Source organism: Puccinia triticina, chromosome 1A, assembly GCF_026914185.1.
Source record: "Puccinia triticina chromosome 1A, complete sequence".
NCBI lineage: Eukaryota > Fungi > Basidiomycota > Pucciniomycetes > Pucciniales > Pucciniaceae > Puccinia > Puccinia triticina.
This window is the reverse complement of record NC_070558.1, coordinates 5,551,973-5,693,281: the sequence shown is the minus strand read 5'-3', so window position 1 is coordinate 5,693,281 and position 141,309 is coordinate 5,551,973. Positions and strand designations below refer to the sequence as shown.

The following is a 141,309-nucleotide window of genomic DNA, read 5'->3' as shown; positions in this document are numbered from 1 at the left end:
AGATGGAGGCATGTGGCCGACTCCCGGGCGACCCCGGGGCCATAATCACCCCAAGGCGCCCCCCGTCCTGCCGGCGGCCAGCCTTGGCAACGCCATGATGAACCCCAAGGGTCTCTTCAAGGTGTTTCTGGGGGTTGTTGAATGCGCTGCCCGCATCCCACACCCCTCGGGGCTGCCCTCATGGCTCGCCCGACCCAGCTCGAAGGCTCCGATGGGGCCTCTCTGGGCCTACGCCTCAACAGGCCGGCGGTACGGCCGTGGAGGCATGTGGCTGACTCTCGGGCGACCCCGGGGCCATACTCACCCCAAGGCGCCCCCCGTCCTACTCACACCTGATATGTTTGGGTCAACTCAGGCAAGTGAATTTCAGCAACTTGTGCGGGTTTGAACGAGCACCGCTAAAAAGTTTCCTTCTCATAACATCATGGCTTAAACGTGTTGGCTGGTGTTGTAAACAGTTTCTTGAGCAAGTACGAGTCAGTAGTACTCACATGTTGTGATTAAAGCGCCACGACAAACCTGACAGATGAATTTAACCTCCAACTTGAAAAATGTTTTCAATCAGCATCTCAACTGGATACGCTCTAAGGTCACACCTGGGGTGTTTGACACCAAAATTTTGTGGGGTAGAATAACAACTGAATTCTGGATACGCTCTAAGGTCACGCCTGGGGTGTTTGACACCAAAATTTTGTGGGGTAGAATAACAACTGAATTTGATCTAACTCATCCATTCATGTTGAGTGATGTTGAAACCTGCATGATTCCACAATTGAGCAGATGACACCTAAATGGCATCTTTGTTGCACAGGTACCCAAACCTTTTTTCCTGATTTAAGACCTAAGCTCCATAGGTTTTTGGCCCAAAGTCTTGAAGTGAGATCATGTGGTTACAAGCATGACTCTTGCAAACACATGATGATCTTTTAAGTTCCTAAAAACTAACAGTTGATCTATTTCCACTTGATGGATTTTTGTGTGCTTGTTATAAATCTTTGGACTCCCAATTTTCAGTATGGTTCAGTTGTGCATGTGTTTGCTTGAAAATTTTCAAAGATGTCAGAAAAAAACTAAGGCTGCAAAATATCTGCTGTGAATGTAGCAGCCAAAAACCTACTTATTCATTTTATGATCTCAGCACCTGAAGCTCTTTTGCTCACCAAGCTAATTTGGCTGGGAAATCAATGAATTTCCAAAACCAACAGACAGCACTCCAGTACATACAAAAACCAGCAGCAGTTGCCATTACTAGATTTTAACTGTCCTAATAAAACCAAGATTGGGCCAGCTACACCAATGATATTAATAGTGTGTCCTAAAGTAGCAAAATTCTGATCTGACTTTGTAGTGTAGCAAATTTTTGCTTGATGTGTGCTAGCGCTACATGCACAGGCCACAAAATAGCAATAGCTCCCACTAAGCTGCGCTGTAGAGTTATTCAGTGGTTTTTCATCACTAAAGGTGCTTTAGCCACAAAGCAGCTTAGAAGCTCCAAAACTACAGACTCACATGGGGCTTTGCTATCACTACATGCCCCTGTAGCATATGTAGTGTAGTGTAGTGTAGAAGCCCAGTAGTGATACAATAAAATATTCCACATATTTTTGTGTTGGACTAGGAAATGAAATCCAGGGATATTGTCTTTTTTATTGGATAAAATACACCCATGTCAAGCTCTTGTGTATTGGCAAATCAATACAATACCAATAATTGGTCCAATATTTTGTTGTGTTGTGTTAGTTTTACAATTGAGTGTTGCAATTGAGCCTAGGATTTGCAGCAGCAAAGCCGCCTTGGCCTCTAGTTTTCTTCTAATCATTGATTACGAAACAGATTTTCAGTTATCTCTAATTACAGATAACTGAAAATCTGTTGCGTAATCAATGATTAGAAGAAAATTACTCAAGAAACATGGGATTTTTTTTGTGGAGATTCAAGATAATAGTGTTAAAAAGCCCTGATCTTTAAATCATGCTGATAACTTGAACCTTTGTGTGCAAAATTCAAATTTACAAACCAAAAATGCGGAATTTTGGATAACGTATCTGCCCACCACTGACAGGACCCTTGTGGAAACGTTGATGGACCCGGCCACTCCCCTCTGACAGCTGCGACTTGTTCATTTCAACCAAGCAACAGTCGCCAGAAAACCAAACAACCCCACTGACTGACCAAGTACAAGTTTGTAGATTCATATGTCTAGATTGGGCCCGGCTTCCCCCCAAAGTGTCCTTGCACCCGCGGATTTGGTGACCTATGTACCACATTACCCAATGCAAAATTCTTCGAACCCTCACTCATTGACGCCTCCGCCACTGCCTCTTTCCCCTCAAACCAGCTTGAAAAGATCAAGACCCTCAACGTCTCAACTGCTGCTCAGTTGAGTGTTCTTCCAACTGCACGTTGTATGACTCCATTTGTATGCAGGTTTGGAATTGGTTGATCCCAAGCGTATCACCATTTGGGGGTGGAGTTGTAAGTGACTTGGGGTTGTTGATCTGTTTTCGTTTGTGTGGAGAGCTGACCAAGGTTGTGGGTTTCCCTCAAAAGATGGTGGTTATTTGATGTGCAAGGTAAGCCCTGACTGTCTAAACACCAACTAGAGGGTGTAAGCACTCGCTGAAAAAGTCGGGACCTAGCTGACTTGAGTGATTGATCGCCCTACAGACCGTTGAATTGCACTCCAAAGATTTCTCCATGGCCTTGGCCGTTGGGTTGAGGTGGATGAATTGCATCAGAAATAGCATGAGATGAGTATGAAACATTGTAAATGGCCATAAATACATATGTACATATGTGTGTGAAGTCACAAAACAGTCCATGGTCTTCTTGTGCTTTTATATGTTCAAGGGTTGGTTTGGTACGGTTTGAAGAATACATGGATCCTTTGGACCTCTTAATTGGACCAAAAAATATAACAACCATGTTAGGGGGTTGACCGCTTTGGCCAAAGCCACAATTAGATGAGGCAGGACCAAGATTACTGGTAGGAGTAATATTTAGCAGTAGCAGAACAGTCGGTAGAGGTGGACGTCAGGCTTGATGGTGCCAATCAGGTGATCAGTCACTCTACCCAATGTCCAGGCAGCGGTATCCTTGAAATCAATCGACGGATCCTGTGTGTTTTCAATCAGGGTCGGTGACAGCTTTGTTTATGAAGCTTAGGGCAAAAACCCGTCAAAATTAAGGGTTTTGAGCCCTAGCACTATAACTGTGCTGATGTAAACACTAGTAATGTAAATTACTAAGCTTGTTTCGTGGTAATTATGCCACTACAAGGGTTTTTTGAACACTCTTTTAAAAAGAGGAAGATTTATTATGTAATTAATAATATATAATTATTAATTACAGTGAATAAATTTGGCGTAAAAAGTAGGTGGTAAGCGCTTAAGCTGATTGGCTGCTTGTCAGAGGCGGGGGTCTTACGGCAACTACTTTTAAGGATAAAGCTTGTAAATATGCTAATAAGGGAGTTTTGATATTTAAAGGTTTAATCCAGTGGATTTTACGTGCTAGGGATGGTTTAAAGGGAAAAGGGGCTACAATAGTAGCAGAGGAGAATATTCACAGTAACTTACAGTTTGTAGGCGGTGAATGGTCTGGGGGATCTTTTCCTGAGGGCCAAATAGGCCTCTATTTATAGAGGGGACTTCAGTGGGCGTAAACACTGAGTCCTTTTCTCCCTATGGGAGTATCCAGGGGTGTAGCCGTGAAAAGGGCTTGGCTGTGGGTAATTTAATTGTATTGTAATAGACTAATTTCCCTGACTCTGTCACATGACATGTTTATAACCAATTGTCATGTGAAAGAGCTTCAGTAGAAGTCTACATAATACTTTCACGGGGTATTTTTACCCGAGTAATATTACTCATTAATGTACAACAGTTTAATTTTATGTACACTGTTTGTTTTACTAAATTTATGTATGTAATACTATTTTTGGGCGCTTTCTGGGGCCAATTCTTATTTATACAATTAGTACATGAAGGAGTAGGAATAAGGGGGTACTTTAAGTGGGTGACCCCCCTTAATTTATGATGAGGAATCTGATTCTGCAATAATAATTTAATAATTATTATTATTTACTAAGTTATTGCAGTCTTTTGGATACTTGTTGTATCTCTAAGGCTGACAGTCGGTAGGGCCTGTGAGACGAGTGGGTGCAACATTTTAGGATCTGGCCCGTCGAGGATTGAGCCGAAGGCTATTATGCAGGCTTCATCTCGTCTGCCAGTAAGCAGATTTGATGTTGCTTTCCACAAACAGGATCACCGGCGTCAGTACTAATGCATCAGCAACAGTTTGGGCGAGTGGGGCAAGCGACATTCACCACGGACGTTTGCTCAGCACCTGTTTACGAGTGCCTTTGCACAATCAATGCCGAGGTTTGGTCCGAACCTTCTAAGATACAGGTTCAAAATTGGTTTGAACTTGGTCTGATCTTGGTTCAAAGACCACAGTGATGTGAGTGCAATATAACCTGATCCTAACTGGAATTATATGAGATGTATTGTGCAAGGTAAATGTAGAACGTACACCATGCCTATGCTGAAACTAAGCCCAACTATGATTGGGAGGACTTGATCCACAATTTTGACCAAATATATGAATTTTTTGACCATCATGTGTTTTTACGTCTGTGTATATCCATACCCTGTAGATTGCTCTGATGCATATTTTTGTATTTTTTAAGAGCACACAGAAGTCAAAATAAAGTATGTGGGGTGAAAAAGTAATTACCAATGCTAATTGCACACTTGATCCCCTTGGTTAAAGATATTGTATGAGGAGGTTATCTTAACCTTGTTCTATCAACTATGTATGAACATATCCTCAAGGAAAAAATAAAGGCCATGATAAATGCACACCAAAAAACACCTATGTGCATGTATAAATGGTGGGAACACCAATAGCTGTTGGTGTTTGCAGGGAAAGCCAAGAAATTTTTGCGTCTGGGGCTGCACACCAATATTCATGAAAATCTACCACTTGTGCACCATGCAGAGTCCATGGAAGCCGCACAAGTGGCATGTTCAGACTCCACCTGCCAGCAAATTTGGTGTGTGCAATCAGCTCACGCTAATGGCTTAGTTTTCCACAAAAGATGGGGGGTGGGGTTGTGCACACCAATGTTGGCTTTGGCGCGCACAACCCAGGCATGCCATTACTTGGAGGGAAGTCCTTCCAGTCAAAAGTGGACTGGAGAGAAAAATCTCCAGTCAACAAGGGATGTATGCATGTCCCTTGGACGGCTGGGAAAAACCTCTGGTTGAAGAGGCATGCACATCTATTCAACCGGAATGAAACACCTCCATTCAAAGGGGTATTTATACCCCGTCGACTGGAGGGCAAACCCTTGAATTGAAGAGGTATACTACCTTTTCTAATGGAGGAAAACACTTCCAGTCCACAGGGTATTTATACCTTGTTGATTTGAGAGAAATCCCTCTGATTGAAGAGGTATGTCTACCTCTTCAACTAGAAGGATCACCTCTGTTTACCGGTTGACCATCAACGGGGTATGTGTATGTCCTTGTTGACTGGAGGGAAAATCCACCGGTTGAAGAGGTACATTAACATCTTGAACCGGAGGAAAACACCTCCAGTTGACGGGAAGTATATACCTCGTTGACTGAAAGGAAAACCCCCTGGTCAAAGAGGTATGTACGCCTCTTTGATCGGGGGGAAAAATGTCCAGTCGACGGGCTATGTATACCTCGTCGACTGGAGGGAAACACCCCCCAATCGAACAGGTATTAAAGACCTCCGGTCAAGGGTATGTAACTTGTTGACTGAAGGGAAACAACTCCAGTCGACAAGGTGTATACCCTGTCAACCAGAGGTGTTTCTGTCCGGTCAATGGGGTATATTGTATCCTCTTTGAGCAGAGGGTTTTCCCTCCAGTCAACGGGGTATACCTACCCTGTCGACCAGAGGTGTTTCCTTCTGGAATCTGGTTGAAGAGGTATGTATGCCTCTTCAACCAGAGGGTCTTCCTTCTGGTTGAACGGGGTATGTATATGTCGTCGACTATAAGGAAAACCCTCCAGCCAAAGAGGTATACATACCGCTTCAACCGGAGGGAAACACCCTGTTGAGCTAGTCAATGTTGTCTACATTTCCTTCTCTTTTTCTGCTTCATACATGTTGTCTCCATGTCACTCACATTTCACACATTGTAGTTAGTCTACCTGATGCAGCGGGCGTGGAAGGACTTCTCCCTCATCCTTTCACACTCATCGTCACTCACCATCGCCTCGTGCCCGCTTCCATCAGGTAGAGTCCTTTCTTTGTTTCTTTCTTTTCTTTTCTTTTGTCCTTTTTCTTCTTCTCTTCATGTGCTCAATGATTATCATCCTTTCACACTCATCGTCACTCACCATCGCCTCGTGCCCACTTCCATCAGTCTGAGTTTAGCTCATCACACCCCCAGTCGACGGGGTATGTATACCTCGTTGGCTGAAGGGAAACCCTCCGGTCAAAGAGGTATGTATGCCTCTTTGACCGGTAGGTTTAATGCCTTCCTAGCGTGAAGGCCAGTGGCTCCAATCTTGCCCACTGGTCAATTGACCTGCTCATCCATGTTGTCACACAAAGGTACGGGCGTACGTTTGTGTGACTGCATCAATTCGAGTCAGAAAGCTTCAAGACTAAAAGAAGCCAAAAATTTAATTCAAAAAGGAATTAATTCATTCTATTTTTAAAATAGAAAGGAGTCCAAAGAGGAAAGAAATAGTAACACAACTTGGGAAGACAGCAATTCCCAAACTCCAGACCAATCAACAGGATGTTAGAATCAAATATTTGGATCAATGTTGATTGTGAGTCAGAAATGTTATTTTTTTTTATTTACAGAGCTTTCTTGAATCCAGGAGACTAAAATGGTGCATTAAACCATAAAAAATGTGAAGAAACATATGATCCTCTTGGAAAGACAGTTTTCTGTAAACTTTGCATCTAATTTGCTACACAACAACTTAAGGATTCAGAATTTACGCCTCAAGTATCTTGGAAATCGTGAATCCTCATTTCTGAATTTAATCAATCCACTTTTTGTTTCTGAAAGATCCATGTGCAGTGGAAGTTAGAATTCAGGGTGATTGAACATGCCTCAATTCACTTGTACATGACTTGCCCTTAGATTCCCACCAAAAAAAAAGAAAATTTGAAATATTTGCTTCAGGGAGCCATTTACGGTAATACGGCACACAAAAATAATTTGCAACTAGATTCCAAGGTGGCTACGCCGCACACTTCCAAAGTTTCAAATTTTATACGTTGCCATGTCAAGAATCAACCAGCCAATGGTAGAGCCACTCCTCCGCCTCATATCCAAGGCCTATTTCTGCCAATAAATTAGAAGAGAAATCTCACATCCCTGATAATTTTAAATGGGCTGAATTAGGGCTTGGCAATACATGCATTTACAAATTCTACATCATTCTCAAAGAACCACTCCTCCTAGCTTAATTATGAAATTTTCAAATGATCTACTTCAATTTGAACACAGGCTCAGTCACTACCAGCCAGAAAAAAAAATTAAACTCTCTTTGAAAATCATCACCATTCAAAGAAAACATTCCGCCAGACACACTTAATTAGTAAAGCACAAGGAAAATTTGAAATCACATTGCATGTCAACTCTCTTCTGAATCTAATCAACATATAAATCAATCACAACTGGATTTTTGAGTCTTGGACTAATTCTTTCCTTAAACCCAAGTGAGCATGATGACTTGAGGCTTAAATATGGTTCTTCTTCTTATAGTTTTCCGGAGGCACATCATGCTTTATGTTGATTCCATCCTTGAAATTCTGAAAATGGTGAACTTGATCACTTCTGGCAGGTTGTTTTTTGACAATTAATCACAGCTTGTTTTTTTCATGGATTTTGTGCCAATTTCTCAGTCACCTTATTTTCATCCTTGATAAGTTTTGCCTAATGGGAACTAAGCCTTGTTACTTTTATGCTGTAATCTGTTCATGTAACAGCTAACCTTGAAGAATCAGAGATCCACCTTGCAACCAAAAAATATCATGGGGATACCCTGTCAACCAAGGTGATATTTAATTCTTCTTGAATTCCCTTGGGTAATAAAGCATGTCTGCTAGTTGCAACCTGATGGTAAGCTTTCCGCTTTCTTCTTTTTCATTTGTTCTTGCTACCAAGCTTCTGAGAAAACTTTTAATCTTTGCTCTTGTTTTGGGTAGGCTCCTTCACATAATAAATTTCTCCAGGTTTCAATTTTGGCCAAAGAAAACTCCAGAGGATCTTGGAATTCTTGCAGAGCTGATTGCTTGCAGTCCATTTACTCAACATGTCCAGCGGACCCAGTCTAGCAGGTGGGACAACTGACATGGAAAATGATACACATGCAATTAATGGCAAATATTTTGAAAACTACTTAACATGAAACAATCAAAGGTAACAAATCTGGAATATGATGATTTGATAGAAAATAAGCCCATAGAGAAATAGAAATTTAAGTAAGAATCACCTTGGGGATTGAAATTGATACCCAAGATTATCCACTCATCATATCAAGCAGACCCAAATTGGGAATTGCATACCGGAAAACTGGCATGAAGATTAATGAAAACTTGATCTAAAAGAACTGTTAGAGTGGAATTTCATTTTTGAGAAAAAACACCAAAACTCCACTGTTAATTATTTAAATTTTATTACATCCGAGTGTTTCAAATTTAATACCAAATCTTTGTGTTCAGAATAAAATGCATTTTAGACAGCAGATCCATTGGAAATTGTGCAGAAGAGTTTTTTATCAGAATCCTCTTTTCCAGGCTGATATATCAAGTTGATCTACATGCTCCGTTTATTTCTTATGAAATGAATCTCTGTAAGCTCCAAGGTTTTACCTTGGGCGTTTTTTCAACCTCAGAAGGGTGAATCTCAATCTTTCCCAAGAAGTTGAGGGATTTTCATTGAACATTTGGGCATTCAATTTGACAAGATCTTCTCATGGAAAAGCTTCTTCTGTCCTCAGGTGAGCCTTGGCATTCAATCTCAAGCTGGCTTGAACCCATTTCAAACTTTCCTTCAGCTAAATTCAGCATTGATTCAACATTCATTCAGCATGAATTGATAACAAGTTAGTTGAGTGGGAATTGAGTGTAACTTGTTGATGGGTTTCTGGCAGAAAGTTAAGGTTAAAAAAAGTATTGAATGACGTGAATTGAATGCAAGTCTTCAGCTGAGAAATCTCCCCTGGTATAAAACCATGATCCATGAGAACGGCGCCTAGCTGTACATTCTTCGGAGTGACAAGTCGTGGGGGGTTCCCTACGCTTGTCCTCCTAGGGCGACCCGAGCGTCACATTGCCGTGTGTAGCTCCAGGTCGCCCAATGTGTGGGTCGACTGCGTGAGGCGGCCCCTCGAGGCTGGGCAAAAGCGTGGGGTTCCCATAGCTTTCTGCCCAGCGCGTCTGCGCGCACATTGCGCGTCAGGCGGCGAGTGGCCAGTCCTCCGCGAGACAGCTTTGAGCGCTTAGCCGGAGGCTTCTTTGAGGAGGGCCTAATGTAAGCCCCACCGGCCCTCCTAAGATGGAGGCCCCCTTCTTCTTTAAGGACAAAGGGGGCCTAGTCCCCTTCCCCTCTTACTTGAAGGGAGGGTGGGAGGTCGAAAGAAAGGGGAACGGCGATGAGCGATACGCGCTCTGAGACGGGAACGAAGGACTGGGGGAGACTGGTGGGTCGGAAGCCGCTGGTCGTACCAGTGGCTTAAGTACTCACTCGTCTGCCCTGGAGCGCCCTTGGGCGTCTCTGCGGTCGGTCCTCTAGTCCGCATGTGGGTTCGTCTGCGGTCCTCGGTCCCGGGCCATATCGCGTAACTCCGCCTCGTCGTACGTGCGCGTATCGTGGTTTGTAGTTCGGCTAGGTGTCCGGTCTCAGGGTTCGTATGAGAGTCCACCTAGCTGTTGAGTGGAGGGGGGCGCCTAGCATGGACCTTAGCCCCTTCTGCTGCGCGCCAGTAACTCCCAATTAATCACAACATATTGTGAAGGAAGAAACTGTTGTTTCTGCCAAGAAATTGATGTTTCTTTGCAGTGTGGTTGTACATGTGTTTTGCAAGAGTTACAGTAATTTATACAGTCAAGTTGATGTTGGTATCAATATGATATCAAACCCTTTCCAAAATGACTTCAGAAACATTCAGCATAACTTCAGAAAAAATTCACCACAAAATTACATGTCACTTGGGGTCAATTCCTGCAAGAGATCTTAGAGGGTTCCTAAAGAGAGGGGTGAAGGCACTTGCACGCAAGTGCTGAGCAAACATTCATGGTGATTCCGGTCGCCATGCTAACGTTCCATTTGTCATCGTCTGCATCGTCATTCTGTCGGGTAAGGAGGGTGAGCAAGATTGGAAGAATTTCCGGAAGAGCAACCTTGGCAAAGTGCTGGCACTCTCTTTCCGTCGGCTCTGAGTATTCAAGACCTTCTTCAGCTTTGATTTAAAGTTTGATTTCTTCATCACACACAGTGGACCAGAATTCAACCGCCTGAAGCACTACCCGGTCATTGTTATGCTTGAGACTTGCCGTATTGAGGAAATGAGCTGACCAAGGAAAAATAAAGTAAGAAAACAAAACAGGAATAGAAATAGATCTAGCGGCAACAGACCATTATCCCCAGCAGAAAGATGGTCCAGAGAGAAGCTCAAGCTCCCGAACCCTTTGACCCAACTGACAGCCAAGTTCTGATAGCCGAGCGGATTCAACGCGAGCGTAGACATGTACTGTTTGGTGTAGATGCTGTTGTAGAACCACCAGTCAATCACTGGGGTAAAAAAGACTTGGTGATTCTATTTTTTAATACAGCCTACCTAAAACCAAGATTTTAAAACCTGGTGATCTTCCCCAGCCCTGTTGACAGATTACATTCTTCTCAAACTTCATTTTATGATGTATCTTGCCATGTTTTGAGCTGAAATAAACTGTGCACAATATAAGATGTGAAGAAAATCTGCAAAAATGGTTGACATTTAAAGGAATTCTCAACTGTGTGATTTCAACACCTGAACTTCAGATGGTATGTCTCCTGTCACTTACCCTTTTATCCTGTGTCTAAGAGTCAAATATTGATTACCAAGTTTGGAGTCCATATTTGAATGCCTGGTTGGTCTAACAAGATATTTCTTAAGGTCAGAGTGGTTTTTGATTGAAAGTAGGTCAAAGAAAAAATTCTGACTGAATAGATTTTCAAGTTTTATGTCATTGTTTCTTTTCCTTGTCTTATATAATTTGTGCACATCAATAGCTAGCACATAGCCATAACCAAAATAAGAAATAGAAATGAATAAAAACCAACAGCTTGTCAATCATAAAAATATCAGCTTTGTTGGTGGTTGAATAACTATGTGTTTTGTTTAATTTAACACAAATTACTCATGATAATGGCACTTGGGATCAAGCATGAATTTCATGCAAAACCAGCCAAACTGTATGTGAAGTAGCAATAGACAAATTTCAGCACCTCAGGGAAACTAAGCTAGCAACACATAATTTGGTACTCATAAGCCCTTATATGATGCATGGAATTGTCACAAGTACTCCTAGATCAGAGAGTTCATGATAGTAGGAAGTTGACAGAGACTTACCTGAAAATATTAAAAGACATGCAGAGGCCAACAAAGTAAATCTCAACTTTTATCGGACTTGATGGTGGTGGATGGATGCAGGGGTGGTCTTCCTGTGAGAAGGAAACCCAGAGGAGTTGTCTCAAGGGAGAATGGGAAGTCAGTTTGGGAGAATTGAGGGATGGATGGGCCAGGCTCACAGTGTGAGCTGTGAAGTCTGGCTAGACGGGGTGTTAAACATATTAATGTAAAAATAAGATTTGCAGCGGCGAAGCCGCATTGGCCTCTAGTATATCAAGAGGTCATGATTTCAGAGCACTTCATCGTTGCCTTGGCCAAGGATGGCTTGGCCAGAAAGCCACAAGCGTGAAGGTTGCCAGGCGATGGCTGCATAGTTACATACAGCAATTCCTTGTTTGTATGTACGCCACTCACCCCTGAAGCCGCCGATCCACGTCGACAAGCTCTGAACCTCGTCCAAGGGTGAAATTGCTGCGCTTCAAAAAGCGCAGCGCAGCGTGAAGCGCAGCGGCTTTGGTGGCCGCTGCGCTGCGCTGAAAGTAGCGGCCCTGCCCGCTGCGCTACCGCTTTTTGGGTCTGGAAAGAAGCGGAGACCCGCTACTTTCAGCGGTAGCGCAGCGGAACCATCGCTGCGCTACCGCTTTTTGAGCTGGCCGCGTAGCGCTCCCCCGCTGCCAGCCAAAAAAGCGCAGCGCAGCGCAAAGCGCAGCTTTTTTGGTGGCCGCTGCGCAGCGCTGAAAGGAGCGGCCCCGCCCGCTGCGCTACCGCTTTTTGGGTCGGGGAAAAAGCGGGGCCCCGCTATTTGCAGCGGTAGCGCAGCGGGGCTGGCGCTGCGCTACCGCTTTTTGGGCTGACCGCGCAGCGGTTCCCCGCTGCGCTGCGCTAAAAGACCGCTTTTTTGTAGCGCAGCGCAGCGTTTCAGCCTTGCAGGCTCGTCGACGATCAGACAGCCTTGGAAATACATCTACCTGCGGAATCTCATGACCCCCACAAAGCCGTGGTTGGACTCGCCAAGCCAAGCAGCCGGCCATCGCCTGACCCAGACACCCCGTCTCAATGAAAAAGGGAGCTCAAGAGACGATAGGTCAGAGTATTGGGCGGAGCTCTCATTGCGCTCAGACAAGTCCTCATCGACCTCCAAACGGGATGGACGGCCCACCTCCAACTTATTATTTCCCTCCGCTGCCGCGACCTCCCCGGTTTTTCCTTCCTCTTTGTCCAGCAGGGACATGAACGCGCTCCCGACAGCCACGCCGAGCACAATGTCCAGACTAACCAAAGCTTTACGCATGCTCCCTTTCAAGAAAAAAAAACATCTTATCACACATTTGTCCCTCATCTTGACATTTCTTGTTCCATCTCCATCTGAAAGAATCTTCAGAAAGGCAAGCACACCACAAATCCTCATCCTGCACCACAAAACAGACAAGGCAAAGAGGCACAAGTCTCTGCTGGGCTAATTAGGTGCTTAAGCATGAGCCCCAGATGGAGATCAAGCAAACCCAAAACCATAGCATTCACAAGAGTTGTTTGAACAATGTTTTTCCCTCATATGGAACATCCACAAGGATCATTTGTATTATCCTGCCACCAATAATCCAATTAGCTAAGGGCATGGTATTGATTGATAGCACAGAAATTGTGAATTTCATGGTCCACTTGTTAATTGAGATGATGGGCAGTTAAGCAGAAGCTGAGAACAACTAAATTTTATGCTTCAGTCTGAGTGTCAATTATGATTGGGGACAGTTTGAAGTGGAGATCTACAAAATAATGCAACTCCAAGATGTGGAGATCGTATCTTTGGGGTTGTGATTTGTACTCCTAAAAGAGTCAGGGGGACCTGTAAAGGTTGGACCCCTGAAAGTGTGGCGGCGTAGCCGCCTTGAATTCTAGTAATTAATTAAATAACAGTTGTTTTTTCTTCAATTCTGAATGGATGATAATTATTTTCATGATTTTTGATATCATCTATGTCACATAGAAATGAGTCAAGAAAAGGGGGTATGAATGCGGAAAAGGGGGTCCACAAAAACCGGGTATGAACGCGGAAATGCCTGGGTACGTTTAGTAACCCCCTTATTTTTTTCATGTTGACTTCCATTTTCTATGGGCAAAATTATAAATGTTTCTACTGTCATGGCTAATACACAGGATCATTAGGGGGTATCAAATATGAAAAATCCACAATTATAAACCAGTCAATTAGCCAAAAATTAAATTTCTCACCAGTGGTTCCCAATATGGAGTGGAAGGAGGACCAGCATGTTTTAAAAATGGCAGGTTTTTTCAAACCCTTCAATTACATAATGGTGGATTTTGTCATATTTGATACCCCCTATTGAGTGGTGAATTGCTCCACTTGATGGCCATCTAAACCAGTAGTAATATGGAGGGCTTCTTCAATTGATGGCTATTAAGCCCAGTAAACAAGTCAAGGGTGTCTCAAATTTATGGCTGGTACACACAGGTCAGTGGAGAATCCGTGTGTGTACTTGCCATTGAGTAAAAAAAGCCATTATTCCAGTTTAAATCACCAAATCCAACAAGATTTGATACAGATAAGATTGGTATGAGTTGAGTATGAACACACAGCCAATCCACAATTCAATGAGGTACAGTTAGGGATGATAATTGGGCGGGCTTGGGCCTCCCATGGGCCGGCCCGGCTCAGCCCAGGAAGTTAGTGGATGGGTCGGGCCGGGCCAGTTCCTCTCAAATGCCAGCCCAACCCAAACCCGTACATGACTCAGGCCGCCGTCGGGCCCCAGCAAAAAAAGAAAATAGTTTTTTTTTTAACATTAGTTTTGCCTTTTACTATGTTATAATGTGTTCCTAGGGAGGGGCAACCTGTCTGTTTGCACGCAAACAGACAGGACAGAGGTGTTGGGGCTGTCCTGCCTGTTTGCGTGCAAATGGAAAGCACGGAGCCGATGTTTTGTGTTTTTTCCTGTCCGTTTGTGTGCAAAAGGACAGGACAGGCGCCACCCCTAGGGTCTATGTGAGCCTCAGCTGCACAACTCCGAACCCGCTTTCTGAGCGGATAGCGCGGATATCTGCTCACACAAGGAAGCATCCGCCAGCGGATGTGGATTCCAGGAATTGGGGAATCAACCATCTCTTATATAGGCAATGCAATAACAATAGAAAAATAGATAAATAATCAAAAAGGAGGGAAAAAAACCAAATTTCCCTACATGGCCACCCGCTTGGCCGCCTTAATCCAGTCTTGAGTGCATATCAGGGGATATCAATATCTTTGGTTTTTTGGCTCGCAAATTTTGTCCGGCTGTCACCCGTATGTTGATTTCCTTGCTGGTAGACTCTGTCATTTCGTTGAGAGTTGAGGGTGGCCGCCAAAAAGGTTGATGTCGGTGGTTGTACAGGTCAAACACCTTGGCAACTCGCCAACTCCTGATCACATATCTTCTCTGGAGTTCCCCTGGGTGATACAGGGGCGGCCCGACGGGCGCCCGGTGGGCTACCCGCCCCGGCCCGACTAATGGCGCGGGTCTGTTGGGCAGGGCCAACTTTGGAAAAATCCCCAAAATGCCAGCCCAAGCCGGGGCCCAACCCGGCCGGGTTTGGGGGGCTCATTGGCGGAGCAGCCCGATTATCATCCCTAGGTACAGTTCATATCTGGCAGACTTCTAGAGAGAAATTATGGTTCATTCCTCCCTGGTGTATCCTATTATACTTTAATCTGTTCCATGATGGCAGATAAGGAGCCAGCTGCCGCCTTCCTTCCAGTCAAATAAGTTATCTAAACTCAGCAAAAATTCAGCAGCTGGAAGGTTTTTTTCTGGTTGCCAAAGCTATGCAACCCCCTTGACCGGCAGGGGTCCTTCCTAGTCAAAGAGGCCAGGCTCAACCACTGTGGCCAGACTTTGGCAACCAGAATGTTGCCCAGGTGAGCTTTAACAGGCAAGTATGTACCCGCTAATACCCACCTGGGTACCGCTGATACCTGCTCCACTGGTGTGGGCGCCGGCGTGGGTGTCTCAATTGGGGCAAAAAAGGTTGCAAGTACCCAGGTGCAAATGAGCCATCTCTAATTATGGTGCAAAAAACAGGGCTTAAGTAAACAATATAACAGAGAAAAATCTGAACAGCTGTCTGTGATCTGTGGCTTATGTCAGAGTTTGCCTCATTGCGGTGAGACCCTGGTAACCACTTGTAAGTAACTGAACCTTTGCTATACCTGAATCAGCCTTCTGGTTGACAGAAGATGGCAAGGAATCAAAACTAACCCAGTTCGTTACCGTGTCCTCTAGACAACAATGCTTGAACAGGTGATTGTAACCATCCTAGGCAGGACCAGGATGTTGACATGGATTCTGCGGACCCATTTGTGGCGTAGGAAGCTTTGACCAGACCAGTCAAATTCTTACCATAAGATTTTCCTCTACAAGACACTCATCAAAGAATATAAAAGCAGCTCTGCGTTCCGCTCCAGTGAAATGATAGTTGCGCCTCTTCTCATATACTTTCTTGTCTTCAGATCATTGCACTCTTGACTCATTCACCTTAGCCTTGCCCAGTACAGACAAGCCAATAGCTCCTGCGGTTTCCTTGCTCCCACTTGGGCAAACGCTTCCCTCACATTTTCTTTGTTATCATCAAATTGTTTCATCTTTTCTCATCAGCATAAGCATGGCGACCGCGTACCGTGCCCTGCCATTCTCGGATACTTTCCATTTTCTTTTTCTTTACCATCAAACATCTCGCGTGTTCTTGTTTCATTTCTCGCAGAGAGTTCCTGCTCCCCACAGCGCCATCACTCCTGCTCTCAGGTAAGAGCCAAGCAACATCTGTTCCTGATTTAATCAATTTGTATAAACATTGTTCTAGTTAAGAAATCAAACTCTCAGTTGTTCAATTCTTACAAATTTACAGTCTCAACATAGCTCAAACGGATCAACCTCTTACCATCAACTGACAGAGCAGGAATGAATAAATGGTGTCTACCAGCACCAAGGACGAGCTTCACAAACTTCCAATACTCCTTGGAACCAGCAACTACCCCCTTTGGATCAAACAGAAGGAAGGCTACCTTGCACACAAGAAACTTGATACTGTCTTGGCAAACAATCCCGGTCCTGACCCCACGGTCCGCATCAGAGAACAGCTCCGCAAATTGGCCTACATAATTGGAAAAAAGCTGTGCGACAGAATCTACAATGTAATCATCAGAGGCACTGCCAACACTAACGGCTATGAGCTCTGGACCAAAATCAAGCGAATGTTTGGACAAGGAACTACTCACAACAACCAGCGAGCAATAGCCAGATGGAATTATCTTTGCTACGAAGGGGACCTGACCATCTTCATGTAGCAGGTTGAATCTTGTCTAGCCCAATTTGATGTGATCACCTTTGATCTCCTGGAAAAAACCATATGTGGAACCATCATAGCTAAAATCACGGAACAAAGGAAGGGAATCACTGATCCGCTCATCTCAAACGTTGAATTGATGGAGGCCTATACAAAAACTCAAAGCTACCGCAAACAACACAACACCCGCTCAGCCCTCCACCTCAACTTATGAAAGGTGAGCCTTTGCCAACTGCACCACTTTCAGTCTAGCAACAAACGCGCAGAAGCTTTTTCCCGTACTTGACTCTGGTGCATCACACCACATGTTCAACAACCTCGACTTTCTCTCCGACGTCAAAACGTGTCAAATTCCCATCAGTACCGGCAAAGGAACCGCTGAGTTGATCACAGTCAGACAAGGAACGGCCACCATTTATCAAGCAACTGGAAAAACTCTTTTGCTACCTGATTTGCTCATTGTTCCAGGACTGTCAAGAAACCTCATCTCCATGGTGAAGCTCATAAAGGACACTGCATCAATCAAGCAAATAGGATCCGCTCACGAAGTCACTATTAATGGTTTGATACTGTTCATGTGCAGACGCGTCAACAATGTGCTTGAGTTCACACATCCCATTGGTCCTGTCTCAACCCTTGTCACGACCTTGGCTACTTGCTCCCATTCTGGAAAGACAACTCCTTTTGAAATGTGGCACAATCGCCTCAGTCACGCAAGTATTGCTCGTATCAAAAATGTGCTTCCTGGTGTCAAGCTAGAAAGCACAGTAACTTGCAACACCTGCATGAAAGGAAAGATCTCCAAACTTCCCTTCAAGAGCCACTTTGACAAGACCAACAACCCACTTGAAGTTTTTCACACCGACCTGGTTGGACCAATCACCCCCTCGAAAAATGCGGGAGCCAAGTATTTTCTCACTTTGGCCAAACAACACACGGGCTTCATCAGTGTAACTCTTCTCAAAGAGAAATGACAAGCTGCTGAGGCAATCATTGACTTTCAGGTTTTCTTTGAAAAACAAACCGGCCACCCCCTCAAGAAGTTGATCACTGACGGTGGTGGGGAATTCTGTAACAGAAAGCTCTCCACATACCTCAAAGAATGTGGCTCCACCCTACACTCCTCAGCACAACAGAGTTGCAGAAAGGGCGAATTGTACAATCATCAATATGACCGGATGCGCAATGGTTCAATCCAACCTGGCAAAGGAATGGTGGGGGGGAGGCTGTCAAGACCACAATGTTGAAAACCAACGCCTTGCTTCCCTCAGTAAAACCAAGATCTCACCAGTTGAGTAGATGTTCAAGAAAATACCAAACTTCTCCTTCTTCAGGCCCTTTGGATGCAAAGCTTGGATGGTCAAGCCAAAGAATCTCCGGGGTGGCAAGTTCAATCCAATTGCGTGGGAGGGAATACTAGTCGGATACTCCAATGACTACTCCTCTTACAGACTCATTTGACTTGACGACAAGAAAATCATTGAGACACGTCATGCGCTCTTTGATGAATCCGTTTTTCCTTCACTCACGGCGCTAAATCCTAGCTATGACTCTTTTTTGAACTCACCTTTTCCAACCATCCTGGATGATGAAATCCTTCCGTGCGCTGACAACGGCGCAGATTTGGTAACTCATGAACATGCAGCCCAACCTCAGGAGCAGCAGCCAATGGACCTAGATGAAGAGGAAAAAGAAGACTCACAAAATCCCGGCCCTGCTGACCCGCAAGACGTGCCTTCTCTTAGAAGGATCAAAGTGTTGAAACTCGATGTCAAATCCCTGACACTTACATGTAACACTCCGTGAAATCTCAAGCTGTGTACTGCCCAAACGCAAATTATCATCAACTCAAACCTAGATGATTCAAATCAAAAAGCTCAACCGGTAGTCACTTCATCTGGCGGACTCAGTCAGCCTTTCTCTCTCAACCCGTCAACAAAACTCACTTTCCCCTTTCCGTTCCCCTTCCTAAAAAACATCCTTGACTCTCTCTCAGCAATACTCATTGCCTTAAGACTCCTGTCTTCTTTGACATTGTCGACTCTCTCATTGGTAACTCAAAACCAATCTTTCTTCTCTTGGACGTCTTGTCCTAGCTCCAACTTGGTGAGAAGAAAACATTGACTGGATTTTTGTGAGCCTGTGCCTCTTATGTGACAGCAGGACACAAGAAAAGAGGGGGGAAATAGTTTGGATTTCTTGGGATAAAGAAATACAAACTGAGAGAGAGGAAGAGAAAGAGAGAGAAAAGAGAAAATCAGGCCTAGACTTTAAGTCTTTATAATTTGATCTGGGCTATTCTCAACCTGGAAAAGTTGGATGCCAGCTGTGCCAGGCCAAAAAGAGTGCAACAGCCTCCACTCACAACAAGGAAACGTTGGTGGGATTCAGAAGTAGGGTTACTACTCTGCTCTGGTTTTATAGGTCTTAACCAGAGATAACCTTTTGATCTTTTAAGATTGAAAGAGTTGGAGAAAAGAAGAAAAAGTCAAGAGCAACAGAGTTTCACTCTGGATAAGCAAGGTTCAGTGGAAGAGTTTACTTACTGTCAATATCCTGGGCGCCTGTGACGGTAGGTATACTGGGAGCGTGGTGTTCTCTTTGGTGGTGATCCTGGGTTATCTGGGGTGTGGTTCTGGTGTGCTGAAGTCTGTGGATCCTCCAGCTGCATGGGGGATCCTGACTTCGAAAATTTTCAAAGTTCGATGACATAATCACACATGTACATGTGGTTTGGAGCGCTCAGGCACGACTACAAGGCGCTGCTGCGCATGCATGTCACAAACCACAAACTCTATGAAGGAGTAGAGATATTGGAAAGTGATCAGTGAACACTAGGGTCAAAATTGCATGAGAAATCAGAATCTGAAGTCAAAACAACCTTATGTCTTAAGGATAAAAAGATATAAACACATTTAGGTATAAAATGGAGATAAAAGGCAGACTTTAGGCCAGCTGCGCTGGCTCTAAGGCTGACAATTTTGGTGATCTCCTTTTCCTTCCTTTTCATATCAATCACTTGCTAACCCGTGTTCCTGTTTATTATCAGTCCACTCCTACTTCCGTGTCCTGTCCTTTGTCTCTATTGTCTAGCTGTCTGCTGCATCTTAATCCTCATCATTGGGTACAATCTCTCTTCTACATCCTACTTGTTGTCACTCTTCTCTTCATCTATTCTAAACTCTTGTTGTCATTAGATCTGGCTTTTGTTTCTTATCAATAAAAATATTAGGGTTCTTTACAAAGTCATAGGACCCAGACATCCAACCCTAATTGACAGCGACATCAATGCAGCCAACATTTGAAACTTCCCTCAACAAATCCTGTCTGCCTTTAACACGGAAGAAGTTGAACCTTTAAATCACCATCAAGCCATCAACAGCACTGATAGTGCTTCTTGGAGAGCCGCGGAAGCAAAAGAGGTTGAGAACATGAAATCTCATAATGTCTTGATTGAGAGGGCAAGGCAGCCTGCTATGCATGCAATTCCATCGACATGGGCTTACCAAAAGAAGCTTGGAGCAGACAATCAAGTCATCGAGTACAAGGCTTGAATCTGCGCTCAGAGTTTTTGGCAGACATACGGACTCAACTTTGATCTCAAATATGCGCCAACCGGCAAGCCCTTGTCCCTTCAAATGCTCCTCTCCTTTGCAGTAGTCAACAATCTCCTTATTCATCAGTTAGACGTTAAATTCGTCTTTTTAACGTGTGATCTCAAAGAACAAGTCTCCATGTTACCACCTCCTGCATACAAACCCAATCAAAACATCATACTCGAACTACGGAAAGCCATTTACGGCCTCAAACAGGCCTCCCTTTCCTGGTACAACAGACTCAGCGCTTTCCTCGTTTGCATCGGCTTTTTGATCTCCGTCGCCGACCCCTGTGTCTTCTGGAAATTGACTGAACCTCCAACATGGATTTTTGCGCATGTTGAAAATCTCGTCATCGTCAGCAAAAACCCAGAAGTCTTCTGAAAGCAGATGGCCAACAAGTTCCAAATCAAGTATCTAGGAGACGCCACCTTTCTCCTTGGTATGAAGCTTGACCGAGTTCCCAACGGCATCGTCCTCAATCAATCTCAATATGTTGAATGTGTTGGAATCCTAGTCCCTCTCTTAAGAGGAGTACCATTGGTGAGTAGTACTTGAGTACACTCACTAGAAAGCGCACATTGAATATTCATATTCATTGTGTTGAAACTGTGACAGGTAAACTGCACAAACCAGATCACAAGAAGCCTTGCGCTGTTGTGCAACGCAATGACGTAGAACACGTCATCAACTCAAACCATAGTGATTCGCGATCACTAAGCTCAAAGTCAGTTGCAAACTCAGATCAAACACTTCAGACTGATTGAAAAAGGCTAACGCTTTTTTCATCTTTCTTAAAAAACGGATCTTACGACTTCAATCAAGAACCGAGCAATCAAAAAGAAAACAAAGACTTATTGATCTCATCGTAAGTACTTTTTATTCGATTGTTCTTAAGATAAGCAAGAAACTAAATCATTTCTTGACTTAGCAGTTCAACTCTTATCAATCAAATAAGCCTACCAAGTTCCGGTATTGTTCCATCGAACAAAAGATAAAAAACCTTTTCTGATTATAGCACGTTAAGCTATCTATTGTAAAGTAAAGTTCTTTCTTTATATACAAGATCGATCTAAAAAAAAAAGAAAAAGACCGTTGACTATCAATGCTGATACTCTTAACTGTTTTTACTACAGATTATTAATCTAGTTCTCATACTAGATATTATTGTCTTAGTCACTACTCATTCCGGTCTTAGCAAGATTATCGACAAGCAGATTTTGTCTGCCTTCAGGTATAAATTATTTTCATCATAATTTATACATTGTATTTTTTATTATTGTTACAATTTACTTATGAAAATAAATACTTCAGTTTTCATAATTCTCTCAGAATGGAAACTAATTGAGTTTGACGCATCCGCATTGCCTCCATCTTTGTGCCCCCTTGATACAAAAACTCATCTTGGAAAGGCCAGTCAAACTGACATTGAAAAACTCAAAACACTTGGTGTCAACTACAGAGCAATCATAGGATCACTCAACTACCTCAGCATTCTAATGCGACCTGACATTTCCTACGCTGTCAGCAAACTTTCCCAGTACCTTGAGTCACCCGGCTTGTCCCATTACAAATCCGCCATGCAGGTCTTTCGTTATCTTTCAGGCACCCGGCACATTGGACTCTCATTCCTCAAGAATCAACCTTCAGCTTTACACCAGGAAAAAACAATGATCACTTGTCTGCAGGTGACACAGCAAAGTACAAAGGGGCCTTTTTAATATTTCATGTCACTTGTAGGCAATTGATCATTGTTTTTTCCTGGTGTTACTCGTATCCATTGATGCAGACTGGGCCAATTTTCCAGACACTCGACGGTTGCACACTGGCTACATGGTCACTTGAAATCAACACTTGATCTCATGAAAGTTGTGCAAACAACCCACAGTCTCCCTCTCATCAACTGAAGCCAAGTATAAATCTCTGTCTGACGCGTGCAAGGAAATCACCTGGTTCAGAAACCTTGTCAATGAGGTTCTTCCCTCTCAAGCCAAAGAAGCAACCCTATCCTGGTCAACAAAAGAGGAGCAATTGATCTTGCTCTCAGTCAAACCAGTCAGAATGGTTTCTGCACGAAGCATATGGATCTTTGTCTTCATTTTGTCCGAGAAATGATCATGACAAACGTCATTCGCCTCAAGTAAGTTGCTTCACAAGAAAACATTGCAGACTTCCTTACAAAGCCGGTCGATTGCAGCAAGATCCTTCGCGCCCTCTCAAACTTCACCAGAAACGTCTCACTCTCTCCTGCTTCCAGCATCGCTGCTGAAAGCAAGGCAGCCTGTCAGAGTTCGCCTCATTGCGGTGAGACCCTGGTAACCACTTGTGAGTAACTGAACCCTTGCTATACCTGAATCATCCTTCTGGTTGACAGAAGATGGCAAGGAATCAAAACTAACCCAGCTCGTTACCGTGTCCTCTAGACAACAATGCTTGAACAGGTGATTGTAACCATCCTAGGCAGGACCAGGATGTTGACATGGATTCCGTGGACCCATTTGTGGCGTAGGAAGCTTTGACCAGACCAGTCAAATTCTTACCATATGATTTTCCTCTACAAGACACTCATCAAAGAGTATAAAAGCAGCTCTGCGTTCCGCTCCAGTGAAAAGATAGTTGCGCCTCTTCTCATATAATTTCTTGTCTTCAGATCATTGCACTCTTGACTCATTCACCTTAGCCTTGCCCAGTACTGACAAGCCAATAGCTCCTGCGGTTTCCTTGCTCCCACTTGGGCAAACGCTTCCCTCACATTTTCTTTGTTATCATCAAATTGTTTCATCTTTTCTCATCAGCAATATAAGCATGGCGACCGCGTACCGTGCCCTGCCATTCTTGGATACTCTCCATTTTCTTTTTCTTTACCATCAAACATCTCGTGTATTCTTGTTTCATTTCTTGCAGAGAGTTCCTGCTCCCCATAGCGCCATCACTCCTGCTCTCAGGTAAGAGCCAAGCAACATCTGTTCCTGATTTAATCAATTTGTATAAACATTGTTCGAGTTAAGAAATCAAACTCTCAGTTGTTCAATTCTTACAGCTTATGAGGTTCCCAAGGCAGGACCCCAAATCTTGATATGCAGCATTACAGTTGTGGGGTATGTACAACCTGGGGGCGAGCTACATATATACTGTTAGACATATTGTGCTCATACAAGGGTATGATGGTTTTGCAATGATATCATGAGTGTTGCATGGTGTCCAGTTCAGATGAAGTCCGGGCCCCCTTGGGGACGCCTTGGGTGCTTTGGTGGGCCGAAGTGTGGGCACCCTTGGGCCGGCTGCATTTGGCCGAGGAGCCGCTCTCGCGGGGGCGCTTGGATGCCGTGTTGCTTGCGGGTACAGTCTGGCCTGTGGTGGGCGCACTCAGGCCCGTGGACCCGGCTGCAGTGCGGATGATCGCAGGGTGTAGCCGACGCCACTCGTACCTAGGCTACATGAGCCCTGACGCCACCTCCTGAACCAGTTGGCCCAGGCTGCGGCGCCAGGGTGCGCCAGGTCTCATAGCCCTGGTTTCAGCCACCCGTAGTTTCTGCCCAGACCAGTTGGTCTAGTTGTACGCGCCTCATGCGCTGATGTTGTTCTTGGTTTTTGTAGTCAAAGACTCGGGTATATAAACCCTCATCTTTTCACTCTTTGTCTCTTTTCCTCAGTCATCCAGTTTCCTTCCATTGTTTTGCTTCTAGCAGCGTTTTAGCTTTTCATTTGCATTGCATTCTCCGTTCTCAAGCGCTCCGCAGCCGTAGCCCTTAGTCTTATCCCCGAGTCCTGTAGCCTTCTGGCTTCAAGGGCGGGTCTTGCGATGGAGACTGGACAGGACGGTGGGGTTCTCGAATGGCCCTTGGATGTGCTCCTTGTGGCGGTGGATGCAGTCTTCGACCTTGCTTGTGGCGTTGCCGCGCGAGTATTGCCCGCACTCGGGCCTTTTGCACTTGTAGAAGTTCTTGCGTCGCTCCACTTGACACGTCCCGCCCCCGGGCAAAGGCTTCCCACACGCGTCCCGGATTGTCGATGGTAAGTTCGGGATTAGCATGGCGGTCTCGTGCTTGCAGGCGGCGCACGGCACGGGTGATTGGGTGGCGAACGAGGCCGAAAGGACCAGTGTCAGCACGAGCATGTATGCGAAGGTGCAGAGTTTCATCCTCCGGTGGGCTGTTTCAGCCGACGAATCGCCGGGCCAAGGATTTGAACTGATGAGACTCGAGCAGAGCAGTCGCACAGCAGAGCGTTGTTCTTAACGGTTGTCCTATTTCAGGAGACCCAGTCGACTTGTCCTCGTCGCCCACCTCACACAGCGAGGACGGGTTGGAATGGGTGCGGATAAACATGGCTTATCACAATCCTCTCGTTTCAGAGGCCGGGTGACCCGGCGCGCCGAAGGGCCCTCCGAAGCGAGGGACTTGTGTAAGTCAGGGATAAAGACCTTTATACCCTTCAAGGCTCCCTCCGGCGCTAACTTATCTAAGTACCGGAGGCGCCTCAACCATAATTCCCCCCAGGAGAGGCATTCGGCCTCAGGTGGGAGAGACTTTTAGCGAACTTAACTAAGTCCCTCCTGGGCGCAAAGCGCCCGCCTCCGAAGGAGGAGGCGGTCGCTTCAGGACCCTGGAAACCCCCTTTAGATGAGGGTTGTGAATTCTTGGCCAAAAACCCAAAATGGTAGGCATCAAAAGTGGTATGAATGGCCTTTTTGGCTGCAAGCATACTAATCTCAGATGTATGGAAATTTTACTGTGGAACGGGGGTTAGTGACTAGATATGTCTGAAAGTCTTGAGGATACCAACACAGATATTTTTGTACCCCCCCCCCCACTCCTCAACACTTGGCCCCTGTTCATCTTGCAAGAACTCACCAGGGGTCTGGGGGTTTATTTTTTGTTTCAGAAAATGTGCATTGGAAAAATTCTGGTGATTGATGGGCAAGTCTCAGGAAAACATTGCTGGCTTGTGTTGAGATTTCACCCGGAGAAAGAGATGCGGCGGAGAGGGCGAGCAATCACAGAGGGGCTTGGATTGGACCAAGGAGCAGAAGATGTGGTTCAAGGGATAAAAAGCTCTGACTTGATGGTGTATTTCAAATCAGACAAGCAGGAACATGTAGCTACAATAGAGAGCCCCCTTGCAATATCCAAAAGGGAGCTTATGAGACAATTAAAACAAACAAAACATCTCACAAGAGATGGAAGAACAAAATACACATATGCTAACTATAAGCTCAACACATGAAAAGGGGCATTGCCACTTGACAATGGAAAAGAGAAGACATTACAACTAGTAATGGAAAAGCATCAAAACTTATTGATGGATAAATCACACAAATGTGATGGAAAATGATGAGTTAAAACAGGGTTTTGAGCATCACTTACGGCGATGGAAAAGAGATAGAGCATGTGAGCGGAGAAGATGGGCCAGAGTTCTGTCAGCTTGCTAGTGCCACTAGTTGGGATAAACTTTCCTATGTATTGGTCCAGATATTCTTATACATACATATCAACCTCATATGCCCATTGCTTCTGGATTCTTCACATCAACTGCTACTTCTGGATTTTGGCACACCTCAAAACAGTGCATCTTCACCACTTATTTCCACTCAGTGAAGGGCTCAATATTAATGACTTTGGGGGAAATTGTGTATTAATCCCCCAAAAATTGCAGCCCCTCCTCATTGCAATAGGGGGGTTCACGGTTGAAATTTACAAAACTTTAGGACAAATTTTAACATAACTCTGTTCATAAGGGCCTTGAATTTAACTCAAAAGTTTTGTAAAATTCAATTGTGAACCCCCCTAATTATGGTATTCAAAATTGCATATGCCACTGTTTACATCTCCAAAAGAGATTTGCCACTTTCTGGCATTTTTTTTGCAGCATTTCCCTCTTCCCAGGTACCAATGTGAGCCTGAAGCTCTGGAGCTGGGTGGGGGCGCAAGTTCGCAAGATGAGACAACAGCCCCGCTATTTATACCTGTTTGTTGAGCACTGATATGTTCTCGCATCCGCTACCACATCTTTTTCTTCCATTTTGAGTCCACTCTACCATTCAAAAGCACCAAATGGGGAACATGCCAATTCCGTCGCTGGCTTTTGTCAATTCTTCATCGCAACCCGGTCCTCAAAGATGCACTGGACATTTCCATTTCATTTTTACCTAAACCTGGTCCCTCCCCCCTATATGCGGATATTAACGTGCCTAATTCCGTTGCTGGATTAGGTGAATCAATCTTCACCAAAAATAGACAACTCAATTTGGCACATGCACAGCCTCTGTTGTCTGACCATCTCAGTACCAAAAAACAATTGCTTATTGAATTTCTTTGTTAGCCAATTCCGGGTCTGTAGATCAGGGAACATTCTTTTCTCCGGTTTAGCTTAACGGCCATCACTTGCGAGTGTTTTTTCTTTCCAATAGCCCGGATAAGATGTTTCTCATGTGAAGCTCCCCGGTTTCACCTGAGGAAATTAACCTTGGAAGGTAATGATTTTGGCCACCCTTTCCCTTATGACCGCTCTCGGTCCTTATTCTCCACCTCACACACCGCTCTCGGCATCTTAGATTTTTATTGATGTTCTTGCATATCCGTCCAATGTATGCCGCTAGCGGCCAGATTGTAGATCCGTCATTCTATTTCTGCTTATCTTTAGTGCTGGCGTATGACGAAAGCGTCAAAGCATTAAGTCATTGACTGGGCGGAGAGCTAGGCGTCCACTACAAACCTGAAACGGCGGCCGGCCGCACTCGACCTTTGTTGCAGTGCTCTTGAGCCTCAGAATTGGGACTATGTACAAACCTGAAACGGCCGCACTCGACTTTTTTTGCAGTGCTGTCGAGCCTCAGAATTGGGCCTTGGTACAGATAGTAGGCTCGGTGGCTAGCAATCAAGTGCAGAACCTCAACCACAGGCTTGCTGCTCTAAAATTCCGGTTGCCCTTTTGGACTCTCTCTTTTATTGAAATATTTGTATGGGTCTCATTAGTTACATAACTGCCATTCCCATTAGACCTTTCAGCTGCTACGACTTACATCTTGGCAGCCCGTTTCTTCCACATGAACTGATCCTCCATGCCCCCAAGCTTTCAGATTTCCAGAAGCGTCTAGCCCCATATCAAATTGTGCTTCAATTTGCAAAGCCGTGCAGCTTTGATCTCCAATGTTGACATTTATTGACTGAGCCTTCAGTTCACCACCTACGCACATGGACCTTAAATGGTCATAAGACAAGCAGTGAAATTGCGCCCCAACGGAGGGTCCCCAATCATCTTTTGGCTTGAATTTGACTGAGTAAGGCAGCATACAAAAGTGATAATCTCCCCCAAGAATCCAAGACCAACATCAATCTTGGAAACAAACCATTAATAAGAAAGATCAATCCTAATTATGTTGAAGAAGAGCTATGCATTTTTCAATCCCAATTATCTTCATTCTTATACTGCTTGGTTGAATTCATATATGAGTAGAGGACCAACAATGAGGATTGGTTTGCTCAAAATAGTGAGTAGTTCCTATAATTTAATAGCTTTTTGCATGAATTTCCTCGACTAAACAGCCTCTGAGTCATCAAACATCACCTTTGGAACATCTAAATTGAATCTGCTGTGTTTCTCTTCAATTCCTCAACTATCCCTGCATTTTGAGCAAGTGAATTGCCTACCTGGTGCTATCTCCACAGTATTCCCTGTCCACTGAAGACAGAGACACAATTTTAAAAGCTTCAGGGTGTCTCTCTCTAAGCTTGATTCTAATATAGCAATGTCATTGTTACAACATTCAAAAGATGTATGCCAAGGACAAATGCTATGGTACAGGGACCCCATTCAATTGACTCAACTTTGATGGTCCCATAGATAGATACTATCTAATAATATGGCCACCTCCTGCCTTATGACAAGTTTCATAAGTTTAAGCCATGACTATTGGTAAAAATCAACCCTTGAACTGTCTAATTTATTTCTTTGCTTTTCCTCAATATCATGCTTATTTAAATCTCCTCCAACTTTGTTTTGTGTGCTTCACTTGGCTCAAACTTTGCCCTGCGTAATGTCCTGGATAATGGTTGAGGGGACTGAAAGTTTGATCAGTTCATCAAATAAATATTGAATTCTGCATTGTTCTGCTTATCAAGGTACCATCTCAATCTTGACTCATACAAACAAAAAATAGACAAATCTGATGATGAAAATTTGCCCAGGACTTGCGGCTCCAAACCAGAAAAATCATACTGAATAATACATGCCTTGGAATTTCAAAGACAGGATACCGCACTACTTCAGGTCATCCCTCCAACTCCTGTTTGAGCTGTGATGATCTGCACTGGTTCTGTGAACAAACTGGATGTTAAAATGGCACTGATTGTGTGTCCTGATCCATGTGTGGAAGATGATACTGTCAATGAATAAGTCTTTGTTAGTAGGATATTATAAGGGCCTTCAATAAGTTTATCTCAGGTTGTACAAGTGCAACATTAATTGAAGCCTTAACTGAGCACGCTCAGCACCAACCAAAAAATTGCCAGACTGAATACAGATCCATTTTGCTCATTTTGTGATTTTTTTGCTGAACATGCTGATCAGTATAGCTGAGGCCCCGTTTGGCTGCCGCGTTATACGTCATAAATGGTCGAATTTATGACGCGCGACCCCCGGGGGTTTCAACGTTTTGGTGGCAACGGGGGGCGAACTTTGGGTTGCGGCGTCATAAATTCAACCATTTATGATGTATGACGCGGCAGTCAAACGGGGCCTGAATTTTAACTTCTGGCATATTTTTGCAAAATTGGTTACCAATCTTCCCCACCCAATGGTCACTTTTCCTCAGGAGATAATTGCAAATGACTGAAGTTTAGTTTAGTTTTAGCTTTTTTATGCTACACCACGGTGGTGCTCTTGTTAGCTGCTGGAATTGCCTGCTAACCCTACTCAAAAAGAAAAAGAAAAGTGCAAACAAAGTGCTAGCGTAGCATGAGTGGTTGTTTTTAACAGCCGTTGACACTGAAGCTTTTCATGGGTAGTGTTAGCGTTGAATAAAGCTATGCTTCTGTTAGCATAGCTTTGTCTACACTAAGGCCTCCTGAGCACTAAGCTGGGCAGAAAAAGTCCACTTTTGTCCCCGCGCGACTACAGGGATAAAAGTGGGCAGAAATAACAGGCCAGTTTGTTTCTGTAGTCACAAAATACAGGGGAAAAAATGGCCTGTTGTTTCTGCCTGGTTTCTTGCGCCCTAGCCTAGCGGTGAATTTATTCCGCTACACTACTGGAGGAGGGGGAAATCTGTTAGCCGCCAATCCACTGCACTAGCCATTAGTGTAGCAAATTTCTTTTCTGCCCTAACACTAAAAAAGTGAGTGTCAGTGCAGAAACAAAAAGCAACACTACTTTTTTAGTCTAGCAGCATAAAATCCTGCTAATATTGTGAATTCCTGCCCAAAAAAAATTGCCGCTATGCTAACACTTAGCGCTCACATAGTGTAATGGCCTACTGGTGATTCCACTATGTGAGTTAATTGTTTTGTTCATCTTTTTGATGGAACTTTTTTAGGACTTGAGCCCTGATTCAAAGCTTCTGTAAATGTATTCTGATGGCTGGAACTTAACCAATGGTGCATTTTACATTTTTTGTTCCGCGGCGCAGCCGCAATTTCCCTAGTAAAATCATAAAGCCCATTTTGGCTGGGAGATGTCAGCGTGCATAAAACTTAAAGTGACATCTCCCAGCCAAAATTGCAGCTTATGATTTTATGTAAAAAAATCTTATGCAATTTTGAATACCATAAATTATGGTATTCAAAATTGCATATGCCACTGTTTACATAAAATCATAAAGCCCATTTTGGCTGGGAGATGTCAGCGTGCATAAAACTTAAAGTGACATCTCCCAGCCAAAATTGCAGTTTATGATTTTATGTAAAAAAATCTTATGCAATTTTGAATACCATTAATGTCTCAAGCACCATTCTTACATCAGTGGGAAGAGGGATTCTTGTGTATCAAATCTCTGTCAATGGAGGACTTCCCTTCGATTTACACGGCCGTGTAAAGTCAGATTTGGCACTTGTAAAGCCAGATTTTTACACCCTGGTTTTACACGCGCTTTTCAGCGGCTAGATCAAACCAGAACATCCCCGATGGCCGGTACAGACCGGTACACAACCCTCCCGATAGCTGGTCTGTACCGGCCATCCAGAGTACACAACCCTCTCGATGCCCGGTACAGACCGATCGTCGAGGGGACTCAACCCTCTCGATGCCCGGTACAGACCGGCCATCGAGAGTACGCAACCTTGATGCCCGGTCTGTACCGGTCATCGAGAGGATTCAACCCTCTCGATACCCGGTCTATACCGGCCATCGAGAGGATTCAACCCTCTCGATGCCCGGTATAGACCGGCCATCGAGAGTACGCAACCCCCTAGATGCCCGGTCGAGACCGGCCATCGAGAGTACACAACCCTCTCGATCGCCGGTATAGACCGGTCATCGCGAGGACATAGCCCACTCGATGACCGGCCTGTACCTCGAGAGGACACAATCCTCTCGATGGCCGGTACAGACCGGCCATCGAGAGAGAGGGCACCACCCTCTGGCAGATCTGTGCCGGTCATCGAGAGGACACAACCCTCTCGATGGCCGGTACAGACCGGTCATCGAGGGGGTACATCTGTACCGGCCATCGAGAGGCTTGAGTCCTCTCGATGACCGGCGTTGTGTCCTCTTGATGTCCTACCCACCGGTCATCGAGAGGCATGTGTCCTCTCGATGACTGGTAGAGGGGACACATCTGTACCGGGCATCGAGAGGACACTGTACCCTCTCAATGACCGGTCCGTACCGGGCATCGAGAGGGGTCTGTACTCGAGATGACCGGTCTGTACCGGCCATTGAGAGGGATGTGTCCTCTCGAGGGACAGGCCGGTCATCGAGTGATCGATGACCGTTCTATACCGGCCATCGAGAGGGTTGTGTACTCTCGATGGCCGGTCTCGACCGGGCATCTAGAGGGTTGCGTACTCTCAATGGCCGGTCTATACCGGGCATCTAGAGGGTTGAATCCTCTTGATGGCCGGTCTATACCGGGTATCTAGAGGGTTGTAAATCTGGCAGGTATTCTGGCATCTCAATCCTGCGGAAAAGCTTCTAAAGCTAAAAGTTACAAGGTGAGTCAGATCTGGCTTTACAAGTGCCAGATCTGACTTTACACGGCCGTGTAAATCGAAGGGAAGTCCTCCAATAAAGCAATACTTAAGTCTATCACACAACAGTTTCATAGTTCTTCATTTTTTTGGGTTTTCTTTTTCTTTTGGGTGTGCTCCAGTGCTGCTGAATCCATCAAAAGTGGGTACCTTCACAAAAAATTAGGCTTTCTGCCTTGCAAGGGAAAAAATGTTAGGCATAAAAAATGTATGAAAAATTGGGGAATTCTCTGAGCCTAGGCATGAAACATGTCACATATGAATGGACTTCAAAAATGCATGAATTTAGCCAAAATTCTGGATTTTACATTACCCACATTTATACATAGGGGGTTTCCAGGGTCCTGGGGCTTCGCGCCCAGGAGGGACTTAAGTTAAGCGCGGGCTCTTCCTATGCTTCGGGGAGGGTTTGTGGGAATGGTTACCCGGTTTACCCGAGCCACCACCCGAACTCCTACCTCCTGCATGGGGAGGACTTTGAAAAGTTTTGCATAACAACTCAAACCAGACAGACTCAGACTCAGACTCAGTCGACTCAAAATGGGCATGGGGCCATCCCCCGTCGCGGGCTCGGACGGCGCCTCCAAGGACTCTTCAAACACTAGAGCCTCTGCTCCCAAAGGCGGTCCGAAACAACCGTTGTCGATCGAAACACTGCTTGCTCAACAAAAGGCTGAAAAGGAGGCGGCCAGTAAGGTCAGTTATTTCCTCATCAAAGATGTATACTCTTCTCCAAGAAATATGCACCCGGGCGGGCTGATGACTCTGGCCCTCGTTTTTTGATACATACGTAGCCGAAATTTTTGTCGAAAGAGCAAAGAGCGGCGCTGGCGATCGCCAAACGAGAACAGGAGGTTGCAGCAGAAAAGGCGCGACTAGCCGAAGCAGCTGCCAAGCGAGAAGAGCTGGAACGGAGTGCACGGGAGGCGAAGTACGGATCGCACTCATCACGCAGCGGCGGCCGGAATGGATCGTCTGACCACTCGTATGGCTATAACGACCGGAGAGGATCGAGTTCATCACGAGTCGCCATGGAGGGTGTGCCCACTGCTCCGAAGGCACTCCGCGGAAAAACCTCGGTCGGTGGTGGCTCCTCTGGCCCTGGCCCTTCGTCTCTCCGCAATTCCTACAAGCCAGACTCCACGACGAATGGCTCCTCATCATCTACTACCGAAAACGCATCCTCATCCATGCTACCTCCCACACACCCCGCATCATCAGTCACTCCCGACCAGAATGGAAACAGCCAACTTCCAAGTACCGAGCCCATGCTCGGCACCGCCCCTCCCCCGGTGCTCAACCAAAAGCTTCTCATGGCCCGCTACTTAGGTCAGCCTGATAACAAGAAACGGAGGATCAGGAAGATGTCGGACAAGAAATTCGTGTTCGATTGGGCGAAGGATGAAGACACCGCATTGGAGGAAGTCGATCCGTTGTATGCGGTCACCGTCCCCTCTGCCCCGCCACCTCTATCAGGCCATTCGTCTAGCCACCACGGTAGCAGCCATAGCCGCGGCAGTGTGCCACCCCCAACGACGACAGCCGTCCAGCTGGTTGGAAGATTTGGCCTCTATGGGAATGGGAAGCTCGCAGGAATCGATCCTGCGGCTCAGACCACCAAGTCCTCAGCACGGGAGCTCGCCCAGAGACGACTGGACCCAGAGGACGAAGTACTCACATCGACACCGTGCGAGGCCGGCTCCAAACGCAGCTCGGCGGTTGTCAATGAGCTCCATTGGAGCCAGAAACCTCTCAATGCCATGCGCGATCGAGACTGGCGGATCTTCAGGGAAGACTTCTCGATTGCGGCCCGAGGAGGAAACATCCCGAACCCGATGCGCTCCTGGGAAGAGTCCAAACTGCCGCTCCAGATCTTGGAGATTATCGACGAAGTAGGCTATAAGGAGCCCTCGCCGATCCAACGACAAGCAATCCCGTTGGGCTTGAACAATCGCGATTTGATCGGGATCGCTGAGACCGGTTCGGGTAAAACAGCCTCCTTCGTGATCCCGATGTTGACGTACATCGGCAAACTCCCGCCGTTAACCGACGAAAACCGGCATCTTGGACCGTATGCACTGATCCTAGCCCCCACGCGAGAATTGGCGCAACAAATCGAAGTGGAAACCAACAAGTTTGCGCTCCGTTTAGGGTACCGATGTGTGTCGATAGTGGGAGGGAAGGCGATGGAAGAGCAAGCGTTGAACATGCGAGATGGGGCGGAGATCATCATTGCGACGCCGGGTCGACTGAAGGATTGTATCGAGCGACACGTCTTGGTCTTGGGCCAATGCACGTACGTCGTCATGGATGAGGCCGATCGGATGATCAACCTCGGCTTCGAAGAGGTCGTCAACTTCATCCTTGACCAGCTGCCCTTGAGCAACCTCAAGCCGGATACAGAGGAGGCTGAGGATTCGAGTAAGATGACCAGCTTTGTGGGCGGGGTTGAAGGCTTTGATCTGACGGGTGCCAAGGGACTGTACCGCCAAACGGTACGCGGTTTCTGTACATGAATATCCGATGCTTCTCAACTAATGCTCTGTGTTACATGCATCATGGAATTACCAGGTGATGTTCTCAGCAACAATGCCCCCAGCGGTGGAAAGACTAGCGAAGAAATATCTACGAAGACCTGCGGTAGTGACGATCGGAGTAGCAGGGCAAGCGGTAGACACGGTAGACCAACAAGTGGAGTTCCTACCGACGGAGGACAAGAAGCGGGGCCGGTTGTTGGAGGTGTTGAACCAGGGCCACACGCCGCCGATCATCGTGTTTGTGAACCAGAAGAAGACCGCCGACCAGCTCGCCAAAGACATCAGTCGCGCAGGCTGGTCCACGACCACCCTGCATTCGGGCAAGAACCAGGAACAAAGAGAGGCCGCACTGGCCTCGCTTCGTGCTGGCGAATCCGACATCCTTGTTGCTACGGATCTGGCGGGGCGTGGTATCGACGTGCCGGATGTCGGCTTGGTCGTCAACTTCCAAATGGCAGGCACGATCGAAGCATATGTCCACCGAATAGGCAAGTCCCCCCTCTCCTCGCTATGCACGCGTGTCCCGCTGACCAATGCTGGCGGACACAGGTCGGACTGGACGGGCGGGGAAAGTGGGCACAGCGATCACCTTCCTGACCAACGACGATGCGGATGTGATGTACGATCTCAAGCAAGAGATCATGAAGAGTCCGGTCTCGAAGTGTCCGCCCGAGCTGGCCAAGCACGAGGCCGCCCAATCCAAGGTCACTTCCCCTCCTCCCCCATACATGCAAACATCTTCTGACGCTGTCTCTTTACTTACGCGCGGTGTGCTAGATGTCTGCGGCTATGAAACGGCGCGCCGCCGACCTCGACGACGGCTGATCTCTCGTCATCCGCCGTTCTTGTCATCTCCCCACTGTTTCTTGTACTGCGCTTGTTATGTCCGCTTCCTTACGCAATCCACCAAGAGGCTTTCGCCTCCAGACCCCTCTTGTTTATCTTGTTTATAGGGCCGCATATATACACAGACGGGCCGGGGTTTTTCCCTTGTGTTTCCGAAGGCCATAGATGCCTCGCACATACTCGATCGGCACAATCTTGCGGCATTCTTGGTGTTGTACATATTTCTACCCGGATCTGTCCACAGAAAGTCTCTTGCAGACTGTGGTGTTTTGCTCTACAGGGCTCATGAAGACCTACTGTGATACACCAAGAATGCCGCTGCGGGCCAAGTAGGAGACCAGGCCCCAGAATCAGGCGAGCCCCACGTCACTTCCACGACCGCTCCTACCACGGTAGCAGCAGACGTGCCTGAACTGAAGCCGGACATGCCCCTTGCCCAAGTGAAAGTGTGGCATTTTAAGTGTCAGTTCTCGTTCGACCCCTAACTAATTTGTAAAAGTAACACTATTATGCTGTTTCATGCTGATTTAACTATGTTGACAAATTAAACTCGGCTAGAAGGCAAATGTGGAAGTGACCATCAATGCGCCGCACAATGTCGCAGCAGCTGCGTTCAAGGAGTTTGTTGTCATGTTCGTCAAACAGCTCGACAAACTCTGGGCCGACTGCGAGGAGCGCATCAAATTGTCGGAGGAGGAAGGACGTACGCAGGTCGCTTTTTTCGATCTCACTATCAACAAAGACGACATTGAGGTGATACTCCCCGATCGCGGATGAACTGACCGAGCCAGGAGAATGATCAAGAGATCTTGTGGTGAGTTTTTTATTGTTTCATCCAAATCAATCTCCTATTCTCAATTGGTTGCACACGAAGAGTGCTCCCTGATCAAGCTCGGCGAGTGATTGCCTGGCAAGCAGCCACTCGAGCCCGGCGAGTGATTGGATAGATAAATTAGCAACCTGAAACATAACACAGGGGTTGTAGTGGTACAACATTGTAAAGAAATGTAGGTTGATGATTTTAGATCTTGGAGGATGAGTGGTACTGGTGGCCTGGTTGGGGGCATCATTTGATGTAGCTGGATGTCAATGAATAGTGAGGAAGCACAAGCAGCTATGGGGGGGGGGGGGGGGGGCTTCCTATGCTTGCAGCAACAAAGTGCCCTTCTGGGGGTGGAGGAATTGGAGGGTATTCTTGAGGATTATTGGGTTTAACTTCAACCTTGTCTGCCGCGGATGTTTCCATGTTTCCATATTGTATTGTGTCGCTGAGGTGCAGAGTTTGCTTTGCTGAGATTTGCTGAGATCCGGCATATTCCTAGCGTTAAGAGCATCTCCAGCAGTCCGGGGGTGGATAGTGCTGACTTAAACAGGCTGTGGCTTGGGTTGCACCAATTTTTGCTTACTCAAGCTGGTCCATGTGCTTTTGAAGGTCCAGCCAACCTCATCCTTCACAATACAACCAGCATTCCCTGTTGGGTGGCCTTTGTGCCAGAAGGTACTTTTTTGATGGAAGCATAAAAATGTATCATTTTTGCCTCCGGCCTGCTACCTTCCCATGTCTATAGCAGCCTGTGGAAGCCAGCGGCAGGTGAGAGACTTGGAACTCTCTGAGAGATTTGAAAAAAGTGAATCTCTGCCTGCCAAAAGCAGCGTGACCCACCCCCGGACTGCTGGAGATGCTCTAAGTGTCCTCTTGGCAAACTATTTGTGCGGCTTGCTGGTGCTTCCTGTCTCCCGGGGACTAACCGTTGAGCAGGGGATCACACCACTTGAGTCCCCGACGGGGTTTCATCCACCTTTGTCTGGAATTAGTGTTTGAGATTTTTTGGCATCATAAGGGTGGCTCTAAAATTTTTAAAACTTCTTGGGGGAGGCAAGAAAAACTCCCTCTCATTTTTGGTAAAGAAATTGATTCAAAAATCCCTATATTTTTTTTCTGCGCGCAAAATATTTTTTGGCTTGCGCGCACAGCGGGTTTGACGTCTGGGGACGGTTGATTCTGACTTATCACAAGTCCCTTGCTTCAGAGGGCCCTGGTACAGCCTGGGCTGGCGCAAAGCGCCCTCGCGTTTCGCGCGACCTCCGAAGGAGGGACTTGCAGGTAAAGCCAAGAATTTGTCTTGAGAGCTTTCAGTGTTTTGGTGGGAGTTTTTTCCCGATCCCCTATCAGGGGTCTTCTCCTTGTGTATTCCTATTGCCTGTGGTCCCAGATCAAAGGCCTGATTTTTCTCTTTCTTTTGGTGTCAATCACCACTTTTTCCCCCTTCACAAACTCCTTCCATCCCCCTTTGAAGTTTGTGATTTTTTTGTGTTTGGCCAGAAGTGTGTATGCAAATTCTGAGAAGATCCATTTGGACTCAATTTAAATACAGAACTCCATCATCCATCCAGCTTGACTGCTGAGCAAGGGCAACACTCTCCTTCAAGTGTAGATATCACAAAAGTGACACTACATTGAAGCTGAGATGCTCAGCTATCCCCTGAACTTCAGCTCGCTGACCCACAATGAGTGCGCGCTGTGTAATGTAAATTTGATTCAAAAAGTTGGCCAAAAGCCACAAATTTCCTGAAGCTCTCACGCGGAAAAAAGCCGATAACTCATAAGCCTCCCATTGGGAATGGGAGATGCTTTGCATCCACCCCCAGTCCCGGGAGGCTTAGTTAAGTCAGGGTTGATTCTGCGCCCGAAGAGTTTTATTCTGCTGCGCGAAGTAGGACCGTAAATGGTATTGAGAAAAAAACAGTTTTCTCATTCATTCACAAGTCATACAATCCTTATATATAACACAATAACAATCTTTCTTTCTGCCATGACAAAATGAGAAAAACACAATTTGATGGATGATGGAAAGAAGAGGAAGTGCAATATAAAGAAAACAGAATTTGAGGAAAATCACCAGAAACCTGTGGAAAACACTATAACATACATACGTAAATAGATCACAAAAATAAGAAAACATTGTCTTTCAAATCAGAGGCTAGATTTTTTTGCAGTTGTTTTCTGGTTTTTATGTTAGGGAGAGAAAAATATAAACAATTGTGATCAGATTGTTCGTATTGAAAGTGGTAGGTGAAGGTAAAAAAAGAGCATATAGAGAAGACGAGCTGAGGAAAGGCAGGAGGGGATCGGAAAAGATCAGAGTTATACAAACCAAAACAGTTGTCCTTCCGGAAAGATAAGATGTTTTTTGATCGACTAATAATAATTCGATAAAAGGGAAGAAATGGAAAATTGAGAAAGAATGAGCTCATAACGAGGGTTTCATCTCAAGAAGCAAACAAGAGAGGGCGAGGAATCAAGTTCTTTACGCTTCGACTTGTCAGTTGGTGGCAGCGGGGAAGGCGGCCTCCTGGATCATCAAGGAGAGTTTAGGCTGTGGGGAGCCAGCGATAGAGGCAGGCTCAGGGCTTTTGGCGGCCGACTTGAGGGGCTTCTCTTGAACGGGGGACGGGGTAGAGGGCTTGACGAGGGCGAGAGTTCTGGGGCCAGCGGCGACGCGAAGACGTTCAAGGGCGAGGTCGACGCTGGAGAAGTCTTCGGCCCGACGAGCATCATCAGGGGCATAGAGCTGAGTGGAGATGTAGGTGGATTCGCCAGAGACCTCGAGGCTCTCCTCGCCCGCCTCGCTGCACTCTTCCTCGAGCGCACGCATCCTCAACGGCGTGCCTACTTGCTCCCCATGCGAGACCACGCGGCGCGAAGGCGTAGTACGCTCGGCAAACGTCACCCGTTTGGGATGTCCTGCACGCTCGGAGCCCTGACGTGGCTGCTGCGGGCTGTTGGGGTTCCTGTTATGCTGTAGATGGCCTAATGCAGATGCCTTCTTGCCTCCAGGAGCACCCACCGCGGCAGGGTCAGAAACTGATCGGCGTCCAGGGATTTGATACACGGGGCTCTCGGCCTTCCTCCCGCCCTCATGAGTTTTGCCGTCCCCGAAGACGACATGAGGTGAGTTGGAAACGCCAGGGGTAAAGGAGAGCGCATTTGCCCTCAAGCTTCCAGAAGAGTCTCGCTTCATACCATCCATATCAGACACTCTCCATGATGCTGGTCCACCGTTCTGGAGGAGTTCGCTGGCCTTGTAGCCGTCCTTGCTGTTAGGAAGAGTAATCGGTGGGAGCAATCCAGAGTACTGCAGCTTGGAATCAACTGTCCCGGCTTGGCTGTCGTAGTAGGACTGAACATCGCCGGTCTTACCGAGAACAGACTTGCCCCCTAAGGGGTTCATGAAGCTGAGCTGCTGAAAGGCCTGGATGGCAGAGGCGGGGATAGGCTGGTTGGCGTTCTGGTACATGCCCATCAAGAGCGCTTGCTGTTGGAGGAGCACCTGTCTCTCGGCCAGGAAGCTTTGGAAGTCCGGCTGACTCATCCCGCGTTGAGAAGACGGCAATCCGTGATTGGCAAGGTACGAATTGTCGCCTGGGGTGGCGAGAGTCACTCCGGGCGAGCGCGCCGAGGAAGTAAGGTGGGTGGAGAAGCCACTCGGAAAGAGTGGGTTGTAAGAGTCACCCGAGTGAGGGGTCATTCCAGAGTGCGAAAGTGCAGGGAGCGGTGTCTGTGCACCGGCGAAGTCGGAGACCAAGGAGTTAGCGCTTTGGAGATAGTTTAAGGGCGAGCGTAGGGTGCTCCATCCAGGTGTGTTGAACTGCGCGGTGGAACCAAGCCCAGTCGAGAGCTGAGCCTGGGTATTGTTGAACTGATGGTGCTCCTGGTTGCGGTTCTGGCCTTGGTGCTTGTCTGATCCTCGTGGCTCAGTGATCGAGCCCTTGAGTTGTTCGGCGGAAAATTTCCGGCCAGCTTTGCCATTTTGGCTCGGGTAGCGCATGCCGGGTAAGACTGGGGCACTGGCTGGGGCGTTCTTCAGATCATTCGTTGGAACGGTCCGCGGAGTGATAGCCGAGCGAGCAGGGTTGGAGGCTTGATTGGCTGGTTGACTGGGCGAGGTTTCACCTTCGACGGGGGCTAAAGAAAAACAATCGGATCAGAAATAGCTTTTCAGAACGTAAACATAGAAGCACCAACTTACGGATCACGCTTTCCCATTTAGATCGGTAGGTCTTGACGGGTAAAGCACCTGCCTTGAAAAGCTTATAGCTCGTTTGTCGACTGGACGGAATCAGGAAGTCAGTTTCAGCTCAAACGTCTATCCAGCCCAGGGACATGTGTGCTCACCTAGCTTGAACAATGGCCTGCTCCGCGCCCATTACCGGGCGCCCTCCGGGACCGGTCACGTACGAGGCAGAATAACCATTGGCGGTGATGTTGAGAGTGTATTCGACAATTTCTCCCTGGGAAAAATAAACATTAAGTCAGCACGAAGCCCGAGAAAAACCAAGGGTAGAAGGGACTAAATACCTTGGCGAGCGACTTGAATTCCTGGTCCGAAAAGATGTCAGTCCAGTGGATCTTGACTGTAGAAGAAGAGGGGATCAGTACGTGTGGGCAGAAGCGGATACTTTGGAACTGATGCCTACCATCTTGGGGGACTTGGTCGAGGCGGTCATCAATCAAGAAGCCGACCCCCTTGTCACAGTTGTACATCTTGCAGCGGCCGATACGTCTCTCGCCTTCCTTGGCGGAGTTCTTCGCGGTAAGGTTGACGGCTCGAATGGAGGGTGGTTTACGCTGATGATGGCCGGGAAAAGCCTTGTGAATATCCTGAGAGGCTGGAAGATGGTTACCCTTGAAGAGCTCATTACGGTGGGGATCTTCGCTCCAAACGTCGTGGGACATGAACGGGGTCTCTGGCATTGGCCAAGATTCCTCCTCCTCGCTGCTACCGTCGCCAGAGTGGCCGTCATGCAGCTTAAGATTCGGCGCCGGGCGGTTGGCCGCGACGTTGTTTCCGTGATGGATCGGGGCACCCCCGCCACGCTTGTTCAAATAGGTGGGCTGGTCGAAGGGGGATCCCTTGGGCTTGGTTCCAACGAAGGCCGCATCGAGCGTCGCGTTGGTCACCCGCTGCGTCTTCCCGGTGAAGGCTGATTGGCGGACCTGCGGTGAGGTGAGACTGGGGGCAAGAATTCGGTGGCCGAGGGAGAGAGATGCCAATTTGACGTCTGATACAAAACAATCAACCGCGCAAAATGCCAAAACGTAAGGTGCATACCCTCAGAATATACAGAGCAGAGTACGGCTTACGATTGGCAAAGTTAATGGGTTGGTGTTGTTCTGCATGCCTGCGTGCATTTTCAACCCATCTCCCGGCCCGATCAGCTGAGTGATTGGCCACCAAACTCGGAGAGCCAGTGACGCCATGTAACCAGGGTGGGTTGAGGGCGTTGCGGAGTTCGGCAAGGCCTTCGCCAGGCGGGCCGAAGAAGCACCGGGGGGAATGGGAGACAGAGAACTCTCCACTGGCATCACTGCTGAGCTGGATAGAGTTCAGGCGGTTGTGGCTGTTGTCGACCGGCAAGTAGGGACGAGGCGAGCCCGGGGTAGGCGTCAACATCTGGTCCTCGGCCACCAACGATTCAAGTGCTAGAGACATTTCTTGAGCGTATCACAACGGCGCTAGTGTAATAATTCAATTCCGATAACAGCCACAGAGTGAAAAGTTGAAGATAGATTGTGAGAGGGTGATGGATCAACCAGGGGAGGTAGCTGAGCTTGATAGACTGGATTTAATTCCTTTGATGATGTTGATGAGAAAAAATCTTCAAGGAAGACTACTACAGAGTGCAACAGAATAGCAAACGCGTGTGCGATCAGAAAGCAGATCGAGTGATGAGGGGTGCAACGCAAAATATATATGGTGACGAGACGTGGGGGAGGGGGGAGGAAGAAGAGACGATGATGGATCCAATCATACTTGTCAATCTGCTGGCGGAGAAGCCCGCTTGCCTGTTCCTTCCTCTCGAACCTCTTACTGTATCAATCCCGACAATTGCTAGCTCCTGCTGGTACGGCGACGGTACCTCTCCTCCCCATCAGTCATGCGTCCAGGTCAAAATTGCATGACGACATCCAATGTTGGACCTACTTTGCCCGCCTTTTTTTTCTGGGTAAGGAGAGTGGCGATGGCTGCACATATGAAAGTGTCCGATTAAACAAGAAAGCAAAAAACAAGGAATTTTATGTTTATAGAGCAGGGAAAAAATAGGGAGCAAAGTCTAATGCTTGTTGATGTGCTGAAGCCAGCTTTTGGGGGTGCCGATTCTGCTTGGATGAGTGTGGAAAGACATCACCACCATCGTCCATCAGCTGAGGCTTTAGGGAGACAAAGAACCCGAGGAGAGGAGGCCGGACGGACGGCGCCCCTAATGGAGTGCGCCGGCCCACTAGTAGTGATCTGGTGTACTCTCGCTACGGGCGAAAATCAGGGCGGCGATTTTCGAACAAGCAGCTTGAAAGAAGACGGGGAATTATCCGGTGAGGTTAGGCCGTTGGCTATCGAAATTACTCACAAGGGAGAGGGCTGCCACCTTCAGCCTCCGTCTTTAGCGCTCGGGATGAGATCAACCAGGGCTCAGCCTTGTCTGACCGGAGCTCAACGATCTGTCACAAAGAGACCCGTCGTGTGGAAATGGGCTTGAGGGACGGCTAGTCTGTTTGGCAAGCAGCATTCACCCAGGTAGCTCGCTAGCCTTTAGTGCCGAAGGGATTGTCCCGATAGTTTTCGGAGCTAGAACACTCGAACATTGGATGCACACAACAAGCTTCACTTGAATCCTCGAGAAGAATTTTGGAAGAGACAAGAGGCGGGTGCTCTCTCTCTTTCTTGCTCATGAACGTGACCCTCAGCGGATTGTTTTTAAGCTTGATTTATCCACTGGCCTAATCTTTATTTTGTTTCTTGTGCTAACAACGAGTCTGCTTCTGGACTACAAAACACTCCTACTGCGGATATTTATGGAACTTTAGAAAAGAAAAAAAAGCCCTACTTTCACAAGTATACCCCACCTTTGGATCCGAAGCAAAATTCAAGGCTTTGCCTCCTTGAGGGGTGAACCAATCTATGAGACGGAAATATACTGACGATCTGTAAGACGGAGGGAATTCAAGGACGGAAAAAAACAGCCGATTGGGGGAATCTGAGGCCCCTTCATGCTTCACTCCAAACGTCCTACCGACTCCCTTGATAACAGAAAACAGGGGTTGCTGTGGATTTTCAACCGGCTTGATCCTCCACAAATAGTGAACACGCCGCCTTGATCATCACACAGGCGCGCCTCATAAATGCACAAAGCGAGGCTAGGGAAGGTCCAGAGTGTGTGTTTACGACGGTATAGCTTTAGAATATTGGACGCCATGTCGCCGTGCGTCTCCCTTGCGGAGGATTTATTCTCCTGGCTATGACCCCAGGCAATGAACTCTTATCACGCTGAGTTTTTCTTCAGGCTGAAGTGGCACCTACGTACACAAACAGGCTGACTGAAATAGCACATACAAACACATACAACACTTTCTAGTTCTATGGGAAGAGGGGCTCACCAAATTGCAAAGGCTGACACCTGGCATCTCCTGATGGGAAAAAGAATGAAATAATCAAAATGACTAATCGGGAAACACACGGATGAAATGGTTTTAAGCGATAGTATCACGGGGCTTTGGCGATTTGGAGTTTGTGGACGTCTTTCTCTAGGGTAGTCAAGATAGAGTCCCAGGAGGCAAAGATCTCCGAGAGCGCGTTGACCTATGGTCGTCAGCACGAGGTCAGAATGTCTCAGAGTCTACATGCCGGACCAACGGCACCTCCAACTAGATAATTCTGTCTGTTTGTTGTTTGCAGAAAAGAATGATGCCGATAAGGGGGCTGTACAATCAACTCACATCAGAATCGTAACTTGACAAGAGCGTTGTGGCTGTCTGTTTGATGTCGTCGATTTTCGCGCTGGATTCCTGGAGAGGGCCAGCGACAGTTGTAGCGAGCTCTTCCTTGGACCAATCACCATCTGACAGAGGAAGGGGCGATCATTCAAGTTCAACAACTCTGGGTGGAAAAGAGCCGGGAAATAACGAGAGAGAAAGTTCACCAGCAAGCTTCCCGACGCCTACGAAGCCCCGAGTGTCGAGCAGCTCGATCTCCCGCAGGTCCCGTTCCAGCTGGACAATCCCGGGCTCCGAAGACCAGGCTGGCCTTACGCTGATCTAGAGTGCCGCGGCATCTTTGTTGGCTGAGAGGGGATTGGGAAGGTGCAAGCGCGGCTCATCAAGGTCATCTGTTGCGTGGGAAGAAAGAAGAATCAGTTCCTTTGTACCTTTTGATTTAGGATATTTTCGGTCGAAAAAGAGTGTGTGTGGATACTGACAGCTTTGGACGAATCGACGGATGGCTTCGTTAGGCTTGGAGTCGAGGATGGTAGACAGTGAGCTCAGGAGACGTTCAAGACGGATGGCCATGGACTTCTTGCTTGCAGCCTTGCTCGACAGGCGGTTCGCGAATGACTCCGAGCCCGGTAGGGCCCCGGCGAAGACACACTCGAGCAGTCCGATGCGCCGGTCGAGTGCCGGTGCCGGTTCGTCGTCCGGCTGCTCGGCCTCGGCAGGATATGGTTGGTCGGTGGCCATCTGCGGTGGTTTGTCGTGGTTCGTGGTGAGTTCTGCGTGGGCCGGGCTGCGATGCCGAGCAGGACGAGATGAGATACCGGCGCATCCCACCACTGCAGCGGCTCGGCAGACAGCCCTCCGGCACCAGCACGCCGGCCAGCTCGGCCGGCCTCCGCTTTGCGCCCTCGCCAATCCAAGCTAGCCGGTCTCAACTCACACGTTTTGCCCCCTAGGATCGGCTTCATGTCTTCACCGACATCAAGTACCTTGCCAAGCACTTCTTTACACTTCCTGATCTGAGCTCGTCGGAAGCCTGCGAAATGAGAAAAAATGTCCCAGATGTACTCTACCGTCAGTGTTTTCCCTCCGTTGCTCCCGAAACTCAACTCGCCGGCTCTTTTTGACACTTCAAGGCCGGGGGGGGTCCCCTTCGTTTTTGGTGGATGGTTGATTAGACAAGATCTTGGAAAGTTCCAGGCAAATGCTCAGTCAGTTGCCCGGATGGATACACGCGCGAAAAAGTTGCTGGAGGCTTGAAGCAGGTGCAAGAGCTCGATCCGGGAACGAGCAGCAAACGCATCATGCCATCACGGGCCGCAAAGATCTGCCCGCTCCCCCAATTACCACTCTTTCTTCACCATTCACTCACCCTCCCTACATCCTCATTCTCTTGCATAGATTGGACCCGGCATAGCCAAGACGATAGCCGTCTTGGGGAAGAAAAGAACGCTCGAAAGGATCGAGGCTGCTCTCCGATAACCTTGCAAGCTTCCAGGTTCTGATCATCATTGCCTTCTCTAAAAGATTCCACTATACTAAGAGGTTTTATTTCTGCATTAGGACTTTGGTCTATCTGACAATCTCAGAGACTTAGAAAGAAAGAAAACAAATAATGTACCTAAGAGCGGAACTATTGCCGGCTCTGGTATGAGAATGAAGTAAGATTGGAAGGGACTGCTTGAGCAGCTTGAGCCACGTGATCGTGGTGATGGAGCTTCTGCCTGTGTACAGCAGTTATGCTCGAGTCAGTGCCTGAATTCCGGGAGGAATCTGGGAGATATGAGTTATCTCTTACTTATGCTCGATCAGGCTTGATGCTTTAGCGTCCGCCAATACGAGTGCGAAGCGAGCTGGAACTGCTGTAGTCTATAACACATGCAGTTCTCTCAGTCAGTGACTGGCAATGCTTTATGAGGCTCTGCATCGATGGACTTACCACTCGTTGAGCTGGAGATCCTATCGATGAGGCTGGAACCGTTGCGGTCTGAGTCGGCTTCGGGCGTAAGCTTGCTGCAATAAGATTACAGCTGATGTACAAAAGGTTGCGGAATTTCGAGTTTTTATTTTTTTTTTGCGCCCCCAAATTTTTTTTTCCCCCCCCGAAAATTTTTTCTACCCGACCCCGAATCCTAGGGTATGTGGCCTATTGACTCAATGGCCAGAGCATCATTGCAACAATCACACCTCAAGATGCCAAACAATTTCGAAGACAATTGTTGTAAGTAATTTTGTTTCATTTACTCTCCTCTCAACATGGTGCATTTTATGTTGACATCCAACCTCTCCAGACGACATGTTGCAGGATCATGACGATTTCATGCTTCCATCTTTATCTCAAATCGATCAATGGCTGGCGGACGATATTCAACAAGGCGGGTCGCCTATTTCAATTATTCAGACATCGGAACAGTCCAATCTGCCTCCTTCAGCTACTAAAGATCAGCAACTCGGCAAGGAAGATACTGATTTGGCTCGAGATGGGAAACACGGCCAGCAAGTTGATGACGAGAAGATCAAGATCAATGTCGAATACAAATTTTTCTTCATCATCCCTGAAGATAAACCAACTAACCCTCGTCAGAAAAAACGAAAGGCTAGCAATAACGAGGAAAAGTGCAAACCTCTCCCCTCCACTCCAGGTCTAGTCCACTTCGATTGGGATGCCGATGTGAAGAATCTTGGTGCCTTCAAGAAGGCCGCTATCAAAGCCATTGGGCTTCTCGATGATGAAGAGGTGGCGGCTGACGTCATGGAACATGCAACCGAGCAAGAAGATGATGGCGAGATCATTTGGTCAGCTACTATTCCTCATGGTGGTCGTTTTGCAAATAAAAACAAGGCTACTTTGACAGACAACGATGATCTGTCCGACTTCCTGGACGAATGTAAAGGGCCTCGCGAAGGAAGGCGCTTCACCATCACAATGATTCAAAAGGATCCAAAAATTTCGGCTCAGGTGAGCAAGGAAAACCTTTGGTTTGATGCTCATTTGGGTTAGACTGACATCGTTCTTGTTTTTGTTAACGATAGAAACAGAAAATTGTGAAATCTTTCAAGAAAAAGCATCGGCCTCAGCCTGAAGAAGAAGACGAAGAACCGGAGCCCTCTGGAGGAGCAGTATCGTCGGCGACTATCATGAAGAATATACGAGAGCTACGTGCAGCTCACGAGCCCTGCGAGGAATTATCCGGTTCAGCTGAGGTGCCAGTGTTTATCAACCCAAGCAACCCCAAAGAGTACATCAAGCTCACAACGGATCGATTGTTTTTATGGGCACGAGCGATGGTGAGCCCTTTTATTTTGGGGATTTTCGGAATTGATTGTGGTTTACGGTACTGAATCCAAATCCAATTTCTTAGGCTGATAACCCAGAGGTCACCGTTACGAAGCCTCCTCCGTCGGACTCGTTTGCGTTTACGACCAAAGAAAAGCGCCTCAAAATAGCAAAGAGTCAAAACTCTGATGATGGTCCGATTACACCTTGATCGACATTGAAGCAATCCACTTCGTCGGTTTCTACAGCTGCAAACCCATCACCTACGGCAACCATCTCCCCAATGGCTTGTGGGTGGAGTCCGCAGGCGGCAGCTATGATGGGATGGACAACCGGTCCTTGGGCTTGGCAGGGTGGACCTCAACCAAACGTTGCTAGTCTAATGAATCTCGCTGAGCTTGGCACTCCACCGAATGTGGTCCGTTCGCCAAATGTTGCACAACTGGCGGCAAGTACTCAAGAGCAACAGACGGTGCCGTCGTCTCCGGTACCTTCCGATGATAATCTCGAACTCAATGATTTCTTTTGATTTGCACACGTGGAACCCAACCAGAAACTCTTGGATGGTCTAGAAGAGCTTGGCATAGCACACTACTCACATTTTCACAGCTTTTCGGCTAAAGACCTCGAAGACGCAGGCGTCAAGATGGGCCATGCCAGAATCCTCATGGATAACTTGAAGAAATACGAGCGATACATCAAGTCACGCCGCAATAGTAACCGTGCCTAATAATTTTGATTCCGCTTTTCTTTTTCCTGGTTATTTTCCCTCTCCACTCCCAAGTTGTCCTTCTTCTTTTTTTCCTGGTTGTTCTAACTCTCTCCTCCGAGTTGTACTTGCTCTCCACTCCTCCTGGTTGATATCGTTCTCCACTCCCGAGTCTCCTCCTGGTTGTTATCAGTCTCCTCTTGGCAATGGTTGTTATCGTTCTCCACTCCGGAGTACCCGAGTGCTTGCATTCATGCAATAAATAATCTAGTTATCGTCACAAGTTGAATGTGTCCAAACTTCCTTTTTTTCCATGGTTGAACTCGCGCAACTGCAAGATAACTGTTGTGTTATCCTGCTTTGTCCTCAAGATGTACAGATCTCAACCAAACTCCAAAAAAAAAAATGTTCGAATACAATTTTGATTACTCGACTGGATAGCCAGCCCCTCGAAAGAGCTTCCTGGTCAAATCAGCTGTAAAAACAAGACTTATGAATCCCTCAATGACATCGTAGTCTTCATCGCCTCCCGTTAACAAATCTTCGTATCGGCGCAATGTTGACTTGTAGACAGAGAATCCCTTTTCGATTGGGTTAAAATCAGGTGAATAAGGTGGCAGATATTGCAAAAGGCAACCTCGTGATTCGACAATTGGAGCCACCCGACCGTGGTGGTGAATTTGAGCGTTATCGAGCACTAGAACGCTTCGGGGAGCAGGAAATGGATTCATTGATGGAACCTAAAGCAATAGATGCCAATGTCAGAGAAACTACGATTGAAAAAAGATGGAATGGAAACTTCACTGACCAAAATATGTTCCAAGAAATATTCAAAGCTCAATCGGTCGACAGACTCCTCCTGAACCATATGCGCCACTAAACCGGTCGAAGAGATAGCCGGAATGATGTTGTATTGATGTCTGCTTCGCTCACGCGGAACCCGTTTTGTTCGTTCACCGATTACAGCCCAGCCTTTTTTTCTTGATACAACTTCAAGGCAAACACCTGACTCATCTGATGCGCAGAATCAGCAGTGGAGTCAAATCAGATCCAGGATACAGATAGTGAAAAACCTACCCGTGAATACCAGACATGAAACAGGCACCGAAGCAATGAGCGAGGTGAATTCAGCCCGCTGATCTGGATCTTGCTTAGGATTGACTACTCGGACACATTTCTTCGACATCTTCAATCGATTGCGCAAAGTTTTTGAGATGGTTGAGCTACTGACATTGACATTGTGGTCGTTGCTCAGTGATTGTTGAATCTCGTCAATGTATATCGTCGGTTTATCTTTGATCAGTTCCTTGATGAACTGAAGGTCATCATCGCTTAAATCAAATGGTCGGCCTCTTGCTTGGTACAACTGAGGATCACAAACCACCGCACGTGTGTCACGGTACAACTTTGCCCATCGGGTAATCGAATCCGCACTGATCGAAGCTCCCAAAGAGTCGTTGATTTCGGTTAGTGACTTTCCGTCATTCCATGCGAGGACCGCTGAGTATTTTAGACCGGCCGAGTACTTCCGGAAGCCCATTGGAGGTATGCTGAATTATGTGAAGGAAACCTGTTAGTGCTTGCATGAACAAATTGTAGAAGAGAAAACTTTAAGGACTTACCTTTTGGTGATCAACGATATAGGCAATTAATTTGGATGAATATGTAACGAGGATGACATTGGGATCCTTTGCTAGGATTCGGGGTCGGGTAGAAAAAATTTTCGGGGGGGGGAAAAAAAAATTTGGGGGCGCAAAAAATAAAATAAAAACTCGAAATTCCGCAACCTTTTGTACATCAGCTGTATTAATCTTTTGATCAGCTGCTCGCTCCTCAGCTTGTGACGAATCCAAGGAGCACTACTTACCTTTTCGGTGGTGCGCTTCTCTTGGATCGCTTAGGCTCTTCGTCGTGTGGAGACGTGGCTAGAAGGAAAGGAACAAAGATTCAGCTTCTCGCCTACTCCTATTGTCTGAGAGTCACATGCATATGCATGGACCTATGGGTCGCGCGGACTCACCATTCCCCCTTGCGGGGTTAGGGTTTCGCTCCTTGCGCTTCCTTTGCTCTGGGGCGAGCCCTGAGTCTTGACATTCTCTGGTCTCCCCCTCCAATTCTGCCTTAATTTCGCCCACCTGTTTTTCAATGAAAATCGGTCAAGAATCACAGGCTAGCCCATGGTTGGGAACCTCTCTTGCGCGTTTGCCATCGTAGTATCTTTGCCAATCTCCCCCGTTTGCTGATTGTTCGAGCAGATGCTTATTAACGCTATAACGTTTGTAACAAGTATGAGGGTGTTCGTGTGGCGCGTGTCGTTAATGCTTTTGTGGCCAAATCACAATGCAAGTGCGCAGCATCAAAAACTCAGACTGCCATCCTGTCCATCTGGCTCAATTTACTGGAGCCGATTGCCGTCGTGACGTTCGCAATACAGCACATACATACTCTCTTGGTCATTGAGTACACTCTGTGTTCTCTTGATGACAAGCCTGACCGGGTTTTCAAGAGAATACACTCTCGATGTTCGGCTTGGCCGGGTCATCGAGAGAATGCACTCTCGATGATCTCCGGGTCGTCGACAGTGTATTTCCTCTCAATGACCGGTCTAACCGAGTCATCGAGAGTGCATTCCCTCGATGATTCCGTCAGACTGGTTATTGCGAGGTGTTGTATTCTCTTGCTGACCTGGTCTGTCCGGGTCATCAAGAGTGAAGATTGTGTTTCGTCTCGATAACCCGATCTGTCCGCATCACAAGAGTGATTTTTCCTCTGATGGCCCGGTCAGACTGGCTCATCAAGAGTGTATGTATGACTGGTGTTTTATCGTGTTGGACGTTGGAGCTTGTGTAGTGGAACAGTGGCAGATCTGGAGCCCTCCCCGACTTCACTATGCAAGTATTTACTAGCGCCCGATTCAAAAGGATATCCTCTCCCAATCACTTCTCCCCTCACAATTGTACCTCTTCACATTTGCTCCATATTACCATATCCTTCTGAACAGTACGCCAACTTTGTATTCAGTGTTCTTATAAGCCGCTGGTCCATATTACACCAGCCTTGCTGCTACTCTTCTCTAGCCACCCGTCCCAACTACCGGTGTCGACGTCAGTGCCAGCCCACTTTTCCTAGCTGTTCTATTCTCAATATCCCAGAGGTGCTTTTGCCGTGTTTTTAGGTGTTTGTTCTTATTACACAAGCTTTGCCACGGTTGATCATTTGTTAACTGCTTTATTTTAATATTACACTCATTCTCACTGTTCTATTACTTGCTTGCTTCAACTTTCATTTCAAATCAACATACCCTCCCCCCCCCAAAAAAAAAACATCCAAGCAGGATGTTTCTCCACTTTGGTAAATTGATCATATGTAGCTCACTTTTGGTACTCCTCACAGAAAGGATGAACCAATGTTTGGCCATGAGATTGTCCAAAAGAGCTGAAATTGCTGTCACTCATACCCAGGGTGGGGCCAGGTGAGTCTTCAACTGATCCAAAGGAAATCAATCTTCAATAGTTACACTAAATTTTATTTCATTTTCCTGAAAACCAACAATCAACCAGAATGGAAAAGTAAGTCAAACCACTGAAACGTTCTATGAGAAACAGGTGACCATAATCTGAACTTACCCTGTGAATTTTTACTCCTCCATGTGCAAAGGGGATTACATGACCAAGAAATTGGATTGAATATGTAAGCAGCACATGTTTGATGTTTTTTGCCACATTCACCAAGGATTTAACTCATTAAATATACATACACAAATATTTGGCTATTTTATACAACAGGGAGGCAGCCAGAACAAATATGAATGGAAAAGAGGAGAACAATCTTGTCTCAAATGGTTCATTCAGGTCTCCAAGTGGTGAAAAAAAGCAATCAAAGGATGATCTGTAAGTTGAATGGTATGTAGTAAAACATCTCAAGGGGTTTTTCATTGATGGAAGGAATGTGATGGCAGATCTTTGGTGGAGTTTCTCAATCTTGGAGAGGAAGAGTTGGAGATTGAAGCTAAAAACATGGATGATTTCTGGAGTCACTCTGTGTAAGTTTTGTTTCAATTTTGAAAATGAAATCAATAACAAATCCCAACTCACATTGGTCTTAATCTTTCCTGTGCAATAGGAAAAAATCTTGGAATGAGGAATTTGAGGGTCAAAAGTTTAAGCTTTCAAAACTAGTTGATGAGCATAGGAAGTGGATGGAGACCAATAATAAGTTGTATGTTCTTCAATCTTTCCTATTCCAATCAATTTCAATTCTGTCCAACATCATTTTCTTGATTTTTAGTGCAAATAATCCTGGATTGGAAGATAAATTTTGATCATGGAATCAAAAAATTGAAACAGATGGCACAGGGTAAGTAAATATCTATTCTTGGTGTGAAAAATCTGAATGAATGGACTACTAAAGTGTTTAATCCTGGGGGGGTAAAAGTGATGAATTGATGTGAGTTGCACAACAAAAGAGTTTCCTTCAAAAAGAGATAGTTGAGCTGATTTTAAATTGAATTTATTCTAGATCACAGAAGGATTATGTTAATCATGAATTTTGGAGTGATTACAAGAAGGGAAATCATGCGAAAGACCTGGAAGATTTCACTGATTGGAAAAGGTTTGCTCATTTTGAAATTTTCCCAATAATTGTAAATCAAATTTTACAGATCTGCTGGAATCTTAATTTAAATTTTTATCTTGAATTTTAAAATCTCCAGATTGGAATCATGGAGAGAGGAATATGAAGATAGCATTGAGATGGATTTCTCACATGTTGTAAATATGTACATGAATTGGGCCCTGAGTAAGGGTAACAAGTGGGTTTTTAATTTCACATATTTGTACAAAAGAAGTTTCTTGATATTTTTGGTCTGTTTTCCTTGTTTGATGTTTTCAAGCTCAAACAAATATGTCAAGCTATGGCAAAGTGGTTCACACCAGGAGGTTGTGAACACATTGAAGGAAAAGTTAAAGAACCTGTATGTAAAATTTCTCACAAATGCTGGTAGCGAACCCCCTGGAATGCCTTTTGACCAATTCTATTATACACAAAAAATAGTAAACTGGATGATTACATTAAAGTATTGGATCCAGAAATTGATGCAGGTAGAACAAATGATTTTAAGAATTTCTTAAAGAATGTAGGTGGAGATGATACAAAGGATTGTGATGGGGTTCCCTGGCACCTTGGAAGTCTCAGAGATCACATGAAGAATTTCAAGATGATAAATAGTGAAAAAAAATGTGAGTGAAATAAATTGAGGGGTAACTCAAGTTCAAAAAATTTAACTATCATAATAATCACTAAAATTGCCTCCCCCTGTCACAGATGAACTCAAACCCAGGTCAAGGATTCAAATTTGGTGGGAAAAGTTTACTAATGGAGTGAAAAATCTTTGGAAAAAAATCAAGGAATTATTTGCAGCAAAACACAATTAGCAATCCCCTTAATTGATTCAAGATGATTGTGTTTCTCCTTGATAAAAGAACTACAATTTTTTGGTGGGATTTTTCATAATTTTACCATATTTTCCAACACATATTGCTTGATTAATTTTCTCCAATGGGGCTAAATTGATTGGATTCAATCCATCATGTTCTTATACCTTTGAGCAGATTTTTACAGTTTCTTATTTTTTTTCTCTCACCTCAAGTTTATGTAACTTTCCCTTTTAATTTCTTTTTTTTGGGGTTTTGTTTTTTGGATACAACCCTTTACTAGGACCTTAATTGGGAAGCAAGATAGACAGATATCAAATTACTTCTAAATCCTAAAAGATTTTAAACAACCAAGACAGTCCCTTGCTCATCTAGCATACTAGAGATTGAGATAAAGAGAAAAAACAATGTACCTAAAATCAGATTTTGGTACTTCTCTACATAAGATGAGAGAGAAAAAGAAATAACAATATACTAGAGGCCAAGGCGGCTTCGCCGCTGCAGGGGGAAATTATTCTTTTGTCATCCCCCTCTCTCTCTCAGCTCAAATTCAATCAAGATGCAATGGCCAGCTCCCCCTCCCCCCTGTTCATCAACAACAAAGTGTGTGTGTGGGGGTGACAGGGTGCAGGGTGGGAAAATATAAGAGTCTGACAAGACTCTTCACTGATGAAACCCTTTGAAAATTTGGACTCCAGGTAAGACATTGGAAAGACTGATTCTTGGAGAGAAGATTTCTCAAAAGAATAGCGGGTTTTGTGATACAGTGACCCCGCCATGTAAGCATACACGTTGTAAGCATAATTTGCTGTAAGCATAGGATTTCCATCCACCATTTTTGGTTACCGCAAATTTGATGCTTTTTATGCATAATGCATAATGCATAAAAAATTGGGGGGAGAAAACAAAAAAATGCTTATATAGGACTGGGAAAAGAGGCCAAGGGGCCATAGATACTGCTGTTCTCCTAACTTAGCTAATTCCCTCCTTGGGGGAGCAAAGCGACCTCCAAAGGAGGGACTTACGCCCTATGTGGACCCTGCGGCCTGAGAGAATTATGACTTTTGGTGGGGACTTTTTTGGAATCACTCTCCCTCATGAGCCTCTGCACCATTTTTGAAATTGTTTACATTTCTGGGATGGCCCAAGCTGTCCCTATCTTTCTACTATTTTTTCCCATCCTCAACACCTCTTGTTGAGCTGTAATCAGAGTTGTAACATCATGGATTCCAGATTCTGTACAGTGCAACATGTGTGATACGGGATGTAGCCAACTAGATGAAGTTGCAAAAAAAGACATTTGAATGTCATTACATATCCCTAAAGATAGGACAATAGGTGGAAAGATTCTACTTGATGTTCTGCATCTTTTGTTCCCCTACAACTCAATCACATAATGTGATGTGATGAAGCTACACAGGATTGAAAAAGGCCAAGTTCCTGATTCTCTCAGGCTGCGGGGTCCACTTAGTGTATAAGTCCCTCCTTTGGAGGGTCCCTGCGGGACGGCGTCCCCCCTCCACAAAGAGAGGGACTTAGTTAAGTTAGGCTGTTCTCCATCTCTGAAACCATGAGAATCTCCAAAATACAGCTCTTCAACCTCAAAAATGTTCTTTCTTGGAATGTCTGTGTGCAAGATAGTAATGGGAATACATACATATAAATATAAGCATACATGCGCGAATTGGCTATGGCAACCCACTCCTGGTGGTTGCCAATGTAAGCATAAACTGCCCTGGAAATTCACAATGCTTATATAGGCCAGTCCTATATAAGCATACATTGATTTATGCTTACTTCGCTAAGAAGCACACCTCTATGTAAGCATAGGATTTGTGTCCACCATCCTTATGCTTACATGGCGGGGTCACTGTAAGCATTTTTGCTTCCCACGGCACTAAATTTCTTTACTTGCAGGTGACATACTCGCTTAAAAATTTGGCGTGAAGTCCCGCAAGAAATTGCCCCGAGCATCCTCATAACAATACTCGCAAGCGCTTGACCACCTTCCCGGGTTTCTTTATTGTGAAACCCCCTAATAAAATCATTGCTGGTTTTTAGTAGACACCAAAAATGATTTTATTCCTAGCTCAGTAGAAGAATCTGTTTTACTTTATTGTGATGATTTTGTATGCATGTGTGACTTTGTGGTCCATTGTTTCAAATGTGGGGATGTTTTGGGTGTTGATAAATGCACACCCTTGCACGCCCTTTGGGTCCCACGCCTTGGGCTAAAATAGGGTGTGGGGGCGGATGTGCGGGCCCACACGCCCTTTTTGAAGAGTGTGGGCGTGGGCGTGCCCCCCGGAGGGTGGTGTGCATTTATCAAAACCCAAACCTTTAGGGTGGCAATCTACTCGGTGGTTGGCCATCAAGTGGGATGTTTCCTCCGCTTGATTGCCGGTCATTGAGGGGAGTTTCTACTCCACTCAATGGTCGGCCACCAGGTGGGGTGTGTACCTGGCTTGATGGTTGGTCATCAAGTGGAGTAAAAACCCCACTCAATGGCCGGGGTGTGTTACCCCCCACAATGACGGCGCAGATCAGTCATGAAGAGGAGATGTTTTTCCCCTCAATGACCAGCAACAACCGGTCATCAAGGGTGTATGTGTCAGACTTAGAGATACATTAAGTATCCAAAAGACTGCAATAACTTAGTAAATAATAATAATTATTAAATTATTATTGCAGAATCAGATTCCTCATCATAAATTAAGGGGGGTCACCCACTCAAAGTACCCCCTTATTCCTATTCCTTCATGGACTAATTGTATAAATAAGAATTGGCCCCAGAAAGCGCCCAAAAATAGTATTACATACATAAATTTAGTAAAACAAACAATGTAAATAAAATTAAACTGTTGTAAATTAATGAGTAATATTACTCGTGTAAAAATACCCCGTGAAAGTATTATTTAGACTTCTACTGAAGCTCTTTTACATGACAATTGGTTATAAACATGTCATGTGACAGAGTCAGGGAAATTAGTCTATTACAATACAATTAAATTACCCACAGCCAAGCCCTTTTCACGGCTACACCCCTAGATACTCCCATAGGGAGAAAAGGACTCAGTGTTTACGCCCACTGAAGTCCCCTCTATAAATAGAGGCCTATTTGGCCCTCAGGAAAAGATCCCCCAGACCATTCACCGCCCATAAACTGTAAGTTTGCCGTGAATATTCTCCTCAGCTACTATTGTAGCCCCTTTTTCCTTTAAACCATCCCCAGCATGTAAAATCCACTGGATTAAACCTTTAAAATATCAAAAATCCCTTATTAGCATATTTACAAGCTTTATCCTTAAAAGTAGTTGCCGTAAGACCTCCGCCTCTGACAAGCAGCCAATCAGCTTAAGCGCTTACCACCTACCTTTTACGCCAAATTTATTCCCTGTAATTAATAATTATATATTATTAATTACATAATAAATCCTTCTCTTTTTAAAAAGAGTGTTCAAAACCCTTGTAGTGGCTAAATTACCACGTAACAAGTTTAGTAATTTACATTACTAGTGTTTACATCAGCACAGTTATAGTGCTAGGGCCCAAAAACCCTTAATTTTGATGGGTTTTTGCCCTAAGCTTCATAAACAGAGCTGTCAGTATGCCACTCAATGGCTGGTTGGTAATTGAGTGGGGTGTGTACTCCACTCAATGGCCAGTCATCAAGCTTGGGTTGTGCCCTGCTTGATGGCTATGTGCTGTGGGCACTCCAAAAAAAAGGAGACTTGGAGTGCACCCCAATGCACTCCATTTGGTATTTGGCAGCTGGAGTGCAAAGCCAAAATCCTTCACTAAAAAGGTGGAGTGCTTGGGCTTGCACTCCATTTTTTTTGGGGTGCATCTAGCTGCACTTCCCTATTTTGGTCAATTTTGGAGTACCCGGTTGTTCACTCCAACAAAAATGGAGTTTCCATCTGGGGACTCCATGTTTTGGGAGTACAAAATCAAGGCACTCCAACTTTTTTGGAGTGCTGGCCCCCCAAAGCCAAAATTTTGGAGTGCAAAAAGTTAAACTTTGGAGTGCATTTAGGCTGATCCAAAAATCAATTTTCAATTGATTAACTAGGCCCTGTTTGGAGCCAATATAATTGCACAATATAATCTGGAATTTGGTGTCATCTGATAAAGTTTTGGAGGACCTGATCAGATGTCACATAGGATGTCAGGCAAAAAAACTCATATATCACCCAGATTATATTGGCTCCAAACAGGGCCTTAATGTACCCTTTTTTTTGTGTACCTGCTCTTCTGGGGTGCATACTAATGGAATAAACTTTTTGTTACATTTCCCAGACGCAAAAAAATTTCAGGGCACTTATAATTGTGATTATTCCGCATTGCCTGAAGTTTTTAGGATTTTCAGGGAGTGTGCAGCGGGCTTAGTAGGAAAATTCTTGCTAGCTGAATAACTTTTTTGTTGCATTTGAAAACAGTCTAAAATTTCAGGGATCTTTAAATTCTGTATTTCCTCTGTGTCCTGAAATGTTGAGCAATGGGGTGGCATAAAAATATGAGATATAAGGGGTGTGCGGCAGTCTTAATAGGAAAAATCTGTCTAATTGGATAGTTTCTTTTACATGTCACAGCAGTCTGAAAAATTAAGTGAACTTTCACATAGGCATGTTCTACGTGCCCTGAAATTTTTAGTAATTTTCTGGCTTCAGAACCTGAGATTCAAGGGATGTGCAGTAGTCATAATACCTACTCGTGCACACCCGGTTCTGATGCCAAAAGAATCCTAAAATTTTAAGGGCACAGAGAATATGCATATTTGAAAGTTCCCTGAAGTTTTCATACTGCTGTGAAATGTAACAAAAAAACTATCCAATTAGACAAATTATCCAAGTTTATTAAAGACAGAGAAACACAGAAACAAAGATCAAGGGTTCCCCCTGAAAATTAACCAAATTTAAAAAAAAATGCAAGGGTTCCCCCTTTCAAAAAAACAAATCACAAAAACAAAATCCAAACACCACAAACTGGACCCACTATCCATCCCTGTCTAGCAGGGTTTAAAATAGTGGGTGGATGACCCCCAGCGCGCGCAGTAAAGGCATTATGCAAAGGGGGGCCACCGAGTAGAGCCCCTCAAACTGTGCAAGTGCAACAGCTGAGGGGGTTGAGGACAAACCGCACGCTGGAATTACAGCGGCAGAGGATGCCTGGGGCAAACAATACTACTCATCAGGCTTGATTAAATAGCCATTCAGACACAACAAACCTGCCCGACTTCTCCCCTCCAGCTCAACATCTCAACCCTGGTACCCAGTTTCAACCATTAGGCCGTCGCCAAGCTCCCTACACACAACAATGTTGCGCCACAATGGCCATTGCAGGCAAAAGCACTCAATACATATTGTGTTTTGAAAAAAGCTTGGACACTTTTCCAAAATCAGTTCTGCACCGGAAAGTCCAAAAGCTACACTTATGGGGTCTGGGAGGTACTGGTAGCTGGATATGAGTAGAATCTGTGAGTGAACCCCATTTTTGGCGTACATCAAGTGAAGTTGGTGTTTTTGTGATGGAGGGGGGGATTACCCAAATGTCCAAGAATTATTCAAAACACAATATGCAAGCATGAGCACAACGATGAACTCCTCCCAACTGTTGCATAACCTGACCAGACTATACTATTCTCCGACCACCACTAGGCGGTGCCCTCGCCATTGGATGATCTCCCTGGGCGCTTTTGTTGCTCTCGCCAGGCTGGGGTGGTCAATCAACAAGTACTAACTCGGCGCCGAGGTAGCTTCAGTGGCTTGTTTGTTGTCTGGTCCCTCAATCTTCCACAATTGCTATGTGTATCATGGCTGACTTGATTTCTCTCATCCAACAGCTGTCTCGGCGACACAATGGTGGCGACCTCGATAGCAGGAGAAGCCCTGGCCAAATGTGCTGTGTCTGCGACTCTCAACCACGATATCGGGCTGCTGACGGAGCGGAGCAGGTGCTGCACAAGAACAATGCAATGGTCAAGCAGCTCCTGCTCTGTCTTGAGTGCAAGGACTACCACCAGGTCGACATCTTCATTGCCTGGAATTTCTCCGTGCTCCCTAAGCAGTTCCCCAAGCCCCTCCATTGCCAAAGCTACTTCACCCCCTGCTGCCAGTGGTCGAGTGGGTGGTTTCTCCTCCTTGATCTTTTATTTTGGTAGTACAGTAGTATATGCTCATATTTTTGACGGGGGACAGAGCGATAGGCAGAGAGCCCCGCCGGACAGCCTCCTTCAAATCCAATCTTTTCCTCAAGTCCTTGAAGGAACACACCACCACATTTGAGTTTTGATCCTGGCTCATGGCCAGCTTCTTCGCCTCTACCTTCTACACGCCTTCCTGAGCTCCCTCAACTTCTCCGCCTGGGTCCACCGCCAGCTTCTCCTCAGTAAACGCGCCGTCCGCAACCACTTCCTCTCTACCCACTCATCTGCCGCCGCCTCCTGCCCCCCATTGTTCTCTAACCCCTCATGTCTTTCCTCCTCCTCCCAACAACACCAACAGCATGATATCAATTTGCCAGCGGCGGCGACTGCTGGCCCCCTTTCCCATACCTTTGTGCCCCACAACCCGCTTGACCAGGTTATCAAGAAACTCCACTCCTGGGTCCGTCCTCCTCCTCCCTCCTCCCCTCACCATGCACCCTCATACCCCTCTATCTGACCTCTGTGCGTTCTTAGCTCTTCAAGAACTCCTCCCCCTCTGCTGCAATGTTTATCATGGGCGCCCCCAGCCTCCGGAGCAAGAACAATAACTCAGATGAGGGCAGTGGCGGTGGGCAATGGCAGCGGCCGGGCCAAGAAGCCGGTCCCAAGCTCCCTCACCGCCAGCCATGTCTTCTGCCCCATCGGCGCTGTCTTTACCTCCCCCTCATAAACCACTTCTGCTGTCGAGGATCGAGAGCAGGACGAAGAAGATGAGCATGGGAAGGGGCTTGATGCCTGGCCTTGGGTTTGACGAGGTCAGGAAAAGCCGCACAATCATCAGCGCACCTTGCATCCGGCGCACAGTGCCAACCATGCTCCAGGAGCAGCACCATCAACAGTCCCCAGCTCTTCCACCTCCAATTCTGACTCCACATTGCTGATGCTACTTATACAACTACTGACAGGTACAGCTGTTGCAGACAGTCACAGCTGTGTGAGGACGGCTTATTTTCAAGGAAGCTTTGACTGTTTGCAGTTTTTCTTTACTAATCTACTTCCCTCCCTACTTCAACTTGCCAGAAATTTTCTAGATTGAGAATTCCCTTTTGGTTTTAAAGTTCCAACTCAAGTTGTGACAGATCCTCATGACCAGAACTTGAGAGGATGCTGACATCATCAAAAAGTGTATTGACACCCCTGTTCTCTTTTCAAGTCTTTTCTGATCTTCCAACTCCCCAGTATGATTTTTCATTTGTATTTTTTAGTCTTACATCTATGCTTTTAGTCATCCATGCTTTCATTCTCCTGTACCAGTATTTTTATTGTCAAATTAAATATTTTGTTGCATGAACATGTTTTTCCTACAATGATGAGCTGAAATAATGGCAAAATTCAAGCATCTGAATAAATCAAATTTACTGAAACAAACAAAGTTATACAGTTGCAAGTCTGTCTACTTATTGACAGAAAAATCTTGATGACCTGGAAAATTGTCAGAAACAATGGTGTTTTGCTACTTTACTCTAAAAAATCCAGGGCTGTAGAGTAAATTAGTGCCCTGCGCTTATCATTTTTGCAGTTATTGTTAATGCTAGCGTGCGGATAGCTGCATCACATTTATTGTAGACTGGCCACTTTTGTATGGCTGTTAGCCTGTTACTAATAAATCAATGTGTTGTTGAGCAAAGTAAAACTTTATCAAGTAAAGTAGTGCATTATTGAGCAAAAAAGTTTAGCATAGAGGGGCCAAAAATTGCTACAATACCACTACATTAACAAGAACTGTAAAGTAGCAACCCACTGTGGTCAGAAAGACACTTGAAAATTCTCTCAATTGGTGAAACTGGTGTCAGGATTGGCTGGGGAAGGGACTGCACTGAACCCCCTCAAGGTACATCATCAAGCAAATGTGATGTGCTCCACATTGCCACCAATTAGTATCAAAAATCAAAGACTACAAAAAGACCTTTCAGTAAAAAAACTTAGTGATTTGATTCTCATCCAAGTGTTAAATTTAATTGTATCCAAAAGCCTCCCATAGTGTTTTTGATCAAGCATGGAAAACTACTACTGCAGTTCTTCTTGACCAGCCCTGTTTGACTATCATTTATTTTAACTTTGTTTCCTCCTTCCTCCTCTCACTTTTATGGAATCTGCACTCCAATAATGATATCTCACACTTGTTTGAAGCACCCCCGAATAAAACTTCTTTAATTGCTAAAAAAAGGGCCTGAGAACCCACACATGCTGATCTTGCAAAGATTGTCCCGCCCAGCCCCTTCCCGGTGCAAGAATGCCTCCTCGGCCTTCAGTTACCCCTCCCAATGGCATAGGTCATCAAAGGGAGAAGACAGTGGCCATCAAGAGGACTCTTCTCCTCTAGATTTGCAGTCGGACCGGCCATCAAAGGGAGTGTTTACTCCATTCAATGGCCAGTCTCATTGTCAAGCATTTACAAGTGCCAAGGATTCTGCCCAGTGGGAATGAATCATTCTTGGCAAGCATATGTGCAGGTGATTTCCGGGGAGCAACCTCGGCAAGGATGTAGACTAGCTGGTGCATTGTAAGGAGCAATATTCCCTCCGGGGCCCGGCGAGCGAAGACACCTTCCGCCGTCCGGCCAGCCAATACACATAGCTGCTGTCTGCCTAGAGCAGCCTTCCTTGGCTAGCAGGTACGGACTGCTCCATGGTGGAATCCTTCCCGATGTGCAGGTGCTCACCAAAGAAGTTACCTTTTTTTACGCGGTTGTTGTTCTGGTGGAGACTGTTGCTGATTTGTCCTCGCAACTGGCTCTCTTTTCGGAAATAGAGAAGTTTTATTCAATTCCTCTTGTTTGAAGTGTGTTCCTCATTGTGGTGATGAATTCAAACCTCTAGGATGAGCTCTGGCTGCCTTCCTTTTCAATGAAATGCAGTCACAGGCGTCATATTCCTCACTTCTTGGGATAGCCTATATACTGCAGGAATTTCATTATGCTTTTCAATATAACAAATAGTTGATCTCTGCTGATCAGCATATACACAATGTCTTTATCATAAGCTAACATCTTGCTCTAGCTGAGGAAGAATGGGGGGTAGGGGGGTGAGGGGAAAACCTTTGGTTTGCAGCAGGGTAGCCGCCTTGGCCTCTAGTTCCTATTAAGACTGCTGCACACCCCTTATATCTCATCTTTTGATGCCACCCCATTTCTTAGAATTTCAGGGAACAGAGAAAATAAAGAGTTTGAAGATACCTGAAGTTTTTGGACTGTTTTGAAATGTAACAAAAAAATTATTCAGCTTGCAAGAATTTTCCTACTTGCATGCACTTAAAAAAAAGTATATGTTAAAGAGGCACAAAAAATAAGTATCCAAGTTTATTAAAGACACAGTTTTTCCAAAATTACAAAAAAAAAAATCAAGGGTTCCCCCTAAAATAGACAAAATTCACCAAAAAATGACATAGTTTGCCTCATAAAACACCAAAGTACAAAAAAATTGAAAGGGTTTCCCCACTACACAGATACAAAAAAAATAGTGTGACCTCTATTAAAGTACATTGAAATTCTCAACCAGCAACCTAGCCCCCTAACACCAGCATAGCTGCTGCACCCAGGCTCACACTCCAGCCCATCTCAATTGGATGGGTCAAAAAGTATGGGGTTGAAGGCCCCCAGCAAAGCCAATGGCAATCTGCACAATGGGGGGCCCACTCTTTAGCCCCCCAGACTGCGCAAGTGCGACAGCGAGGGGGCGTGAGGACACGCCGCCAGCTGGAAGTACAGCAAAAACGGACATGCCTGCGGGATAAACGAAGCGGCCAGAGCTCCTGTTTAAATACCTACGAATCGCCAGTCCGCCACCCCTGTTCACACTTCAGCCTGAATTCTCCATTGGATGACAACTTATCACCCGCCATGCCACCGTAATACTGCCAACGGTCACCTCTCAACCAATTGGAACTACTTTTATCCTGATTGTTCCTATCGCTACCAACCAGCCCCAGCCAATCTCCACCTCAACAACTAAACCCTGTGCACGATATATTTTTTCTGCAGCAAGGAAGCCAAACAGACCGACTCCTGCGAGTGTGTTACGATCAGCTCGCCCACCCTCGAAGATCTGCCTGGTTTCCTTGGCAAGCAAGCCCGAAGGGGTGCTGGTCAAACTTTTCTCTTGCACCGAGTTCTGCGCTGCCGTTGTGAGGAGGGCCAGGCGCTCGACTTCGATACCGCCAATGCATCCGACAACTCGAACTGAATGATGAGCAGGACTCCCACCTCAAGATCAACAAAAACGGGCTCGGAGGCCATGGCCGAGCCCTTGGCCAGTTATCAGATCCCCACGTATATTCACTAGCCGTTTCTCTCGGCCAACGCTGTCGCGGATGGGGACCACAAGGACCTGTCCTGTCGGAGGGATCCCTCGCGGTTGGGGCCACGACGCGTGGGCTGGGGGAGGTGGTGGAGCGGGTGGGGCTCCTGGACATAACCGGCGCTGTTGTTGGTGCATTGAGTGAGCCGGAAAAGTGAAGGCACTCCAAGAAGCCCAGATCCAGACCGTGCACAAAAACGTCATATCAATGAGGCCTTCTATCCGACTCCGCACGAGACAACAGCTAATATTGTTTCTGAAAATTCTTGTACGTGACATTTCGCGGTGGACGTGCTTGCGCCAATGACTCTCAGTCCACTGCCCTTGCTTCTTTCAATACCTCCTGCACCGTCAGCACCAGCGAATCAACGGAGCCTGAGTCACAGCTGTCGCCGAGCTTCGCCTGCTTCTCCTAGCCAACACGTAGCAGCCCCACCAGCAAGAAATCACTCCCACAGGAGGACCACGTTGGCCCCGCTCCCCAGGGCGGGGGCAGGAATAAAGAGCAAGTCAACGCTGTTGGCCAATGTGCCTATCATTGTGCTTGTTGAAAATCTGTTTATCTTCCTGATCAGTTTTTTTCAGCTAGCTGCTAAAGTTGAGGTGGATGAAACCACTATCGCTTCAGATGAACATGCAATGAAACATGAATATCGAGCTCAGGGATAACTGCCCCAGCCAGGTACGGCTTCCTTTACACTACTTGATCAGTACTATGTAGTAGAAGGATACCATGAAGGTCAAAAATCATTTCTCCGGTTATTATTTTTTCTATTCTCTCAATTAATTCTTTAAAAAGCCTGCATATCTGTTGTGGATTTTTGGTTGAACTTTTCACATATCAATCCCAGGTTGCTGCTTTGCTTATGACACTAATTGCTTACATCTTCTATAATTTGTTTGTACTCCCAGTCTAGAGCTTCATTGGTGGTTGTGGAACAAGGCATGATTTCCATTTGACTTAAGTCAGTGCTTTTGAGTTATCAGAATTTTCCAATTTAATAGCTTTAAAGATATCACTTTAATTCAAAAAGTTGGTTGCTTTTGACCAACTTTTTGAATTAAAGTGATATTACACAACACATACTGATTGTGAGAAAGCAACCTTAGATGAAGGGTATTGAGGATCTCAGCTTCAATGTACTCCAGAAATGGTAAGGGGAAGTCTTTCCCTCACCCATATGTCAAGGTGGAGGCAGAATGTGATTCTGTATTTCAATTAACTCTTCAGGCAATGGGAATTTACGGACACACTTCTGGCCAAACACTCAAAAATGAGAAACTTGGGAGAGGAAAGGGATGAGATTGTGAGGAGAGAAAAGATTTGATTGACACCAAAAGAAAGAGAAAATTCAGGCATTTAAACTGGCACCACAGGTGTGATTATTTGTAGGGAGAATACACCATAAGGGGGGGGGGGGGGGGGGGGGGGTTCCAAAACTACCACAAAAAGGGAAGCTCTCACACCAAGCTCTTGCAATTACCAGTCCATCCTTCATGGGTTGCACTTTCTGCAAGGGAGCATGGTGGCAACCCAGGCTTTACCAGGGCATTCCAAAGCAAGGGACTTTTGATGATTCATTTTGCAACCATGTTTCAGGTTGAAAAGAGTACTGGTGGCTACTTCTTCCAAATCTGACAAAGCTTTGAAATATTTGGTGCCTGTGCCATGAATGAACAGGTCACAGGCCTTCAGCACATTACTGAGTCTGTAACATGATATAAATTAACTTATTCTAAAAAAAAGTAATGTAATGGCACTGAGAAAGAGAGTGAGAAAAATTGACTATGGGTAGTGCCCTGCCATTACTGCTAAGGGCAGCTGTAACAAAGCAAAAATTGATAAAATATTGATATGGTACTGTTACTGGTATCAAATTTACCCATTTTTGATTGAAGAATTGCCATGAAATCTGCAGCGGCGCAGCCGCCTTGGCCTCTAGTATGTTGAAGAGGCACAAAAAAATATTATATGTTAAAGAGGCAAAAGTATGTAAATATGAGAGGAAACGACTAATTGGTAGATTGCATAAAAGGAAAAAGCATAATGGGACTAAAAATGCAAGGTTATTTATAGTTGACATTATTTAATGAGACTAGTGTAATGAGAAGAGTGACATGAGAGAGCTGAAAGATGTCACGTCAAGACAATAGTGTATGTCATTCATGACATAGCTGTAGTAAGAGGTAATCCTGTATGTAACAAGCTACAACATATGTATATAGTATCTATTTGTAGTATTTAATGGTGAGAAATATGTGACAGCTTGTAAACCCATATTCCCGCCAGGAAGTACCCCCCCCCCCCCTAACTTAACACAAGTCCTCCACATCAGAGGGCCCTGGTATAGCCTAGAGGGTTTGAGGCCTTTTGGTGGGGGTTTTGTGCCAATTCAATTTTGACCCTGTTCCCAAAGGGCCTATTGGATGCCTTTTGGACCATGAGAATCCTCCGGTTCATCCCCATCTTTTGATGCTACACCCATCCCTGAGGGCCCAACCCTTCTGTTTTCACTCTTTGTCAAACTTTTGGTTTTGAGGGTTTGTTGACCTGTACGTCATGCATGTATGTATCTAGCTTGACATATACTTATGGGTGGCTTACATTATAATGTCAACCAAAGTTTTTGCAAGGGGTAATATTCACACTGGAAATGCATACTACCAAATTTACCCATAGTTATGGCTGAAAGCATATGGCATGTGAGGAATCCCCCATCAACCAGGCTCTTGTTAAGATGTCTTGCCCAATCCAGCTCATGTGACCAATTTTCACTTTGAGGACAGGATCTGGAAGGAAGCCAAGATGGTGGGCTATGCATGCCCTTCACGTCTTCACCTGGTTTGGGATGGTTTTGGTTGTGTGAGGGGTGAAAGAAAAAGTGTTGAAGAGCCACAAAGGCCAGAACTCTCAGGCCAAATTTACAACATTAGAGCATCTCCAACGGAGCCGCTGTTGCGCGACCTGAGCCCAACTTTGGCCGGCCGGAAGGCATTTTTGGCCTCCAGCGGACCCGCCAAAAGGGCTGCCAAAGTTCGCGGGGTTGGATGAAACCCGCTCGAGGCTGCCTCTTTTGGCAGCTCTGGGCAAGCCGCCATCAACACTACTTCCCCAACTTATCCACCAATTCACCACAGACAACCTTGACACATCACACCATCTACAAAACCACCAGTGCCACCAATGAATCACCTCCTCCAACTCCTCAACTTTCAGATGCTGTTGAAGACCAAACAACCAAGGGTACCAAAACCCAAAATCCTCGCTGGACCATGGAAGAAGATAAACTTCTCTGTACCACATGGCTCAACGTCACCCAGGATGCTATAATCAGAACGGGGCAAAAAGCAAAAAGAATTATGGTGTTCAAAGTTGGTTTGCATAATTTTATGCATGCATAAATCATAAAATCATGAAAATATTTTGGTGAGGAAATTTTGCATTACATAATCAGACAATCACATCCCCTGCAAAAAAGATTTTATGATTTTATGATTTATGCATGCATAAAATTATGCAAACCAACTTTGAACACCATAAATAAACAATATTTTTCTTGTCAATCAAGAAACGAGTAAAAAAACTGTCTTGGATGGCTTGATATTGCAGAAGGAACTGATGAAATTGTCTTCAGAGGCCTTGCTAGTAGCTACTTCTTCCTTGGTCTGAGCATCTCAACCAGATCCATTTTGATGGAGGATTAGTGGTATTCAAAATTGGCATCATAAATTCATAGATGCATAAATCATAAAAAATGATGACAAAAAATTTATGCACCCCCCGAACCCCTAACCTCCCCCCCACATAAATCATAAATACGCCAAACAAATCCAAATTGCAATGTCTGAATCAATCCAATCGCCTCTATCGACTCAATCTCAATCACGGTCCGTGGACTCTATGTCAACCAGCTCAGCGCACCGCCGTCGCCAACAAGCTCGTTCAGCAGAGCGCAGAAACATTAGGGAATCAAACGGTCCCACCTCGGGCGGGCGGAGACCCATGGTCTCATGGACTCGAGACCGCAACGCGGATGGAAAGTCCAGCCTTGATCTCATTGTTAATTGGCTGACTGTACAAGGCAACTACGACCTCTGGCGCAGCGGACGAGTAAGCAAGCAAGACGTTTCTGAAAGGATTGTGACTTACCTTGTTGACAATGGTGCAGCACAACGTGAATGGCGCGGAGTCGAGCAGCAAGTGTGTACCCCTAGTTCAGCCTTTTCCATGCTTGCGATGGATTATCTGAGTTTTTTTGGGCTGCCGGGTTTTTAGATCTCGACCCTTGAGAGAAATTTCTGTAAGGTTCTGGCATTTCGAAATCAAACTGGCCAGGGCATCATGGACGAGGCAGAAGAGCGGGCGCGGCAAGACAAGGCGGATGAAAATATGTCAGAGATCGAGGACCACGTGGAAAATGCGCGGAATGAAATTGAGGTGAAAATTTGAAAGAAATGCAAGTATTTCTATGAATTAGAACCAATCATGAAAGACTGGCCATCTTCTAGGCCTCTGGACCTGCATGAGCTTAGGCGAGGGAATGATACGGGTCTGGAAGAGGCACTCAATGTTGGGAGCACACAAAATTGCCAGTCCACTCCCTCAGAATGGAGCAACAGCGGTTGGGAGGGCAATGATTGCCCAAACGATGATATGCATATTGATGAGAATGATGAGGGAATCAGACTCAATCAATCTCAGAACACTGCTCCTGCTGGCTCTACTGGCACGCTTCCTCAAGGTCCGGAATCCTCCTCAAGCAGAGTTCAGTCAGCAACAGGCAATCTCGCAAGCCCGACCCCTCAACCTTTGCAATTGGAGAGTCGCACTCAGCCTCAGTCTCAGTCTCAGTCTCAGCGACGCCTGAATTATGCCAAGCGGATTAACAATTGGATCTTCCCCACCCGCAAGGAGATGATGGCTCAGTCCAACGCTCAGTTATCCTTGAATTGAGAGCGCTTAAACTCGGAAATGCGAATGGTTCAGGCCAACATTGAGCTGGCCGCAGCGTTTCGCCAAGGGATGCAAGCCGATGCGGATAACCAAGCACGGATAGAACTTCAGCTCCAATAGCTCCGCTTGGATATTGAACATCGACAGCTTCAAATCACCCGAGAGCAAGCAAGCATCCGTCAGATAGAGGAACAATTGAATGGGCCATTTGCACGAGCAAGGATGGTTCGAGAATTTCTTCAATCTGGCCTCTCTCTGTCTGAGGCCATGGACACTACCGCGCACTTCATAGGACCAGAATCACAATGAATGGATTCTTTTGGTGAGCTTGCAGTGATCATTTGTCCTTCACAATTATCCATTGTGTGAAGGGCTTATTCTGATTCATTTTTCTCAATCATGTTCTATTTGCAAGTATTCTTGAGACACAGCTTAGCCAAACACGGTGAAACAATATAGCTTTCTCAATTGTTTTCTTTTTACAAGTCATCTCGGTATTGGTCCCTTTGTTTTTGAGACCGAGGTCATTAAAAAATATTGAAATGAAACAATTTAAGCCAAACTCAACCCATTTCGAAGACAGAATTCGCGAAAAAGGGCATCACGACATCTGATGTCTTCGCAGGACACAGTGTCATCCTCCGCGTCATCACTCTGTTCAGAGTTTAGTGGCTGCCAAAGGTCTTCCCAGGTTGTATTGTTCTTTTGGATGAGAAAATTATGTAGGGTCACACATGCTCTGATCCAACAATTCAGACGCTGTGCAGTTTTTTGGCCGTGTATCTGCAGAGAAACTATCTTAAGGGACTGCCAACAATTTTTTAGCATCCCAATTGTATGCTCTACAGCAACTCGTTGTCAACTTAAGGCCTTGTTAAATCGCTTCTTCGGCTCGGGCAGAGATTGGCCACCTGACCGTTTGAACGCTGGTACAACCGTTGCCGATGCCGTGTAAGCTGAATCAGCCAAAATGTATTCTCCTTGCGAAAAGAAATTTGCGGGTTGGATGCAGAGCTTGTTTAAATGAGAGCGAATAAGATTTTCAGCAACATACACCGTTATTGAAGATAAGATCAAGCTCTCTTACCTGAGAGTTTTTAAAAACCCTTTGATTGTGTGCACTTCCACACCACCCGTGAACGGCATAGATAATTCTCTTGCTTGAGTCACAAACAAACATAGAATTTACAGCGTATACCATTTTTCACATCCAATAGTCTTCCTTGTGCTTTGTCGGAGCACTTGCAAGAGGAAAAATTGTGCCATCCACGAAGCCGACACATTGATTGAAGACAGTCCTTCCTTGACGTTCTGAGCAAGATATCGCGCAAGCTTCAGGACTCGGCCAATACACCTGCTGCTCTTTGAGTTTATCAATGATCGCCAAAATACAGCGGTTTGTGTAATTTTCAACTGACCCCTCTGGGAAAACAACCACATGAGCTTTGGAAAAAGTACTTGGGCAAAGCCCATGTTATATCACTCACCACAGATATTGAAAAGCTGGCCGATAACAAGTGGCGAGCCACCATTGCCGGAGAGGCCAAGATGAGATAATGCGACTAGGAGCTGCCATTTGACTGGGGCTTGGGCATGGTTAGAATTATTGTAAAAGACGTGATGGTTTTTAATTGCGGATACAAGGCTTAAGAAGCTTTCTAGGGACATCCAAGCCTATTAAAATCTTATGAGCTTGCATCAACAATGACCCAATGCATTGCCTCAAAAAGACTGACCCATTTCATGAACATTGTTCCACCGGTCGCTGTTAACACATCAAATGTCCGTGGGAGTGAAGCAATTTGAGGTCGAGTAACTCGAGAAACAAGATATTGAGTTCTTGAGAGGTCATCAAGGAAACTGAGCAGCATGAGTAACCGGTTATTGCAGAGAAGATCATTATATCGAGCCCAGTTCCATTCAAAAGCCAAACTTGATTGGCAATACTGAAAATTAGCCAGCATCAGGTAAACATGCTGCCTGATGACGTTGTCGGGGAATTTAATCTTTTTGAGAATAGCAAGCTTTGTGAATGAAAACGAGAGTTTGTTCAGCGGATTGGACCGAAAGGGTTTGATCGAGAGGCAATCGGCCATTTGCATCTTCCATAGGCTTGTGACAAGCGTGAATTTGACTTCCTCGTGGAGGTGTTGACGATCTGTCTTGCGAGGCATCATCGAGGAGAAAGGTAACAACTGGCCGGGGTTGAAGGTGAGAGGTGCGCCTGGAGTCGTTGTCCTTGAGCTGGTATGTATGACGACCGGGGGTGCTGCAAAGATGGGGTTGTCAAAATTCATAAAATCATAAATCAAGCCCCCCTGCCATTTTTTTATGATTTTATGAATTTATGCATCTATGAATTTATGATGCCAATTTTGAATACCACTATTGTATTTTTTGGGCCGTTGGATGAGCGCTTGTTGCCGGGTTCATTGACAGTGACCGGACTGCTAGGGGAGGTCACCCAGGTACAAGTACGCGAGCTTGAGGAACATGCCAGACCGGGAGGTGTAGGAGAGCACAGGGACAAGGCCCGTGCTCCACTCACGCGTGCGACTCCCGAGCAGAGTCAGTTTAGGTTATAACCTAAAACCTCTTCCCTACCCCACCAAGAGTTTCAACCTCCAAACTCCCGCCTGCAGTGCTGTCTGAAGGTTTTCCTCTCTCAGTCGACTCCTTTTTTCCTTTTTTTGTTCTTTCGTCCTTTTCAAAATCTTCTTCTTTCTAAACACCATAGCGTTTTCAACATGGTCAATGAAATGGTAAAACAAGCAACTCGTAGATTGGCGCAGAAACAACCGGCGAAGGGATGAGCAATAGTAGGCGTGGAGAGAGAGAGAGAGTGACCCTTGGTTTACCTGAAGAGGCCAATTTAAGTGGTAACTCGGGTGGTTAGTAACATTTTTGCAACCAAAGTTATTGGCTTGCATATCAATAGAGGCCCAAGTTGTTGGCTTGCGTTCACGACATGGAGAAATTCTAATTTAGAACAATCTGTTTATCAGATTCGCGTGTGGATCGCAAGACTAGAAACAATGACCGTGAGTTTTGAGGAAGTTTGGAAACTTCATCAAACGGTTAGTTGTCCTTAATAACTCCCTCAGCAGCCTAAGTTGTTGGCATGCTTATTGTTGTCATTGTTTATGATGTTCATCGTTTTGATGACGTCCTTATGCTAGATATGTGTCACAAGAACAATACTTGCGATGGGACCCGACAGGTCATCAATGAAAACACAGACAGCAATGATAGTGATGCTTTTAAAGGTTAGCCCTCTAAGTCAAAGAGTGGCAATAATAATTATAGGGAATACTTATGTATCAAACGTGATGGTTTATCAGAAATTCCAGGACTGATTGAATCCGTTGATAAGTCTGCTGAGGCGATAGCAGCCAAGTACAAAGCAATACTTTCAAGTGTTCCCCAAGTTGGGCTTGGAGGATCGGAGGTTTGGGTGACGAGAGGTGAAGTCAACGCTACAATCCCATCAATTGCAATCAATGATCCTGTGGATACTGTAAATTTTAGGATAATACAAAGTATGTTCCTGAGATGATAGTAGTTAAATCTTTGTAAGAACAATGACGACAACTCCAACAGCACAGCTTGTTTTAAGCAACACACCTGCAATGGCGCAGGGATTATTTGATTTGAGTTTTGGTTTTTGGGGATGACGAGGGACGCGCGCAAGAGTTTTAATGCCTAGATTTTGAGGTGAGGTAGTCTCTTCCTCACAAGTATGATGATATAAACGCATGATTTTTTTTGTAGAACATGAAATAAAGAGAAGAAGTAAACAATAATAATGTATGACAAAATAGCGAACCTGAGATGATAGTAGTTAAATCTTTGTAAGAACAATGACGACGACTCCAACAGCACAGCTTGTTTTAAGCAACACACCTAGAAAAGAAAAAACAACGTGAAGATGAAAAAGATAAGACAAAATAAATGATTGATTAGATTGATGTTATGTACACGCAATAAAGAAAAGGATGTGAAATAGCATACCTGCGATGGCGCAGGGATTATTTGATTTGAGTTTTGGTTTTTGGGGATGACGAGGGACGCGCGCAAGAGTTTTAATGTCTAGATTTTGAGGAGAGGATGAGGGAATAAAATACGGGATAGAAAATAGAAAAAGAGGGAAATGGGGAGAGTGCGGGATTAGTTTTGGGTTGTTTGGGGTTGTGGTGATGTCAGAGAAATGTTGATGTGCTTACTAGTCTCTTCCTCACAAGTATGATGATATAAACGCGTGAGGAAAAGACCAGCAAGATTGTGCGTGCATGATTTGCTTTTGATGTGGAATGAAAAGCAAGGTTAGGTTTGCAACCAGTACTTTTCTTTGGATGCTAGTGAGAATTGGATAGTTTGATGTGGCGGATGCTGCGTATTCATAATGAGACATGGGGGGCTTATTCATAATCTAACAGATACTCCGGCAACTCAAGTCACAATTGTCCGGACGTTGGATCTCTCAGCTTGGTGAAATCAGATAAAGGGATGATGTGGGAAAAAGTAGCCGAAGCAGTGGCAAAAGGCAATAAAGAAAACACCGATTTTTTCTATAGGATGTACAACAAGATGTCTGATCCTTCTTCCAATTTGGCAAAAGATCAATCATCTGAAGAAGTTGCAAGTGATTGTTTGAATATGTTGAAACCCGCGATTGCGAGATCAAAGTCGACAGACGGCAACAGTCCCTCTTCTAACACTGCCAAAGGAGACAAAACAACCATTGTTTTTATCAAAGGATTGCTCCCAAAACATTTTGATGTGGGCTTTACTCCGTTTTTTGACAAAAACATCCGTGAATTCAGAGGGCCCTTACCTTTGACCATCTTTGACAAAGATTGGCAAGAGGATGTGATAGGACCCTGGAAGGGGTCTTCCAAGCCGCCTTATGTACGTATCCAAACGTTACAGCCCCTACCTACAGCTACCCTGGCTCAATGCATCAACAAAAGTATGTGTAGTGACACCTTTAAACCCATATTAATCCTGTACAGGGGTTTAAAAAGCAAAAGTGGTGATGGCAGAATAGATAAATTCAAATAACTCATTGTGTACACGTATATTTTTTTAAAGTTTGGCTGGAGCCTACATAAGGCGGCTTGAAAGGCCCCTTCCGGGGTTCTGATGTGATTCAAGCGCATACAAATAAGCGATCCAGGTCTGATGAGAAGGACAGTAGTTACGCCAGATACGAGTATCCTAACAAATGGACTCAAACATTTGCAAAGTGGACCTCTAACCACAGAAATTTCTATAGGACGTATAAAGATCTTTACAACTTCCCAGATTTTGCGGAATGGATCTTACAACATAAAGCTAACGTGGACTACATCATAGGAGAACATAAATTTTTGACTGGTTTTCAATACGATAAGATAGTGAGACAGAATATTTTCTTGTATCAAGTGCCTGTAGATGAAGGGGTTGTTTCAGCGGTAAATATCTTTGTCTTTAGAGAGGATGTTTGACTCAGGGCCTATAACGTGACGAAAGATCTGAACGAACTAGAATTCACCGATAACCCTTACGCTTATGGAGGGAAGAAGTTTGGTTACAATCCAAAAACCCGCAGACCAAAGGAATCAAAAGCAAAAGCGGTGGAAGATTTGTCAGGAAGGAATGAGGGCAGATCTTCTGGACGCGGCCGTGGAGGTTTTGGCGGGCGCGGCTTTGGCGATTGTTACAGAGGACATCAAAATCAACCAGATTTCAATGGTTATAACCGTTATGCGCAAGATAACAGTTATGGGAAACAAAACCGGGATTGTTTCAAAAGCAACAACAATTTTTCAGGCTCCTACGGGAATTCATTTGGCAGAGGCCGCGGAAGTTTTGAGAAAGAGCAAGGGCCCTCTAGAAACTCTAACAGGAGAGATGCCGGTGGTAAAGCCCCCTCAAAGGAAAAAGATCCTCAGTAGGCTCTGGTTTCTTTAATTTTTTCCCAGTTTTAGTGCATTTATTGTTGTGTTGTGACATGGCATTTCAATCAAACAAACAATTGTTCTTTCTTTGAATTCAACCCATGATTGTTGGTTCAATTTTTCTGAGATTGGGTGTTATTTCTATGCTTTTTCAAAACAAAAAATGTTGTATCACTCTACAGACTTTGCAAGGAACAAGATAGGTCTAACAAAAGTTTGTTGAACCCCCAAGCTGAAGATCTGACTTGTGCCTGGCCTTTGAGAGTAACATGCAAGATGAACCTGGCGGAATGGAGGGATTGTCTAACAAGTTACGGGTTGCTCGAAGAGTATGCGGACGTGTTGCACGGTTTTGAGTTTGGTTTTGACCAAGGTATACCTGATCACCAATTAGAAGGTTTACGGTTTTTTACTCCGGACAATCATAGCTTTTCAGAAAAGGCAAAGGACAAAATTGAAGAGTCAATTACAAAAGATTTACTAGCGGGTTGCATGTTTGGACCATTCACTCAAGAAGAAGTTAACACTAGATTCAACTTTTTCAGGTCTAATCCTCTGGGCGCGGTAGTGAACAACGACAGGGCAATAAGACCAATCAATGATCTGTCTTACCCAAGAAACAACGCAAACATCAAGTCCGTAAATTCATTTGTGAACAAGAGGGATTTCAATACCACTTGGGATGACTTTAATACGGTATCAAAATTCTTTGCTGGCAAGAGTAGGCATCTTGAGTTGGCTCTGTTTGATTGGGAGAAAGCCTACCGGCAAATCCCCACACGAATGAATCAATGGAAATATTTAATGGTAAAAGATTTCAATGGCAGTTTTTTGCTTGACACTCAGATTACTTTTGGGGGGGTGGCAGGCTGCGGCTCTTTTGTGAGGCCAGCAGACGCCTGGAAGAAGATTATGGAATCTCATTTTGACCTGATAACCATTTTCTGATGGGTTGATGACAACCTTTTTGTCAGGCTACTCGGTGGAAACACAGAAATGGAAGACGTTGTAGCAAAATCTAAGAAACTAGGGGTTTTAACAAATGAAAAGAAGTTCTCACCTTTCGCGGCAGAACAAAAATTTATAAGTTTTGTTTGGAACGGGGTTGAGAAGACTGTACGCCTGCCGGACGGCAAAAGTGAGAAACGGCTGTTGCAACTTTCACCTTTCCTCGTTGAAAAAGACAATTTTACGTACAAGCAAGTGGAGGTCCTTGCAGGAAGGCTTAACCATGTGGCTTACATCTTGCCACATTTGAAATTTTGTCTGAATTCTCTGTATTGGTGGCTAATGTCGTGGCAGTACCGGAAAGCAACCCGCCACCTGCCAAAAGATGTCCTGCTAGACCTGGCAGTTTGGAAAGAAACTCTACAAAATTACGAGCCTACACGCATCATTAACTACGGTCCACCAATTGACATTGGTTGGGTAGGAGACGCGTCAACCTCCTTTGGCGTAGGGGTACTGGTTGGCCAACATTGGGCTCAGTTTAAACTACACGACCCACGAGGTTGCCTGCAACGGATTTCATACCTTGAGACGGTCACAGTTAGCCTAGGTCTGGTCATGCTTGTGCGGCTACAATCCCAGAGGGGTAAGACTCTAGCGGTATGGATGGAGAACGGAATAAACAACAAGAGATCACGGGACGTCCAGACGAATGAAGAATGGATAAAAATTCAAACCATCCTCATCAGAGAGAACGTGAATCTTGTCGCGCGGCAGGTCTCTTCCAAGAACAATAGCGTGGACGCCTTGTCAAGAGGAATCCAATCTGGCCAGGAAGTACGACACCAGTTGGTGATCGACCTTCCGGCTGACTTATCTGGCATTTTGCAACAGGTTGTGTTTGTGATATAAGTTTTGTATTAATATTAGCGTGTTAGTTGTTGCCACACGGTATGGACACTTTGCTTTGCGGGTCCCTTTTTCCGGGTTTTTGCGGCAAAGTGGTGACATGATTAATGTCTCTATTTTCTTCTTTTTGTTGATGGTGTCTGTGGTCCAGAGGAATCTAAGGGTCGAAGTTGGGGGGCTTGCGTAGGCTCAGGCTTCTCCCTGAGTTAGTGGTGTAGCACTATTCCCCCTTTCTCACTGCTGTCAATACAGCAGCCCTTTGTTTTCCTCCTTGCCCCTGGAGGAGAGACCCCTGTTTTAGATCACTAATCCCCGGCTCAGGAGGCTGACTTGTAGCCTGGCCGCTCTTTGTGATTGATGAAACCGGGAAGGTTTCAAAGGATCTCTCATCCAAGACCCAAACACCGATCCCAGTGAAAACCTACGTAAAGTAGGAACCACTGGATCTACGGTCAGGACTCCGTGGCCCCGTATGCTGCGGAGTCCTGCCCGGAAAAGTGTGCAAGAGAGGAACAAGCGGAGACGGCTTGGACTGCCTGGCAGGCCAACTCACCCCGGCTCGGTTTGGACAGTCCATAATTTGGACTGTTGTGAAATGTTTGTGACAGTCCGGGACATCTGGTTGCGGGCTGCTACCAATCCACCCCCGGACCGTTGGAGATGCTCTTAGTCAAAGCCTTTCCCACGGAGAGTCCATGCGGGACGGGGGGTGCCCCCTCCGTTCGAGAGGCAGCTAGGTACCCCCCGGGGACCAAATTCCAATCAGAATCCCGAGCAACAGCAGCCTCGGCACCCGCAGAGACGGCCGGAAGACGACAGCGGACAGATGACAGGGCGCATGAAGGACGGGAGGGCACTCTCGGGGACGACGGCAGGGGGCGAGGGAGCGATGGAGCTGTCGGCGGAGGCGCAGATGAAGATCATCCACGAGACGGGCATCCTGGAGTGCATCCCTCGTTGGCGCTTCGCCGATGTCCCCTCCTATAAAGGCTCGGAAACTGCGCGATACAGTCCGGCGGTGGGTCAGCTCTCACGTGTTGGTACCCGGGTCTCCAATCTCGGTCACATTGCTATCAAACTGACTAACCTGCGCGATACAGTCCGGCGGTGGGTCAGCTCTCACGTGTCGGTACCCGGGTCTCCAATCTCGGTGAGGAAAGAAAGGAGAGCCCGGGCAGGTGAGAGCCGGGACTGTAGGCGCGTGTCGGTGACAGGTTAGGTTCGGTGCCTGTCACCGACAAGGTTAGAAACTATGTACATGATGAGTAAGTACATAGTTTCTAAGCTATATTTCGTGCATAAGTGCATGACTACTCTAACACCTCCTCATCCTCCCCCTCCTCCAGGCCGCCGCCGCTCGTCCAGTTCTCTACCCTCGACCGCGCCGCGTTCGCCGACACTCTCAAAACCCCTACTGCCGCCAAACATCCGCTCGATAACGAGGATGACGACGACCTGGAAACCGTGCGCAATCTCCCTGACCACCCGCCACCCGCCGACCAAATCGATACGTTGCCCCTCTGGGCCGACCGGGCACTCGACACTTTCCTCTGGTCGATCCCTTTCATGACGGTCTTTGTATGTTTGTGAGTACGTTCCCAATGAAACTGCCACCGCCACTACGGCGCCAGAAGAGAGATGCTGAGGGCAAAAACGCGACCGGAAGGGACGTGGCAATCCATGCCCAATATGGCCAGCCGTTGACGGTATGGAGCGAGCTCAGCCGGACGGGGAAGGTGTACCCAAGTGCGCTATTTCTAATCCATTACACATTGCATTCCCATGAGCAAGTGCTAGCAAACCTGCTCCTCTTCGGCCTCTCGACCATCGGCGGCTCGTACATGGTCTACATCATGAACCGTCTGTCGTACCTGCTTGTCATGCGTCGCGTCCCCCCGCTGGGCGCTCTCTGGATCTACGCCGTCGTCCGTATGCATCTCTCCCATGCTGTCCTTAGTCTACTCTTGGTGGCCCTTTGGGCTTGGGTCATGAAGCTAAGCATTTATGTGTAATTTTCTCAGGAGTTTCTTTAATAGACACCTGAGTAGACGCAAAAACACGATATTGAAAGAGTTTTTGATCAGTTAAATTGATCAATGGCATATTGAGACGAGACAATGAAAATGAAGAATTAGAAAACAAAGCATCATCATTCTCAATTTTTTTCTGCAGCCCATGCTCTCATTTTGCTTTGTCGTTGACCCAGCTCATCATGTCATTGCATCCAGGAATCTTTATTCCATCTGATTGGGTGGGTCTTGGGTGACATGAAGCTCCTACAGTGTCAGACCGTGATCAGAGCTGGGAATGGATAGTTTTGTGCTGACTGCCTGTGAGGTGGTCCATATCAAAGAGATAAGGATCAAAAATCTTGTATTGTGTAGGGGGATGTTGAGAGGTACAACAAAGCTGAAACGCTCGTTGGCAATCATTTGTTGCTTGCTGAGGATCAAGATAAGGAAGGATTAAAGTAGTTGGGAATTGGATCAGTAAATAATTCTGGGCTCTGGGATTCCTCTCCTGCTACTTGTATGCAGTCAGAAATATTCTTGCGTGCAATGCTCATGGCAAAATTACACTTGAAGACAAAAAAATAGTGAAAAAATCTCTCATGGGTGAGACTGTATGTATTTGGCTCGGAGCTCGCCGGGCGAAGACACCGCAGCCGGCCGATCTGACGGCCACAGGACCCACGAAGTTCCGCCAGGGGCCCCTCGATCGTAGAAGGAACCAACATCCACCACGACTTGGACGATTGGATAACGCTGCTCGATAGAGATGCGCATGGGACGAGGAAACTGAAAGAATAAGAAAGGTAGGCACCCAAGACCCTCGCCAATATGGGAAAGACCAGCACTGACTTGAAATGTCGATCGATCGGAAGATGACGGCAGGCACGACCCAGCAACTTCGACTCAACCTGAGCTTTCCCTTGCAGTCACTCAAGCAGCCCAAGACGCTACATATCAGGAAAACATGTCTTCCCGATCGCGGGGCGCACTGTCAGCCCACTCGGAGCTTGGCCAGTCGCAATTACTCAGTCGCCGGGATTTATCCAAGCACGCCATCCCTCAGCCTAGAACGTGATTCTGCCGCGGATGGTCGTCTAGCCAATCAGTCTGAGCCGCGATGTAGTGAAGAGTCTGATCTGGCGCATGATAAAGTCGAGAATTGGAATTCGAGAGCACATGCCCATCTTCCTTTCCGGCCGGATTTCACATTGTTCGAGCCACTAGAACCCGCCGATGACCCGTCTCAAGCAAACGCCAACGATCACACCGTCCTTCATCTCAAATCTCGGGTCGATACAAGTCTTGCTGAACGGCTAGTGTACTTGATTCGAGACGATCCTGATGCGGCCGAGCAACTGAGAACTGAAATCATTAAAAGTGGCATCAATCTATCCAGCAATCTCAAAATCACGTCTCACTGCTTTGACTTACTCTTTCAGGCGCAGGATATTGCATCTTATCTTGAATGGCTTCCTCTCGTAGCTTCCTCTCATCTTCAACAGACCAGCTCGCTGGATATACGACCACCTATCTCGATATCTGAAGTGCATCTGAATTACATTTTGAAGTCATCCCCGAATGAGCTCTCATCGATCTTGAAATTCCTCGAAATCCTGGTCGCCAAAGAGTGCTATTCGAGGCACATCGCTTTCACAGTGATCAGACACCTTGTCCGAACCCAGACGCCTGCGACGACGATCTCAGCAACTGAAAAGATTTGCTCAATCATCAAATCTTCTGACGAATTGATCAAGTCATCTTACGATTTTCTTGTAGTTCAGTTGGCCAACCAAGGACATCTTTCGGAAGCACTCGAGATCTTGTACACGCCTCATCAGCAGTCCGACTCACGAGAAGGATCCGGTTCGACTAACGCATACCCGTTGACATACCAAGCCTTGGCCGATCAAATGGTATCTAGAATCAAGGATAAATCTCATCAAACAAGCCAGAATTGGTCTGGCGAGCTGGATCGATTGATTTCTCGCTGGCGGGAGGTACATAAACCTAGTCTGAATGCCTGGCTAGCCAAGAAATCACAGACTCACAACTCACTCAATCTCCAACCACTAACAAAACAAATCTCCAAAAAATACGTCAAAGTTTTCCAGAATGCGATCGGTGTTAAGCCTGAAATCTGCCATCAGATCTCCTTGGAGAAACTGGATCATTTTACAAGCTATTTCCGATCTCTCTTCGATCAAAACAATCATCCAAAGTTCGTCAAAGCAGCTCAACTGGCCAACGAAATTCATCAATTCTTACCCCTGCGGAACTCGTTTCAAGATATTCTAGAAACGTTGCAGCCACATCAAGTCGCTCAACATGAAGGAACCGAGGAGCAGATTCTGAAATCATTTGTTTTGAATCCCCCAGTTCGACTAGGCGACAAGCCAGGGCAACCAAAAATCTCAGCCGCACTGCTATGTCCCAAGTTCGCCTTTGAAGCCCGCTCTGACATCGTCTTCCTCTGGGCCCACAGTTGGATGATCTTTTACCATCGATCTGGACAGCCACGAAGAGCGATCCAAATATTTCTAGATTATTTCATTCCCGTAGGCTGTGATGTGAAGCTACTCGACCAGATCCGGTGGGGCCCGAATGGGGACGGGAGTCCGTCGAGGACCCGATCGAATGAGTTCAGGTCGTCCACCGATCCGACCAGACACCAAACCTACCACAAACTAATCCATCCTACCGTCGGCGTTCTGACGGTTCTATACGACTCACTCCTCTCCATCTGTCCTCCTAAATTGATCCCCATAGTCTTCCACTCCTTTCTCACCCAACATTTCCATCAGCCGTCCGCCCCATCGTCGGCCACCCATCCGAAACTGAATAAGCGTCTCGAGCCCAACCTCGGCTCCTTCCGGCCGTTTGTGCGAGCCTGCTTGAAAGCCAAAGACGTGGATGGAGCCTTGAACGTCCTGGAATCTATGCACACACATCTGGGCCAACTGGCGGATGTCAAGACGGGTCGGATCCAGGACGAAGGCGGATGGATCGATCTGCTCGAATGGTGCGCCATCCATTCCGCGGGCCCGAAACCGAAAGCATTCGATCCGAGCTACCAATGGGGCGACCAACGCAAACGGAAGATCAACGGCTGGGACGGGAAGATGAAGGAAGAATTGGTCTATGCAGTCTTGCAAAAGTTCTTCTTCTTGAAGGCCCATTCCATGCCCCAGCCTCCCGTCCATTCCGACCCCCCTCGACGCGTCTTTCTCGAACAATCTCCGTCGGGCCGTGCTCTTTCACACCCTAATCCTTCTAACATCCGTCATTCTATCCAAGGTTCAAGGATTTTTACGGGCAAGAAGAACGCTCTCATCCAATCAAAATTAACGTTTCTTGATCATTCATCACCAGCATCATCTACTCTGATCTCTGCTCAATTCCCTAGTCTAAAATTAATCTCTAAACTCAAATTCGCTTTTTTTCTAGCTAAGAACTCTAACGGTTCCAAGATGACTAATCAATTGTTACTGGCTTATAAGTAACCTGAACTTCTCTTCATGCACATAGTTCCATCTTTCATTTGCAAGATTTTGATATTTTTTTTGAAAATTGTTGTGTATGTTTATCTATGATCTTGATAGCAGAGAAGAAATGCAAATTCCCCGACCCTTTTTTGATCATCACTCAACAGAAGATACTCCCTTGAAGGGCCCTGGTACAGTCTGGGAGTTTGGCAGCCTCCTGGTATGGAGGCTCTTGGAGCCTGGTAGGGTCCCTTCGGGATGCGGGGGTCCCGCTTGATGCCGACCGGTCCAGACGTTACACGGCGCACACTTCGAACTTCAAACACTCCTTCAACCACGCCAAATGGCTAACTTAACCCAAGTCCCCCCTGGTGCGAGGCTCGCCGTGGCGGCGAAGCCGGAGAGCCCTCCGGCCGGGGTTCCCCGGACCCTCCGTTCGAGAGATCTGCAACAGAAAACATAGCTACCCGAACTCCTTCACGGGGAGACCGGGCCCCGCGACCCTCGGTTCAGCTTATTCGTGTTCCAATCGGAGGCAACTCTTTCCGTTCTCTATCGAATCAGTGAGGTACTCGAAGGACGGCGTCAGACAAGCTAGCAATGAACAGGGAACTGCAGGGTAAGTAGGCTGGACCAACTTGCTTTCATGATACTCGTCTTCCTGAGCATTAACGATGGCATTGTTTCCCCCACAGATCCGTTTGCGCAAGATTTTCCAGACACGGTGGAAAGCTCGCTTGATTCGTTAGCGATCATCACCAAGTTCAACCCTACGGGTATGTTTTGTGGACAGTATTTGGCGATAGGGAGGCTGGATGGCTGCGTGACGATCGTCGACTTCGAGACCAAGAGGACAATCAAATTCTTGATGGGTCATGTCAAGCCGATCACCTCATTGGACTGGAGCCGTAATTCTCGCTATCTGTTGAGCTCGAGTAGAGATTGGAACGTGATCATTTGGGACTTAAACTCCGGTGAACGCGAGCAGACCGTGCGATTCGATGCTCCTGTCACCAGTGCCCAGTTCCATCCAATCAACAGGTAAACAAACCTCGGTCAGACCATCTACTCGACTCTGTTTCTCATTTTCATCACTTGAAAAGGAATTGAAAAATTGAAGATCGCGCCGATTTCCAGAAAATTACTCGTCGTCACTCTTCAAAGTCAAGAGGAAGCGGTTTTTGTTGATCTTCGCTCTCAAGGTGGAAGATGGGAATTGGACGCGCGACAATCTCGCCAGTCTACCAACCCAGACGAAAACCCATCTACCCACGAGAGCCCGGAAAAGGACCAGGCTTCCTCTGGCAAACGTGCATCGCGTCGGAAGAGGTATTATTTGATTCTAATTCTCTGACTTCGCTCCCCTGGAATATGTCTAATCAAAAACATAATTTACATTTCGATTCAGACAGGCTGCTACCGTTGCTAGATTCAATCCCAGTGGTGACCTGATCTATGTTGGAACTTCTCAGGGCACGTTACATATATTTGATTGTAGAACTAAAGTCGTGCGTTTTTCTTCTCCTGAATGTTTGAAGAAAGGTGATTTTTACAGTTGATGCACGAATCTGACCCACCCCACGCCCTGTTGCGCTATGGGTTTTGACCTTGTATGAAATTATTTCTTGAACGAAAAACTATGAATATGTAGTAGTTAGTGCATATCGAACAGATCTCGAATAACAACACCATCAAGTCGATGGAGTTTGACACTAAGGGCAGCTCAATAGTCCTGAACTCGAACGATCGAATAATCCGGGTGTATAGTTTGAAGTTCAAGGCCGGAGAATTGATACCGTCGATGATTTTGGACCACAAATTCCAGGATACCATCGTTCGCACTCCCTGGCAAGGCTGCGGATTTGGCTCGGAGTATGTCGTTGCTGGCGCAGGCCATAAAGACTCCCATCAGATATTCATTTGGGATCGTAGTTCGGGAACGTTGACTAAAATCTTGGACGGGCCTAAAGACCCTTTGGAAGCTTTTGATGTACGTCAGCGGCTGTAATTGCAGCTATACCACAAGAGTTTCTGCAATATCTTGTAAACTGTACTAACCCGCTCGGAATTGGGACACTTTGATTACTCTTTTTTTCGCCCTTATCTTCAGTGGCATCCCACTCGACCGATTGTAGCGTCGGTCTCAATATTGGGGTTGATCCATATCTGGGTCACTGGCGTGACTGAGAACTGGAGTGCGTATGCGCCTGGGTTCGACGAGCTGGATGAGAACGTTGAATATCGTGAAAGGGAGGACGAATTTGATTACGTGAGTCACAACCTGCTTACAAAAGCGAATCAGCACCTTCACAGACACTGAGAAGAGTCACTTGCGACATGTTATTTGTTCATCACTGTGTTATTTTCTTGGTGGCTAACAAACTTTCTGAAACTGACAGGAAGATGAATCGGATCTTGAAAGAAGGCGAAAAGACGAACAAGAAGGATCCATCGAGATTTCCAAGGCTGAAGAGAATGTGTACTCGAACCGGATCGAAGTTCACAAGAAGCGGAGGAAACTGCTGTTAGCTGCGGGTACCGAGGACGATCGGGAGTTGCTGAAAGAACTGGACCAGGTCGAGCTCGACGATTTCATCATGTTCGAACTCGATGAGCAGGATTCGAAAGACGACTTCTTCATCCCTATCGATTATCGTCTGGAATTCCAACATCACGCCTCCACTCATGATGATGATGAGCATAATAACAACTCTCCTCATTTCTCCATTGACAGCTCATGATCCGCTTTTGGAAAGATAGGGAATGAGACGAGATACCTGGTAAATATGGAAACAGAGCGGCAGCATTTTTTTTTTCGATGTAACATTGGTTATCAATAGTTTTCTGCCTGTTGTTTTTGATTAAAGAACCTCAGCCCATCAAGTTGAAGTCACGAGACTTGGTCAAGTGGTGCACAGTCAGCTCCCAAGAATGATCATGGCCACCGCAATATGAAAAATGTGTCCAAAATTAGTTTTGATTTGTGCAGGGAGGCTTGTGCCAGTGGAAATTTAATTTGGCCAACCAGACGTTGCAATAACCTCTATGCAACTGCTGCAGCCATAGCGCTAGCTGGCTGTTAGCGGCACTATGCTAAAACTACTCTACTTTATGCCCCTTTTATTGCAAACCCACTTAAAGAGGCATAATACAGTGTAGTGGGTGTAGTTTTAGCTCACCACCGGTTAGCGCTGGTGTAATGCCGCTGACAGCTAACAGGAAATCTCATTAGTTTCAGCTGTATCAAGTCACGCTGTGCTGCACCATTGCTAATGATAATGTTGCTGAGCCATTGTTGACTAAAGCATTCTGTGGAAGTACTGTAACTGGTGCTTATAATTGGTACTTTATTGAAAACTAAAGATTTTGGTGTAGTACCTGATTCACTTTGCTTTCTTGAGTTTTTAACTCTTTCAAGGATTCAAACTCCAGGCCAAGGCCAAAGTTACCGTCCGGCAATTGGCAGAGAACTCAATTATACAGAGACATACTTATTTCTCTGGATTTGCTACAGGTACACATTCTCATGGCAAGCCTGCGGCACCTTTCCGTCAAAATTTAGGGTGGTAAGTTAGATATGCGCCGACACCACTTTTGAGAATTTTGAGACCCTAGGTGCGCCCACATGGGAGGGAGCACACTTTGGCACGCCCCGTCATCAACCCTATGTCTGAGCAACATTAAGGAGCTGATATCCACAGATCAAACTTTTTGGTATGCGGTGTAAGCAACCCTGGGGCACTGGGACTTTGCTATAAATGTCTTAGCATAGTGGCAGGTTTTTGTTTACCTTCCCAGGGTTTTATAAAGTATTGGCTTCAGCTGCGCCAAAGTGGGTTTATTGCCAAAAACGCGCCGAAAAGCGCTATAACAAACCCCAGCAGACACTTTCTACGGCCGGCGCAAGTAGCTATAACGCGCAACTACTAAAAGCAACCTGCAAACCCTATAACTGTTCCGTGGCAAAATTGTGCCATGCTAAGGCTAAAGTTAGCTTAGCCGGCCCAGCGTTGGTGTAAGCATTTCCCTTGAAGAATCAATCATGTAAATGTGTGTAAGTATCTATGTTGCCATTCAGGGGTTACTATTTCATGGGTGGGGCAGAATTTAGCTGAGTGCAGAGGAAAGGAAAATGTGGAACAAAAGTTATGAAGATAAAAATAAGGGAAGTTCATTGGGAAAATTCCAATCTAAATAAATAGGTGCTCCCCACTGACACACAACACAGAAGACGCGGCTCTGTATGAACACAGCAATGCAAAGATTACACATGATGACTGTCAGATTGGAAGCTTGGCGACGTTACGACAAGCATACATAGTATTCTTCTCCTTCTTGGCTTCAACAAGTTCTGTTTAGTGCATGGGCCAAAGTGCGTACAGCCAGCTCAGTCTTTAATACACCCTTTTCATTTAGAAAACTAAAAATCAAGCATTTACTGACCAGGATTTCTGAAATCACAGACCGGAAGATTTGAAATGCATTCGGCTGACAAGTCTTTGGGAAATGAACTAATTTTTTTGAGCGGGTGTTTTAGTCAAAATATAGCCCATTATGCAACAGAATTGAGAAAAATAAGGATCTTGAATTCTTACCTAGATTTGTAGGGATCAAAGTTTGCCATGCCATGATTCAACTGACAGAAATAAGATTGTTCGGTAAGGTATTGAACAGAGATTCCATATTTCTTGGCAATCAGATCAGCATTCCACCATGTGTTTTTAACTTTCTTTTTACCAGAGTGGATAATGTTGAACATTCTACAAAAAGAAACATTGAGATAGTTCAGTAAAACATGTTGTTTTGGGATCAAGTTCAAAGCATTTCACTGACGTTCCATTGGGAGAGCAGTAAGACAACTTGTCGTCCCCTTTCCATGCTCCACCTGGACCCTTACTAGTGCATTTATCCTGGAAATAAAATTTGATACCAATGTGTTTGTGATTAATCTTAAGACCCTGTGGCAAGGCAGTTGGTAAAATTACTTACACTTGCAATTGTCACAAATGCACCCTGTTGAATTCAAAGGAGATGAGTTCTCCCTATTGAGTGCAACTATTGGAGAAACATGAGCTCACTTGGCTTCGAAGAATATCTGTCATGATACGAATTGTAGTAGTGTTCCTAAGGCTTGATATGAGCTCTGCTTCATTGAAGGTTGGTCGCTCGCGGAAGAAGGTGCCATTCTTCAAGACAGTTGAGATACCCTGAGGTGAACTGACACCTGAGGCAATGATACTTCTGGTGGAATTTGAGATACTTTTTTGAGCATGCTTCTGCCATTCAGAAAGGTAAAAGGCGTATACTGAAAACTGATTATCAAGAAAAGAAAGCATCAGAATTGGACTATTTTTCCCACAGCTGCTTGCAAATTGAAAGATGTAATCTACTTTATCCAATGCATTTGGCCCACTATGCTTCAATGCTTCTTTTATTGAGATTGTTCCAGTAACACCAAAAGTGACTGCCACAGCACTTAGAGTAAATAAAGCAAGACGTTGTGCAATTATAGCCTCGCCTCCAACTAATAGTACCAGCAGGGCAACTACACCAGCAGTAATTCCGGAAGCTAAAGTGAAGCTATGGAATAAATCCCAAATTCCACCGGTGTGGCTAGGAGGGTACCTATTAAGTGATTATATATTACATAAGTGAGTTGTACAGTCATTTTCTTGCTAATCACAAAAGCAATGGCAATTATAAATATGTACTCACAAGTCAACCACAAGTGCTCCTGAGATGGCTGTTGTTTTTGATGAAGAATTGTGGTTTTAAATGAAGGTCACTATTGCAGGAAGAGCTTTGGAAGAGTGCCATCCTAGGGCCCCGAGGGAAGGAAGATGGCTTACATGTCACCATTTCAACGGCAGTACCCACTGCCTCATAAAATTTGTTCTGAAAGTTGTTCCATTCTTGGGCTGCAACCAGCACTTCCCATCCAGGAGCTTGAACTGGGCTGCACAGCTGTAGTATGGGAATGAGCGCGTGGATAAAAAGTGGAGATTAAAAAGGCAGGGGCCTACCTGGCCAGCTTGGCACTTTTCTCCTATGCCACAGATGAAATCAGGAGCTCCAACTGAAGCTGCATAGTGCTATTTGGAAATTGCATCAGAAATGGCTCTGGGGGTTTCAACACACCTATAGGTGGGTTCAAGATCTGCAGCTTACCTGAAGATTCAAAGAGGTTCCATTCGGTAAGTTAGCAAGATAGTTGTCTATTCCTAGCTGGATCCAAGTGCTATTGGTAAGCGGCGGCTGAACACATCCAGAAGGGCTGGGGGCAGCATTTGGCTGGACTGTGGTCTGTGCCGCGGCGCTTTTGGCAGAGGAGGGAAACAGGTTGCGCCTGGTAAGACCAGACAATTGTTGGGTATTAGGATTAGCTAGAACTGGATTTCCAGCGGTATAGACCTGGCTCATCAATACAGAAGAAAGCAGGAGCCATAGTGCTGGTGAGCCAGTCCCGTGTAATAATGAGCGTTGGACCATCGTTGTCTCTGGTAATCTTAAGGTAAGCGGTCGGAAGAGAGTGGAATTTTAGAAAGGGTGAGAGCACAGGAGAGTACACTGGGTGGACGCGGGAAACATAGGGAAGTTCGCCGAATTTAAAGGCATGCTTGTGTCAACGAAAGATAAAATAAGCTTTTCACCTAGTTTCAGCTGCTGTACTCGTTCTGCAGTTTGTCCGTCTGGAACATGTCGGCCCAATAGCAAGTGCAAACGACCTTTGCACAAAATCACCAGACATTTTCCGCGACGTGCCTCGAAGTCAGTACCGAAAGGTTTCGACGACATTCATGTTTGTAAAAACCTGGAGGCAGCACAAGTGAAGTCGTTGCAGTCAAGTCGTGCCGCGCCAAGGATTGTCTGAGCCAGCGCTCACTGAGCGATCGAGGAAATCTCAAGGGTTTCGTCGACGCCCGGGCAAGAAAAACGTCGCCTAAACCTGGGACGTGGATGTGGCGTTGAGGGTTCTATGGGTTGATGAAATGATAGGCCGCGGCCCCGAAAGCTTTTTCCGAAGCAGGACCTCAGAGGAAGGCTTGGTGGCGGGATTAAGAAGGCGATCGAATTACGTAGCCGATGGTCAACAAAGGTTTTCCTCGTCTGGCCTTCGATCGACCGACCCGAGCACTGCAGGCGATGTGAGCACGACCATGCTCTGAAAATATCCACTTGCCCTCAGATCACACGCCAGATCCCTTTGGTTGCACTTTTGAAGTCGCCCCCTGCCTGAATATTCAATATCGACATATAAACGTGCTCAGTGGGATTTGTTTTGCTTGCACTACAGTACATAAAGAGGGCTAATCGTTTTTATCTTCGTTTCTTAATCAGAATGCAGACCGCCGTTTTTGTTGGACTTCTCCATGCTCTATTCGACGCCTTCATCGGGTTTATCTATGCCAATGTGCCGCCTTTCCGCTGGCGTTGGAGTGTCAAGGAAATGCCAGACTTATCAGGTGAGTATATATGACGGTTATCACTTGTTCAGCTGATAAGTAGCTCAAACTTGCTTCCTTTTGCTCTTTTACTCAGGACGAGTTGCGATAGTCACAGGTAAATCGATTGTCTCGCGAGGGCAAACCTATTGACCAAGCATCGAACACTCTAGTAATTTTTCCTATTAACTTTTGCCATGGAATGTCCAGGTGGCAACCTAGGCATCGGCTTTGTCACTTGCCTAGAACTGGCTCGTCGAGGAGCAAAGGTCTAGTAAGTAACTTGATCCTCTACGACCTCTATTCACCTCTCGGCCTTTCCACCCATGAGCCGTATCAATTCCGGACTTCGAAGTTCGACCACTGTTTTCGACACTAACCAAGGTCCATCTCCTAGTCTGGCGTCCAGAACAGAATCTCGGGCAAAATCAGCCATCGAAGAGATCAAGCAACTCGTACCCGATGCGCAACTTGGGTTTATCCACTTCGACCTAACGATCTTATCTTCTGCGAAAGCTGCAGCCGAGGAATTCATGAGCAAAGAGTCTCGCCTGGATATGCTCATCAACAATGCTGGAGTGGTGGGTCTCTCCTTCTAAGATATATATGCCCGAGCCACCATCTTCTCAACCTTCGAATCTTTTACCTGGGATAGATGGGCACCAGATACGAGCTCAGTCCGGATGGGATCGAGGTACAAGCTTGCAACGCAACTGGCCATTTTGCGTTGACCTCTCACCTCTTACCAATCCTCAAGAGAACGGCTTCATCAGTCTCGGACGCTCATGTCCGGATCGTTAACGTGTCCAGCACAGCCCACATAACCGCCACTGATCCCGACCTATCTAGCCTCGAGGGAATAAATCGGCCAAACGATTGGCCGATGGGCAGATATGGTCATAGCAAGCTCAATGTTAGTCACCCATCTTTCAATCACTCAAAACACCACATTGTCGATTACATCGAATCTGACCGAAATATTTGTGTGCATTCAGAACATCTTGTTGACCAATGAACTCCAGAAAAGGCTCTCCGATTCCAATATCTATTGCCTGTCGGTGGTGAGCCATTGTTACTTATTTTTATTTTCCTGGGGGTGATATATGCTTTTGACGACCCACTGAAATAATTGCTAATTTCCTTAGCATCCAGGTGTAGTCGCTTCACAACTCACCCGAGGTCTGCATTCGTCAAACTTTTTTGTCACTCAGTCAGCAGTGGGCAAGGCTAACTTTTTTTTTTTGGAAAAATTATACAGGCATTGTCAGCAATTCAATTGCCAATTTGTATGCGGTAAATAACCTTTCCCTTTCAGCTCCGCATATTCAGTGGTCATCCGTGTACATGATAGTGACACCCCCCCCCCCCCCCTTTTACAGGAATTCGGTAGTTACATCATTGCCCGCCCATCTGAGGGAGCACTAACTCAATTATATGCGGCCACCTCTCCTGAGATCGAGAGCAAGCGACTCAGGTCTGTAGTATCTTTTAAGCTGTTCGCTTAACTTGATATCACTAATGCAATGTAATTATCAACTGACTCAAAACACATTATCCAGGGCAGCTTACTTGGTGCCATATGGCCAAGTGGGTCGCAAGAGTTTTCTTGCGGAGGATCATGAGGGAAAATTGGGCCGACAGTTTTGGCACCTCTGCGAAAAATTGATGCAGGAAGCTGAAAACAAGCAAAAATGAAAGCCCTCTTCCCATTTTTGAATTGCATCCAGTCTTGATGTTCAATTTTCTACCTCATATACATGTTGATTCTCTTTCAATCATTTCTTCAAAACTTACAATAAGAGTAAATTGAATTTTACTAAACTTTGGAGCCAAATTTGAGGCCTTTATGAACAAAATTTTAAAATTTTGGAAAAATGTACAGCAGCAGGTAATATTGATCAACCAGGGCAACTTATCAATTTTTTAAAAACATGTTGATAAACACCATAAAATGTGTCCCAAGGTTTTGTGAATTTTAATTGTGAACCCCCCTAATGTGTCTCACATTTTAAAAAAAGTCAATGTTGTGTTACTTGGACATTGTTGAGTCACTGGATTTATGAACTTGTGATATGTGAAACCCCTTCCATGATGCTTCATGCAGATTTAGCACTTTCCAAAAGTTTGATTGGAGGGGAAAATGAAAAAATTTGATATATTTTTGCAGCTTAAGGGAAAGGCAACAGGCTGAGTGAGTAGCACCAAAACATTTCAGGCCTTCTGGGATTAGATGGTTCATTTGGCAGAACAGGTTTCCTCCAGGAAGGTGGAGAAGATTTTAGGGCAAAATTTTCCCTGCCAAGCTTGCCCCAAGTTTCTGGTTAAAATTGGACATAATATTAAGCCAATCCTGAATCTAGCACCAAACACTATGAAAAAAGAATCAAGCAATTGCTGTCAGTTGACATGCGCAATCCAGGGTGAGACTTTAAGTTCATCCATGTTCATTCCATGATATATCATGGAGTAGCTCAGCATCAAAAGAAGATAGTGAGTATGGTTTAAGACTGTAGTTCAGTGTTGGACTTGGCACACAGTCTTTGCATCTGCCTAGTTTCCCGGGCCATCTGCCTCAACACCTGCACAGTACTGGTGCTCATTGATCATCAACAAGGGTGTATACTCCTTGTTGACCACTGCTATACAACGACTTTGACCTGGAGGAATCCCTCCTGTTTGATAACATTACTGGGAGGAGTCCCTCCCGTTCGGCTGCCATATTGAGCAGTAGACTGGGAGGAGTCCCTCCTGGTCAACTGCCATATCAAGCAGTCAACTGGGAGAAGTCCCTCGCGGTTGACTGCCATACACAGCAGTCCACCAGGAGGAGTCCCTCCCAGTCAACTGCCATACACAGCAGTCCACCGGGAGGAGTCCCTCCCGGTCGACTGCCACATTGAGCAGCCAACTGGGAGGAGTCCCTCCCGGTTGACTGCCATACACAGCAGTTGACTGGGAGGAGTCCCTCCCGGTCAACTTCCATACACAGCAGTCAAGGACTCCTCCCAGTCAACTGCTCAATATGGCAGTCAACCGGGAGGGACTCCTCCCAGTTGACTGCTTGATATGGCAGTCAACCAGGAGGGACTCCTCCCAGTCGACTGCTCGATATGGCAGTTGACCAGGAGGGACTCCTCCCAGTCAACTGCTTGATATGGCAGTCAACCAGGAGGGACTCCTCCCAGTAATGTTATTGACTGGGAGGGATTCCTCCCAGTCAACTGCTGTATATGGCAGTCAACCGGGAGGGGCTCCTCCCGGTGGACTGCTGTGTATGGCAGTCAACCAGGAGGGGCTCCTCCCGGTGGACTGCTGTGTATGGCAGTCAACCGGGAGGGACTCCTCCCAGTCGGCTGCTGTGTATGGCAGTTGTTGACTGCTGTGTATGGCAGTCGGCCGGGAACTCCTCCCGGTAATGTTATCGACCAGGAGGGATTCCTCCTGGTCAAAGTCTTTGTATATAGCTTTTGACCGGGTGGGATTCCTCTTTGTCAACAAGGGCGCCTACTCTTGTTGACCTGGAGCAACGATGCATCTATTACGCTACGGTTAGCGTGTAATACCCTAATTTAGCGGTTTTTTAGCGCCGCTACGCTAAACTAAATTGTAGCAGGCAGACTATTACAATTACAGCTAACTCAGATTGGGCAAAAAAGTGCAATTTTTGCTACGAATTACAGCTAATTTAGCGTAGCGAGCCGCTAATTAGCTGTAATTTAGCTGTAATTTAGCGTTAGCGGTTTTTAGCGGGTTGGTATTACGCTAAAAATTACAGCCCCAGATTATTAGCGACAAGCGTTACAATTTAGTTTTAGCGGCACTAATTACATTTAGCGTAATAGATGCATCGTTGCCTGGAGGGATGGGGAGGTCAAGCATGTACCCATGACCTCCAATGCAAGGGACTTTGGATGAGTCAGGGGCAGCTGAGCATTTGCCTCAGGACTGAGTCTGTGCACCTCAGACCAAGCTTCCTGTACCTCAGTCTAGTGCATTTTGCACTATGGACTTAACCTGAGGAAATTCCAAACTTTCCAGGGTGTACCACCCTGGTATTCATTTATATGGGCCTGGTCTCAACTAGGAATGAACTCAGGTATGCTGCATGTCAACTGACAGCACTTTCTTGAGTTTTTTTTCACAGTTAAAATCAAAGCTTTTCCCCTCAATATGACCTCCTCTGGAGGACAACTCACACCCAAGGACAGGCCCCATTTCCTCTTTCCCCTTTTTCCCCACCTTCCAGCAACAGTGCAACAATTAAAACACATGTAATTGTACCTGACTGTATTGTACTTGAAAAATTGAAAAATACATGTGTTTGTATCATAATTTTTGCCAAGAAAATGTTCATATGTATCATAGAAATGGTTTGGTGAGACCAATACAAAGTAAATATATTATACCTGTATGTATCTGGATGAAAATACAATACAATGTATAGCCTATGCAATACATGTATTGCAATTTTTGCACTGTTGCTTCTGGATACCCACCTACACCAAATCAATATCCCTCAAGCACCCAGCTAGTCACAATTGGGATGAATTCACCCATCAGACAGAGCCAGGATATTAGGAAAAACACTGGAATTCCTCCCAATCCAGCATAACAACCCAATTCAGGAATTATCCACAAATGTAATAAACATAGATATCCCAGCTTGGTTACCCCTTGTCCCCTTTGGTTTCAGCCCTTCCTTTTTCAGTCCCTCATGTGATATGTAATCTCTTTCTTCTGATGTTCCATTTTCTCTCCACATTCCAGCCTCTTTCCAGAACTTTCCATCCCCATAAAAGTTTCAGCCTCAGCCTCTTGATTGTGAATTTTCACTGTTTCATCTTTTTTCCAACCACAACTCAGTCCCATAATATTTTTTTATATAGTCTGCCCTCTTTGGCCCTAACTTTTGTTCCCCATGGGATCCTTACCCATAAATTCAGACAACTGGTCACCATTTATTAGCCTTGCTTGTGCCAATAAATCAGATTGGACAAGCTTGATATTCAGTATACAACTATTAGATTAGATTAGTAGACAAGTAAATAACCTTTAAGACACACCTCAAGAATCTCCATAGCCACATCTTTCCTTAAGAGCAACAATAGGTGACTACGCTACCTGTAGCTGTAGCGTAATGGTAAAGTAGCAAGTTTAAGGTTGCTACCGCTAACTTACACGCACTTACACATAGTTTTTGTGCACTACATTACCTGTGCATAATTTTAAATATTTTTCATCAAAACTACGCTATTGGAAGGGGTTTTTTTGCATTACATTACAGAATGTAAATTCATTTCTTTTTGGATGGCAGCATTGCCTTCAAAAACTTCCCAGCCTTGGTGAAATCCCCTGTCAGAGGGAGGTCCTCCCGAAGCCACATAAGGCTTGAGACACAGTGAGACATTGTTGAAGGTAGCAGCCTGCCTTGGTTGCTGCTACATACATCTGAAGCTGCAGATAATATTCTCTCAACAGCACAGGAGCTTCCAGTTTCTCCCAAGTATGAACGGGCCAAGATGGCCAGCGTGGGGTAGGTTTTCTGGTTGGCCTGTTTGGAAAAGTTGCTGAGTTAGTGACATTCTTTGATATAATCTGAATTTTTGGGGAAAGGGACATACCTTCCACCACGTCAATGGAGTGCTTTTGCAATCTAAATCCTTGGGGCTGAATGGTAGTTCTGCTTTCAAGTAGGCCTTGATCTCATTTGCTTTTGGTGTTGGCTGGTGGTTCATAAGTGATGTCAAGCGACCCATGGGTGAGCTGGGCTGAGGGTGTGGCTTTGTGATTTCTCAAACATTGGTATCACTAGTGTTTGGTGCTGTTTTTTTTTTTTTTTTGATCCTTTGCTAGTCTGAAGCAGTGCTGAAGCAATTGAAGGCCTTCAGCAACCTCCAAGCTTTCAATGCGCTTCCTTAGGTCAATAAATGCTACACTATCTGGTTTTCAGGGGTAAAAATGACCCCTGACATTACACTACGGCTTACGGTGAAAATTCCCCGCTACGGTTAGCGGTAATTTAGCGGGGCAGACATTCAAATCATTACGCTACTGGGAGATCTAGATAATGTAGCGTAATGTAGCAACCCATTGTTGTTAAGAGTCCATACTCTTATATCCTTTACTTGTTACCCTGAGAAGCAGCCCTTCAAGCACCAAATCCCTCTCAAGCTCTATTCTTCCCTCAGAGTAGGTCCACACCTTTTGGCTGTATCCCGCACCCGCAATTCATTGACTCCCCCAAGATGTGGCAAGAGCTACATCATGAATGCCCTCATTCAGAAATTTACCCAGATTGGTTTACTGGTTATTGCTTTTTCTTTCAGATGTAGAGTCAGTGTGTCTGCCTTTATCAGTTATTTCTACATGGATTGTCTCATAACTTGTTAATGAAAGAAAACAAAGATCTAACATTTATTTCTTGTTAGATAGTTTGATCTTATTTTATGTATACAACTTGTTTAAGGGAAGGTTTTTACCCAAAAGCAGGAGATTGACTGCTCTCTACTAGAAAACTTGAGAGGAAATTGGGATTTAACTAGGGCTGGGCCCAATACCCAAGGCATGGAGGCCATCCCTTGTTGTTGGAATACAGACAGCCCTCATAAGAGGAGTACCCCGGTGAGTAGTACTTTTGTACACTCACCACAAAAGGCTCATAATGAATAAGCTTATTCATTATGTTCTAAACCTGTGACAGGTCAATCAGATGACTCCACTCACAAGAAGTCTTGCACTCTTGTGACAAGCAGTTACGCAAGTAACCATCTTGCGCAAAACCCCAACAATCATCAATCGTCAAGCTTGTCGTGAGTTTACTCCTCACTTCACAAACTCAGCCGGTCGGAAAGTTAACCTCTTTCCTTCCCTCTACAGATCAGAACTCGTTGAAGTTCAACCCAAACCAGACCATCGAAGAATTCAACCGCTCACTATCTTATCGTGAGTAGTGTGACACTTTGATTGGATCAATACAAACAGAACAGAGAACTGACTTTGTTCTCTTTCTAACAAATAGCCCTACGAGTCTTATCAACCGTATCAGCTTGTCGATCATCGACAAAGATAATCTTTAAGAAACAAAACTAGGAACAATTACTCTCAAGTAATATTGTTCTTCTTTCTCAAAAGACATCTTTAAAGCTGTTGAAACATAAACTAATTGAATCAATCTATTGATCTTATCTTTTCTAGAACAGATATAATTTATCTATAAAAGTCTAAAAAGACAGCGCATTGGATTGATATTTGTGTGTAGATTAAACTACTGCCTTCAGGTAAAATAGCTTTAGATCTAGAACTCAATTATACTATATATTGTATTTATTATTATTTTACTTACAATAAGAAATATATCTTCAGTTTTATCAAATCTTACACTTGTTAGTGCCCTGCGGGTATACCCAAGGTGGGGTATATAATTACCTACTCCCAGGCCCTATCCGCCGGATATTGGGTACTTCCCGCCGGGACCAGCTGTCACACTGCATAGAAACTACTTCTTGGTGATTTTGGGCTAGGCCGTCCAATGGACTTTCCCCACAAAGATACAGGCAATATGATGTCAAAGAAACAGTCTGATCCAGAAGATAACCCTCAGTCAAGTCAGTCTCCTCCTGAAGGCCCTCAATCTTCCCAACAAACTTGCAAATCATGAGTGCGGAAGTATTTTGTTGATGAACCAAACAACAAAAAGGTTTGATGTACAGCAATTCTGAAGAAAAACAGACAGTCTTGCAACACTTTGATAGCCCAGGAAAAAAGATCCAGGACTCACAATGAGTGTGCAGTTGCACTGTGTAATGTAATTTGATTAATAAAGTTGGCCAAAAGCCACAATTTTCCTGAAGCTCACACCCAGAAGAATGCCAATAACCCATAAGCCACCCATTGGGAATGGGATATGCTTTGCATTGGGGTGCACTCTCACAGTCCTGGGAGGCTTACACCACAGGAGTGATCAAGAGAAGTCAGGATGTTCCCAAAACAGTTGCAGGAATCACGTGTCCTAGCAACGGCTAGGACCACCATGCAACATTAAGGTTGTCTTGTTGGCTGTAGGACGCTTTTTAGACAGCATTTTTTCATTGACATCCTTGCTGACCGCGGTGGTTGCGGCATCTGGGGTTGCGAGGACGTCAAAGTCCCCTTGAAGGAAGACTTGGCGTTGAGAGGACACAACCCAGCCGTTCTTGGGATACCTGGGTTATCCTGACGCTTTCCCCGGCGTCTGTAGGTCATTAGCTGAAGCCATGCGATTGATCTAGAGCGCAGAGGGAAAGGCAACAACTTAACGTTGCTGTGATTGGTAAACAAAGGTGCAGAACCCTTGTTGGTCCAACAACGGCGCCGCGCCCGCCCCTCTTTGCCGGGATGCTGTTGTGACCACCAAAACCATGCCAACCAATCCCTTTGTGGTAATTTCTGACCGCGTCAGAACGTTGCCCGCTGTGGGGGGAAGCAACGTTTGGGGGACGCGAAGGCGGAGTGTCGACAGGACGTTGACCTGCTCCTGTGGTGTAGTTAAGTCAGGACGCAGATGGCGACTGCGGTGGGGGTCGTCTTTTTTGACACCCCGGTGGAGATGCTCCCAAGTCCCTCTGCGAGCACCGGATGTGGATGCTCTGAACTTTGAAGCTGCGGATGGTGTGGCACGCATACACCATGGCCGAGTCAAGCACCAGCACAGGGTCCGACGCGCCCCAGGCACCTGAAGACATGGGATCCTCGAGAAACGAGCAACATTGGCCTCTGGGTGGTATGTTATAGAGTGCAGCTTTCCTTTTCATCCTGAATATTGCGGTGTGGTAAACATGTTCGCTGACTGGAGTGGCACGCAAACCCCTCTCCACTAGATTTGGTCGTCGACGGGCTCAACGGTCTCGAGAAACACATGCGCGATCCAACCGTCAATCCAGATCCGTTCCTCAGGTCTGTCCAGGGAAAGCCGTGTTCCGACGAGCAAGCCGACATGATCAACAATCTCTTGAGAACCCTACACTCGAATCTTCTCCCGCAACTCAGACACCAGATCACCAATCTTGCACGATCATTAGACCCAAATCGGCTGGCAAACGATCCAGGTTTGCATCTCAAGCTCATCTTAGAGATCCAATCCGCCCTCGATGAGACTTTGAGTCAAATCAATCATACGCTTGATTGGGCCTCTCACGATCCACAGCCATTTTCGGGAGCCACCAAGAATGACCAGCATCTCCAAGAATTCAAATTCTTTCGGTTAGTTGGCCTGCGCTATCGGATCAAAGAGGTCTGTGGCCCAGTTAACGGGATTTCCATCGCTGGAGTGGCGCTCATTCAACGCATGCAATGCTCAACAAAAGGTCACCCAATCGGCAGCTCCAAATACAGAGAACTTTTAATATCTGACTGCAGAAAATTGATAGTGAACATGACGTCCTCTTGTTTATTGGCAATCGAGCTGGCGATCGGATGGTTAGAGGGATCGGAGTTTGACCTTGTCCAGCATCACTGGTCAGACCCGAGGCGGCGCATCGACGAGTGTCTGGAACGTCTGTTGAGAGAGACAGCGGATTCGAACAAAGAAAATAGGATATATACGGGGGAATCGCCGAGCGACCAGATATCGAAATCCGCAATGCCAATCGTGAAGCTCTCCAGACTGTTTTTCAAAAAAACTATCAAAACAAGGAATGAACAAAAGACGCCTCCCCTTGTTCACAGAAATGAGCTCCGACCAGCTGAAATCGCTAGGCGAATTGGCCTCCGTCGTGGCTGTTCATCTCCGCTGCCTCATCATGGCGGTGGCCCTCGGCAAAGATATCTATGGTTTCACTAGTTCCACTCACCGAGAGATGGCCAAACGGCTCGCGGAGTGTTTTGAAGCTGCTTTAGCTCTGATACGCCTTCATTTTCTTCCTCTGGTTCCGGACACCGATGGTTTTCCAGGCCAAAACTACTACAAGGCCTGGCTTACTACCTGGCACACTCAGCTCGCGTTGGCCATCCAACTCTTTATTGAGAGTGTCGACCTATATTTCATCGACGATGACTTGTAGGATCTGCGTTCTTGTATTGTTCATTCGAAATGGTTGTTTGCTCTAAGAGATCATCTGCATACATACATTAGCTAGTCTGATGCATGAGTCACTGAAGCACTGAATACATCCAGGGCTGGCTTCCTTAAGAGTTGTGCCAACCTGAGGCTTTTCGGCCGGCCGGGGGCGTCATCGCCGATCGGGCTGCCTCCTGCTTACATAATCGCCGGGCGTGCAGACATCCGGGTGCCGGCCTGGCAGCGGCCCCCCCAAAAGATGACCGCGACCACGAACAGCTCGCCCAGCCCGGCGCCCTCGAGCCGGTCGCTGACCGCCTACTCCTGCCCACCCTCGACGAGCCGGGGCACCTCGCCGGCAGCAGCCAGGACGCGCAAGCTCTCGGCGACCAACCCGCCCCCGGCGATCCTGCCCAAGCTGTCGGCCAAGCTGCCCAGCCGGCTCAAGCGCCCCAGTCTGCACCACGCACCCGCCACACCAGCGCCCCTGCCCGTCCCGCCCTCGCCCTCCCATCCCTCGCCCCCCTTCAGACAGACCCTCCATGCCTCGCTCTCCCAGGACGGCCTCGACAGCGGCCAGCGCAGACTCAACCAGTATCTGCTCCTCAAGACCATCGGCAGAGGCTCCTTCGGCTCCGTCGAACTCGCCCAGGATACCAGCATCGTCGGCCCCGACGCTGCCCCCGGAAAGGCCCTCTATGCGATCAAGGAGTACTCCAAGTCCCGCATGCGCAAGCGCGCTAGGATCCTCAACCATCGCTCTAGGATCATGTCCCGCTCCGCCAGCTCGAATCAGTCGCCTACGCAGCCCACCCGACTCCTCTCCGAATCCTCTGAGGGCATCCTGCTCGTCAAGGAAGAAGTGGCCATCATGAAGAAACTCTCCCATCCGAACATCGTCTCCCTGCTCGAAGTCATCGACACCGACCAGGACAGTCTCTTCTTCGGTCAGCTCGGCGACCCATCCACTCCAGCACCCAACATTGCTGATCTCAATTCATTTTTTTTTTTTTTTTTTTTTTGGCGGGGGCTTGGGGGATGGTCATCAGTGCTTGAACTGTGTCCATACGGCCCCGTCATGCAGATCCAGCCCAACGAGAGCACACCGCCGCTCTCAGAAGGAAGCGCACGGAACGTGTTCCGCCAGATGATCCTGGGCATCGAGTATCTGCACTTCAACCAGGTCATCCATCGCGACATCAAGCCCGACAACATCCTCTACTTCGACAACCCCGCTCTCCGCCCCGACCCGCTCTGCAAGATCGTCGACTTCGGCGTCAGCGAATCCTTCGCTAAGCCTGGAGAGTCAGCCTGCCCACCCCCTGCTCACCATACATACCCACTCACTTTTCTTTCGCCGGCATGTGTAGTGATATGATGCATAAGTCGGCTGGGTCGCCTGCGTTCCTGGCCCCAGAAGTATGCATGGGAAGTAAGTCCTCACCGTTCCCATACAAGATTGATTTATTTGCAAAAAAAAAAAAAAAAAAAACTTATGCATTCCGATTCTTTCAGTTGGAGAAGGGGTGCATGGAAGGATCGCCGACATCTGGGCCATGGGCATCACGCTGGTGAGTGCCACCCACCGCCGAAAATCCCCACCCTGTGTCTGTGTGTGTGTTTTTTTGTTTTGTTGATGGATGGATTGGATGGGGGGGACACAAGTACGCTTTAGTGTGTGGGAAGTTGCCGTTCGAAGGGCACAACCAGATCGTGCTGTGCGAGAAGATCATGAACGACGCGTCAGCACAGCAGGCTCTCCCGTCCTCTTTTGTGTGTTTTTTGTCCCTCCAGCTTACTCATTTTGCTTGTGTGTAGGCCTGAGTTCCCGAGTCATCTGAGCGGCTCGCTGGTCGAGCTTCTGCGAAGCTTGCTGACCAAGACGCCCCACCAACGGATCCAGATGGACGAGCTGCGGGCAAGTTCTTCTCCGACCTGAAAAAATGTTTTTTTTTTTTTCAAGCGACTCACTCATTGACGGATGGGGTTTTTATTATATATATAGATAGCGAAGTGGGTGACGGAGGAAGGTAGGCAGCCGATGACGATGCCAGCGTCAGACCTGACGCCGATCCAGCCGCCAACAGAGCGCGAGATCATGGATGCGTTCAAGAGCCTGAAGACGATAGCGACGATGTTCAAAGCGATCGGGAAGTTCCGAGCGAGCAAGCGGCGGAGCCGGACGAGCCAGGTGACCGACGACGTCTCGGAGTCGTTGGGGAGCTCGCCGAGCGGGACGAGTCGGCCGGGGTCGCCATCGAGCTACACCGACCAGCTCGTCGACTCCCCGCTCAGCTCGCTCACCTTCTCGCCCCGCCCCAGAGCCCCCTCCATCCGCACACGCACCGCCCCCGACCTCGCTAGTCCGCTCCGCAAACTCACCTTCGATACCGCCCGCCAACCCACACCCCTTGCCCGGGCGGACCCCCTGCTAACCCCGGCCCATTTGCCCTCCCTCGACCAGGCACTCGAGAGCTTCCATCTTGCAGCTTCCCCCGTCTTTGTTCCCCCTCAACACCTCCCCCCATCTGCTCCGCTTCCCCACCCCAACCAAGCCTCAGATAAACTCCCACAATCCCCCATTCCCTCCGACTCTCCTGTCCTCCTCCAGGCCTCTCCCTCTTCTTCCCCCCCACAATCCTCATACTTCCCTGCTCCTCCTCCTCCTTGACCTATCTTCCTCATATCTCAGAATCATCTTTGTTTTATCCTCTTCGTCTTTCTGGGCGGTCAGAAGATCAAAATATTTGTGGATCATATAAGTGTTTCTTAACCCTTAATGCAGTCAACTTTTTTCTTTGGTACAAGCTCAGATATATATGTATATGTAGATGAGCGTGTGATTCCAATACCATGAATCTCTCTCGGACAACTGGTTTATACATACACTATGAAAAAAAAACTTGAGAAACTGATGTCAGTTGACAAGCAGTTACCATGCTAGTACTTTGATCAGTACCTGACTTCCAGCACAGCTCAGCATGGGCTGGTGCTAAGCCACAAGGCACAGCTGGCTCAATTTTGAGCACTGTGCCTCCAGGTGTCCTCAGACACTCAGCATGGACAATGGACTGCCCAAGCCCATAGTGATTCCTGCAGCCTCATGGACACATCCCTCCCAGCAAAGAGGCCACCCAGCACTGGGTACAAGCGCGTTGACCGGGAGCAATTCCTCTCGGCCAACAATATGTTTGTATCTAGTGAAACTCAAGAAGCCTGATACATAAGGGGACTCCTCAAACTCTATTGTTCCTTAGACTTTCAGAAGAGACAAAAATAATAAAAATCTTTTACTCATTCCTCTTTATTTGAAGATGCATCAACACAGCACTACTTCAAATATCCAGTTTCCCTCATATCAACAAATCACTGCCTGGAAACTCATGCCTGACTGTCTCAAAAACTTATCATTCGCTGGGTGTAAACTCTTTGGATCAGATTCAACCCCATCTACGACTCAGAGCCACCGGATTATCCCAGTAAGCTTCCATTGAGTGGATTCATATCTTCCCGTGAGTAACCCACCACTAACATACAGTATGTAAACAAGACTTTGGGCAAGGTTTAAAAGGAAGTTGGACAACTATGATTATATTGTTATTAGTAACTATTAATCTAGTGACTAAGTTGAGCCAAGAATGTGAAGTACCTAGGAGAGAGTTGTGGTCCGCTTCCTGGTTATAAGAGAGAAAAGAGACAGAAATTTGGAAGCTGTTGTTCAGCTGTTGTTTGAGTGGAAAGTGAGCAATGGCAAAAAGTGCTACAAGATGTCAGACGAGCATGTCAGCTTTAGCTTCTGTGTTATGCGGTTTTGGCTTGGGCGCTATCACTCTCACATTTGGCTTTGTATGGATGTGCCTCATGGTTTGGCAATGCACTGGGATAGGGATCTGTTTGTGCTGTATCCTGAGCATGTACAAGCTACTGAATCAGCCACCTTTATCTGTTAGGGCTCTGCAGTTGGCGAGCTTGCCTCCAGTTTGTGCCGGAGTGATTTGTCCTCTGAGGCTGGCGCCTGTTCAGCCTAAAATTGCTTCAGGTTGGTTTGTGATGTAGATGTGAACATACTATCAGCCGTTGGACCTCCACTACATGGGGCCCAGCCAACAAACGCTAACCTTGCGGGGTGCTTGTTGTGCGTGATCTGAGTTGGCTCTGCGCCAGATGCTGATGTGGCTGTTTGGAGTGGAGAAGTCAGCTTGAAGCTTCTTCTTACACCTGGGACAGATTGATATGCATTGTCTAGAGGAGTGGTCACTGACCGTTCTCCCTTTTGGGGTTACGGTTAAACCCAGGCCCTTGCTTTGGAGCAGGTCTGGAGCTCAAGTCTTCCCAAGGTTATGTGGCTCATCTTCCCTGCTCAAGACTTGCTGCTTGACTATCTGCTCCTTCCCATAATAGGAGTGTGCCAAAGAACACTCTGTAATACACACCGGGGCCAATGGGGTGCCCCAAGGGTGATAGGGTTGCACCCCTGGGACCCCGCAATTCAATGACCGCAACGGTGCCGCTCAGTCTTGACATGTCCCAGGGGCGCACCTGAGGCGTCCCCGTTGCGCAATCTGGTCACGCACCTCTTGCGTAAATTGGATTGGGGCCACAGTGACGCGCCCCAATTGTCCCTTGGGCGTCCCATGGGGGTGAGGATCACGCTGCTGGAGCGTCCCGGTTGCTGGATATCGCAAGGTTGGGGACCGCTCAGCCGCTATGGGTCATTGATTGGTCACATGCATGATGCGGCCTGGGGCCGCCCATCCGGACGCCGATGTTGCGCAACGGTACCCAAAGCGTGCTGGGGACATCCCAATGGTGCCATGGTCGGCAAGGTGCCGCAATGATGGTATGGGGGTGCCCCTAATGTTGGCACAATTGCTGGGCAATCCCAAGGTCTCAGTGGCACATCTGTGGCGTTGACTGGATGTGGTGCACCACCTTTTCTCAATTTGCCCCGCTGTGTAGGAGTTTGCCAAAGCACAATCAATTGGGCAGTTGAAATTCCATCTTCTCCAGTCTCTTTTCCCTCCCCTTTCCCTTCACCATCACTCCTTTCTCTCCCTCCAGATTGCATATCCATATATTCACCTTCTGTCCCACAATAATAGCTTATACATATATCCCTGGCTTAGACAGTAAGGTTCCAATCCGGTGCCCCGGGTTTGGGTATTGCCTTCCCGAGATCCGAACCCGGCGTATCCGGACCCGACACCGGGTACCCGGCGGATATCCCCAAAAATTGTGATTTTGAGGCTCTGAGGTGTGTTTGGTGGGAATCTGAGCTCTTCTGCGTGAATTAACGCTCAACCATTGCTTCCACGACCCAGAAATGGCCCCCAAACGCGCCGCTAGTGACTCTGCACCCATTGAGATCGATTCAGCCTCGGAAGACAAACCAACAACGCGGCCAGTTGATGCTGAACCCAAAGCTTCCGGCAAGAAAAGCTGGGTTTGGCAATATTTCAAGACGACTACCACGAACAATGCGTCTTTCAACGTGTGCCAGGTCAACAAGACTCCCGGAGGTAGAGACTTATGCCTTAAAAAGCTTGCCGTTGACGGGAAGGGATCAACCAAAAGTATGATCAATCACTTGGACCGCTGCCATAAAATACACAAAGGAAAATCGGATACCGGTGCAATCACAAAGTTCTTGAAAAAAAGGGAAATTACCAACGAAACTCAACCGCAACTCCTTGACTGCCACAGTTGCCCGCTTTTTCATCAACTGTAACATTCCTTATATTGTTATTGAAGACGAGGAATTTCGCGAGCTCCTTCGACTCTGCAACCCAGAAACAAAAAATCTTATTTGTACTGCAGACACATTGGCTTCGTTCATTCAGCTAACCTTTCAACAGGGACAACAAGTCCTCTGCGAACAGCTCCGCGGAATCAAGTCCCAAATCAGCCTAACCTGCGACACCTGGACGTCCCCTAGCAACCAATCAATCCTAGGAGTAACAGCACACTGGATTGACAAGAATTTTTCTCTTCGGTCGATTGTCTTAGCTGCTCAGATTGTTGATGGAACTCACGCTGGAGTTAATCTAGGAAAGCACTTAATAGAGGTGCTGAAGTCTTTCGACATTACCAATAAGGTATTCTGTATCACAGCCGACAATGCGACAAACAACAGCACAATGAGCTCCTATATATCGACTCAAATTCAGTTCAATAGTCAAAATTGTATGCTTGGTTGTATGGCGCATGTGATCAACCTCGCCGCGCAAGCAGGAATAAAATCTCTCTCCCAACCACCACCACCACCACCCAAAGTTCCGCAGGGACTATCAAGCATCCTCAATGATGAACCAGTGGCAGATCCAATAGAATTCAAAAGCGTTGTTTCTCGAATCAGCAGCCTCACAACCTTCTTAAAGCGCTCCCCTCAAAAAAAAGCTGCATTCTTAGACATCACTATTCGCTTGATGGGGAAAAAATTATCGATGATTGATGATGTAGCGACCCGATGGAATTTGACGTTTCACATGCTCAGGAGGGCATATAGTCTTCGAGCTTGTATTGCGGAATTTTGCGAAGCCCACAACTTGAGTGAGAAGTACGACCTTACACCAGGGGAATGGGATAAAGTCAAGCTACTCTGTAATTTCTTGGAGCCTCTTGAAGAAGCAACAGATACGATCTTGCCCAAAAAAACTCCAACTTTGGTCCTTGCAGCACCGGTATACATTTGTTTGATGGAAAAGCTTACAGAGGTACGACTCTTTTCAATCTTGTCTAAGCTTGTATCAGTATTAATAATCATTGTACTTGTCAAACTTTTCCTAACGTATAGGCTTCTAAGAAATATGGCGCTCAGGGACTGATTCCGGCCGCACAAGATATGCTCGACAAGCTGAAGGGATATTTCAATTCAGCAATCAACAAACCTGTTTATATATGCTCAACTTTGCTTGACCCACGCATCAAGATGGACATCCTTTCTCCAGAAGTCCTTGCAATGATGACTCGCAGCAGGAAATCAATTATCGACGACTTTCGGAGTGAAGCCGAGAAGTACATGAATAACAGATACAACAAAGACCACATAACAGACGAACCTTCCGAAACAGCGCCTAAGAACACATTGAAGTCTAGCCTTTTCAAAAAAAAGAAACGAAAGATGTCGTCGCTGGATGAAGAGGTCGATTACTATCTGAGCTCTGAATGCGAAGAGGAATCTTGCGATCCTCTAGTCTTCTGGAAAACGCACTCCGAACAGTTTCTAACCCTTGCGACAATGGCTCGAACATACCTCTTGGTACCTGCATCCAGTGCTCCAACCGAGAGAGCTTTCTCTGCCGGTCGATACATCCAGGACTATACACGAAATCGGATGAAAGTCGAAACTCTTGAGTCCCTGATCTGTCTAAAAGACTGGCTAGCTGAAGCCATCATCGATGTCGATAACATCAAATTACCAACTTTGTAGCTTTTTTTCTTTCATATATCAGTTGTCTTTGCAAACAAAGTAGTCAAAAAGTCCTCTCTTTTGAGAGGTTCCGCTGCCATGTTGCAGCAGAGGATTGAAGGCGAACAATGTCTCTCCTCTGCCCCTCTCCTATACAGAAATACCCGACCGGATACCGGGTATCTCTGGACCCATCCCGTGACCCGACCCGACCCGGTATCCGGTCGGGTATCACCGGATCATCGGGGTCCGGATCGGAACCTTATTAGACAGAAATAAAAAACAAACAGCCACCAGCGACTTGAATACTTTATGATGAGAATATCTGAGAATAGCTGAGAATAAGACCTACATCTTAAGACCCGGTGTACCCGACATCGCGTACCGGGTACACCGGATCTCATGTCGGCATACCTTACCCGACCCGACCTCCCGGATCTATTCCTTAGCTCGAGGACTTGCTCAGATCATCCAACGAACTCTCGATATCATGCCGACCAACGCGGCCTCCGGCTCATGGTGCACCATCAATCTCATCGACCGACCAACAGCTGGAACGGCAACTCCCTGCAAAGAATACAAGCACGAAACAAGCACCGACCCGACGACGGGGGCCATCCAGGAAACCGCGACGATCGAATCCCAGGCCGCCAGTCCGTTCGAGATTTCCTTCAACATCAAGCCAACCACCTCCTCGTCCCTCCGCAAGCCAGCTCCCGCCAGCAGCAAGACTCGGTCGGCAACAAACAACAGTCCACAATCACTCGTGCCAGAAGACTATCTCGTCCGCTTCTACTTGGATGGGATCGATATAGGTGACTGTGTACTCCCAAGAACGCATGGTTTTCCTTATACTGTTGGTGGAGTTTCAGTCGGAGAAGGTCTATATCAACCACTTCAATTTGCCGCGGTTAATCTAGTCGATCCAGATGAACATCAACCCTCGGACGATGATGATAAGATTTGTGAGGATGAGGATGTGATCAAGTCACTTGGTACGATTCGGGTCAATATCACAAGATGTGTTGCCGTCCCCCAATCAACAGCATCTTTTGCCGATCAACCTGATGAAATCCGAACTACGAATCAGATGAACTTCTCCGAACGTTCTAAAAAAGCTTGTCTTGCTACTACGGCCGGTCTAGCCAAACCAACAATCGATCACAAGCCAGCTCCAGCGATCATTTGGGAGGCTGAAAATGCTGAGCCAAAACCGTTCCTCGAAGTCGGTCTTGAATCTGATTCATTTCATGCCCGCCTTTGCTTTCCTCTTGATTTTTGTAACTAACTCTTTTGATGTCTTTGTTGTTTGAACCCCGAATCCAGTTTATTTTTAAATACAAACCGCAATCAATCTTGGAATCCGAAGGGATCATCGCACCCACGGTCCCAGAAGCCGCCGCCAAGGCCGAACCAGAAAACAAACCCAAGAGGGAGGAGAACAAAACCAGCAAAAGAATCAAGAGTGAGGATAAAAAACAGAAGAAGAGCGGTCAACATGAAGATAAAAAGCCCAATGTAGTCGATTTGACTGGCTCTGACTCCGAGGAGCATCATGATAAAAAGTCTAAGATCATCGATCTGACGGGGTCTGACGAGAGTGATTAATGGCCTCAGCCCTCTTGTCTCCTCTCAGCCTGCCTTTACCTCATCCACTCCTCTCGATGTGTACCCTCCTTTGCTATATTCAGTCTGCTTGCGCGCTTCGTTGATTGGGACTGTCTAGAAAAATATACGACTCCTCCGGTGTCCTTTTTTTGTTTGCACTACTTATTTAGATCATTTCATGCCACCCAACCTCATCATGTTCCGTGCATCCATCAACACCCGCTGGACATGTCTGTCTCTGTCTTTCTATCTGTATTAATATGATTTTGAGGCTACATATCTGTCTCATGAAGTAGTGCCCAATTGTCCGCAGTCAGATAAGCTTACATCTCACAATGACCACCTTGTGCATTTTGGGTCCAGAAATATGCATACATTGGCATAAGTTAAGGACCATGGATGGAAAACACAAGCTGATCCAGGTGATCAGAAGGTGTTGAAAACATTCAAGTTACAGAACAATTATTGCTCTTGGTTTAACTTCAGCGTAAGAGAAATAAAATAAATATGCTGCTGACCTGTTGAAAACGATTAGAAAAGTGGGTTGAAGAAGAGGTTATGAAACATTGTTGGTAGCTAGATAACTCAAGTTTTGATTGGGTATCATGATTTGAAAGGTTATGACTGAGTTGGCGGTATTTTCTTATTGTATTTTGGTACTTCAGCTGCAATCCTCGACAAACGATACTGTTGCTCTTTAATCCGCGGGGACCACGGCCGATTGAGCAGTTGGCAGGAGACTGGACTGAATGGGAGATGGAGAAGGGCGAGTGAGAAGAGAAGGGAAATGGAGCGGAGAAGATCAGTAGTAATCGAAATCCAAATCTTCATATTCGTTTTCGTCGAATTGGTTCAGCAGATGTGGATCCATCTCTTCGGCTGCTTCCCTCCTCTCATCCTCTGACATCGGGTCACCATAATCTGAATCAAGATCCATGTGGAAGCATATCCCTCGTGCTTTTAACGCTGATCGCACCAGTTCCTCGTCCATATCCCCTACAAAAACCCATCGAAGTGAGAAATAAGGTTGTATAATATGAGCAATTATCCCCCTATTGTTTTGGAAATGTTTCGAATTGCACTCTTATTTGACGTTTATAAGAATACTGACATCCGTCACGGCTTCGGACTGAGCAACACTTGAGGTTAGGTAACAGTTTCTTCTCCTTTCTTCTGCTCGAGAGTACCTCAACAAGCGCGGTGGGACAAAGGTCGCAGTTTTGCCAGGCAAGTTTGACGATTGAATCAGGCAAGCGTTCAAACAACTTGGGCGTTGCAAGGTTGCCAGTGAACGTCAAAGACTTGAGTTTCCTGAGTGCGGAGGGCGATTTGAAGACGATATCCAGTAGGCCTGGGCTGGTGACTGGGTCATCAGACTCAATGCCATCCCGGGGGGATAGAATTGGATATTCGTTGTGAGGCCAGTCAAGTTTCAAGCATTCTAGCTCCGGATTCGTGCACTCTTTCAGGATCCGACATATCCCGGCCCGGCCGATTGTGTAAACCGGGCCGGTGATTTCAAGAGTCCGCATGCTGCCTCGAAAGCTGTTCACCAGCATCGAGAGCTCATCCTCGTCTACCTCAGGCCCGCGTAAGATCATCGTTCGGAGGGCGCAAGTGAGCTTCGGCTTCGGGACGGTATGAATCTGCTTCTTCGCAATCTCCGACCGACCCTCGAGCTCGTCCAATTCGATCGTCTCGAGGAAGTCCCATTGAGGGAATACTCGACCGAGCAAGTCATGGATGTTCCATCGGAGCAACGTAGATCCGCGCCTGCCGTTGCTGATGATGACAAACTCCTTGATCAGTCGTTGACTCGCGAGGGCGTCCAGGAGTGCCTCTGTGCACTCAATCGGCAACATGGTGTTGATCGTGATGTTTTCGAGGTACGGGCAGCTCCAGATGATGTCGCGAAGCACAGGGCCGCCGCCCTGCAGCGCGTTATGCATCGAATAGGGACTGATGCATCTGAGCTGTAAGGTACGAACGTGTCGGGCCAGTCTGCTAAGATAAGGATAAGGGTCGATCGCAGACGATCGGACCTCTTCTGCATCGCCGTCCTCATGTGTGTTCCGCTGGTCTACACTTGGGTGTGGACGAGTAAGCGCCGGAAGGAATAAGCTCGCCTGGCGTATACTCAGCAGCGACACGTTTTTGAAGAGGATCTCCTGAGCATATGTTTGGAAGGTACGGTTGACCAATGAGAGCGGCAAGAGAGGATTGGATGGAAGACCTTATAGAGAGATAGAGAGTAGGAGCTCCATCGATTGTCAGCGTATATATCCAAGTCTAGATGGGAGCACGAAATTCTTCACCTTGGGGCCATGAAACTTTTGGTTGTGAAGCGAGTGTGGTTCGGTGGTTGCGTTGATGCGTCCGAAGAGTAGGCAGAGTATGCGCACGATGTTCCAACTCGTGATGAGGTCTTAGTTTTCGCTGGACTGCTCCGATTTCGTTGTGGTCCAGCAGATGATGGTCATCGGGATCGACGAGGACGCAATCCCATTCGTATGTCTGGAGATTGGCGTTAGGCCGGAGGATATGCCTTATTATCCTGTGGACTAGTTCGGCTGGCAAATCGGTTAGCTTGGCCATGGAGGTTTGCCGACATGAAGCAGGTATTTACAGGGGTGGGAGCCACGGGGTGCCGCGGGGTGCCCACCCACTCGGACCAGCGCCAATTGGCGCCGTGAAGCCCCGTCCCGCAGGATATGCCCCGGTGGTCCCCTGGGCGAGCACCCAAACTTAACGAAGTCCTTCTGCTGCAGGCGTTCTTGCAAAGCAAGCCTCCGACAGCCCTCCGCAGGAGGGACCTGCGTGCTATTGCCCCTTTTTGGTGAGCAATGTTGAATTTTGGTGGGAGAGATATTCAAACTTCTATAACTCCTTGCCACAAACTGATCATGATTATTAGGGGGGTTCACGTTGCAAAAAAAAGCAATGCTGATTTCGTCTGCTCATGCACCTGTGAGTAAGGTCCTTGCAGATTGCTTCCAAAGGGGAGCTGCCCAGCCAAACCTTCTTGCTTTCTCAGGATTTTCAAAAGCTGCATCTGCTGGTTTTGGTGGCTGATTTGCAAAAGCAGCCTTACGTGAACCCCCCTATTACTTCTATTTAGCCCCCGTTTGGCACCAAGATAAATATAGGTGACATAATCACCAATTAATTCAATACAAATCAACATAAAACCTCCAAATCTTTGGTAGGCAACCTACAGTGCTGGTCTCTTCAACTGTGAACGCAGAATCAACTTATCCAGCCATCTTCAGCACCATAATACTATTATATTGCTTCATATTGGTCAAAAGCAATATAATGGTATTATGGTGCTGAAGATGGCTGAATCAGTTGAATCTGATTTCAAAGTTGGAGAGTCCAGCACTGCAGGTTGCCTAAAAAAATTTGGAGGCTTTATGTTGAATTTTGTATTTTTCATTGAATTAATCAGTGATTACATCACCTACACAGCGGGGTAAATCGAGAAAAGGTGGTGGGCCACATCCGAGCCACATGCAGTCAACACCACGGATGCGTCACTGAGACCTTGGGATTGCCCAGCAATTGCGCCAACATTAGGGGGGCACCCATACCATCATCACGGCACCTTGCCAACTGTGGTGCCGTTGGGATGTCCCCAGCACGCTTTGGGTACCGTTGCGCAACATCAGCATCCGGATGGGCGGCCCCGGGCCGTATCATGCGTGTGACTGATCAATGACCCAGACAAGCCAGTGGCGCTTTGGTCCCAGAGCTCACATCCAACTCCTACTGCCACCAGGCCGGGCCCATGGCGGCCCTGTGACACCAAAAGTCTGGCATCTGTCTTCCATGATGATGAACGGACTTGTGAATCTTGCCATTTATGTATTGCTTCTATCATCAACTGAAACCTAACCAGCTTCATATCCTTGGACACCTCACAAGTTGTGAGGTGTACTGCTGAAGATGGCTGGATAAGTTGATTCTGAGTTCACATATGAAGAGACCAGTACTGAAGGTTGCCTACAAACAATCACCAGGGGGGAAAGTGTGGCACTCCCTGGAGAGTGCCAGACCGTATGTTCCTTTGGGAAGACTGTCTGATGTCAAATGTGTGAGCATGTGGGATTTAGGCTTCAAATATGTTGACCTTATGTTCAACTCAGGCTGATCTTTGATCCACTCCATGGTGAACATGTTGGTAATTGAGTTGAGGGTACCCCCACTTGATGCCTGGTACACCCTGGTATTCTACACTTAGTGGTGTGTTTCAGGAATCAATTTGAGACCCCCTCCACTCAATGAATGGGTTGTAAAGTCATTGAGTGGAGATTCTTTCCACTTGATGACTGTTGGACAACCATTGATTGGAGGTTGTGTCCACTCAATGACCATATCTAAATTACCAGCCACCAAGTGGAGATGTCCTCCACTCGATGACTGGTTTTTAATGTCATTGAGTGGAGGGATTCTCCACTCAAGTACTGGTGTGTATACTGGCTGTTGAGTGGGGGGGTTCCTTACTCGGTGACTGGTTCTACTGGCCATTGAGTGGAGACACCCTCCACTTGATCACAGTTCACTAGGCTGGAAAAATCCCAGAGCAGTGACCAGTACTGCATGTTGGTCATTGAGCCGGGCCTCTCCCAGCTTTAAGGACTGTATGTACTGTACTCAGCGCGGGGAAAGTCCCAGCTTGATGGACAGTATGTACTGTCCATCCTGCTGCACTTTTCCAAGCTGAGTGGCCAGTGTAGGCTGCCTACCGCGCTCAGAAAGGCTGACTAGATGACCAGCATTTGCTGGTCATTGGGCCAGGGCTTCTCGCTGGATGACCAGTATCTACTGGTCATCGGATTTGAGCTCGGAGAGGCTGCAGATCGATGACCAGGGCATGATGCCTGTCAAGCGCGGCCTCTCTGAACTCGATGGCCAATTTGTGTTGGCCATCCAGTCGGAGAAGCCCTGGCCCAATGACCAGCACCTATTGGTCATTGTTCTGGGCCTGTCTGAGCTTGGTGAGCAGTCTGTACTGTCCACCAACCTCGGAAAAGCCAAGCTGAATGAACAGTATTTAGTGTACTGTTCATTGAGTTGGGGCTTTCCCAGCTCAATGACCAGAAAACAAAGGTCATCGAGCCCGTGTAAACAAGCAACTCGCCAATGTCCACCCTGATGTTTGGCCGAACATGACGGTGGACATAGCGACAAAAAAAAACACGCTCCCCGGGGACACCCGGGGATACAGAGCTGATCCCTGTTGCCCCGCTGCCACCGTAGTTGACTTGTGCCCAGATTGAAACTCCTGGAACACAAGCTTTTTTGGTGATTTGCAACACATATGAAAACCATTTTTGCTACTACAAAATGATGATGATTTTGATTGTTCTGGATACAGCAGGTCAAAAGAGCATCATTCTTATCTTACACCTGGTGCTAATAATTACCATGTGATAAGAGCAATCAACCCCATTTTGTTGCACAATGGCCACGGACATAATGGTAGGTGTGATGAAGGTATGCTACCTGGAGGGAAAAATCGCCCAAAACAGTCAGGAAAAAGGTGTGAAGATGATCAATCTACAAGACAAACGGTATGACCCTGCATGCTGAGATGTGTGTGGACATTTCAGAGTTGACTTTTCACCTCAGAGTTCAGACCAGCTATTGAAATCTTTCTCCTGCTGGTTCCAGGATCATCAAAATATTGATGCATCTATTGATATCCACCAATCTGCCCCCTTCCCTCTGTGAAGCTTAATAATTTTAACCTCTAGCTGCTGCATTTTTCAGTCAGATGGAGGTCAAAGAAAGGAAAATTGTGCAATGTGTATTCACATACAAAATTTGCATGGACCCAAATGAACAGCTGACCGCATGGCAAACTTTAGCCTGCATAAGTGGACCATCACTTGGTAAACATGGTTGGTGAAAAGGCCTCTTTGATTGTTCACATTTCATAATACAGGGAGGGAAGACAGGTTACAGAGGTTTTCCCAGCTTTGACACTGTGTGATACTGAAAAAAGAGAAATCCAATTTTACATAACTTTCCTCGCAATTGATGAAGGGAACAGGCATGGCAGAAATATCCCACAAGGATTAATCTACCAGTTAGCTGAGTCTTTGCGGTTGCTATAATTTACAGCTATCTTTCATTATGTCATTTTATGTGGGTTTTGATTGAAAAAAATCAGCCCTGAAAAATCTTCCTTCTCACTTGGTGAAGGATATCTTTGAGCATCAGGATAGTTACATTCTTGGCAAAACATGTTGTGAATTGAAGCTCACATCCTGGATTTTGTTTGATATGAACCAAACAGAAAATTTCAACTAAGATATTTCCATGTGTTGGAATTGAGTTACAGATCATCCCGCAACCACTTCACCTACAGTTACACATCTGTTGGGAAGAAAATTGAACAAAGAGTTGCGACTCACATCTGACTCACATCAGACCATTTGACTGACAGAATTACGGCCTGGCACTCTCCAGAGAGTGCCACACTTTCCCCCCTGGTGAATATGGAGTCTTTATGTTGAATTTTGTATTTTTTATTGAATTAACCGGTGATTATATCACCTATATTTATATTGGTGCCAAACAGGGCAAGTCTCTTTCAAAAGGACTTAGTGCTTTAAATTTATAATAATTCTTGTTCAGAAAGCAAGAAAGAAGGTAATGATTGCTGGTATGCCGCTTTAGCAGGCTCACCATTTGAATTCCTTTGATCAGGTGCTGGTGCTCCATAAAAACAATTATTGCCAGTGAATCAAAAATCATTAACTATGTCAAAAACTCATTTTTTTGCAGCATTTCCACACTTTAGGATCTGTGAATGCTGCAAAAAAATGAGTTATTGACACAATGGATTAGTTTTAACTTAAGACATTATCTGGGAGGACACTAATCATAGCAGAGCCAAGCAATGCCTTGCAGCAGCCTGTAAATCCCCGCGCTGCACAGAATTCAAAATCATCCCAAAGGCACTTTCACATACTTTCCCTCCACTGTACAAATATTCAGATCCTTTCTTTGGGTACTAGCCTGGCAGAGAAACTGGGCATGTCTCCTGTTTCTAGGTCAGCCTTTTTCTTCCTTCTTTCTCCTCTTCTCCTCATTCTAGTCGTAGTAGATACTGAAGAGAGAACATGGAGGAATCTTTTCTCTGCAGGTGCTATGAATAAAGTCCCCAAAATGTTGAACATAGAAGTTCTCCGGCCTGGTGCCTTCTCCTCATGCCCCTTTCAATGAATCTCAGTGAAGGACTTGACAGAGTCCTGACACAGTGCTGTGAGCCTAATAAAAACCTCATCAAGTAGATGTATATCTTAGAGGAATCCACAGCATCCTAGTGAAATCACTTTCCAGCCTATCAATTATAACTCCAAGCGCCCACAGAAATTGGATCAGACTTATCATGATCTCTACAAGGCACCTCAACATCTCAGTATCCAGCTTCAAAGAATGTCATCCACAATTGGCAGTAAAGTAGGAACAAAACCAGGTCAAAGGTGGGAGAAAGCCAACCCCAAAAAGAGCTAGACTATTAGGAAAGACCCACAGTATCCACTAGTTGCCATCCTTCCTCATATTACCATGGTGTAACTCTCTTTCAGATCATACACACTTTTAGCACCATGGTTATTGTTTCCTCTTATGCCATCCCAAGCCATGTAGTAGATGCCTTGTTGCCTTGTTGCCTTTTCCCCTTGTTGGAGGCTTTTGCAATGTTTTTCTCATCCTTGTGTCTGCCTCAGAACCATCTGTTGTCCCCTCACTATAAATGTAGAGCCTCTTGGCCCATTCTGTTTGTTCTGTTGAGATGGTGAAGCCCGTATGTAGTTCTTGTATGCTTGTACATAGATATGCTTCTACCAAGCAGCCCATTACTACAGTCTACCGGTTCCTCACTATTGAGACTTTTACTCACTGAATCAAATCCTTATCTTCACTGTCAAGCCCCCTGCCCGTGAGCACCGGTAGCCCCTCAGTTTCAGTCCCTGGTGTCCCTCAACATGTTCCCAATCAGATCTTCATTGTCTCTGGTCACAGCTTAGAGTTAGATATCATTAGATATATAAGAATTAACCTTATAGTAGAATAGCAGTAACCAGTCTGAATCTACTCCTTTTCCCATCATTTTGTATAGAAAGTACTATTCTCAATACTTCATCAGTCACACTTTTCTTTCAGATTACATACTCTTATTCTTGTTCCATATTACTCTCCCTTCCTGACAGGCAGCCCTTCAAGCATTCATCCCTCTCACAGCTTTATTACCTTAGAGTATTGCTACAACAGCCTTACCAGAAGACCTCCCCAACATTGGCACAATTTGATACTTGTTGTGCCCCAAATTTTGCTGTTGGAGACATAAAAAAGCTATCTCCCCACCCAAACATCAATTAAAAGCTTGGATCAATAAATTGACAAAAACATGGCAACTGAGATCTAAGTTTTGGCATGTTTTTTTTATAAACAAACCCCCCATCTCCAAAAACACATAAAAGCAACCCAAAAAGGCACCTTGGATTGGCCCTGTTGAAACTCAATGTACTCTGTGTGTCTTTTTCAGTACCTCAAATGTGAATCTACAGCACATCAATTTATCTCAGGCTCAAGATCAAGGGGCAGGCCTGCTTCTCTCAATCCTCTTACTCAGTCTGTTTTAGTCACCAACTTTGATCCCCTTCCTCTTGATCACTTCCCGCCAAAATTTATCCCTTTCTCTTCCAAAAACTCATAAGCTTCAACCCTCAAGCTTCTATTTCAATCAAACATTGCCTCTCTTGATCAGCATCTCACATTGAGCTCATATCATCTAGTGTGGATGTCTTTTCCTACTCCCAACTTGGTGAGGAGTGCACACATGGATCTTCTTCTTGGATCTTTCTGATTGTAGTTTGTTGAGTTCTTGTTTAATTGCAAACACTTTAATAACCAGTAGAAGTAAATACTAGACAAAATCAATCAGTCAATGAGAAACAATAATCATATGAAAAAAGTTGATAACAATTTTTACCTAGGTTGAAAGTGTTAACTTGTTTAACAGACTACTTGAGAATTGTGACCTGTTGAGATAGATAAACTGAAAGAGAAAAATGACAACAAAAGAAAACTGAGATATAAGTTGAGGAACACCATCTGTGATTTGAAGATGAACCAAGTACCTATCCGTCTCCCCCTGAATGAGTACTCCCTACAAGTCTTGAAGTATGAAGTGGTTGACACTGAGCTTCAGATTTGACGTGCAATATGAGTGGATACTTACTTGGTTGATTCAGTGTATCAACACTACCTTGAGTTGTAGACTTCACTTGATTTGGATCTTGATTCTTGAGTATGTTCTTGATGGTTGCTTCTGAGTATGTGTACTTGAGCTTGCTGAGAAAAACACACAACTAGTAGAAAATTCTAGATAACTCCCTGCGCCCGCCAGCACATCTTGTAATAGGCTAGTGACATTCCATCCAACACTGATTGGACTACATTTCTGTCACTAAAACTTTTCCTTTCCATTTTCCTCTCTATCCTTACTGTCTAGTTGTCTGTTAGAACTTCAAAACTTCTACTTGGGTATGAATTCTTTTCCTATTTTGTCTATTTTGTCTATTGTGTTTCTTTATTTCACCATTTCTAATCCTCTTGTTCTTTCAAATCTGGTCTTTTTTGTATATAAAGCAATCCATTCTTAGGTTCTTCAGGCCCTCCAGCTTGTGTGAGCAACAAGTAAACAGGGCTAGTCATTGGGTCAAATCAAGCCATGTAGGGTAGGGATGGCAAATGGCACCCAGGACGTTTTAAAGCTCAAAAGTGTTCCTGAGAACCTTTTGCTGAGTGCGGAGAGGGATGAATGAGGTTACCTCTGCCTTTCCTGGGTCACTAAACACTAAAAAAAGCCCCCCAATCTATGATTGGAAGGTTTATGTAGTGATAGTGGAGGTGTACCAAAAGATAGCCTACTTTGAGCAGGTGGCTTAAGGGTATGGTGATTTAGCTGATGTGTAAGTGTTGTAATGAGGTTGTGATTTATATGTAAGGGTGTAAAACCACAATATAGAGTAGGGCTAATACTGTAGAGTGAGCAATTATTGTACTGTTATGGAGTAAGCTGAGTGCAAGTAGTTTGCTGAGAGAAATTACAACTGGGGGGAGGAGAGCCTCCTTAAATAGAAAAGAGTGAGGGATTTTAGCTCCAGGGGAACAAGAGAATGAGGGGTTTTAGCTGCCCTGAAGACTAAAATGAGGTATTTTGGCTGGTGGTTGACAGGTCACATGAGGTCATGATTTCATATGAGGGAATTTAGCTAGTGAGAAATAGGAGGTGAGATGTTTCAGCTGGCCTGGCCTGTCAAATGATGTCATCTGCAAGCTGCATGAGGAATTTTTGCTATCTTGACACCTGCATGGTGTCATCTGTCAACTGTCAGACTGCAGCCCCTATTACACTAGTCTGCATGCACCTTCATAAGACTGCATAAGCCTGTATCAAGTGTGCATAACACTGCATGACATGTGCATAGCACAATGTAATAAGTACAGCTGATGAGGTAAAGTATATGTAGAGGGTAGACAAGCTGTCAGGGTGGTCCATGTAACATATTACATGTCCGGGTTAAGTGTGGTTCATGTAACGGATTACATGACCTGAGTATGGTGTTTTTGAGTGTATGTAACTGAATGATGGTGTCTTGAAGGGGTTGTATCTTCTGATCCAGAGGGGTGTAAGGTGTGTTGTCCATGGTGTCCTGTGTAGTTTTGGCCGTAGAATCCAGTGGTGCCGCTGTGGTAAGCCAATCCTGAATATGGCACCAAAATCAAAGTCTTTTCCCCTCAATATAACCCTCTCTGGAATACTCAAGCACCCACCTCCCTTAAGGATCAAGGCAAGGACAACTCATACCCATAAACAGGCCCCCCATTCTCTCTTCAGCCTTTTTCCCCACCTTTTGGATACCCACCTACACCAACTCAATATTTCTCAAGCACCCAGCTAGGCACAAGTGGGAGAAAGTCACTCATCAGGCAGAGCCAGACTATTAGGAAAGACCCTTGACATTTATCATCTTTTCCTCCCTTCCCAATCCAGTATAACAACCCCAATTTGGAATTAGCCACACATGTAATAACCATGGAGATCCCATCTTGGTTAACCCTTGTCCCCTTTGGTTTCAGCCCTTCGCTTTTCAGCCACTCATATGACATGTAACCCCTTTCTTCTGATGTTTCATTGTCTCTCCACATTTCAGCCTCATTCCAGAAATTTCCATCCCCATAGAAGTTTCAGCCTCAGCCCCTTGATTGAGAATTTTCACTGTTTCATCTTTTCTTCCAACCACAACTCAGCCCCATAATATTTTGTATATAGTCTGCCCTCTTTGGCCCTACCTTTTGTTCCCCATCAGATCAACGGTGGGCCGCTATGCTACACTACGCTACAGGGCCACTTAGCGTTAGCGTAGCGGCAAAAAGCGCCCGCCCATTTTGAGTAGCGTTAGCGCGCTGTTAGCGCCGCTACGCTGCGCTACGTTTCAGCGGCGCTAACAGCGCGCCAATTGTTTGTTAGTGTTAGCGCGCCGCTACAGTCACTACGCTACGCTACGCTACGCTGCGCTACAGCGCTTTTAGCGGAAAAAAAGGCCTTTTTTTCAGCTAAAAGCACTGTGGCGCACCGTAGCGCGCGCTCTTTTGCGCCCTGCGTGTGTAGCGTTAGCGCAATTGCGCGCATCTGCGCTAACGCTACGCTAACAGCTAAATTAGCTGTGCACCCCTTGCGCGTAGCGTTAGCGCAGAAAGGCGCAATTCCGCTAACGCTACGCTAAAATGTAGCGGAATTCCGCTACGCCACGCCACGCTAACGCTACGGTTAGCGTAGCTGGCCCACTGTTGATCAGATCCTGTCCCAGCAATCCAGATCACTGGTCACCATTCACTAGCCTAGCTTATGCCATTAAATCAGAGTGGACAAGCTTGATAAGTCTATGCCAAATATATCAGGTTGGACAGACTTTACATTACCTTTAACTTGCTATTAGATTAGTAGAAAGTAAACCCTTAGACATACCTCAAGAATCTCCATAGCCACACCTTTCCTTAAGAGTCCATACTCTTATATTCTTTTTCTTGTTCCCCTGAGAGGCAGCCCTTCAAGCACCAAATCCCTCTCAAGCGCTATTCTTCCCTCAGAGTAGTTCCACACCGCCATATTGGTTGATTTGATAGTTTAAATATGAGAAAAAAGGAAATTTTGAAATGGGCTAGATGGGTAACCATAAAGCATACCACACCATACATACACATGGGTAAACAAGCCAAAGGCCATTTAATTTTGAGACAAGTGACCAACGGGCCAAAAGGCCTCTCCGTAGGTATTCACAGAAGTGGATCCATGCAGTTTAAATGGTACATATGTAGCACGGATCCAACAGATTTTATATGCCATGGCTGGGGTTCTGTGAACAAAAAATGGGAAATTGCTCAGGGGGAGGAGGATAGGTACTTGGATCTTGTTTTGTTATTGGCTTCCGGTACTATTTAATTTAAATCATGTCTTATGTTTTACTCATTTTACTATCTTCAAATTTCACATTCTTTGCTCAATTAGTCTGGTTTTGAAAATTAACATTACAAACTAGGTAAAATAAATCACTCATTATGTTTCATGTCTTATTGCTCTTTATTAACCCTGTTTTTCTGTTAGTTTTACTACTACTGGTTTCTAATTGTTTGCAATTGAAAAGACCTCATTGAACTACACTCTGGCACTAGGAAGAGGGGCCTGTTGCTGTTTCTGGGCAAAGAATAACTTCCAGAGTTCCTTATGGGAGGCATCTTTGGGGATTTTTCCGACCAAGAGGGCATGCTGGGAGTGGACGGGTGGCTTGATATCTTAGGCCCCATTCGGCAGGGCCTAGTGTCATATTTTTGTGTTCAAAATTGATTTTCAAACCACTTTCTACATAAAATCATAAGATCTACATGTCCAAACTTTTGATGGGGTGAAAGTTGAGGGTTCTCTTCATTTCAAGCGCCTCTCAAAACTTTGATAAATCTTATGATTTTATGTAAAATGATATTCAAAAATCAATTTTGAACACCCTATATGCAGTAATAATCCCAAATAAGGTTTATGAACCTTATTGGGATTATTACCAGGCTTACACTATTCTATGTGGCTGTTTTGGATGACCACTGTCATTTAGCGCTGAGGATTTGGTTTGAGGTGGGTATGAAGGGGAATAGAGATTGCCAAGTTTGTGAGACTTGCAAAAAGAAAAGAGCAAAAAAACGTAAATATCAAGCAACCATCACTTTTGGAAGTCAAATCCACTCAAGAGGAGGGTCCAGGGGTGCTGCATGAAACATTTTTGCAGGAAAAATGTTCTGAATTATTTTTGAAAGTCTGAGAGAGAAATTTTGAATGTTTAAACCCAAAAACCAAGAGAATTAGTTAAAGCCAAACTATATTGACAGAGATCTGGAAAACTATGAAACATCATTAAGAGTTATGTTCATATGTTTTGAGGCTAATATGAGAAATACAACCCAACCTAGACCATTGATATGGTCTACTCTGGCTGAACTGGTAGCAAGTGTAATCTGGTATTCAAGAATTATGCTTATTGTGTTGCACAACTATGCTATTGGTTAAGGTGTTTTGTTTTGTTTCCTGATTTTCTTTCTATTCTTTCCTTGAACCACATGTGTAGTAAACTTCACTGTCTGTGACATCTCATGTTTTAGTCATCTGGAGCAGAAGTTTAAGGCTATTCCTCATTCTTCCACCAACTCCCTGCCTTGTGTTCTGCTGTTCCAGGTATGTTTTCTTTTTCTCATTGTTCTTTTTTCTTTTTCTCTTTTCTTCTCAGATGCAATGAACAACTCATCCTTCCACAAACTCACTGCATTGTGTTCTGCTGTTCCAGGTTGTTCACTGCAATACTATATTTCAGGGTTGAATGAGTCAAATGATTATGCATGGGATTTGCAGTGGCAAAACTGCCTTGGCGAAACAAGATAGAATTATGGGAAATAAGTGAAGCAATTGAATTCCAGAAGCTGTTAAAACTCAATTATTTCAATAATCATGGCCCTGTGCTGGTGGGAGTAGGATAATAGTGATAGCTATTGCTTGAACCAAAATATCTGCCTGGAGGATTTAGACCACTTATGTTGATAGAGGTGTGTCAGAAAAATTTGATAGTGTTAGGAATTTCATTGCCACAGAAATGATGCAGGAAAATCCAGCTAGAACACTTACGAGTGTAATTTGATGACAAAAATAATTATCACACCCACAATAACTGTGAATACAAAACACTCAAAAATATGACCAAATAAGTTGCTTCTTTGCTGCGCTGGTGATGTTTCATCACTTTGTGCTACTGCTTGATCAGTTAATGCAGCATCTTGAAAATTTGATTCATTTGATACCAACCTTGCCTCAGCAGTAAGATCCACCTGGCGGCAAACTGGGCAACAAGAATTTAACTTCAACCATGGATCAATGCAAGTAGTGCAAAATATGTGCTGGCAAGCTGGAAGCACTGTTTTTTCATCCAAGCACTTTTCCAAGCAAATTGGACAGTCTTTTTCTACTTCTTGAATTCTTTGGGAAGGAACTGGAATGTCAATAAGATGTGCTTCGCCACTAGAGCTTGTGAGCTCTTTTGATTTGTTACTGCAGATTTTCAGAGCTTCCTGACTGTCTAGTTTGGCTTCTTCAATTAGAAAATGTACCTCGGGCTGCTCAGCTCATCAGATAGAAAGACAGAAAAATTCAGCTCCCAGGACCAAAACTTCAATCTCATCCTGATACAGCCTTCACTGACATTGGGAGGTATTATTTTGGGCAAATTTGTGTTGACTTGATTTGGAAGGTGCTGACATATGTTGGATTGACTAGCCAAATCTTCAGAATGTCCAACACATAAAATGTGTCCAACTTCAATTGATGAGTCTACTTGTAAAATATTACCAACAAACTAAAGATCAATGCATTAGTGTTGAATATGATCCAATACCGTAAGAAAATCAAGAGAACTTACCATTAGATATAATAAACAGACAACCATCACAAGAAATGTAGGTGAATTTTATCCAGTTGAACAAATAAGGGCAAGCAGGGTATCAGATAATAGGATTAGAACTTCAAAGCTTGGGGTTTGTCAGAAGAATTTTCCTATGCTTTATGAGAGAAATAAATAAAGGCAATTGGCCATCAATCTATGGTCAGCTTTCTCTGCTTATCTGAAAGAGAGGCTGGGCTCTTCCTTTAGGAGCTTCTTGAAATCCATCAGCTTGAAATTAAAAACTTCTTGGTACATTGATATCTTTCAATAGGGGTAAATTTAGTAAAGCACAGCCAATAACATTTGCATACATTGGTTTTAAAGCCAAAACAAACTACTGCGGAAACTTTATTGACTGGTTAAAACACCAGCAGACATCCAGCTTGACACAAGCCCCTTGATTTTTTGGGCCTGATGCTTCAGTGGAGCACACATATTCTACACTCAATGAACAGTCTGCAGCAACAATCAGCCTGTTGTAGCATTATTGCCTCCATTGAAGTGACAAGTGTAGCAGAACCCCGCTATTGGCTGCTGACAAATGCTGATACTTCCATCTTTTTTTTTTCAAATCAGTTAGCCAAAATACAAACACCCAACAAGCTAATATTAGCCCATCAAAGTGGGGAAACCCATTCATTTGAACGCTCCTGGAGGCAAATCCATATATTGTGTTACCGGGAGCGTAGCAGAGGGTGGGTGGAGTCCATGGGGTCTGATATTTGGAAAGCTTGGGACTCCCGCCAGGCAATTGATCCTTTGCAAAGAGCTAGTTATAAAGCGCATTAGGCTGGCTTCCTCGCGGCCAGATGAGTAACAAGGCAACTCATAGTCCTCCTGAAGAGCTGGATGTAAGACCAACTCATTGAGAGGAAAACCAGTCCTCCTGAAGAACTGGATGTAAGACCAACTCATTGGGAGGAAAACCTCTCAGAAGGTTTTTGCTCGCCAAGGAAGAACAAATTACAAATTAAAGCTGACTGATGGGGAGGTTTTCCTCGTGGAAGCCCTGCCGCTAAGCTGGTTTTGATCTTCTTGGCAAGCTGGCTATAAAGAACTCTTCAGGCAGAAAGCCCTTCTGGCGAACTTGTTTATAGCCAACCAATTGATAGGGTTTGCAGGGGGCAAGGTGGCTATACAATGATCAACTTATCGGGATGAAACCCACGGGGAAGATTTGAAGGTCAGTCCCTCTTCTGAGGGGCAGGCAGGCCGCAGGAGCTAACTTAACAAGCCCCTCTCTATGTGGGGGGGGGACGCCGACCTCCTTTAGAGGTTTCTGCGCAGGACCCAGGAAGGCCCCTGAGTAACACAGTAACCAAAATTCCTGGATTTTCAAAAAATTCATACATTTTTGGAGCTCATTCATACAAGTTTTGTGGGTAGGTTCACAATTTTGTCAAAATTTTCATACAATTTCCGTGTGTACCTTTTTAGCCGTAGAAATAAAGAAATACTAGGGGATTTCACAATAAGCATTCCCCCTTCCTGCGGCACTAAATTTCTTTACTTGGGCGTGACATCTTGCTTAAACATTTGGCTTGAGGTCCTGTGAGAAGTCGCCCCAAGCATCCTCATAACAATACTCGCAAGCACTCAAACTCCTTTCCAGGTTTCCATATTGTGAAAACCCCTACTAACAGGCCAATGTAATATTTTTAGTAGCAATTGTGACTGGCTAGGGAAGCAGTGAAATGTGTAAAAAAGGGAGAAAGATATTTGAGATTGTATATTTAGGTAGAAAAATGCATGGACTATCATCTTGCTAGCTATTCTATGCCTACATTTTTATTGGTTTATTGAGAGCTTTTTTCCTCAAGAATTTATTCTCCCATTGCCCTCAGAATGTGGTTTGAGACATTGTACAAAGAAGAGGTAATCATTGGGGGTGGGATACACAATTCCCATCGTCGCCAGCAATATTTAAACTCTCAGTGACTGGGCATAAATGGTGCAGATGTGCAAAAATTCTGGAACTCAGAGAGAAAGTGTAGAAACCAGCAGTGGAAACTGGACCACTGCCAGGGGGGGGGAGGGGATCATGATTCATCACTGCATTGTCCCCAGATTCTCACACATTTTTGAGTACTACCTCCCTTGCCCTAAAAAAAAATTCATACAATTGGGGTGAGTACCTTTCAGGACAAAATTCTAATTCATACATCTGGGGTGTGTACATTTTCAGGTTTTTGACCAAAAATTCATACATCTTGGTTACTGTGTTCCGTAGGGGCTTTCCTGGGTCCTCGCTGCGCTCCCCCGAGGAGGGAAATTAGCTAAGTTAGGGGCAGGCGCCCCTTGCGCGAAGCGCGAGCCTGAAACAGAATCCTCCCCGAGCTTATGGGCTCAAAGGCCTCCTCAAAGTACATATTGTCAGAGGCCTTCGGTGTATGGCCAGTATGATGTGGGGATTCACCTGTTGGCTTGGCCAAGTCGTGTAAAACTGCCCTCTTCGGCGGAGAGATTCCAAAATCACAAGTTGTCAAAAAAGAATGACCACATTGGTGCGTCAGGGCCTCCATATTGTATGTCTCCTCTTGATGAACGGTCTGACCGGTCATCGAGCAGCTTGAGTCCTCTCGATGACCGGTTTGTACCGCTCATTGAGAGGGTTGAGTCCACTCAATGACTGGCTTGTACCGGTCATCGAGAGGGCTGAGTCCACTCGATGAACGGTACAGACCGTTCATCGCAAGGGTTGATCCCTCTCAACGACCGGTTTGTACCGGTCATTGGGAGGCTTGAGTACTAGCGTCAACTCTAGACTCGACTCCTCGTTCTTGCTGCATACTTATATGAAAATCATTTCGGACAACGGCAATTGGTTTACTACAGGAAGGAAAAAAAGAAGATCAAAAACACGGGGTACATATGTATTCAAATTGTAGGGGATCGAGGAAGGAACGGACGAGTTCCCCCCTGTCCATGGAGGCGACTAAGCGAGAGGCACCTGAGTGATCGGGACAAAGCTCCGAGTCATGCGCAGACTTAGTCAGCCTCACGGCGGGGTTCATATATGACCCCCCATGGCAGAGGAGGCGCTGCAAGCATTCCGCCGCAGACTTCTCCTCAGACGATCACCAAAGCCTCTCGCTTCAGAGTCGCAAACGTTTCCATTTACAAACATTTTAGAGATACGATTTCATTAGTAAGACCCGTATCGACCTATTGTCGTTTTTCTCCATCACAAGTTTAAGTCTAGGAGACTCCTCTCGACTCCGTATCACACTCTTATTTTCGACTTCTTATCACAATCCTCCTTATCCATCTATCTCATAGGCTGTCTATCTACCTTCCATCAAACAATCCCTTCGTAGAAATCTACTTTTCACCGAATAATCCTCTTCTGATAGTTGCGCCGTCACACAACACGTTTCTCGGCATAACTTCTTTTTTGAGTCTAGTAGTCTAGTACGTCGTCGATGCTAGTTATATCACAGTTATATCACATACGTGTCATCAGGCTTCTTAGTCCATAGACCGTTTCCTATATTTTAGTCACAAGGCACCCGGCCCCGAGACAGTTAGAAGAGACGACTCACATTGAAGAGACAATAGATATTTAGTCACAAGGCACTCTGCCCCAAGGCATTCAGAGAGAAATAGAAACAGAGTGGTTTCCAATTGGACTCGTAAGTCAACAGCTTTTAGAAGTGTAGTCACAGGACGTGAACAACAATGATTTTAATAAAATGAAATTCCTCGGGTTTAGGAAATTGACAAACAGACACCAGGCATTTAGAAGTCACCGTAACGCGCACATCGTTCGTACAAGTCGGATCTAAGATTATCATTTCTGTAAGCATTGATAACCACTAGACATTTAGTCCAAAGGCATGCTCAAACACTGTTTTTGTGGTTTACGCGTCAGTGGGAGCAAGATTCGTCATCAATAGCTCAAATTTAATCCGCATTGACATTCGAAGTAGCGCCATAAAGCTGATATATTTAAATTGGAACTCATTGTGAGTATCACTCGGATGCTTTGTTTTGACACCGCCATTAATGATCCGATTTTTCATCTATGAAACAAGCCATAATGGTTGAAAAGAATGTAACTAGAGCGGTAGCTGCTAAGCGGGTGGAGCGAGTTGATGCAGTAGCACGAAGAGAAGAGGCGGTTGTAGCTGAATTGTTGACTTCAGGCATCCCGATTACGAATGATGCTTCACAACGAGCCGTAGATCACAATCTAGAGGACGAGTTTATGACCCCGGAGGGCAGTGACGAACCTACTAAAAGTGAGGATGATTTCTCATTCAGAAAGTTGAAATGAATTTGTCCTTTTGTGATATGATTCTGAATCATTATCATTTTTAATGATAGCAGGAGCGGCGGAGGTTTTAGATTTAGATACGATTACGTCAATCCCTAAGTTGCCCAAGGCCACTATTGAGGCGATATTGAATACGACAAATGTGCTCCCTCCGGCTATCGAAATATCAGATGACATTGATCAAGAGCGAGCCCATATTTGGGGCAAGATACAAGAGGCCCAACAGGCCGGTGATGAGATCCTGGTGAAATATCTGATGAATGCCTCTGGTTTGAATATTATCAAAAATAAACCACCAATCACAAGAACCGTATCGGCTACCCCAGTCTTGCTGACACTTGAACCAAGAATGATTGCAAAATCAGTTAAAGCGGAGAAGGAATTAGGTCTAGTTCACGCGATAGGTGCGGTGTTGAGCCATCATGATGTGGGTTTCACTCCGTTTTTCGACGAAAACATTAAAGCGTTGAAGGTGCCCTTGCCCCTAACTATATTTAATAATGGTAAGTTTTTATTTTTGATATTAAGTATTGGTACTATTTTGAAGTCTAACAAGACGTTATTCCTAGAATGGAAGAAGAGGGCCATTCACGCCCATATAAATATGAAGTCTTCCAGATCAGGCGAATCGGACAAAGCTTACAAAGGCTTAGCGTATCCATCCGAGTGGACTCAGACTCACTCCGATTGGACTAACAACCATCAAAATTTTTATTTGACGCTGAGGGATGTATACGGCATGGAGTTTTTTGCAGCTAGATTATTGGTGCATAAAGAACACTGTGATGCAATAGCGGCCGGTGGTTACAGTTTTATGACGGCCCTTTGTTACGACATGGCAATCAGAATGACCGCGTTTGCTCACCGAATCACGTCGGAAGAAGGGTCTGAAATCCAAGACATTTCAATCCAACAGCAGACTCTTATAGAAGAGCTTTACGTTACCGTGAGGACCTTTGGAGAAGCGGGATGGAAGGAAAATTGTTACGCTCTGGTTCAAGAATACGCCCATGCTGATCCAGAGATAGGAGTTTTTGCAAGTTTGGCGCGAAATCAAGGACGCCCGGTTGTTTTTGAGGGTTTTGAGAGCCACCACACTCCGGTTTACGGTGCTCATCAACACTATGAGCATAACTCTGGTTACCCTTCCAACCTGTCTCAATACCAGGGTTTCAAAAGACCAGGTCCTCAAGGAAGGCAAAGAGGATTCATGTCGGATTACGTTAAATTTGGGCCGAACTATTCAGCAACTGGCCCGCCTATGCCATACAACGGAGATCAAAGGAAGAAAACAAGAGGCTATCAAGGTTTGAACTTTATAGACGGTTACGTCGACAAAAGACATGCAAGATTTGCAGGTTACGGTCATCAAGGAGCCCAACCGCCCAATCACTTTCCACAAGGTGCCGCCCCTGGATTGAAAAAGTAGGTTACGGTTTTTCCACAAAGTTTTTCATGGGTTTAGTTCTTGTTGCAATTTTGTCCTTGTGTCCTTTGTGTTGTACGTTTTTAAGGATTTATTGTCCTATACAGAGATGGCTAGTTTATTTTATTTTATTTATTTTTATTTTTTTATTTTTAAAAAATGGTTGCATCTTTTTCTCAACAACAATTTTCTCGTAAAATTGTAATCTGGTAATTACAATTGTTTTTACTTTTTATCACCTCCTCTCCCCTTTGTTTTTGTTTTTACACATGTTTCACCAATGAAAAGTGAACATTGGCCGTTAGCAGTCTCGTGCGAAATGAACGTTGAAGCATGGAAATTAGCTTTAAACAAAGCGGGGCTATTGCCTGAACTGGAAGACATAATTACAGGTTTTGAAAAAGGTTTTGACCAAGGAATATCAGCTCACAGAATAGGGGATCTGGATTGGTACACTCCTGAAAATCATAGCTCGGCAATAGAAGCTGAAGATAAAATCCAAAAGTCTATAGCCAAAGAATTGTCAGCGAAACGAATGTTTGGTCCTTTTTCTCATGTCGAAGTATCCAGAATTTTTCCGTTCTTCCGGACAAGCCCGTTGGGTTCAGTCGTCAACGCAGACGGGAAAATGAGGCCGATAAACGACTTATCTTTCCCGCGAAACAACACAGAGATCCCGTCTGCAAATTCTTTCGTCGACAAGAACTTGTTCAGGACGACCTGGGATGATTTCAAAGTCGTGGCCCATTTTTTCAAAACACACCAAGGGCCTTTCCACCTGGCAATTTTTGATTGGGAAAAAGCCTACCGGCAGATCCCAACGGATCCGGCACAGTGGCCTTTCCTCATGGTAAAGGACCTAAAAGGCGGCCTATATCTAGATACTCGAATCACATTCGGCGGGGTCGCGGGGTGTGGGTCTTTCAGCAAGCCAGCAGACGCGTGGAAAAGATTCGTGGAGGCGGAATTCGACGTGGTTAGAGTTTTCCGCTGGGTAGACAATAATTTGTTTATCAAATACCCGAGTTCCCCGTGCACCATTTCGGAGGTCGTGGCCCGTTCCTTGGATCTCGGTGTGGCGACGAACAAAGACAAGCGCTCAGAGTTCGCGGCAGAGCAGAAATACATTGGGTTTGTATGGAATGGCGTCAACAGCTCCGTACGCTTGCCGGACGCCAAGCTGGCAGAACGTATTGCTCAAGTAGAATCGTTCCTGGTCCCCAAGCCGACGTTTAGATACAACAATGTGGAAGTGCTAGCCGGTTGGCTCAACCACGTCTCTTACGTGCTCCCACAGCTCCGGTGTTACCTGCGGAGCTTATACCGCTGGTTGAACCAATGGAAGCGTTTTTGGGCCGCGAGGACGCTGCCAGTGGACGTGGGGACGGATTTAGGTTTCTGGCTGAAGACACTCACGAGTTTTAAACACACCAGGCTCGTCCCGATCCCAGACAAAGTTGAAATCAACTGGGTGGGGGACGCCTCCACGAGCTTCGGGATCGGCGTCCTCATTGGAGACCAATGGTCACAGGTGCGGTTCAAAGAGGACTGGGAGGGACCCAAACCCAAACGTACAATTGCCTGGGCGGAGACGGTTGCCATCCGGATAGGCATCCTCATGCTCCAGGAGCTCACCTGGGTGGTGAAAGGTACGAATTTCGTCGTCTGGACGGACAACACCACTACAGAAAGCGTCCTGGTTGCCCGGAAGTCACGCGATATCCATGTAAACGAAGAATGGAAGGACATACAGGACCTACTTGTAGAGGTCCAGTTAGACGTTACCCCTAAACGGGTGGTCTCCAAGGAAAATGCCGCGGACAGTCTATCGCGTGGCGTGCGTGGCGCCCACCATGTATCTAACAGAGTCTGGTTCTGCATCCCTGAAGACCTCTCCCCGCTTATGTTTCATGCGTAGCTCGGTTTTCTCTTGCTCTATCCCTTAGTCTCTATCCTTTTAAGGGCAGTATCTTCAGTGTTTTTTGTTGTAATCACTTTTCATCCTTCCCCCGCGACGGAACTGTTCATTAGCTTTTCTTCACTCAGCGCCCTGGCGTCTACGCAATGGATGTCTTGCCAATGGAACCGACAACATTATTAGCGGATTTCAAAGACTTCTTCACAGACGGCACGGCCGAGAGACCGCCATCTTTGGCAGACCTCGTGTTACTGGGCGGTTGGAAACTGTCCACCCTGAAAAGCTACAATTGCTCCGTCAAGAAGTTCAGGGCTTTCTGCCTACAAACTAAGGAACCATTTACTGCGCTGCCGATCACCGTCACTGCCCTGGAACGTTTTTGCGTGTGGGCTGGCCGGAACGCGTACTCGTCCAACGGCGGCAAGATCAACGCGGTGACGCTCAAGAAATACTTGTGCGGTCTTAAAGCGTGGCACACGTTTCACTCAGCGCGGTTTCCCACAGAAAATAAGGACCGGCTCGACCTGATGCTCAGGTCTTGCGCCCGCGTCGACGCATCCGTGGCTCACAAGACCCCGAAACCCGCGGTTATGCTATGGAAACTAGTCACAATCGCGAATCTGCGTTTCGGAGGGAACGATTTCGACAGGGCAGTTGCGGACCTGGCCATAGTTGCCTTCTGGGGCCTGGCTCGTTTAGCCGAGCTGACGTACGACTCAAGATCTGGCCCTCTACACTACGGTGGCTCACTGTTATCTTCGGACGTGGCTTTCTCTTGCGACCCATCCTTGGGCGAAGTTGCGACGCTGACGATCCGGTCGGCGAAAACGGCATCCCCGGGGAACCCCCAGCTGATCGTGTTGTCGCAACAGCGCGGCATTCTTTGTCCGGTGAAAGCGGTGAAGAGAAGGTTAGCGGAAATAGGCGAGGCCAGGACTTCCCTATCCGGCTACCAAGTGGACGGCAGACGGGTTCATCTTAATGAACTCAGACTTTTAGAAGGTAGCGATATAAGTATCTACACTTGATACGACTTGAGCACCAACGACACACTAACCTGATTGTAGCGATGAGTGTTAGTGTTGTAGTTGTTGAGAACTATCAGTTGATTAAGGAAAAGAGCCAATACATAATTGGAGCGGACATTTAAAGGATCAACTAGGTTTCGGAACAACTGCGGCACAACTGGTAAGAGTAACAAAGCGTAAAAATGGAAAGGACCCCGGACGACTACTGTAAGTTCAATACCCCCCCTCGTTTTCAGTTTTCAGCTTTGAAGTCACAAAGTTGATATCCGAGGTAGCGAAGGAACATTTGATGACGACAATTAGACAGAGATTTGGTGAACCCGTCTGATTGATTTTCATTTGTCGAGATGTAATTGATTTCAACTAAGTTATTGTCGACAGCCTCGCAAATGAAGTGGAATTTAACGTCAATGTGTTTAGAGCGCTGTTGAAACAAAGGATTTCTCGCCAAAGCAATGGCACCTTGGTTGTTGCAAAATATGGGGATTGGATAAATTGGTAGGTCGAGGGAAGTGAGAAGTGTGCGCATCGAGATTGCTTCTTGGACACTGTCGTACAAAGATTTGTACTCGGCCTCAGTTGTTGAAGAAGCCACCAATGGTTGCTTTTTAGCTCGCCAGGAAATAATTGAATTACCCCAGCGGACGAGGTAGGCGGAATAAGAACGACGAGTATCAGGACAGTTTGCATAATCGGAGTCAACATAAATTGCAACTCGATTTTCATTACCACCGATGTTAAGAGAGAAGTCGATGGTTTTGGAGAGATATCAAAGCAAGTGTAAGAAAGCACGCCAGTGAACAATGCCGGGGTTTTCTAAATGTTAAGAAATCTGAGATACAGCAAAGGTGATATCGGGCCTGGTAGCGACTGCAGCCCAGTTAACTAAACCGACCGCTTGCCGATAGCTGATGTTGAGCTTTTTGAAAACTTCGATTTCTTCAGGAGTTGCACAAACCAATGTGGTATTTGGCACCATTGGGGTTAGAACCGGACGACAGTTTGTCATGTCGAATTCGGAAAGAATTTTGGAAATGTAATTTTCTTGAGATAGCTCCAGATGATCGTCTGCCCAAGAAATCTTCATGCCAAGCAAAGAATTAATGGGGCCTAAGTCTTCCATTAAGAATTTTCTGTTAATGAAGTTTTTGAAACGCGCCACATCCTCAGAGACAACAACAAGATCGTCCACGTAAACATGTACCATACAGACCCAGTCTGGATCAGCCGATCTGAACAAGCATGGATCGTTTGGGGAAGGGAAAAAATTGACTGATTCGAAAAATGCCGAAAGTTCTCGATACCAAACCCAAGGGGCTTGCTTCAAACCGTAAATCGATTTTATAAGGCAAAGACAGGTCCCTGGAGGTGCTTCTAAACCTTGAGGAATTCGAAGAAATACAGTTTCGTCCAACGTGCCGTTTAAGAATGCGTTCTTGACGTCCATCTGATGGATGTCCATGCCGTTGTTCATGCCATACGCCAAAACCGACCGAAGAGCCGGAAGGCGACCAGTCGGCCCAAATGTTTCGTTATAATCGATACCGTCTTGTTGCGCACTGCCTTGCGCACAAAGTCTCGCCTTGAATTTAACGAATTGACCTGCCGCGTTGGTTTTGATGCGAAACACCCACACTGTACCAAGTAGAACATGATCGGACGGAATCGGAACAATTTCCCAAACGTTCAAGCAATCCATTGCCTTAAGTTCGACGGAGATAGCGTCCAGCCAGTTCTGAGCTTCAGTCGAGTTTATCGCGGCTTTGTACGTTTTAGGTACCAAGTTAGCCTCCGCTATAGACGAAAAACACAAGCTTTGGTTGAAGAACGGCACAAACCAAGGCTCAGTGGTGAGCTGTCTGTTGACCAGATGAGCTCGTTGCTTTGTCGTCAGAATATTGGCTGGGTCAGTTGGATCCGAGGAAATATTTTTCGGAGCCGGCTGATCCGCAGGAACGTAATGCCAACTGGGTTTTGCACCCGTTGAAACTTTCGAAGGGGGTTGGGGAAGATATGTCGACAGAGACAAAGAAGGTGGTGGATGAGGGATAGTTGTGGAAGCGGAAGGAACAAGAGTGGAAGGGGATATCACTGCCGAATCTTGCACTGCCAGCATATTTGGCTGGGATGAAGTCATCCCAGTTTAACTGGGATGCACTCAACCAATTTAGAATGGGTTGATCTCATCCAATGAAATATAAAACCAAGGGGGGTCCCTTGGATTTATATTTCATCAGTTGAGATCAACCAAGTTTAAATTGGTTGAGTTCATCCCAGTTTAACTGGGATAACATTAACCCAGCCAATTATGCTGGCAGTGTTGATCTTGCGAGACAAGAGGCGCTTCAGATGACGTCATTGAGCTATCTGATGACGTCAGTTGATGATTATAAGGCGAAACAAGATGATTGACGTCATATGAGTCTTGAAGCTCGTCCAAACTTTCTTGTAATTCAGGATAGGCAAGATCTTCCGGGGAGATTCCTGGAAAACATGACTCATCAAAGATGATGTCATGACTGTACTCAACCCGGGAGTCTGTTGTAAGTATTCTCCAGTTAGGAATACCCAGCCTATACCCTAGTAAAACCCCTGCTTTCGAAGTATCACCAAATTTTCCCTTCCTTCGCTCTTTAGGAATGTTAATGAATGCTTGGCAGCCAAACACACGAAGCCGACCTAGGTTAAAAACGTGTCCGAACCACACTTCATGAGGAGATTTCCAGCCGATCTTCTTAGTTGGAGTGATATTCTCGTAGAAAATTGCTGTGCTAACAGCCTCTCCCCAAAGATTTGTCGGAAGATTTGCTTGCTTAAGAAGTGCTCGCGCTTTCTCGCTTGTCGTCCGATTTCCACGCTCAGCAATTGAATTCTGTTGCGGCGTATAAGGTGCCGTGATGTGGTGAATGATGCCTTGATCCTTCAAGTAGGTGTCAAATTCTCCTGAGCAAAACTCGCCCCCACCATTGGTGACCAGATTGATGAGTTTTCGTGAATGAAAAGTAGTTACTTCATTTACATATTCCTTAAATTTTTTGAGTGCTTGATTTTTGTGAGTTAAGATAAAAACATGTTTGTACGCTGAGAAGGAGTCCGTAATTTTGAAGTAATAGGATGCTTTGCAAACATTCGAGGGAGTAATTTTCCCGCTAAGATCCATGTATACATAGTCTAGAATACAGGTTGGTTTTGGGAGACTACCAGAAAATGGTTGTCAATGTGATTTTGATAAACTACACGCTTCACAGTCTATGGTGGAGTAGCTACAGTTAAACATTTTAGCTAGTGCTTCTCGGCTAGGGTGTCCCGCTCGCCTATGAAGCAATCGAGGATCAATGCTTTGTTCGGCTAGAGAATTCAAAGATGTAGACGAACCTTCCACCACGAGCGATGATACAGTCGTGGAACTTGATGGCTGAATAGCAGCCGCTTGACAGACAAAGATGTTGCTTTGAATCTGCGCATCGAAGAGAATGACGTTCTTCACAGAATCCTTGACGAAGTATTTTGAACCGTCACGACGAATCAAATCGCAGTTGCTGCCGGAGAGTCGAGCAAGACTCAAAAGAGCATGAGTCAAACCGGGTACGTGTAAAGCTTTTACCGTAAAAAGTTTGCCGTTGTCGCTTTTGATTTTGATTAAACCGCGACCTTTGACCGGCAAAGATTGACCACTAGCTACATTGACCGTTGAATTGAAGCTTTCATATTCGGAAAAATATCGACGATCGGAAAACATATGATCTGAGCAACAGCTGTCGAGAAAGATCAACGCGTTGTTTTGAACGACTGCCAATGCTCGCGGATCCGATACACAAACATAAACACCACTAATGTCTTCGGAGGTTACAGCGTTAGCTTTCTTTGCTTTCGCCAAGAGTTGACGCTTTTTGTAAGCTTCTGGCGCCTTGTTGGGATAAAGCTTATAGCAATTTGCTTTTGAGTGTCGAGAATTCTCATTGTGACACCCGTCCTGACAGTTGATGGTTCCGGTTTTTAAAGCAGCTTCAGATTTAATGGTAACTGAATCCGAGTCAGTAGAAGTGTTGACGTTACTCAAACTTAAAGATTTAGAGTTGAGATATTGTTTAACTGTGTCGATATCGATCGGACTCTTACTTAAGAGAAGATCTTTAGTACTCTCGAGCTTGGGAGGAAGAAGATTGATGAGGTACTCCGCTAGAAGATGTTCATCAAGAGTACGTTTTTCCAATTTGACAATTTGAATGCCAACCAAACAAATATGAGAAAGCCCCAAATCGATATCGGTAAGGAATTTTTCCAAAGATGAGGTATACCTGATCTTAAGGAAATCTTGATAAACCACCAATTGATTCTGAGCAGATGCCGATTGAAAATGCGCAATCAAAGCTTTCCAAATCAGATGAGGTTCCTTTTTGTTTTCTTCGGTGATAAACTTAGCGTAGTTTTCTACTCCTAAGTTTCGTCCTAGAATACCAGCCGCGACTCCCTTTTGAAGTTTAAGAGTAGCCTTGGCAATAGGATCCCTCTCGGTGGTGAACAAGTCAGATAATAAGTGATCATCAACACCCTTCTCCAAGCAAAACAAGAACATGACGTTACGCCAGTCATTGAACGTAGTTCTTGTGAGAAGAGGAAGGCGATGAATTGCTTTATTGGTCATTGCGTATACAAAGAAATAGTTTGATGAGGTTGCAGATTTAAGCACCCACTGGGCTCATAACCTAATGAACTCAGACTTTTAGAAGGTAGCGATATAAGTATCTACACTTGATACAACTTGAGCACCGACGACACACTAACCTTTTAGAAGGTAGCGATATAAGTATCTACACTTGATACGACTTGAGCACCGACGACACACTAACCTTTTAGAAGGTAGCGATATAAGTATCTACACTTGATACGACTTGAGCACCGACAACACACTAACCTAATTGTAGCAATGAGTGTTAGTGTTGTAGTTGTTGAGAACTATCAGTTGATTAAGGAAAAGAGCCAATACATAATTGGAGCGGACATTTAAAGGATCAACTAGGTTTCGGAACAACTGCGGCACAACTGGTAAGAGTAACAAAGCGTAAAAATGGAAAGGACCCCGGACGACTACTGTAAGTTCAATACATCTGACGAGGTGTGACGTGGTCTCACGAATCCAGCAAGCGGTGACAGCAGGCGGCCACGACCGCGTTCTAGGTCATAGCTTTCGGGTCGGTGGAGCCTCCCTCCGTGCTGCCTTGGGGATGCCGGCTAGTGACATATGCAATTTAGGGCGATGGAGCTCTGCTTGCTACAAACTGTACATCCGCCCATATAGTGCGGAGGACACACGCCGGTCGAAGACAATTTTGTTGAATGTGGCTTGTGACGGGGAGGATTTGGAATAAGGGAGCTGGTGCTGTTTTGTTCATCAGTAACATGTTAGACTAGTTTCTCTGTGGCTTTTTCCGAGAGTGTTGGGTGTTTACGCGCGGCTCAGGCTCTCCCAAAAACCCTGAGTTGAGGGCTTGCGCCTGAACCCCCCACTTTCTGGTGTTTGCCGGGAATAGAAACATAACTAGCGTCCCTTTTTCTCTTCCCTGGTCGAGGTTGGTGAAGGGTTTCACCCTTCACTACCTCTCTTCCCACACTTGCTGCGGGAAGCCGCGCCGCAGCATCCCTCAGCAAGTACCAGGGGAAAGCGACAGCCGAAGTGGATTAGTATGTCTGCAGGGAATGTTAAGAGCAACTGGGGCCGGCTTGAGGGGAGGAATTGTTTTGAGCAGAAGACCTGGCGGACGCTCGTTCCTCGGCGAGGATTTTTTGCCTCTTGATGCGGAAATATTCTCTGGAGTCGTCGTTGCAACAGGCGGACATATCTTTGGACATGATTTTGAGGTTGATGCGGTTGCGCTCATTTTGAGCTTGGAGAAGAGCGACATCAATTTCCGGCTGATCGTGAGCCTTTGCCCGTCTAGCAAAATCACGTTTTTGGCTAGGAGGTTCGTTGGCGGGTTGAGAAAAATCCATATATGTCATCCTCCACGTTGGATGATCCCAAAGGATGCACCAACAGTGGGTCAGCTACGCTAACATAGCTGTTAGGGTAGCGTAGCGCAGCGCAAATGCGCTATTTTTTAGCGTAGTGTTAGCGCAATTGCGCGCATCTGCGCTGACGCTACGCGCAAAGGATGCAAAGCTATTTTAGCTTTTAGCGTAGCGTTAGCGCAGATGCGCGCAATTGCGCTAACGCTAAGCACGCAAGGCGCAAAAGAGCGCGCGCTATGCTGCGCTAAAGCGTTTTTCGCGGCAAAAAAGTGTCTTTTTTCCGCTAAAAGCGCCTTAGCGCCTCGTAGCGTAGCGTAGCGGCTGTAGCGCAGCGCTAACGCTAAACAAAAATTGGTATGCTGTTAGCGCCGCTGAAAATTAGCAAAGCGTAGCGGCGCTAACAGCGCGCTAACGCTATTCAAAAAAGGTTGGCGCTTTTTGCCGCTACGCTAAACTTTATGGCTAAAATAGCGTAGTTTAGCGTAGCGGCCCACTGTTGTTTCATACCCTTTTGGTTACCTCCAGTCGCCTGGCTTTGTTACAACCTTTCCCCCAAGCTTTTGATCCTTACATATCCTTGCCTGCCTTATTGTCTTCCGGCACTGGCCTTCCCCTCAGTTCTTTCCATTCCTGCCTCTCCTTCCCCTCAGCTCTCCTGCAAAACCCCTCTTCCCCCCCAAATTTCCTTTCACCGCTTCATCCCCCACATTACCATCCATAAGACCCAAGCCAATTACTTATCCGTTACCTTCCTTGCCACACTCCATTGAAAAATGCTCTCAATCACCTCAAACGCCAACACAACATCATCTCCACATTCCTCAGTGCTTTCATCCCTCCAAGCAATGCTAAACACCGAACTAAAACCACCCAGTAACAAATATTCACTCATTCTTGACATTGAAGATATTGTACCTGAACCGTTCATCAAAGAGGTCCCTGTTCCACATGGTTTCAAGCTTGCTTTGTGCACGCTAAGAATGGTCCGTTGGCTAGGCGGCGCTGGTCCGGCTTTCAACAGTCATCCGTTTTGCTTCTCCATCCCTGGCCGTTCTATAGGAGAAGCCCAACTTTTTGTTGAAAAAATGCAAGAGACAGTTTGTTGGACCCTCGACAACTGCTTTACCAATCAAGTTGCAACCCCTCCAATCAAGAAACCTGGCCCACCGATGCAGTACCTTTTCAAACTCTACTACGAATGTCCTCGCAACGGGCACCACAAGGCTCCAATCAACTCCCGGAAAGAAGTGTGGCTGCAAGGCCAGATTCACCATCACCCACCACATCGCCACAGACTCGCTGCAGGTCGAATGGCATTGGAAACATTCACACGAACTCAACACTAAAGAAGACATGGAAAACACTCAGATTCCCAAGGTTATTGATGACTGGATCATCACCCGTGTTGATTTGGGTATTGGATGGAAAGGCATCCATTGCCTCTTGTCATCTCGAGACCTTCACGCTGTAAATTTTTCTTTTCTTCTTCTTGGTATGTTGGAAAGCACCAACACTGAAGTCTAATTGCACCGCCAACACCTCAGCTTTGTGCCAGGACCGGTGTTGTTGTTCCGGCATCAAATGCGGTCCTATACAACCATGTCAACTACCTGATCAAGACAAGGCTCACTTTTCAAGCTAGACGGGACCGGGACGTATTTGTGTTGATGTCACTTTGGGAAGCTCACTTGACCAGTACCGGCTGGCACACTTATGCCCCTGTGCTGACCGATTCCAATGCGTTTCTTTTTGCAATTTAATCTCCGTGGCAACGCGAGATGATGCTAGAACACGGCAAGACTATGATATTTATTGATGCAACACACAACACCGTGAAGAATTATTTCCTCTCTCAACTTCAACAACCAATTCCTCAGGCAACCCCAGTTCCCTCGCTGACCATCATCCAACCTCCCTCTTCCCTCCAACTGACCATCATCCACCCTCTCTTCTTCCCTCCAACTCCCCCTCCAACGCACTTGCTCTCCCCACCCTCAAGTGTCAGGCCCTTGGCTCCTCCCCCAAACTATCTCTTGTTATTATTTTATTGCCGGGCTCCTGTTGTTCAGGCAGAGCAACTCTAGCAGTTGTTGATATTCTTCTAATTTGTAGTTATCTCCCCTTCAGATTGATCCCATCACCACCTAAATTTACAGAGCATTCGAATCCATCTGAACATTGTTTGATGGTTCTTGAGGATAGAGGAGACGGTTACTTAAATAATGGGACTGATTTCATATTTTGTTGGAGAGCGATTGAGTTCCAATCTTGTTGGCGAGTGAGAGTTTCCCCATGAACTAATATATTCTACATATTCGTGTGCCCTGACCCTTGGCCAAGTGCCAGTACCCAAAGACCCGCCCACACGAGTCCCATGGGCCCCGCAGTTGCATTTGCCCCATCATAGTTCCGCAGAGCATCCGCCTGCCATCAGTCACCAGGATGATCCGATTGAATTGGATCCCAATGGATCTGGCATACATTGTTGGTGCCGGATCATTCAGCTGCGGGTTGCTGCTGAGCGCCTCAAGGAACCCGGGTCAAATATTCGCAGGTCGCCGCTCAGGGCTCCAAGGGTACTCGATCAACTATCCGCTGGCAGCGGCTGAGCGGTCCCCAACCGGGACGCTCCAGCAGCGTAATCCTCACCCCCATGGGACGCCCAAGGGACGATCAAGGGTACGTCGCTGTGGCGCGCCAATCCCATTTACGCAACAGGTGCGTGATCAGATTGCGCAACGGGGACGTGTCGTGACGCCCCAGGTGCGTCACGGTGGTGCGCCCCTGGGACATGTCTAGATTGAGCGCCACCGTTGCGGTCATTGACTTGCGGGCCCTCGGGGCGCTCCATCGGCCCCGGGGTGTACTGTGTTTTTCAGAATTGTCTGTTTTTTCTCAAATTTTCCAGTTTTGCTATGAACTTAACTTTAATTTAAACTTCACACCAAACCTTGGGCCAACCTTGCGTTCAATTTTTTTTGAAGCACATGCAGACAAAAATCCATGCCTGACTTTAAACCTAACCTTCAGATTGACTTCTGCCTGGGATGTCCTTCTGTAAC

General features: G+C 46.0%; 18 protein-coding genes across 18 annotated transcripts; 12 read left to right on the top strand and 6 right to left on the bottom strand.

The window, feature by feature from the left end:
- Positions 1–23,729: 23,729 nt before the first annotated feature.
- Positions 23,730–24,689, bottom strand: PtA15_1A642 (uncharacterized protein; the record flags this gene model as incomplete). Its single annotated transcript, XM_053165691.1, has 2 exons — positions 23,730–23,932; positions 24,359–24,689. The coding sequence occupies 2 exons, from the start codon at positions 24,687–24,689 to the stop codon at positions 23,730–23,732; spliced, it is 534 nt and encodes a 177-aa protein (XP_053016857.1).
- A 7,582-nt stretch (positions 24,690–32,271) lies between these two features.
- PtA15_1A641 (uncharacterized protein) lies at positions 32,272–35,093 on the top strand (the record flags this gene model as incomplete). Its single annotated transcript, XM_053165690.1, has 5 exons — positions 32,272–32,427; positions 32,526–34,226; positions 34,303–34,756; positions 34,818–34,972; positions 35,046–35,093. 5 exons carry the CDS (start codon positions 32,272–32,274, stop codon positions 35,091–35,093), a joined length of 2,514 nt encoding a protein of 837 aa, XP_053016856.1.
- A 446-nt stretch (positions 35,094–35,539) lies between these two features.
- Positions 35,540–35,891, top strand: PtA15_1A640 (uncharacterized protein; the record flags this gene model as incomplete). The annotated part of the gene is made up of 2 exons (XM_053165689.1): positions 35,540–35,560; positions 35,673–35,891. The coding sequence occupies 2 exons, from the start codon at positions 35,540–35,542 to the stop codon at positions 35,889–35,891; spliced, it is 240 nt and encodes a 79-aa protein (XP_053016855.1).
- A 63-nt stretch (positions 35,892–35,954) lies between these two features.
- Positions 35,955–41,608, bottom strand: PtA15_1A639 (uncharacterized protein; the record flags this gene model as incomplete). Its single annotated transcript, XM_053165687.1, has 7 exons — positions 35,955–36,074; positions 38,615–40,080; positions 40,145–40,224; positions 40,291–40,406; positions 40,474–40,529; positions 40,593–41,177; positions 41,260–41,608. The coding sequence occupies 7 exons, from the start codon at positions 41,606–41,608 to the stop codon at positions 35,955–35,957; spliced, it is 2,772 nt and encodes a 923-aa protein (XP_053016854.1).
- Positions 41,609–43,657: 2,049 nt separating this feature from the next.
- PtA15_1A638 (uncharacterized protein) lies at positions 43,658–44,628 on the bottom strand (the record flags this gene model as incomplete). The annotated part of the gene is made up of 4 exons (XM_053165686.1): positions 43,658–43,753; positions 43,891–44,012; positions 44,094–44,192; positions 44,370–44,628. The coding sequence occupies 4 exons, from the start codon at positions 44,626–44,628 to the stop codon at positions 43,658–43,660; spliced, it is 576 nt and encodes a 191-aa protein (XP_053016853.1).
- Positions 44,629–44,937: 309 nt separating this feature from the next.
- PtA15_1A637 (uncharacterized protein) lies at positions 44,938–45,389 on the top strand (the record flags this gene model as incomplete). Its single annotated transcript, XM_053165685.1, has 2 exons — positions 44,938–44,958; positions 45,063–45,389. 2 exons carry the CDS (start codon positions 44,938–44,940, stop codon positions 45,387–45,389), a joined length of 348 nt encoding a protein of 115 aa, XP_053016852.1.
- Positions 45,390–46,077: 688 nt separating this feature from the next.
- PtA15_1A636 (uncharacterized protein) lies at positions 46,078–47,372 on the top strand (the record flags this gene model as incomplete). The annotated part of the gene is made up of 4 exons (XM_053165684.1): positions 46,078–46,105; positions 46,176–46,843; positions 46,918–47,172; positions 47,247–47,372. The coding sequence occupies 4 exons, from the start codon at positions 46,078–46,080 to the stop codon at positions 47,370–47,372; spliced, it is 1,077 nt and encodes a 358-aa protein (XP_053016851.1).
- Positions 47,373–59,114: 11,742 nt separating this feature from the next.
- On the top strand, positions 59,115–60,388 carry PtA15_1A635 (uncharacterized protein; the record flags this gene model as incomplete). Its single annotated transcript, XM_053165683.1, has 4 exons — positions 59,115–59,324; positions 59,611–59,883; positions 59,982–60,075; positions 60,132–60,388. 4 exons carry the CDS (start codon positions 59,115–59,117, stop codon positions 60,386–60,388), a joined length of 834 nt encoding a protein of 277 aa, XP_053016850.1.
- Positions 60,389–77,378: 16,990 nt separating this feature from the next.
- On the top strand, positions 77,379–78,564 carry PtA15_1A634 (uncharacterized protein; the record flags this gene model as incomplete). Its single annotated transcript, XM_053165682.1, has 3 exons — positions 77,379–77,525; positions 77,918–78,138; positions 78,219–78,564. The coding sequence occupies 3 exons, from the start codon at positions 77,379–77,381 to the stop codon at positions 78,562–78,564; spliced, it is 714 nt and encodes a 237-aa protein (XP_053016849.1).
- Positions 78,565–79,418: 854 nt separating this feature from the next.
- Positions 79,419–82,064, top strand: PtA15_1A633 (uncharacterized protein; the record flags this gene model as incomplete). The annotated part of the gene is made up of 1 exon (XM_053165681.1): positions 79,419–82,064. The coding sequence occupies one exon, from the start codon at positions 79,419–79,421 to the stop codon at positions 82,062–82,064; it is 2,646 nt and encodes an 881-aa protein (XP_053016848.1).
- Positions 82,065–82,646: 582 nt separating this feature from the next.
- On the top strand, positions 82,647–84,787 carry PtA15_1A632 (uncharacterized protein; the record flags this gene model as incomplete). Its single annotated transcript, XM_053165680.1, has 7 exons — positions 82,647–82,665; positions 82,742–83,087; positions 83,184–83,375; positions 83,455–83,554; positions 83,701–84,036; positions 84,157–84,315; positions 84,446–84,787. The coding sequence occupies 7 exons, from the start codon at positions 82,647–82,649 to the stop codon at positions 84,785–84,787; spliced, it is 1,494 nt and encodes a 497-aa protein (XP_053016847.1).
- Positions 84,788–86,326: 1,539 nt separating this feature from the next.
- PtA15_1A631 (uncharacterized protein) lies at positions 86,327–88,535 on the bottom strand (the record flags this gene model as incomplete). Its single annotated transcript, XM_053165679.1, has 11 exons — positions 86,327–86,397; positions 86,490–86,557; positions 86,642–86,806; positions 86,880–86,956; positions 87,036–87,059; positions 87,125–87,358; positions 87,437–87,671; positions 87,762–87,789; positions 87,896–88,010; positions 88,070–88,138; positions 88,215–88,535. 11 exons carry the CDS (start codon positions 88,533–88,535, stop codon positions 86,327–86,329), a joined length of 1,407 nt encoding a protein of 468 aa, XP_053016846.1.
- Positions 88,536–89,385: 850 nt separating this feature from the next.
- Positions 89,386–91,183, top strand: PtA15_1A630 (uncharacterized protein; the record flags this gene model as incomplete). The annotated part of the gene is made up of 10 exons (XM_053165678.1): positions 89,386–89,509; positions 89,586–89,606; positions 89,699–89,762; positions 89,886–90,069; positions 90,144–90,401; positions 90,484–90,549; positions 90,634–90,667; positions 90,747–90,781; positions 90,868–90,962; positions 91,048–91,183. 10 exons carry the CDS (start codon positions 89,386–89,388, stop codon positions 91,181–91,183), a joined length of 1,017 nt encoding a protein of 338 aa, XP_053016845.1.
- Positions 91,184–98,152: 6,969 nt separating this feature from the next.
- PtA15_1A629 (uncharacterized protein) lies at positions 98,153–99,525 on the top strand (the record flags this gene model as incomplete). Its single annotated transcript, XM_053165676.1, has 5 exons — positions 98,153–98,246; positions 98,344–98,423; positions 98,670–98,829; positions 98,893–99,018; positions 99,191–99,525. The coding sequence occupies 5 exons, from the start codon at positions 98,153–98,155 to the stop codon at positions 99,523–99,525; spliced, it is 795 nt and encodes a 264-aa protein (XP_053016844.1).
- A 255-nt stretch (positions 99,526–99,780) lies between these two features.
- PtA15_1A628 (uncharacterized protein) lies at positions 99,781–108,537 on the top strand (the record flags this gene model as incomplete). Its single annotated transcript, XM_053165675.1, has 9 exons — positions 99,781–100,468; positions 100,571–100,826; positions 100,892–100,953; positions 101,037–101,092; positions 101,187–101,263; positions 101,340–101,439; positions 101,527–101,884; positions 107,379–108,154; positions 108,256–108,537. The coding sequence occupies 9 exons, from the start codon at positions 99,781–99,783 to the stop codon at positions 108,535–108,537; spliced, it is 2,655 nt and encodes an 884-aa protein (XP_053016843.1).
- An 802-nt stretch (positions 108,538–109,339) lies between these two features.
- Positions 109,340–111,132, bottom strand: PtA15_1A627 (uncharacterized protein; the record flags this gene model as incomplete). The annotated part of the gene is made up of 3 exons (XM_053165674.1): positions 109,340–109,533; positions 109,649–110,770; positions 110,853–111,132. The coding sequence occupies 3 exons, from the start codon at positions 111,130–111,132 to the stop codon at positions 109,340–109,342; spliced, it is 1,596 nt and encodes a 531-aa protein (XP_053016842.1).
- A 16,497-nt stretch (positions 111,133–127,629) lies between these two features.
- PtA15_1A626 (uncharacterized protein) lies at positions 127,630–127,965 on the top strand (the record flags this gene model as incomplete). Its single annotated transcript, XM_053165673.1, has 2 exons — positions 127,630–127,856; positions 127,917–127,965. The coding sequence occupies 2 exons, from the start codon at positions 127,630–127,632 to the stop codon at positions 127,963–127,965; spliced, it is 276 nt and encodes a 91-aa protein (XP_053016841.1).
- A 9,973-nt stretch (positions 127,966–137,938) lies between these two features.
- On the bottom strand, positions 137,939–138,229 carry PtA15_1A625 (uncharacterized protein; the record flags this gene model as incomplete). Its single annotated transcript, XM_053165672.1, has 1 exon — positions 137,939–138,229. One exon carries the CDS (start codon positions 138,227–138,229, stop codon positions 137,939–137,941), a length of 291 nt encoding a protein of 96 aa, XP_053016840.1.
- Positions 138,230–141,309: the final 3,080 nt, after the last annotated feature.